This window comes from Neophocaena asiaeorientalis, unplaced genomic scaffold (genome assembly GCF_003031525.2).
Source record: "Neophocaena asiaeorientalis asiaeorientalis breed wild unplaced genomic scaffold, Neophocaena_asiaeorientalis_V1.1 scaffold369, whole genome shotgun sequence".
Classification (NCBI taxonomy): Eukaryota; Metazoa; Chordata; class Mammalia; order Artiodactyla; family Phocoenidae; genus Neophocaena; species Neophocaena asiaeorientalis.
This window is the reverse complement of record NW_020175321.1, coordinates 2,257,689-2,392,039: the sequence shown is the minus strand read 5'-3', so window position 1 is coordinate 2,392,039 and position 134,351 is coordinate 2,257,689. Positions and strand designations below refer to the sequence as shown.

Here is a 134,351-nt window from a genome sequence, read left to right as displayed (position 1 = left end):
CCGTGAGCCACGGCCACTGAGCCTGCGCGTCCGGAGCCTGTGCTCCGCAACGGGAGAGGCCACAGCAGTGGGGGGCCCGTGTACCGCAAAAAAAAAAAAAAAGGTAAGCAGCAAGGATATATTGTACAGCACAGGGAATTATAGCCATTATTTTGTAATAACTTTTAACGGAGTATAATGTATAAAAATACTGAATCACTGTGCTGTATACTTGAAACTAATATAATATTGTAAATCAATTATACATCAATTTAAAAAAAAAAAGATTGCCACCTGGCAGCTTTGGGTGCCTTGTGTCTCTGAATCAACAGGCAAAGGAGGGACTTACGGTGTTGACTGCAGTGATTGATCCTCACTACCAAGGGGACATTGGACTGCCGTGCCGCAGTGCAGGTAAGGAAGCGTATGTCTGGAATATAGAAGATCCCTCAGGGCACCTCTTAGTATTTCCATGCCCTCTGACTAAAGTCCATGGGAAACTACGACAACCTAGTTCAGGGAGGACTACTAATGGCCCAGTCCCTTCCACAATGAGGGTTGGGGTCACCCCAGCAGGTAAATAACCAGGACCAGCTGAGGTGCTTCCTGAAAGCAAAGGGAATGATTCGTTGAAGGAGGTAGTTACACATACCAGCTCCAACCGGGTGACCAGTTACATACCTGAAAACTGTAATTGCCGTGAGAATCTCTTCCTAACTTTGTTATGACTCTGTTTATACATGGATAAGAAAGGGAGAAGATAAAGACGCGTGATGTATTATTTTATATTTTGTCTTTGTTTTCTTCTCTTCCTTATCCACTTACATAACATCAGATGTACTAATAATAATTAAATTTACAACACAGTATTTAAGTCCAGGGACATGAAGGGGAAGACTGAACATCACCTAGGGACCATGCGTCTTCTTCTGGGGAGAAGCTTAGTGAGTTTAGGGTTATAGTCAGGACAGGTGTGTCATGTTAAGTGGAAGTACTTTGCTGCTGTCTTTATTTGGAGGCTGTGAGTGGCTTAAGGAGATGTGTATGGATGCCAGGTCAACAAGAGTTGGACTGTGACGTAGGTCTTATGTGTCAGCTGGGCCAGGCTATTAAATCAACCGAGCCATTTAATCACACTCTGATTTAGGTGTTCCTGTGGAGGTACTTTTGTAGATGTGGTTATATCTACCATCAGCTGACTTGAAGTAAAGGAGATGACCCTTCATAACGTGGGTGTGTCTCATCCAATCAGCCGAAGTCCCTAAGAGTAAAAACTGAGGTTTCCTGAAGAAGAAGAAAATTCTCCCTCAGGACGGAAGCCTCAAATGCTGAGTTTCCAGCCTGCCCACCTGCCCTACAGATGTCAGAATTGCCAGCCCTGACAAATGCATGTGCCAATCCCTTACAATAAGTCTCCGTCTTCTGTCTGTTATCTGTCTAGCCATCCAGCCATCCACCCCTGTGGTCCTCCCTTGTTTGCTCCCCCGCTTTGGGTCTCCTTTGGTTTCTCCTTTCTCCCCATCCCTTCTTTTTTTTTTTGCAGTATGCGAGCCTCTCACTGTTATGGCCTCTCCCGTTGCAGAGCACAGGCTCCAGACGTGCAGGCTCAGCGGCCATGGCTCACGGGCCCAGCCGTTCCGCAGCATGTGGGATCTTCCCGGACCGGGGCACGAACCCGCGTCCCCTGAATCAGCAGGCGGACTCTCAACCACTGCGCCACCAGGGAAGCCCCCCATCCCTTCTTTGAATCTTCCCCAGCATCGCGCCCTTGGCCTTCCTCTTCTGTTGAGCATCCCTCATCCTCCACCTGACTATCGTAACCACTTCCACGGTTTCAACTACTCTAATACCACGTCGACTGGCATCTTTCACAGCAACCTCTCTCCCAAACTCGATTCGTATATCCAACCTAGTGGCTCTGCTGATCTCCCAAATGTAGTATCTCCAAAAGGATTCTCACTGCCCTCTCCTGCCCATTCCCCAAACTGCTGCTTTCCCAGCATTAACTGTTTTCCGAAGGTAGCTTTACTCTCCCCTTGACCCCTCCTCTCAGACTGGAAACCCGGGAGACAATGCTACAGACTCCTCCACCTCGTCCTTGGTGCTCACTGCATCCTGTCCCTTCTACCCCAGAGCTGTCCTTTGTGTCCACCTGCTGCTCTCCACCCCTGCCACCCCTAATTGTATTTTCAACGGCTGCCTGAACGTCACCTCTTGGTTGTCTAAGAAGCCATTCAAACCACCCAAGCTCAGAGCTGTTCTCATCAGCTCCCCCTCAACCCTACACTTCCAACTGTTCTCCTCACCTCACTTCACCTGCTGGCCCTACCATCCCTCTAATCAGCCCAGCAGCACAGTTTGGAAGGCATTCTACACGTGGTTAGGAGCACAGGCTCTGCCCTCAGGTAAATGCGTTCACATCTAAGCCCCACTACTTCTTAGTCTTAAACCTTGGTAATGACACATCAGCACCACATCAGGTGGTTGTGAGAGGCTCTGATGTACCGTCTGGGGTGGGGAGTAAACACTGGGTTTTTTTTTAAGTCCCCGAGGTGATGCTAAAGTCCAGTCAGGGACTTCCCTGGTGGCGCAGTGGTTAAGAATCCACCTGCCGATGCAGGGGACACGGGTTCAAGCCCTGGTCCGGGAAGATCCCACGTGCCACGGAGCAACTAAGCCCACGAGCCACAACTACTGAGCCCACGTGCCGCAACTACTGAAGCCCTCCCGCCTAGAGCCTGTGCTCCGCAACAAGAGAAGCCACCGCAGTGAGAAGCCCGCGCACCGCAACGAAGAGTAGCCCCCGCTCGCCGCAACTAGAGAAAGCCTGCGCACGCAGCAATGAAGACCCAACGCAGCCAAAAAATAAATAAATAAGAAAAAAAAATTTAAGTGCAGTCAGGGTTAAGACCACTGATGTAATGGTAGTATAGATGGGTCTGTGGAAGATGCAGAAAGACCAGTTAGGAAAGAGACAACAGTCCAGGTAAGAGATCATGAACATTTGCAATGAGCATAGAGAAGAGAGACCACGTTCAGGTAGCAAAATTTTGCAAAACCTGGTAACTGGATGCTGAGGGTAGCTGAGAGGAAGGCATCTAAGATGACTCCAGTTTTAACTCAGTTGACCGGGCTGAGCAGATGGTGGTACCATAAATCTGTGTTTCCTAAATATGTTCATTCACTATAATCACTTAGGAAATTTTAATATTTTTTCCTAGTCTTATATCTTAGCTACTGTGCAGGATTGTATATTCCTAGTCTATCAGAGACTTGCGTACAGGAGTGCCCTGTCCTCAACTCGATTACTCTGGGAACTCTGTTCTGCACATGCCTTTCCCTGGATAGTTACCCATTATCCTTGGCCAAAAGTGTGACGCCTGGGAAGAGGCAGTGAAGCAGCAGCCATCTGACTTGAAAGGTCATTGCTGGTCAGCGGCAGCAGAGACAGACGCAGGGATGCTGGCCAGTTCTGGCTTGTCCTTTCTCTTCCCCATCTAATGCCTGGGTATCCTTCCCAGCTACTAATCCTGCCAGCCAACAGAATCCCCAGGCTCGTCACCAGGTACTTCTCTGTGCACTCATGGACACAAAGCAGCATCGACCTTCCATATCAACCCCTTCACAGCCCTGTTCTAACAGCCGGACATGCACAGCTTCCCTGTTTCCTGCACACGCCAACTCCTTCACCCATGCCACAGCTTCACCCTTTCTCCAACAGCTGTGTGAGCTCTGGTTCCTATAATATATTCCCTGTTCCACAGCACTCACGGAGGTTCTGCTTCTCCAAGTAAACCCTCACTTACAAACCTACTGATTTCAAATCTCTGGCACAGATATTGCAGAAATCTTCCTTTAGTGTTCTCATTCCCATACGATGCTGAATTAGTTAGGGCTCTTTGATTACAACTAACCCAAACCAATATACTCTAACTGTAGTACAAAGAAAGTTGGGGGGCTTCCCTGGCTGTCCAGTGGTTAGGGCTCCGTGCTTCCGCTGCAGGGGGCCCAGTGTTCGATCACTGGTCAGGGAACTAAGATCCTGCAAGCCGGCCACGTGGAAAGCCTGACCCTCGTGGAGCCAGTTCTGAATCTCTACAACTGAGATCCTGAATAGGTCAGGAGCCCCGTCACTGCCATCAAGAGTAGCCAAGGGCCCACACACGAGCATCGTCCCTGGAAAGCACCTCTGAACACAGGGGAAGGGACAGGGTGGGGACCACTGTGAGATGGACAGCCACCCCAAAATGTGTCCCCTTCAAATGAGGCTCAGGCACCAAGGATCTTGCTGCGTATGAGCAAACAAGTGACACCTTTAGTTTCCCTTTGCTTGTAATGTTGTGTCTCCATCATGGCTATTACCTAGCAGTGTTTGCCATGGATGTCAGTTCTGGATACTGAGATAGGTAAAGGGCGTCTTACAGGAAGAATAACTGAGAGCAAAGGATGACTGGATAATTGGGCTAGGAATATTTTTTAATTTAAATTTTTGGAAAGTTTTTCCTCGTAAATACTACCAGACTCTTCAGCAGAGCAGAAATGGAGTAGCATCATTGACATGACGGTCTCCTATGTAATTAATGTCCCTTTGCATCTCCCCTTCTAGATCGTAAGCTCTTTGAGGGCAAATGTCATCCTTGTTCATCCTTGCATCCTCTGGACAGAAACTTATTAGACTGAATGTTCTAAATTGGGATTCTGACACTGGACAGGCTAGTGGATTTATTTCTCCCATCTCCTGCGAATTATCTGAGCATGGCAGTGATGGAGAGTCACGAGAATTCCCATCAGGTGACATAGCTGGAGTTAAATAGGAAATATTCTCATTGAGAACAAAAACACTGCTTAAACAATTCTGGGAAATTTAATTGTCTAAAGGAGATCTTTTCTTTAAAAAAAAAATAAACTTGAATGCATTGGAGAAAAGAAATCTATCTTCAGCTCAGGAAATAACATTAGACAACATGAAGCCCCTCATTTGTTAATGCCTGGAAGCAGGAAGTTGGTTCAGTTTCAAATACCATCAGATAAAGGCCATGCCAAAGGATGTTATCGTAGTTTTAGGCTAAATATGTAATATAAATAACCTTCCTTTTGCAATGCACATTGTCTGAAAGCTCTCATAGTGAGATAATACATGGGAAGTGTGGGAGCTCGTTCTAGACGTGCCGTCCTGAGACACCCCTAGCTGTGGCACATCGTCATCCGCAGTGATCTGTGCCCACTGGAGAGCTGGCATTCAGAATGGGCTTGTATGTCAAATGGCTAAAGCCATTCAGGAAGGCTGCCTGATTTTATACTGCATTAACATCCACCTCTCGGTGTCTCTCTAACCTGTTCTGGCCTCAGTTTCCCACGCACAACGTAGGAAGAGCTAACACCACTGACGAGAATCTCTCCACTCAGAGATTCGTTCACAGGTAAATTCTTCATTGAGGCGTGGTCTTCCCCTTGCTGCTTTCTGCCTTGAATAAATAGACGTTGTTCTCCATTAGAAGTTCAGCATCTACACCGATTCCAACTTCCTCCGGGAAAGAGACACCTGCCCCGCGGCCCTCACTGCCTCTCACTAGGTCAGTAGTCTCCTGGCTCAGCTTCGTCACCTGCTACCTCCACTCAACAGCTACCACCCTGCCCCCCGTCTCTTTCAGGTTGACTGTCTCGTGTGACCCCAGACAGATGGCACTGTTACTCTCGGAGTTCTCACACACAAGGGACAACATTAGCCACCATAGTAATACGTGGCAACCTCATCGTCACTGAAAAGCTCAGCCACCCCAAGGCTTCTTTTTTCCGACTTTTAATCTTCCCTCCCAGTGATGAGGAGAACTTTGCTGGCCGTCTCTGTGGCAAAACTGGTCTAATTCTCTCACGGCTGATTTCCGTGTTGTCTGATCAGAATCCATTCCCGGCTCACCTTTTCCTAATGGGAGAAAGGCAACCACCCCCCAAAACGGATACACACCAAAGCCTTCAGGAGCTTGTGACCCCCCATCGACAAGGCACATTCGTAGAGAACGCAGCTCAGCAAATCTCAGGACGTCACTCAGCAGTTCCAAAGTGGACGGCAAGGGTCCAAAGTGACAAGGCAGCCTCATTCATAAAGTGCCCAAAGTTAGCCGCCCCTAAAATGCTTTCCTAGATAACCCTTTGCCTGCATGTGTTTCATGATGAGTTCAGTAAATGTGTTCTTTAAACTTCTCTGGCAAACAGCATCAATGGTCACGTCTCTATAAGGCTGTTCCTGGGAAAGAAAGGCGCACATCATTTAGCTAATCTGAAATTTGAATCCAAGCATCGATAGAGGATTCTTTCTCCAATTAAATGTGTGTTTTGGGGACGCAAATCGTTTTATTTCCTAGTTTCCTTCTTTGCAAACAAGAGGGAAACCAGATGAGTGGCTATCAGATGGTCAGAGTTTGCAAATGATGGGTAAAAAGTTAAGAAAAAATAAGATGGTCATATATATAATATTACTAACATTTTATTTTCAGGAAGCTTATTTTTCAAAAAACTTTTGCCAACATCCCTCACCATTATTTCATAAAGAAAAGCCTTTTTAGCCTCAAAAAAATAATAAAGACATGATATCAGAATACAGGGCACTCCCTTAAATGGAATGAATTTTTGCTTTTGGAAAAATTCATTACTTTATCCTGGTTTTTTTGTTCTCATTTCGCCTTGACCCAGTGAAACTTCCATGGTAGGTAGGACCAGCCTCCAAGTGGTCTCTTAGGGGTCAAGTAATGAGACTAATGTCTGAGCTCAGGAGCCCAGAGAGCCTCTCTTTTACGTGTGATGCACGATTTACAACAATAAGTCCATGAATATATCAATAATTAGGCTTCATGTGATGAAACTGTTTGCCTATTTTTCAGGTACAAAACTGTTCATCAAGGTTTTTTTGTTTGTTTGTTTTGTTTTTAATTATTTATTTTTGCTGTGTTGGGTCTTCGTTTCTGTGCGAGGGCTTTCTCTAGTGGTGGCAAGCGGGGGCCACTCTTCATCGCGGTGCGCGGGCCTCTCACTATCGCGGCCTCTCTCGTTGCGGAGCACAGGCTCCAGATGTGCAGGCTCAGTAGTTGTGGCTCACGGGCCCAGTTGCTCCGCGGCATGTGGGATCCTTCCAGACCAGGGCTCGAACCCATGTCCCCTGCATCGGCAGGCAGATTCTCAACCACTGCGCCACCAGGGAAGCCCTGTCCATAAAGTTTTGAACTTCAGGTTTGGACTTTCGGAGGACAAAACTGGCACGTAGCTGGGAATAGAATTAAGCCACTAGTACTCGCGGTGGCATTCCCCAAATGGTGCTGAGCTACTGCCTTCCGGGCACCCAGTGGGAGTCCCTTCCCAGCCCCTTGGAAGCCAGTGTGGCCAAGTGACTTGTTTGGTCAGAGGTGCCACGTGTCGCATCTGGGTGGAAGCAGTCAAAACCAGTGGCCTCTCGTCTGGGGTAGCACCCTGGATAATGGGAGCCTGTCTTGAAGTGAAGCTTCTGTTAGCCTCGGTCCTAAGGTGACTCCATCAAAAGAGTCCCCCCTGTAGACCCCATAGAACAGGTAGCATGAACAAGGAAAAAAACTTACACTGAATTAAGCTCTTTGGATTTGGGCGTCATTTGTTGCCACAGGACAGCCTGGCACACCAAAGCCTATTACCTGGATGGCGACGTGATGTCTCAGATGATGATTCTGGAGCTGGGAGCCACCTTCAGACTGTCACCAACAATACTCACCTTCTTCAATAGCGCGGAGTCCCCCAAATTCTAACTAAACGTGTTCTAGTATTTAGCAAGGCATTCCTCCAGGAATGAAGGCGTAGTCTTGGCCATAGCAAAAGCACACCAGAACAGTCTCCTGGCAGCACTGGTGGAGGAAGTTTTGCAGGTAGAGCTTCCCTCGGAGGACTCCTTGCTCTGGGTTGGAATGAGAAGGTTAAAACGGCTTCCAGTCTGGTCTCGCAGTGCTTTATGGGACTTCAAGCAGATTTTCTTGAAAGGGAAGAGCCTTCTTCCTTTCATCCACCCTGCATCCTGAATTGTGCATACGATGGCTGGAGCTCTGGAAGCCATTCTGGACCAAGCAAACAAGAGCCACAGCCTAGGAATGGCAAAGCAGAGAAGTGGAATTAGTCTGGTTCCTTGACAAGCTTGTGGAATTGCCAGACCACCCCTGGACTGCCTTCCTTTATGTGAAAGAGGAAAAACTGTTATGTTGTTATCAGTTTACCTTTTTCTTATATGAAGTCAAATCTCGATCTATTATATAAGTTTTTTAAATTATTTTTTTAAATACCATGTATCTCATTCTTTTTTAATTTCTGTTTTAGGGGTTTTATAGTTTTAAAATAATGCATATAACTGATTTTGAAAGAAATATGAATCCATTGAGGAGATGTATCTTTTTTATTAATGGATAAACCGTTAGCCCACTGATGTGGAACACAGAGCATGAGGTGTCACCTGGGTTCCAGACTGTTCTTCAGGTGTCTGAGTCTCAGCTACCCTGCACAGGGCCAGGGGAGGATGGCTAAGAAACTGTTGCTTTGATCATCTTGGTGGGATTTTGAGGACTTTTGTTACCCAACGCTCTCTTCTCAATAGGTTGGCATCTCAAAGTCTCTGGCATGAAACCTCTGAGGATATGATTCCCATTTCCCTTCCCCCAGAGCAGAAAAGAGAAAAAATGCCACCTGTGCTTCTCTTGCTTTGACTCCAACTAGCTTTCTGTGCTTTCTCCAAGACCAATTAGTCATTAATGTTCACCTGGCCTTCTAGAAACCCAGAAGTGTGAAGTCTGAACCGAAGTGTGTATAGTATGCGTATGTAGTACGTAGGGAAATGTAGAGGTCTGGTAACATCCCGTGTGAAATTAATAGGACCTTGAGGCACTATTAAGCAGCTTCCTGTTTTACTCTCTTAGGACCTGTTTAGTGTCTAGGCTCTTAACCCTTCAGTATATGATTTGATTGAGAACTATACCTGCCCAAGGACCACAGTGGTGAGGCGCCTCCACAAGGATTTCCCTGGGGAGAGGATGAGAAGAGAGACAGACTCAGGCCGTGTCACAGTGTGACAGTCCTGGCTGCCTGCAGTGGAGACAGGGTTCCCAGGAGGAGGAGGGCTGCGGAGCTGGTGGTGATCACTTGGGAATAGTTTCCAGTTTCACCAAGGATTTTCCCTGCTCCTTGGCCACCCACGCCCTCCCACCCACTGGGGTTTGCTTAGAGATCGACAGCAGCTTTATGACCATCCTGGTTCACGTGGAATCGATAAATCTGCAGCTGCCTACCTTCTATGCAAGCCACTAAATGTGAATGCTACAACCAAGTAGACATTTTGGAAATTATCTGTGTGAAAGACTCCTCCCATTCATGCATATTTATAAGAACGGACTCTAAGGAAATAACTTATTTGAAGTGGGTGGCACATAATAGGCGTCGATCATGGCTACTTTCTACCTTCCCTTCGCCTGTTCTGCTATTACTCATTTCACTACCCCAACCGAGAAAGAGACGGTCCAGTAGAAGTTCACATGAAGCATCTTAAGGAGACTTGACCATCTTATTAGCAAGACATCTCCATCCATTCATTCTTCAAAGGAAGTCATCCCCCCAAATCAAACTCGTCTATTGTCTTTACCTGCCGTTCCAGGAAATGACCCGGAGCGAGCTAGTGGTACAGGGGGGACTGGTGCTGAATTTCACTGCTGCTTTCAAAAGAGGCTTTGCTTCACTCCTGTCACATCTGCCAGGGGCCACCCAAGGGCCCTGGGCACCTGCCAGAGCCCGCGCTGAAACACGGGCAGCTTGTTGGCAATCCAGCTGCTCCTCTGGCCCAGGGCCAATGCCAGGAGCTCCTCTGACTGGTTTTTTCCATGGGCCCTTTAAACAGCACACCGAGCTCAGACCACAGCCCTTCCCTAAAGATGCTGACCGAAGCACTTTCTCCATCAAGAAGATTTTGTCCTAATCCAGTGGCTTCCCACCTTCCTGCTCGTGAAAAGCTGAGACCATCCCATGATTTGCTAGAGACTGTGGTCCCAGAAGCAATGCCTGTGCACACAAGAGTGTGTACTGATAGCCACACAGACACTCAATCCATGGTTTACTGTTGCCGCTAACCAGCCAATGTGGGTGTAATTAGCACCTCCTGGGTACACAGCCCAGTGCTGGGCCCTGTAGAGGACAGAAAATTTCACAGGCAGCCTGCGGATGGGGGAAGGGGGAGAGGGATGGATAGATGGAGCACGGGGGGATTTTAGGGCAGTGAAACTACTCTGCATGACACTGTAGTGGTGGATACATGTCACTATGCATTTGGCAAAACGCGTAAGATATACAGTACCAAGAATGAACCCTGGGACTTCCTTGGTGGTCCAGTAGGTAAGACTCCGATCTCCCAATGCAGGGGGCCTGGGTTTGATCCCTGGTCGGGGAGCTAGGTCCCACGTGCGTGCCGCAACTAAGAGTTCACATGCCACAACTAAAAAAAAGAAAGAAAAAGAAAGATCCCGCGTGCCGCAACTAAGACCCGGCGCAGCCAAAATAAATAAATAAACTTTTTTTTTTTAAAAAGAGTGAACCTTAATATAAACTATGGATTTGGGGTAATAATAATGTAGGAATACTGGCTCACCAGTTGTAACAAATGCAAGATGTTTAATAAGAGGGGGAAGTGTTGTGTGAGGGCGGGGGTCGGGGAGGAGTATATAAGAACTCTATACTTTCAACTCAATTTTTCTGCAAACCTGAAACTGCTCTTTAAAAAAATGAAGTCCGTCAATTAAAAATGTGTCAACAGGTTGCTGAATAGACAAGATTGGCCCACGCAAAACAAACAGGGCATGCAATGAGGCAGTAGGTAAGTAGGCCTGCAGCCATGCGGTTCAGACACCACGTGCAATCGTTCCTTCCACCTCTTCTAATTCTCTGCATTTGAAATTCTAGGACCATGAGAGTTACTTCAGTGAGGACCGACAAAGAATAACTCTGTAAACTTGGCTCGAGAGCTGTCAAGCGCTGCACGTATCTAAATAAAGTTAAACCAGTGTGTCGTTTTTAATCCTAACGTGGGGGAAATGGAGAGGAGGAAACGAGGGCCAAAGAGGGAGGCAAGAAGACCAGCTGACTGCCAGTCTGAGAAAAGACAACAGCGACCATTTGGTGGTGGTGGCACGTGGAGTGAGCAGAGGTGGAATTCCCGCATCCCACTGGTCCAGTGGTGATGGAGGATGCGTGAGTGTCAGGGCCACACCGGGAGGAGAACGTCCTGTTTCATCATCCTCAGGATGCCTGAGAGCCTGAGGTTCATGCCTGCGTCAGAGGTGTGTTGTCAGCTTGGAATCTGAGCCGCCTCCCAGAGCAGGAGCCAGACGCCTTGACAGATGGCTGGAATCTGCTGCTCCCGGGGGCCCCGTCATCCGAGCAGCATGGCAGAAGGAGCTGGCTCCCTGTGCCCAGCTGGTAATCTTCTTATGTCCTGGGGCTTGAGGAGCCACAGTCCTTAGCAATTGTTCTTTTCAAGCAACACTCAAAGATGCACAGTATGATTTAGACCCGACTGTTTATAGCAAGAAAGAGACATAGACAGGGCCTTCCCTGGTGGCACAGTGGTTAAGAATCCACCTGCCAGATTTCCCTGGTGGCACAGCGGTTACGAATCTGCCTGCCAGTGCAGGGGACATGGATTTGAGCCCTGGTCCAGGAGGAACCCCCATGCCATGGAGCAACTAAGCCCACAAGCCACAACTACTGAGCCTGCGCTCTAGAGCCCACGAGCCACAACTACTGAGCCCACGAGCCACAACGACTGAGCCTGCAATCTAGAGCCCATGTGCCACAACCACTGAGCCTGTGCTCTAGAGCCCGCGAGCCACAACTACTGAGCCCACGAGCCACAACGACTGAGCCTGCAATCTAGAGCCCATGTGCCACAACCACTGAGCCTGTGCTCTAGAGCCCGCGAGCCACAACTACTGAGCCCACGAGCCACAACGACTGAGCCTGCAATCTAGAGCCCATGTGCCACAACCACTGAGCCTGTGCTCTAGAGCCCGCGAGCCACAACTACTGAGCCCACGAGCCACAACTACTGAAGCCCGAACAAGCATGAGGACGGGAGAGAAGATGGCTTGGGGGAGCACTTCTTGGAGATCCTGGAGCAGGAAATGAAAGCCAGATGTACAGCCTCCTCTTTGCAGAAGTGTTGCAGAGAAGGGAGGGAACGTTTAGGGAAGGAAACTTCAGTGGGAAGCAGGAAAAAGAGAAGGTTCTTTCAGGATAGAGTAAACATGTTTATAAACAGGCAGAGAGGGGACTTCCCTGGTGGGGCAGTGGTTAAGAATCCGCCTGCCAGTGCAGGGGTCATGGGTTCGAGCCCTGGTCTGGGAAGATCCCACATGACGCGGAGCATCTAAGCCCGTGCGCCACAACTACTGAGCCTGCGCTCTAGAGCCCGCGAGCCACAACTACTGAAGCCCGCGCGCCTGAAACCCGCTCACCTAGAGCCTGTGCTCCAAATCAAGAGAAGCCACCGCGATGAGAAGCCCGTGCACCGCAACGAAGAGTAGCCCCCGCTTGCCGCAACTAGAGAAAGCCTGTGCACAGCAACGAAGACCCAACGCAGCCATAAATATGTAAATAATTTAAAGTTTAAAAAAAACGGCAGAGAGGAAAGAGATAAAACAAAGAGCCATTAAAGAGAGGAAAAGAAAGATGATGGGATTGCTGGGGTGAGGCATAGGAGAGAGGAGACGAGGTGAGAAAGCCCAGCAAGCCCAGGAGACAGGAAAAGGCGTGCAGGCTGGGTTCCTCCCACACTGGATGGGGGCTGGAGCAGGCAGGTACCATTAGTCACCCAGCTGTCCTTTCCCATCAATACCACAGGGGAGCCCATTAACTGCAGTAGTCTAGACGGGCCAACTGAGAAGATGCTCCTCTTATAACTAGACACCTGGAGAGCAACGGGTGTAGGGAGGCAAACAGAAAGAATAAGAGGGACTTCCCCGGTGGCCCAGTGGCTCAGACTCCGTGCTCCCAGCGCAGGGGGCCCGGGTTCCATCCCTGGTCGGGGAACTAGATCCCGCATGCATGCCACAACTAAGAGTCTACGTGCCGCAACTAAGACCCTGCACAACCAAAATAAAATAAATAAATAAATATTTTAAAAGGAAAAAAAAAAGAATAAGAAAAGCTGACAGAAATGAAGAGCTTACCTAAATGGCTTCTTGCCATTATGCTAAGGGCTTTATTTGGGCATTTTATTTGGTTCTCACAACACGCCTGCAGATTACGTACAGTATTGATATGAACCACTACCCCCATTTTACAGAGGCTGAATGCCACGCCCACACACAGGACGTAAGCAATGGAGATGGACACCGTGGGACTCCAGAACGCGTGCTGGCTTACTGCCTCGGGGAAACTGGAGGGACCAGAGGAATTGGAACCAGAAAGATCAGTCAGGGAGCATTCCCCGAAGTGGTGGGTTTAGTGCGTGCAGTGTTTTGGTGTGAAAGGTGAAGCAGGACGGATATCAGGAAAGAGGCTATCAGAGGGTCTCGCGTTAAAGAGGGGTTACGTGTGCAGTGTGTAAGCAGTATGGTCATGCAACAGCCTAACTGAATGAATGGCATTCTGACCCAATATCGAAAACCCCAGACTCTGTCACACGTGCCTCTCGCTTTAAGAAAATCTGACATTCCGTATCCAGACTTAAGAAGTAGAAGCAACAGCTTGCTCACTGAGCGTCTACTGTGTGGTGTGCCGGGGGTGTGCCCGGCATTGCACCGGGAGCTTTCTAAACGTGACCTCACAGCCACACGACTCTGCAGGGCGGGAATCACCAGCTACGCTCCCGAACCAGGTGTCATAGGCTGAGCTGTGTCCCCCAACCAAAATGTGTATGCTGAAGTTCTAACCACAGAATGTGACTGTATTTGGAGAAGGGACCTTTAAGAGGTAATTAAGGTAAAATGAGGTCATTCGGGTAGGCCCTAATCCAACATAACTGGTGTCCCTGTTAGAGGAGATTTGGACACGGATGCACACAGAAAGAAGGGGATGTGAAGAGTCACAAGGAGAAGGCAGTCATCTGCAAGCCAAGGAGAAGAAGCCTCAGAAGAAAGCAACCCTGCCGACACCTTGGTCCTGGACTTCCAAACCTGCACCCCGTGAGGAAATAAATGTCTGCTGTTTAAGCCACCCAGTCTGTGGTACTTGTTATGGCAGCCCTAGCAGACTAACCCACCAGGAAATCGGGGCTGAGGGGCCTATTTCTGGTCCTAGATCACAAAGACGGAGTCACAGCCAAGACGAGAACTCAGCTGGTGAGACACCAGAACCTGCGCAACAGAAAGACCCTCTGTTGAACCAGGAGGTTTGCTCCCGGCTTCCTCTGTGTTTCAGAAATACAATATTCATTTTACAAAAACAACCTGCTCTTTTAGCAACAGGTATTTCAAGCAAAGAAAATTCTACTGATTTCACTAACGTTCTGTTTATAAATGGTGATGTTTCTATGATGATGAGTTGTGCGACTCTGACCCCACACGGGAAAATTCAGATTCTTTTTATTTATTTACTTACCTATTTTATTTATTTAGTTTTGGCTGCGTTGGGTCTTCGTTCTTGCGTGCGGGCTTTCTCTAGTTGTGGCGAGCCGGGGCTACTCTTCGTTGCGGTGCACGGGCTTCTCATTGCGGTGGCTTCTCTTGTTGCAGAGCACAGGCTCTAGGCCTGCGGACTTCATTAGTTGTGGCGTGCGGGCTTCAGTAGTTGTGGTTCGCAGACTCAGTAGTTGTGGCTCGCAGGCTTAGTTGCTCCGCGGCATGTGGGATCTCTCCCGACCAGGGCTCGAACCCGTGACCCCTGCATTGGCAGGCGTATTGTTAACCACTGCGCCACCAGGGAAGCCCTGAATTTTTAAGTAATGTTTATTTTTCATGTTATACGAAGGTTATCTGAAAAATAATCAGTTTAAATGTTTTTCTTTTTAACCGTTTTCCACATTCATATTTAATACTCCTTTTGCCCTAATTGCCAAACTTTATTCTTCCTCAAAATGTCCCCTATTTATATATATTTTTTAACTGTATTTTTTTCAGGGCAATTTTAGGTTCACAGCAGTTCCCATATACCCCTCCCCACACGCATGCACAGCTTCCGCCAGTATCAACACCCCCCCACCAGAGTGTTACATTTCTTACAATCAGTGACACTACACTGATACATCATAATCACCCAGAGTGCATAGTTTACCTTAGGGTTCACTCTTGGTGTTGTACAATGTATGGGTCTGGACAAATGTATCCATCTTCACAGTATCATACAGAACAGTTTCACTGCCCTAAAAATCCTCTGTGCTCTTCCTATGCATCTCCACTGGCAACAACTGATCTTTTTACTGTCTCCATAGTTTTGCCTTTTCCAGAATGTCATAGAGTTGGAATCTATGCTACACAGTATGTATGAATAGCATTTTCAGATTAACTTCTCTCATTTAGTAATACTCATTGTAGGTTCCTCCATGTCTTTTCACGACTCTTGCCTTTTTATCATAATAATGATAATATTGAATAATGATAATAGTGAATAATATTCCATTCTCTGGATGTACCAGTTTCTTAATCCATTCATCTACTGAAGGACATCCTTCTTGCTTCCAAATTTTTGGTAATTAAAAGTTACGCCACCGCAATGAGAAGCCCGCGCACTGCAGCGAAGAGTAGCCCCCGCTCACCGCAACTAGAGAAAGCCCGCGTGCAGCTTCGAAGACCCAACACAGCCAAAAATTAAATAAATAAAATAGATAAATTAAAATAAATAAAGTAATTAATAAGGCTGCTATATACATCCATAAGCAGGTTTTCATGTGAACATAGTTTTCAACTCCTTGGTATTTAACCAAGGAACAAATGCAAGTGCTGGATCATATGGTAAGACTATATTTAGTTTTATAAGAAATCACTGAACTGTCTTCCAAAGTGCCTACACCATTTTGCGTTACCATAGCAATGAACGAGAGTTCCTTTTGCTCCACATTATCTCCAGCATTTGGTGTTGTCACAGTGTTAAATTTTCACCATTCTAATAGGTATGTAGTAGTATCTCATCTTAATTTGCATTTTCCCCATATTATGGTGAGCATCTTTTGTATGCTTGTTTGCCATCTTTGGTGAAGCTAAGGTCTTTGGCCCATTTATAAATTGGGCTGTTTGTTTTCTTTTTGTTGAGCTCTCCCATTTATATTTTGACCAAAAGTTTTTTCAATTTAAAAACTTAAATCACATATGATAAAAGTATCATACACACATGACAGTAAAAATCCAAATATTGTCGTATAGAAAGGACAAACTAAAACACAAGTGTGCCTGCTCCGAGAACCCTCTCAGAGCACCTCTGAGTGTTAGGGCTTGTGATGGTTACTTCCCTTTGTGGTACTGTGTTATTTTGCTCTTAACATTATTAAAGAAAACATGGATGGAGAGATACGAATGTCTTGGCATACATCAAAACTTTTTAAAATAAATAAAGGGGAAAAGAGCGTCTCAGAAATGACCACTAGGTGGTGGAAGTCGACCGAAAATGCCATACGACGTACTGCCCTCACGATTGCTCCTTTAAGAAGCCCATGTGAGAAAGAATTTTTCCAGCGTCCTCTCCGGATATATCCAACTTCCCCTCCTCCAGACCCCTTGCTTTAGGTTGTCCCGGGGCCATTTCAGACTCTGCACAAATGCAAATGAGAGAACCTACATCTCACCTGCCCTGAGAGCCCGACAAGGCTGTGAAGGCAGATCTTTCAACGTGAAAGGATGAGACAGGCACGCTCTATCACGTGCAGCATGTCCAGATGTTGGTATGGCTCTGTACAGATGATGGCCTGCATGCCCCCCGCCCCCATCCTACCAAAGTGAAGGTGCCACTCGTAAGAGACTAGCTGTCAGTGCAGGGCCACCTCTGGCCCAGGAGGAAGGAAACTTCCAAACAACAGCCTCTGGACTAGTGGAGAAAGTGAGTTAATTCAAGTCAAAGTTTCCAGAATCTCTTTTGCACTTTGGTCTGTGTTCACTGTACATAGTAAATGCTCAATAAAGACCTGTTGCTTTGACTTGATCTCAAAACCACATTCCTAAAGCACTGAAGGAGTAATTTTCCATTCATTACATGTTCCTTAAGCTAACACAGCACCTAAACAAACAGGGGAAAAGGTCTCAAAGATAAACGAAATGAGAACATTCTGTATACGTTTCTTTATAACCCAAATATTTCATGATTCTAAAAAAATATTGGGAACAAAACAGTCAAGCAAGTAAAAGAGAAAAAAATGTTTAAAGAAGAAAAATAAATAAATATGAACAACTCTTTAACCCAAGAATCTTACTCCACAAAATTTATTGCAAGAAAATATTTCAGTAGAGGCAAAATATTATAAAAGGAAAAAGGAAACCGTGGAAATACATACTTAAATATCCAATGATTAATAGTTAATTATCACATATTAATTTCTTAGGTTATTATCTATAGTGAAAGTCATTTTGAAGACATGAAAAATGATAAATCATGCATTGTAGGTTTACAAATTTTTTAGGCATGAATATAATTAAGCTCACTAAAAGGCACAGCAAAATAAGCAAGGTAATGTTTCTCCATAACAGTATGCCAATAGTAAGACCCAGAAGCTGAGCGAAGCACTGTGTTTTCCTAACAATCACTAAGAACTCAATCTCTCAACCCCAATCTCATGTCAGGTACAAACGACGTGATATAGTGTCACACTACGGTTATCTTTCATTTGTTGTCTTTGTGTTTTGTCGTTGCTATAGCAGTAAAACTTATTTTAACTGAATTATTACATTTTCCTTTACTAATTAAAGTAAAGGAAAGTAAAGGAAATATTTTATTTATTTTGAAACCATAGTAATACAAATTTGCTCTCAACTCTGCCACCACAGTGTTTACTTAAAATTTTCAATCTGTAATAAAATGTTTATAAATATACAAATGTCCTTCCTGGGCAAGGTAAGGAGCTGGGTTACCCGCGGAAGGGTCCGGGCTCTCACGGCAGTCAGAGGCTAGAGCACGCTCCCCCAAGGTGAAAATAAGTCACTTATGCCAATGTTTGTATGGGAGGATGAGTCACACTCAAATTCATACTTTAGAAAAAAAAGGAAAAGTGGTCCACTTCTGGTTGTTATTTGCATGTATTTTGGCAAGGAAACTGAGCTTCCCAGGACTAGCTCCAGACCTGCAATCCCAGGACCTCCACAAAGACCAAAGGGCAGCAGAGGCTGAAAAAGCCCAACAGAGAGATCTGTTTCCTGGCTGGTTCCCAGACACAGGCTTCTGACCCTACAGAATCTCACAGTGTGCAGAAGGTAGGAGAAGTGGCAAATTTCACTGTTTAGAAGGAACTGATAATGACCAGGGTTCCTGGCCTCCCCCAATCGATAGAAATTAACTAGAAGCCAGACAAGAAATTCAGGCGAGGCTTTATTGGGGCCCCTGCGGCGCACCTAACACGGAGAGCTTCCCTGGTGGCTCAGTGGTTAAGGAAGCCGCCTGCCAATGCAGGGGACATGGGTTCGAGCCCTGGTCCGGGAAGATCCCACATGCTGCGGAGCAACTAAGCCCGTGCGCCACAACTACTGAGCCTGTGCTCTAGAGCCCGCGAGCCACAGCTACTGAAGCCCATGCACTTAGAGTCCGTGCTCTGCAACAAGAGAAGCCACTTCAGTGAGAAGTCCACGCACCGCAACAAAGACACAACTCACCCAAAAATTAAAAAATAAAAAAAACAAAAAAAACTGGGTGGGCTTCTGAGTCTTTCTCCCAGAGAATGTGACTTACATATCATGGAGTTATCTAAAACAGAGAGGTTTAAAAAAATTTTTTTTGGTCCAGTTTTATGTCTTCTCATGGGAATGTATCTAAAGTTCCAAAATGTACAAGGTCTGCCAAAATTAAAATGAGTCTGCTCAGCAGGCATCCATTGTCCTCTTAGTCGTCAGGGGAGAGATTCTAGAATTTCCTTCTGGAGTTTCTCAAAATGCTGCAGAATGCTCACAGGCCATTCATCCTTGAGCAAGGACTCAGATTATAACTCACTCGAATACTAAATTTCTGGCCTATTGTCCTGAATTCAGGAAAGATCGAGAAATTGTAATACCTTTTTTGCTTTTGCTATTATGGAAGTTTTTTCACAAAGCCCACGTATAGGGGATGGTGGGGTTTTGGTGGATAAGCAGGAAGGCTTCACTGGAGCCTCATTTCCAAGCAGCCAATTGGCGATGTTCCTTTAGAGTGTACCCAGCACACGATGAACTTTTTTTTTCTTTTTAACATTTTGGTGCATTTATGCTGAAAGCTTTATTTTTTTTAAAGTCTTCATTGAATTTGTTACAATATGTCTTCTGTTTTATATTTTGGTTTTTTGGCCGAGAAGCATGTGGGATCCTAGTTCCCCGACCAGGGATCGAACTCGCACCCCCTGCGTTGGAAGGCGAAGCTTAACCACTGGACCGCCAGGGAAGTCCCAATGATGACCTTTCTCTGGCGCGTCCCCACCAGCCCACAGCTGAGCTCCTGGCGGCCCTGCCTGTGTTAAGGAACCTCCCTCCCTGACCCCAGTTCTTTCCTTGGGAATCTGGAATTGTGATTCTGTGTGTGTGGCTGGCACTAAAAGATGAAGCCGGCAAGGTCTGGGAGCCCCCGATGTCCTCCTGTTCTCCAGGTCTCAGCGCCGGGAACCCAGCTGTCCTTCCCCAGCCTTCTACACTTCCCTTTCTTGATTAAAATACGTCCAAATGGTTTTTGCTGTTTGAACCTTGACTAAGAAAGGCTACGTTTGGGCCAAAATATTAAGTGATCCATTTTTTCAGGACTATATTATGTACAAAGCAAATAAAGAAAGGAAAGGCAGCTCAACCATTAAGAAATGTACTTTAACAATTTGAAATGTACTTTAACAATTTTTAGAAGTATAAACATGGACTCTATTCCCTCTACCTCCCCCCAAAACAGCCCTCTGCTGTTTATATTATTTAATCTTTATAATCGTCTTGTGACATGGCAAGCAGTGTATTGTTATTCCCTTTTTTCCCCCCAACGAGAAGACTGAGCCTGTGAGACAGACGACTCCTGACTCTCCCTCCAGATTACTTGCCATACACAAGTGAAAGCACTTGCACGACTGTAATGCAAGTCTTGATAGAGGCTTTACAGTGAAGGCTCTTATGTAGAAAATAGATATGAAGATATATTTGGAGGAAAATTTACAAGCAGTTCATGCAGCTCAATATCCAAAAAACAAACAACCCAATCCAAAAATGGGCAGAAGACCTAAATAGACATTGCTCCAAAGAAGATATACAGACTGCCAACAAACACATGAAAGGATGCTCAGCATCCCTAATCATTACAGAAATGCAAATCAAAACTGCAGTGAGGTATCACCTCACACCAGTCAGAATGGCCATCATCAAAAAATCTACAAACAATAAATGCTGGAGAGGGTGTGGAGAAAAGGGAACCCTCCTAAACTGCTGGCAGGAATGTAAATTGATACAGCCACTATGGAGAACAGTATGGAGGTTCCTTAAAAAACTAAAAACAGAACTACCATACGACCCAGCAATCCCACTACTGGGCATATACCCTGAGAAAACCATAATTCAGAAAGAGTCATGTGCCACAATGTTCGTTGCAGCACTATTTACAATAGCCCAGACATGGAAGCAACCTAAATGTCCATTGACAGGTGAATGGATAAAGAAGATGTGGCACATATGTACAATGGAATATTACTCAGCCATAAAAAGAAATGAAATTGAGTTATTTGTAGTGAGGTGGATGGACCTAGAGTCTGTCATACAGAGTGAAGTAAGTCAGAAAGAGAAAAACAAATAACGTATGCTAACACATATATGGAATCTAAAAAAAAAAAAAAATCGTTCTGAAGAACCTAGGGGCAGGACAGGAATAAAGATGCAGATGTAGAGAATGGACTTGAGGACACGGGGAGGGGGAAAGGTAAGCTGAGATGAAGTGAGAGAGTGGCATGGACATATATACACCACCAAACGTAAGGTAGATAGCTAGTGGGAAGCAGCCGCATAGCACAGGGAGATCAGCTCAGTGCTTTGTGACCACCTAGAGGGGTGGGATAGGGAGGGTGGGAGGGAGACGCAAGAGGGAGGGGATACGGGGATATATGTATATGTATAGCTGATTCACTTTATTATAAAACAGAAACTAACACACCATTGTAAAGCAATTATACTCCAATAAAGATGTTTAAAAAAATGACCAAAAAAAAAAGAGATGGGAATTTGTAATATGATTATGTTGAAGGAGAAGGGGACATTACAGCACTTTCCTATTGAAGGTAAACATTTTATATCTTATCACATATAAATGGCACATTTGTCACTGACTCTAAATAAAGCCTTTAAAATCTATATACCATAGACAAAAACATAATTGGTTTTTGGGCCAAGCGCAGCAGGTTTGAAAATGATGTTCTTTTTATTGTGCTTTAAATCGTTTAATAAATGAAAATACATAACTAAAAAAAACAAGATATATTTGGAGGGAAAAAAGACTGGGCATACAACCAGGATTTGTAGCAAAGTTAATACACACCTTTTTTTTTATTGGACTATAATTGCTTTACAATATTGTGTTAGTTTCTGCTGTACAGTGAAGTGAATCAGCTGTACTGATACATATATCCCCTCCCTCCCACCCCCCCATCCCACCCATCTAGGTCATCACAGAGCACGGAGCTGAGCTCCCTGTGCTATACAGCAGGTTCCCACTAGCTATCTATTCTACACATGGTGGTGTATGTATGTCAGTCCTAATCGCCCAGTTTGTCCCACCCTCCCCTTCCCGCCCTGTGTCCAAACGTCCGTTCTCTATGTCTGCGTCTCTATTCCTGCCCTGCAAATAGGTTCATCTGTACCATTTTTCTTGATTCCACGTATATGTGTTAACATACGATATTTGTTTTTCTCTTTCTGACTTACTTCATTCTGTATGACAGACTCAAGGTCCATCTACATCTCTACAAATGACCCAGTTTCGTTCCTTTTTATGGCTGAGAAATGCAAATCAAAACTACAGTGAGGTATCACCCCACATCGTCAGAATGGCCATCATCAAAAAATCTACAAACAATAAATGCTGGAGAGGGTGTGGAGAAAAGGGAACACTCTTGCACTGTTGGTGGGAATATAAATTGATACAGCCACTATGGAGAACAAACAGTATGGAGGTTCCTTAAAAAACTAAAAATAGAACTACAATATGACCCAGCAATCCCACTACTGGGCATATACCCAGAGAAAACCATAATTCAAAAAGAGTCATGCACCCCAGTGTTCATTGCAGCACTATTTACAATAGTCGGGACATGGAAGCAACCTAAATGTCCAACGACAGATGAATGGATAAAGAAGATGTGGTCCATATATACAATACACACCTTTATTTTACTTATTTATTTTGTCTCCCATGGTGCCTTCAAAATACATTTATGGAAGTAGCTTCCCCCACCTCTGCATGGAGACATGGCCAGAACCCATGACCCCTCTGCTCACTCTTCAATCACAGACGGCTGTACACTGTTACATCACAAAGCCAAGGTTAGTTCAGTAATCTGTGTCCACGGCAAGAGATGGACAAACCTTTCAGCCCCCGTTCAGAGTCCTCCCTTTCTCCCTTGCTTAACTGAGCCAGGCCTCCGATTTGGGGAGGAAGGTGTGATAACCTCCTCCGCTTGTTCACCAGCTGCAGCTGGAGCTCCGCCCTGCAGGGGAGTGGATTTTCCCCGGGTGGGTGGCTTCCTGTCCTCCGGGCCTGACACATAGTGAAAGCAAACTCTTTCTTCCAAGAATCCATTTCACGAGCTTTTGTTTTAATTCCTGAGGCCTCTCACCTAATTCTCATGCTTTGAATCCTGCACTCTGTTCCCCCAGGCTGCTGCCCTGTCCACTCCACACAGTTTCATGCAGCTGCAGACTTTTTTCCAGAAGCTTCTCCTGGGCAGGACTTATAAACACCTCCTGACAGCTCTGTCCCTGTGTGGCCCACTCTGGTCAGCAGGACATACTCAGGGATCCTTGGCCTTGAAGCTCCCAAGGCCTCAGCACAGACCTGACTCCGCCACTGGTAGTGAACCTGCCTCTCACCCTCTACATTTCCTAGGAAGTGTCAGACCCTGTTCCAAATGGGCTCCAACTTCAGTAAACACACGTGGAGCTCTCAGAGTGACCCCGTGAAACTCCTGAGCCTAACCTTGGGCGGGGTGGTGGGAGCAGATTTGGAGACAGGGCATGGCATGAAGCCCCCTCCTGTGGACACTCTGGCCCCCCTTTTTCTTCCTCGATTACTGTGATATACGTAACGTACATGCTTCCATTTTTAGATGTACACCTCACCTGCATTAAGTACAATCACCATCACCATCACCCATCTCCAAAAGTTTTTCATCTTCCCAAAACTGAAACTCTGTACCTTTCACAATAAGTCCTCACCCCCGTGCCCCCCAGCCCCTGGCACCTACCATTCTGTTTTCTGTGTCTATGAATCTGACTGCTCTGGGTACCTCTTATAAGTAGTATCATATAGTCCTTTTGTGTCTGGATTATTTCGCTCAGCGTAATGTCCTTCAGGTTCATCCATGTTGTAGCATGTGTCAGAATTTCCTTCCTTTTTTTTTTTTTTTTTTTTTTTTGCGGTACGCGGGCCTCTCACTGTTGCGGCCTCTCCCGTTGCGGAGCGCAGGCTCCGGAAGCCAAACACAAAAGCCCACATATTGTGTGACTCCATGTATATGAAATGTCCAGAAAAAGCAAATCCATGGAGACAGGAAGTTGATCAGCGGTTGCCTTAGGCTGGTCGGTGAAAGTGGAAAGTGACTGCAGATGGACACAAATAGAAAGAAAGGGCTTCTTTCTGCGGTGATGAAAATGTTCTAAAATTGGATTGTGGTGACGATTGCACAACTGTCATTTTACTGAAAATCACTTACTTTAAATGAGTGATTTTTACGGCATAACAATAATACCTCAATAAAGCTGCTTTAAAATATAATTCAAGGACTTCCCTGGTGGCGCAGTGGTTAGGAATATGCCTGCCAATGCAGGGGACACGGGTTCGAGCCCTGGTCCGGGAAGATCCCACATGCCGCGGAGCAACTAAGCCCATGCGCCACAGCTACTGAGCCTGCGCTCTAGAGCCTGTGAGCCACAACTTCTGAAGCCCGCGCGCCTAGAGCCCATCCTCTGCAACAAAAGAAGCCATCGCAACGAGAAGCCCACACACCGCAAGGAAGAGTAGCCCCCGCTCACTGCAACTAGAGAGAGCCCGCGCTCAGCAAGGAAGATCCAACGCAGCCATAAATTAATTAATTTAAAAATAAACATATATATATATAATTCAAATATTTAACAATTATAGCTCCTGACATAATCAAAACACAGCCTTAATTAATTATTGCACAGAATTAAAGACTGGAACTGTCTATGGCAAAATGTTCATAGTGACTATCTGGCAATTAGGACTCTTTTCTTTTGGCTTATATGTATTTTACAAACTTTCTTCATTGAACATATGACTTTCCTAACAATAAAAGGTGTGTGTGTGTGTGTGTGTGCACGTGTTTTAAATAAAAGGCCTGGATGGATTGATTGACTGATTGATTGTAAGTAGTAGTAAGTAGTTCATTGACTGGATATAATTAATTGATGGATTGATTGTAGTGGGGAAGGCGTTTCAAAATTAGATGGACAACCCACAAGCATAAAAGCACTCTGCCAAATTTGTTAAAATCTGTAAAATTTGTTAAAAGTTCTCTGTTGTAAAAACCAAACCAAAACAAAACCAATAACTAAACACAAAGTTAAATCACAGAAGGCAAATTGGGAAAACATTTGCAGAACACAATGATAGACAAAAGGATAATTTCTTTCATTTATAAAGCCCAGCTGAATCAGTAAGAAAAATGCAAAGGATGTGAATAAGCAATTCAAAGAAAAAGAAATATTGACTCTCATTTTACATATACAGAGGTGTTCAACCTCATTCACATTTTGGTGAGGGTATAAATTTGTGCAACTTTTTAAAAGGGCAATTGAACAAAATCTACCAATACCTCTTTAAAGTGTAGTTCTATAGTTTAGGACTTAGCATTTCCACTCCTAGGAAGATTTTAGTTTTGTTTCCAAGGTTTAAGAGGTCCATGTTTGGTAGCATTAAGTTAAATGACGTCACGAAGATGTTTTGGTGGCACTTTTGTAAATGAATTGCTTCCAGAGCACCAAGGACCAAGCCTAAAACTCGTCTAGCTGTGAATACGTAGATCTGTAGATTAGTTGTGTTCTAGATTTGTGAGTTGAGTGACAAGCACTTGAACAAAAACGTAGCATTTAAAAATTTCTTTATATTAGATAGAATATGGTACTTTACAAATGGAACTCTATGCATCTTTAAAAATTACTAGGTTTAGATGTTCAAATGTGGAAATATCCCTAAGAACTATGAAGGGGGGCGGGGGGGAGAGCAGAATGACCAGTAAAAATCCATATTGTATAACTATTAAAAAGGTAAGAATACAAACATATATAAATATGTACATATTTGGGGGGAACATAATATTGGTTACCTTTGGAAAGAGGGATTGCTGGGAAGGAGGGCTATTGACTTTTCATTTTGAACCTTTCTATGCTGTTTTGCGCGTTTTAAGCCCATGTCTGTCTTTTCCTTAAAGTCCAGAAAGGTGGTCGCAAGGATTGCGAGACATTTTTTGTTTTCTTCTTTTTAACTTTTCTGTATTTAAAAACAACTGAATGGATTTGTAATCTAAACAGGTTCTTTTCTGCCTGATCTCCGGTCACAGAGCTGCCAGATGTGGTGGTGAAGGATACCCGCTGCCGCCAGGGCGCTGGGGCAGCGCGCACGTGCGGGCGGCCCGGCGGCCGGCCCAGAGCATCCCGCGGCCGCCTGGGGTCGCGGGTCACACCCCTCCGCGACGAGCGGACAGTGCGCATGCGCGGAAGGGCGGCCTGCTCGCGCCGACCGCGGCGGGAGGGGAGCCGGGTGCGAGCACCGCGGGGCTGGTGCGGTCCTCGCTCGGCTCCCGTTGGTTCCCCTTTCTCCTTTCTTGCGGTGATTTGCCTTCTCGTGCCGGAATTTCTTACTTAAGCCCATTCCCCAACGGGCACCCCTAGGGAGGCGAAGGCCGGGCCGGGAAAGGAGAAGAGCTGGTGGGCACACGCTTTGGGGTCCACTTGACTGTATCCTCCCAGATTTTCTCTTTCATCGATCTTTACAGAATTTGCCATGAACCTGTGGTACTCGGCTCCAGCCGGTTGATTTTAGAATGTTCTCACACTGAGTCAACATGCGTACATTTACCGAGGAAGCCAGGATAAACAGGCGTGGTGACCCCTCCTGCGAGGCGCTAGATGGCAGAAGCGCCCAGGAAATGCCTCAAGTCCCAGAATGTCCAAGGAGGGGACCGCCCCCGCCCGACTGTGGCCGCCTCGGCTTCAGTGTTTAAGACCATGTCACCGAGTCGCTCTTCTCTCAACGTTCTGCCTCTTGATGAAAGAAAAGGAGAGAAGAAAGAGGGAGGGAGGGAGGGAGGGAGGGAGAGAGAGAAGGAGAGAAAGAGGGAGAGAGACTTTTGTTATTTTTTAATATATATTTTTAACATCTTTATTGGAGTTAGGGAAAGAGAGAGAGAGGAGGAGATGGGGAGAGAGGGAGAGAAAGAACCCACAACTTTCTTCAATTCCGTGTTGGCCTCATTAGGCCAATAGGTTCTCTTCTGGAGACTCGATTCCCCCAGGGGTTCCCTTGGGGATTCTCATCTCTCGACTCTGGGTATCCGTAACGCTCTGCTCTTCTGGGCGGTGTTTGCTTCTCCACAGGATGAATGCTGTGCATTTGAGCTCTGAGAACCAGAGTTTATTCAGGATGGAGGGTGTATACAAAGGAGGGGGAACTGGGGCACAAAGAGAGGAAACTGGTCCCCATTCCTTAGCTTGCTCCCCGTTCCGGCCTCCTTTTCACACAAAGGCAGGCGTAGCTGGCAGATGTCGACGGGGACGTCCTGAGGTCTTCCACTTCCTGGCTTCAGGTTGACTCCGCATGGCTTTGTCAGCGCTCCTCTGGCAGCCCACCTGTGTTCTCGGGTCTCTTGCCCTGACCCTAGCTCGTTTGTGTAAGTCCCCACCTGCGGTGTCCCTAGCCCTGGATATGCCCTCTCCCCGAGTCCCTCCTACGGGCCGCTATGTGCCCACAATTTCTGTCCTCGCAGTGTCTTTCCACTGTCACCTTCTCAGCTAACCCCCTTTATTTCTTTCTTTCACCAAAACAGTTTTTATTTCCAGGGTTTAATTGGGTACGCACACAGGCATGACACAGGTTTGGATCCATTAAGTCCTCAGGCAGAATGACATTCTCCATAAAGAAGCCAGTTTCACCCAAGCAACTATCTACACACCTATGTTACAACACTTAACATCAAATCTGGTATCTGAAGAAAACATACACATATAATTAAGTTACGTATTTTACAGAAAGATTAAAACTTCAAGTCACACAAAACTCAAAAACTATTAAAAGTTTGAATAGAAAACTCAGAGAGCCACCTGGAATGACTAGAGAATGGAAGTTCTGTATCCACCTGTGTTAAAACTGGAAAATGTGGTGAAATTTGTTACCAGTAAAACGCATTCGTTTACTCCATGTAAGTTATCTAATTTTAACAATACGGCACCCTAAAAACCAAATGTATTTTTATGACGAGGCACTTTCTCAGCTAACCCCATTTAAAATGAGGTTTTGTTTGGGTTATTTGTATGGAAATATGTTAATATAAATGTTTCAGACACATGAAATTTCTAAAAATGTTAAAAAATAAAAAATAAAATGAGGTTTTGCTTCACTCATACCTTTGGAATGGGATGAACAATCAGGCTTCTTTTGAGTGCCACCACCAGATCTCCACCTCACATGGCTCCAGGAAATCCTATGCTTTCCCGCCATTTGTTGTTACTCAGTAAACCCCTAACTTCTTGTTGGGGGATTCAAAGGGGGACTAGAAAGATTTCTTGCTTTCAAAAAGACTAAAGCACACGCAACAACTAGCGAATAATTCAGGATGACATTTTAGGACAATAATGTTTAAAGTTATTTTAAAAAATAAAAGTGTAGGGACTTCCCTGGCGGTCCAGTGGTTAAGACTTCGCTGTCCAGTGCAGGGGGTGAGGGTTCCATCCCTGGAAGGGGATCTAAGATCCCACATGCCTCGGGGCCGAAAAACCAAAACATAAAACAGAAGCATTATGGTAACAAATTCAATAAAGACTTTAAAAAATGGTCCACATCAAGAAAAAAAATCTAAATAAAATAAAAAACACTTTAAAAAAAATAAAACACAATAAAAAATAAAAGTGTAACGAAACCACCATGTTTGAAAACAAGGCTACTGTGGGAGATCTTACCTAAAAGCTGCACAGAAATATAGACCATTAAATGACAGGGATCCAATGATGCTTTGAACGCTTGGATGGCTGGGCTTGCAGCTCAGTGAAATGTGTTTGAGTTTCGTGAGACCAAGCAGCTCATGGATCAGTGGTTTACAGGTCGCCACCGTGGCTCTACCCAGAAGAGTCTCTGTTGAGCTTTGTTCCTAAACGAGATCTCCTGCAGTGGAGGAGAAAGACAGGAAGCTCTCGCCAGGAGCGAACATGAAGAGGAGACAGGGAAAGACTCCTTCAGGGGGTTCTGAGAGCATGCTTTGTGTAGGACAAGGCTGCTCTCATCCTGGTGCTTTCCTGCTCAAAATCATTGGCTTCTCGTTGCCTAAAGCGGCATTTCCAAAGTGAATTCCACAGAACAGCTGTGCTTTATTCCATGAAAAGAGGTTCCACGGGTTAAACCAGCACTTTTCAAACTTTAATCGGTGTATCAGTCACCTTGGGACCTTGTGAAATGAAGATTCTGATTCTGGAGTAGAGCCTGAGATTCTGCATGTTCTACCGAGCTCGCCGGTGGTGCTGATGCTTCTGGTCTGCAGACCACATGCTGAGCGAGCAAAGAATCAAAACTGGTTAAACAGATGTCTTTTTCTTTTTTTCTTTTTCTTTTTGGCTGCGTTGGGTCTTCGTTTCAGCGCACGGGCTTTCTCTAGTTGCAGCGAGCGGGGGCTACTCTTCGTTGCGGTGCACGGACTTCTCACTGCGGTGGCTTCTCTTGTTGCAGAGCACGGGCTCTAGGCGCGTGGGCTTCAGTAGTTGTGACACTTGGGCTCAGTAGCTGTGGCTCGCGGGCTCTAGAGCACAGGCTCAGTAGTTGTGGCGCATGGGCTTAGTTGCTCCACGGTATGTGGGATCTTCCCGGACCAGGGCTCGAACCCATGTCCCCTGAATTGGCAGGCGGATTCTTAACCACGGCGCCACCAGGGAAGCCCTTTTTTTTTTTTTTCTTTTTAAGGAACTTCAATGCCTTTAATGTGCTCACGTGTACTGTAAATCTCCAAGAGGCATGAACAGAATCCAATGTTTCCCAAATGTATCTGCTCTTGGAATCCTTCCTTCATGGAGCATCTCTGAGGAATAGGTTTCTGGGAAATGCTAATCGAAATGATAAAGCCAAGTTCTGGCATTCCAGAGATGCGTGCCGCTCTCCTACTCACCCTGTTCGCCACTCCTGCAGACTCCGAGTTCCTACACAAAGGCTTTGAAAGTTTTAAGTTCGCCATCAGACCCCCATATCACTCTCCTACATCACTCGCTCTTTATCTGCATCTCCCCCTTTCCCGTCCTGCCTCCTGGTTCGATTCCCATCGTCCCCACTACTCCTAAGTGCAGTGCCTCCTAAACTTCAATAAGCTTAAGAATCCACACCCCCCCACTGGTTAAATGCAGATTCCTTGGTCCCATCTCCAGAGACCCCGATTTAGGAAGTCTGGAGTGCAGCCTGAAAATCTGCATTTCTAACAAGCTCCCGGTGACACCGATGCCACTGTCCAAGGACCACACTTTGAGATAGACTCTCCCTCACCAGAGAGGCCCCCTTTCTCACTAACTTTGGAACTTCCTAGTACGTAGCAGGCAACCACTGGATGGCTGTTTACTTTTTCTTGACTGTGTTTTATTCCCTGTAAATCTGTAAGCCTCTTGAGTGAAGGGACCATGACTTAATGACTCCAGGGAAAGGGCAGACTACATGGTCTTTAATATTCCTTCCACTATTAAATCCTAACTAAAGAAAGTAAATTAATTGAATTCTTACAGCACAGGTTTAGAGCAGTGGGAATTGTGTATGTGTATGGGGGCGGGGAGGGAAGTGGGCTATGTAGTGACACAGACACAGCCATACCTCTATCTGTGCCCTTAGATGGCAGCAGGGAGCTAATTCGTGACAAAGTTGGCTGCAGCCGGGTTTCTCCCTTTGTCAGAAAGGTTTCCCTTGACTTTTTACCTCAGAGATTCAACAGGATTCTCAATCGATCTCTCTCAATATCTCTCCTCTCCTCTCTCTTGCCCTAGGTTAAAGAAAACACCTTTTTACTACATTATGAAAAATGTCAAATGTTCACAAAGTGAGAATAATATACTGTAATGGGCCCCAGTAAAGTTTTGCCATATTTGCTTCATTTATCCACCCATTCCTCTCTCCTTCCCTCCCTCCCACGCCATTGAATTTTAAGGCAAATCCCAGACTTCGTGTGCTTCGGTATGCTGTCTAAAACACATGTGCATAGGGCTTCCCTGGTGGCGCAGTGGTTGAGAGTCCGCCTACCGATGCAGGGGACACGGGTTCGTGCCCCGGTCCGGGAAGATCCCCCATGCCGCGAAGCGGCTGGGCTCGTGAGCCATGGTCGCTGAGCCTGCGCGCCCGGAGCCTGTGCTTCGCAACGGGAGAGGCCACCACAGTGAGAGGCCCACGTACCGCAAGATAAATAAATAAAATAAAATACATGTGCATATACTTCTATGACATAATGCTACTATGAAACTTAACAAAATTAATGATAACTTCTTAGAATCATATCATGTCTCTTTTCAATGTTTTTAAGCAAGAAAAATGGCAAGATTTTACATAATCTACAATTTAACCAAAAGAATACTTGAATAATAAACCAGTTCCAGTTGGGAGGTTTCTGATACAGCATTCCGTTATATAAATGGCTTTAGAGAAAAGTATAGCTGGATTGTAACTGGAAGACCTGCGGAATATTCTCCTCTAAATTTTAGTCCATCTCATCACTGTTCTATGCTTCAGTTCTAGTAACCCCAGAATGGTGCTGTTACCTGGCAGGGCTCTAATGAAGATAAAAGAAACAGCATCTGTTCATCTCATTAAAGTTCACTGAGGCAGGATGGGGCTGCATGCTAGTAAATGGAGCACATAAATGTGAGGCTTGTACACTGTTCTTCGCGTTGAAAAGTAATCACAGAGAACCCTTTCTCCTTCAGCGCACGTACTGATACTTCCGAGCACGTGTGACACATGGAACTCCTGTTAATTATGACAGGGTGGAGTTAGGTAGGAAAGACATGCCAGACACCACCTCTTAGTGACCTCGGGAGAAAATGCTAGTGCTATGCCTACAGCTGTGGGAAGAGATACATATAATATATGTTCATGTCATTTAGATCTTTGATACCTGGAAAACAAGAATTTAGGAAAGGGAGTCTGGCTGATAATTGTTCCAGAAGAAAACAACTCAATTTGTCAGTAAATAACAAAAACATTCATATTACCCAGCTATTCTGCTTTCAGCAACTTACCCTAAATAAATGAACATAGATGCAGGCAAACATACACTTCTAAGGTCATTTGTGTCAGTCGTGTTGATAACCACAGACATTTTTTATATGTTCAACAACACAGTTGGTTGAATAAATTACACTACAGCATCATAATGGAATACTTTGTAGCCTTCAAAAAGCACCTGGCAGGAATATATTGATACGTAAATGTTTTGACACTATCTTTAGTAAAAAGAATCACGTTATAAAATAGTACAATGAAGACAATTCCTCTTTAACTATATTAGTGTGTATACACCTGCACACACACATACACATATGCACAGAGAAACAAGGTCAGAAAGATAGTTAACATAATGCTAATAGTAATTATCTCTTCAAGTAGAATAATTTTTTTGTCTCTAGATTTTTCTATAATGTACATACAGAACTTATGTAAAAATTTTTTTCTTTCTAAAATCTGACTATCAGATCTGACAACATGGAAGACTGACCTAAAGTAGAATGCCACGTACTACCAACCCAGAGAAATAACACATACAAGGAAGATAGAAAAAGAAAACAAGTCCCTCAGAAATAGAGAAATTTGAAACCCAGAATGAGATGCACATGAATTGACCATGCTCATGGTTGAAGGCACCATAGAGAAGGGACCCAGCAGTAGGTACCTAAACACCAGGAGCTTGGATTTTAACGACACACAAGGACAGGAGATGAAACTTTAGGTTAAGTGGTCCACCACAAATTTAAAAAATACATAATATACCTGAACAAATGACCCCCACTCATGCAGCAGGATTAGCCCCTCAAGAACAGTCTGAAGGGGATTATGAAATAAGCATGTTTAAAATTATTAGAGAGATATTAAAAAGAAAGGAATAGAAACTATGAGGAAAGAATAAGACACTACAAAAAAAGAACAGGAAGATTTGAAAAATAGATAAAACTTACAGAAATTAAAAATAGTTATTGAAACAAAAAAATATAGATTCTCTCCTCCTAACAAGTTTAAAAGATGGACTAAATAGTAAATTAAGTTCCAATGAAGAGATTATGAGAGATCTGCAAGACAGCATTGAGAAAATTAACCAGAAAGAGTCCAAAATGATAATAGAAAATGTGAAAAAGAGGCTAAGAGATACGGTGGATAAAATAAAAAGGTCCAAGATACATACACAAAGGGAAAGGAAAGAATATAGATGATGAGGTAAAAGCAGTATTTTAAGAGAATAGGATCAGAGGTTTCCTGAATTGATGAAAGGCATGAATCCACATATCCATTGAATCCCAATGAGTCCAAAGAAATATAAACAAAAAGAGGGACTTCCCTGGCGGTACAGTGGTTAAGACTTCGCCTTCCAATGCAGAGGGTGTGGGTTTGATCCCTGGTCAGAGAGCTAAGATCCCACATGCCTCAGGGCTGAAAATCCAAAACATAAAACAGAAATAATATTGTAACAAATTCAATACAGACTTTAAAAAATGGTCCACATCAAAAAATAAATAAATAAATTTCTAAACCCATTTTAATGACATTGCAGGATGGCAAGAAAAAAAAATCTTAAAAATAACTGGGGGGAAAAAAAGAATTTCTACAAAGGAAAAATATAAGTAGCACAATAGAGGCCAGAAGATAATGAAATATTATTTTCAAAGTGCTTCCACAAAATTACTATCAAATTAAAATTCTCTCCTCAGGTAAACTGTTATTCCAGAGTAAGAACAAAATCAAAAGGTTTAAAGACAAAGAGACTAAAACAATTTAACATCTACAGAACTTAGTAGGAAACTAATCTACCCCAGAAGAAAGAAATGGGAGCAAGAAGCAATGATAAACAAAGAATCTGGTCACCTGTGTGTAAACCTAAATGAGCACCAACTGTAACTAAACAACAACATCTAGGGGATGGGAGGGAACAAAGCACAACTAAAAGACTGGACAACAGTAACAACATATAAAATGAGGGATTGCTAGGGTTACAGCATCCTAGGGGCTTATATCATTCCGAAGGAGGGTAGAAACACTAATTAACCTTAGACTTTAAGAAGACAGGAAAAGGCTTCCCTGGTGGTGCAGTGGTTAAGAATCTGCCTGTCAGTGCAGGGAACATGGGTTCGAGCCCTGGTCCGGGAAGATCCCACATGCCGCGGAGCAACTAAGCCTGTGCGCCACAACTCAACTACTGAGCCTGTGCTCTAGAGCCCGCGAGCCACAACTACTGACCCCGTGTGCCACAACTACTGAAGCCTGCACGACTAGAGCCAGTGCTCCACAACAAGAGAAGCCACCGCAATGAAGAGTAGCACCTGCTCGCTGCAACTAGAGAAAGCCCACGTGAAGCAACCAAGACCCAACGCAGCCAAAAATAAATAAATATTTTTTTAAAAAAAGAACAAGACAGGAAATAAGGAACAACATAATGAACAACTACAAGAGAAGACTTGGTAGATATGAAACATAAAGTAAGAAGAGGAAAAAAATCCAAATCTAACAGCAAACAAAATAAGGTGCTGTAGTTAAATTAATGCCAGGCAAAGGTGACTCAGAGGCACAACCCCATCCCCCAAATCATTATAAATAATCATGGAAAAGCTTCCCATGCTATGGACCAGGTCTAGAATAAACTTGGTAACAAAACCAGAGAAGGACGGCACAAGAAGGAAAAATTACAGGTCAATCTCATTTGTAAACATGGATGCAAAAATCCTAAATAAGATATTAGCAAAACCAAACCAGAAGTGTGTATTTTTAAAAAGGAAAACATCCTTGCATTATTCCAGGAATACACGAATAGTTTAACATTAGAAAATCCATTAACATAATCCACGATATAAACAGATTAAAGTACAGAAACTATAAGATCTTCTTAGCAGATGCAAGAAAAAGATTTGATTGAATTGACAGAATCATGATTTTAAAAAGAAAAAGTCTTGGCAAACTAGAAAGAGAAGGGAACTTCTTTAAAGAGTATATCAGGGACTTCCCTGGTGGCGCAGTGGTTAAGAATCCGCCTACCAGTGCACGAGGCAAGGGTTTGAGCCCCGGTCAAGGAAGATCCCACATCCCGCGGAGCGGCTGGGCCCGTGAGCCATGGCCACTGAGCCTGTGCATCCGGAGCCTGTGCTCCGCAACGGGAGACGCCACAACAGTGAGAGGCCCGCATGCCACACAAAAAAAAACACAAGAAAAAAGAAAACACAATGCAGAATTCTATCAAATATTGAAAGAAAAAGTAATACAAGAACATTAAGAAATTTCTGAAGAAAAATGAGGTGGGAGTAGTTGTCCTCTCATTTATCAAAACTCATTGTAAACTCATAGTAATTAACAAGCATGTTATTGGTACAAGGATAGGCAAATAGACCAGTGGGATAGAAAACAGAGACCCTAGAAGGAAACCCATATTTCTTATGAGAAATTGATGATCGAAAAAGTTTTCAATCCACGTTGAAACAGAAGACATCTTCTTCATACTACACACCATATTCTGGAATACCAAAAAATTTCCAGATTGATTCCAAACCTAATGGACAAAAGCAATACTTTCAAATTTCTAAAAACTTACTGACAAAAATATAGGCTATTTATGACCTCAGGGTATGGCTGACATTCTTAAATAAGACAATAAAAACACAATGCATACAAAACTGGTACATTTGATGTCATTAAAATAACACATTTCTGCATGAGAAAAGAAAATGCACTCCCAACCACAGATCAGGAGAAGGTATTTATATAAAGAAGAACTACAAAATTAGGGGAGCAGCCACGAGGGGTTTGGGGGAAATGATCTAACAGAAAAATGTCAAAATTATATGAATAAGTAATTCATGAAAGAAGAAATATGAATGGCAAAAAGTTTTAATTGTAGAGATAGTCACTGTTAGATTAGACCACATTAAAATTTCAATAGTTTTTGGCTGACAAAAAAAATGCAATTTTACATAGGTAAAACTAGCAGCAGTAAGGGACAAAATCATATATATATATAGAGAGAGAGAGAGAGAGAGACAGAGAGACAGAAAGAGAGAGACAGAGAAGAAATTGTCTCATGCAGTTATGGAGACTGACAGGTCCCAGAACTGCAGTTGGCAAGCTGAAGGCCCAGGAGAGCCAATTACAGCAACTCACAATGGTGTAAAGCTCCAATTCAAAATCCAGCAGGCTCAAGAACGAATCAAAGCTGATGTTTCGGTCTGAGTCCAAAGGCCAGACAAGACCAATGTCTTAAGCAGTCAGGCAGGAGAAATTCCCAACTCAGTCTTTTTGTTCTATTCACATTCTCAGTTGATTGGATGAGGTCCACCCACATTAGGGAGGACCATTTGCTCTACCCAGTCTACCAATTCAAATGTGAATTTCATCGAAAAACATCCTCACCAGACATACCCAGAATAATGTCTGATCAAATGCGGGGGCATTCCAACGGCCGGTCAGCTTGGCACGTGAAGTTAATCATCACAGGCACTCACTCCCATGTTATTTGTAACATCAAAGAACTGAAAACCATCCACCTGTCTACTCGTTCCACAAGTATTCACTCCGCACCCATTATGTGCCATGGGTTGTTCAATGTGTCGGGATAGACCAGGGAATACAGACATTCCTCCCCCTGGAAAGCTTATGTATTAGTTATGGGAGACAACTGGCAAGCAGAATACTTGAGTTGGTTCCATGTTACTTATGTAAGCAGGGAGTGGTACTTTCCATAGCGTCAGGGAGACCATTCATAGTATATTCTCTATAGATGCCACTCTCTGAAAGTGTGTTGGGAATAAGTGGCAAATGGAGATTTAAATTAAATCAAGGCAGGCCTCATTTGGAAGGTAGCCTATTAGCACAAACTTAAAAGTGATGAGGGAAGTAGAGTACAGATATCTGGAGAAAAAAAGAGCCAAAAGGTAGAAGAAACAGACCTTGTAAAAAACAAACAAAAAAAACCAATAATAATACCAATATTATCCTTGGTTTCGAGCTCTTTATCAGAGGTCCCCAACCCTTTCGGCACCAAGGACCGGTTTCGTGGAAGACGATTCTTCCCTGGACGGGGTTGGGGTCCAGAAATGGGGAGCGGCAGGGAGCAGCGTATGAAGCTTCGCTGGCTGGCTCACCTGCTGCTCCCCTCCTGCCGTGCGGCCCGGTTCCTAACAGGCCGTGGACTGGTACCGGTCCATGGCCCGGGGGTTGGGGACCCTTGCTTTACATCGCAGAAAGCCTACAAATGTGCCACCTATTTTGTACCCTTGCTCACTGATTCACGAGTGGAAGGAGGGCACCAGCAAGCACTCTTGTCATTTTGTCTGTATTTTTCTAGAAATAGTCTACGCATTAACAAAAGCATATAGACAAATTATTTTAACCTTTTCCACAGCAGTGGCGTATCTACATCTTGCTATTTTCAGTTAAAATACCATGGATAATTTTCCATAACAGGACATGCAGAGCTGTCTGATTCTTTTTTTTTAAGATGTTGGGGTAGGAGTTTATTAATTAATTAATTTTTGCTGTGTTGGGTCTTTGTTTCTGTACGAGGGCTTTCTCTAGTTGTGGCAAGCGGGGGCCACTCTTCATCGCAGTGCGCGGGCCTCTCACTGTCGCGGCCTCTCTTGTTACGGAGCACAGGCTCCAGACGCGCAGCCTCAGTAGTTGTGGCTCACGGGCCTAGTTGCTCTGCGGCATGTGGGATCCTCCCAGACCAGGGCTACGAACCCGTGTCCCCTGCATTAGCAGGCAGATTCTCAACCACTGTGCCACCAGGGAAGCCGTATCTCATTCTTTTTAATGGCTTTATAGCATCTAATTTTATGGTTGCACCATAATTGATTTAATTTGTCCTTCATGGAAGGACACTCACATTTGACTTTTTAATATTCAAAACATTGCTATAATGAGTATATTTTGAACATGTAATTTCACAAATGTATGAATAAACTTGACAGATGCTACCAAAACACCCCTCGTAGAGATCAATGTCAATTTCTACTTTTCACAGCAGCGTGAGTCCCCGTTTCCCTCATACCAACATAGCGTTACCAGTCTTCAACTCTTTTTGTGTGTGTGTGTTACGCGGGCCTCTCACTGTTGTGGCCTCTCCCGTTACGGAGCACAGGCTCCGGACGCGCAGGCTCAGCGGCCATGGCTCACGGGCCCAGCCGCTCCGCGGCATGTGGGATCTTCCCGGACCGGGGCACGAACCCACGCCCCCTGCATCAGCAGGCGGACTTTCAACCACTGCACCACCTGGGAAGCCCCAGTCTTCAACTCTTAACCCATCTGATAAGTGAAAAGGGCCAACTTGTAGTTTTAACTTGCATTTCTTCAACGAGAGAGATCGGGCACCTCTTCTCAGGCTTAAGAACCACTTGTTCCCTGAAGTCAGCATTCAGTCAGGAAAACAGAAAGCACTCGAGGTAACAGAAAACAAAGAGGAAAGGATTTAACACAGGTGCTTCCAAAACCTTGGAAGGGCTGGGTGAAAGGAAGGTCAGGGAAAGCTGCCAGTGAGTTCAGGAAACCCAGAAGTCACAGGAATTGCAGGAAACCATGGCTGATGATCTCAGCTGCCGGCAGCCCTGAAGCAGGTATCAGTCGAGTGTGGAAGCTCCTGCAGGACCTCACGTATGCCATCTGAGCAAGCCTGACCCTGCCTCTGATGCTGAAGGAGCAACCAAGGCTTTTGTTTCTCTTCCGCTTTTCAAATATTACATGTGCCTCTCACTGGGAGACTGCAAATAAACCCTCTTCGCGAGGGAATCAAGGAAGTGTGGTTTCCAGGCTTCCAGTTCCTACAATGCAGAACGAGAGTTTAGGAGGCAGACCTAGTACCAAGTATCAGCAGGCAGTGCCCGGCACGGTCTACTCCTCTGGCTAGGTGGCACTCACACCTTTCCAGCTAGGTTTAAACCTCCAGGCGACTTCATGCTTCCACCGAATAGGATGCATTGATCCTCCCCACAACCAAGGGTGTTCACTTTCTTCCTAAGAGGGGAGAGAGGAAGTCCTATCAGTCACTACCCACCTCTGATCTTCATTCCTCTTTTGGTTCAATACAACTTGCCTTTGCCATCCTGTAACTTGAAGACTAGATTAAAAGTTTACTCAACAAAAACATGCCCTATATGAAATAACAGGAAAAGGGGAGGAAAAAAAAAAGGCACAACTGATTAAAATATAAAAGATACATTACAAAGCAATGAGAAAATATGCATTGTCACTAAAGTCCTTGTTTCTGCAACTGCTCCCAAGGTGAGAGTTGATATTTATAATTTTCTTCTTTTACTATTTATTCTATGTTCCCTGTGCCTTGAGTCAAAACCTCAGTTAATTGAGATGCTTTACCTGGTGCGTGGCTCAAATCGTGACTGCTAAAGGATCAGTGCCATTAGGATTCTGCCTCTTCAACGTTGCCAAAGCTTCTATCCGTTCTCCCTCCACGCAGGGGAGTACTAAGAGGTATCCAGAAAAACTACTGTGGGTGTGTGTGTGCACGCAGGCTCGCATGTGTACGTGTGGGTTCTGTTAGGTAGACAAAGAGTTTTGGAGGCTTTTATTTACATTATGATATGGAAAAAAGTTCTGGACTTTGAGTCCTGTGTTCTTGTATTTCCTAGATGCTCTTCTGTCATGTTTCTTAAAGCAAGACTTGGGATTTGGCATATGTAATTGCTTATACTATTCAAAAGATCACTGAGATGGGTTACAAATAGGATTTTCCCCCCAAAAGGTAGACCAGTAAATAATAAACATTTTGATGGCAAAAGCACAGCAACAAAAGCAAAAACAAGTAAGTGGGACTACATCAAACTAAGAAGCTTCTGCTTAGCAAAAGAAATCAACAAAATGAAAAGGCAATCTACTGAATGGGAGAAAATATCTGCAAGTCATATAATTGAAAAGGGGTTAATATTCAAAATATATAAGGAGTAGCAAGAAAACTAACAACCTGATTAAAAAATGAGCTGAGGAATTGGACAGTATTCCAAAGAAGACAAATAAATGGCAACAGGTACATGAAAGGATGCTCAATATCACTAATCATCGGGGAAATGCAAATCAAAACCACGATGAGATACTACCTCACTCCTGTTAGAAATGCTATTATCAAAAAGACAGGAGATAACAAGTGTTGGCAAGGATGTGGAGGAAAGGGAACCCTAGTGCATTGTTGATGGGGATGTAACATGGTGCAGCCACTATAGAAAACGGTATGGAGTTTCCTCAAAAAATTAAACACAGAACTATCGTATGATCCAGCAATCCCACTTCTGAGTATACATCCAAAGGAAATGAGAACAGGATATCAAAAAGATGTCTGGGGCTTCCCTGGTGGCGCAGTGGTTGAGAGTCCGCCTGCCGATGCAGGGGACACGGGTTCGTGCCCCGGTCCGGGAAGATCCCAGATGCCGCAGAGCGGCTGGGCCCGTGAGCCATGGCCGCTGAGCCTGCGCGTCCGGAGCCTGTGCTCCACAAGGGGAGAGGCCACAAAAGTGAGAGCCCCCCGTACCAAAAAAAAAAAAAAAAAAAAGATGTCTGTACTCCCATGTTTATGGCAGCATTATTCACAACAGCCAAGGTATGGAAACAACCTAAGTGTCCATCAATGGATAAGCGGATAAAGAGTGGTATATATAGTCATCCTCAGTATCCAAGGACAATTGGTTCCAGGACCACCCCTGCAGGTACCAAAATCCATGGATACTCAAGTCCCTTATATAAAAAATGTAGTATTTGCATGTAACCCATACATATCCTCCCACATACTTTAAATCACCTCTCAATTACTTATAATATCTAATACAATGTAAATGCTACGTAAATAGTTGTAGACATAATGTAAATAGTTGCCAGTATACAGCAAATTCAAGTTTGGTTTTTGGAACTTTCTGCAATTTTTTTCCCTGATATTTTTCATCTGCACTTGGTGGAATCTGCAGATGCAGAACCTGAGGATACGAAGGACTGACTGTATACAATGGAATATTACTCAGCCGTGAGAAAGAAGGAAATCCTGCCATTTGCAACAATCTGGAAGGAATCTGACAGCATGGTACTAAGTGAAATAAGGCGGGCAAAGACAAACGCTATATGATGTCACTTATAGGTGGAATCTAAAGAGGACAAACTCAGAGGAACAGAGAATAGAGTAGTGGTTGCCAGGGGTTGCGAAGTAGGGGAAACGGGGAGATACTTTTCAAAGAGTACACCCTCCCCGGGATAAAATTATCAAGTGTGGGGATCTAATCCATAGCGTGGTGATTATAACTAATAATACTGTATCATATACTTGAATGTTGCTGAAAGAGTAGATCTTAAATGTTCTCACCACCAAAAAGAAATGGCTTGTCTCTATGTACAGTGACGGAAGTAACAAAAAAAAGGAAAGAAAGAAAAGAAATGGTAACTATGTGATGGGATGGGGATCAACTGGGGCAGTAGCTAACAGTATGACGGCTGGTAGTAATTTTGTAATTTATAAATGTTTCAAATCAACACATTCTACATCTTAAACTTACACAATGTCATGTGTCAAGTATATCACAGTTAAGCCGGAAAAATATTGAATAAAGGTTAAACAAAGAGAAATAACCACTTTTACCCTAAAATTTGAAGACGGTATGACTGAAAATTAACTATGTATAGTTTATTCCACAAGGCAAAAACCTTCTCTCTTGAAACACACCAATTATAGATGCATAAGGAACAAGAGCAATAGGTAGTCTCTGAATTAAAATATCAGTGTGCTTCTACCAAATGAGAACTTGCATTAGGGGACAAGGGAAGGGACAACGCTGGAACATGCACTCAACAGAACTTCACTTATTGTTTAAAAAACAAACGAACCGAAGAAAAGCCCACTACTTCATAAATCCTAGAAATGGCTTCATCTAGTTAGGATCCTTGGATTTATAAAGACTTCTTTTCATTATTATCTTTAAAATATTTATTTATTTGGCTGTGCCAGGTCTTAGCTGAGGCATGCGTGTGGGATCTAATTCCCTGACCAGGGATCGAACCCAGGCGCCCTGCATTGGGAGTGCAGTCTTAACCTCACTACCTGGGAAGCCCCTTATAAAGTATTTGATGGTGCATGGGACCTTAAGAAATCATCTAGACCAGTGATTCTTGGCTTTTTGAGGTCAAAGACGCATTTCAGAATGACATGAAAGTCGTGGGCATTTCTAACTAGAGAAATTCTCTAACATAATGTCAGCATTTCACTCACACAACTATAACAAAATTGAGTATCTGCCCCTGTCAGAGTATCACCATGGAAACTGCATGCTTATACAAGTGTACAATGTGAAAGACATATTTGGACTCCTCCAATAACAAGGTCTGCGGAGCACAGGCTCCGGGCGCGCAGGCTCAGCAGCCATGGCTCACGGGCCCAGCCGCTCCGAGGTATGTGGGATCTTCCTGGACCGGGGCACGAACCCGTGTCCCCTGCATCGGCAGGCGGACTCTCAACCACTGCGCCACCAGGGAAGCCCCAACAAGGTCTCTTAATCTGGGTCTCAGGGACTTAGTTTTAGAGCATCCATAGATGGATTTGTGAAGGTCCATGCCATCTCCTTAAATTACATGCAAAATTTTGCAGGTAGAGTCTATTCAGTAAGTTATATTCCTGGGTTCTTCATGCCCTGAAATGCTTTTTCACACAGATTATATGGCTCAATCATAAAAACACCTGAGAAAAGTGAGGCCCATATTATTTAACAGATGATAAAACTAAGGTGCATTAAGAATAAGGCTTAAGGTAAGCCTGTTCAAGGTCACATACAATATTAAGAACCACAAAAAGTGGTGTGTCATTGCAGAAAGGCTGTCATCTAAGTTTCATTAGACGTAGTTTCTAATCCCAAATCTTTGTCTAGTGTGGTAGGTAACCTTGAGCGTGTTACTTAACCTCTCTAGGTCTCAGTTACATTATTTACATATAAAGGGGGCAGTGGGAGGGGATATTACCATTCCCTGCCTACCTCAGAGCTTTAAGAATCAGCTGAATTTACATAAATGCACTTTTAGACAAAATGTAAGAAAGTCCTATAGTTAACCTGTGGGTTGTAATTTAATGTATAAATCATCTAAAAACTTTCACGTCTCAACTTCAAAACAAGATTATGAGTTGCAAATGTGACACCCCATCAACCTGAACAAATTGTTGACCATGAGGTACTTTCTAGACTTCTGGATGGCTCTAAGTATAGAGGGTCCAAGGACACTGGTCCTGTACATAACCCCTCCAGGGATCGACAGAGCCCCAAATGAGAGTGTGCTGAACAGGGATACTGAAGACCTCACCAACCCTGATGGAAATCAGGACCTGATCTCATTGTTTGGAGAGCCACTCTGAATCAGGAACCAACAGGGGCTCCTTTAGCAAGATCATCTGGAAGATAAACAGATGATTGATTTGGCTGCAATGCTACTGCTCTAGGCTGCAAGTTACCACATTCACAATTCTGGATGCAACAAACCGTGCACTCAAAGAAAGACAGACTCGAAGTATTTCTTCAAAACTAAACTGCAGGGGGACTTCCCTGGTTAAGGATCCACCTGCCAACACAGGGGACACGGATTCAATCCCTAGCCCGGGAAGATCCTACATGCCGCGAAGCAACTAAGCCGTGTGCCACAACTACTGAACCTGCACTCTAGAGCCCGCGAGCCACAACTACTGAGCCCATGCACCACAACTACTGAAGCCCGTGTACCTAAAGCCTGTGCTGTGCAACAAGAGAAGCTACCGCAATGAGAAGCCCGCGCACTGCAACGAAGAGTAGCCCCCGCTCACGGCAACTAGAGAAAGCCCGTGCACATCAAGGAAGACCCAATGCAGCCAAAAAAAATAATAATAATAAGTAAATAAAAATACCTTTAAAATTTTTTTTTAAAATAATAAACTGCAGAACTTTCACAAGATTTCAATGGTATTTTTTGAATAGATTTTTTTTGAAACTGTCAAAAGATAGAAAGGTGATACCAATAGAAACCACAGAATTAACAAACAGAAGCTAATCAAGTACCTACTAATTCCCAGATTTGCGAGGAAGGGGCGGGATTCCTTAGTCCCCTAAAAATAAGAGATCAAGGTAGATCAGTACAGGATTATATAGAAAGTAGACTAGTCAGCACAATATCTTACTAATAAAAGTACTCCACATTTATTGAAATTAATTATAAAACCAACGTTCAAGACCCAGTGGAAAAAGTCTAAAAATAAGCAAAAATGTAAAAAATATAATGTATTATAAAAATATTAGAACATAAACCCCCAAAAAATATACAAGGAAATAATAAATCGGAGTATAAATCAATGAGATAAAAAAGAGACTAGCAAAAAGCCAAAGCCAAATAAAGCAAGAATTAATTCTTTAAAAATACTAACATAATGGAGGCACATTTGGCAAAAATGACTAAAAACATCTATACAGAGAGACAACACAAATATATACTATGAATACATATATAGCCAGGATATAAATATAATAACATAACATTAACAACACTGTATCAAAAAAATTGAAAATGAAGACAAAATGGATTAATCCTGTGAAAAATGTAATTTATCAAAACTTGCCATTAAGAAATGATGAAAAACTTATACAGCCCTAAACAATTAAAGAAACTGAATAATTAAAAAAGAAGTCTTCCCATAAGCAAAATACCAGGCAATTTCAAGCAAATTTTCAAGGAAACAATAAATCCACTTTTTAAAAAACATTAAAATACTATTATAGAGATACAATTCACATAACATGAAGTTCACCATCTTAAAGTACACAGTTCAGTGGGTTTTAATATATTCACAAGGTTGCACAGTCCCACTAATTCCAGAACATTTCCATCACCTCATCAAAAACCCCACATTGTTAGTCACTCCAAACCCCTCAAGCACCCCAATGCCACCAATATTTCATATCAATACATAATACAATATGCGGCCTTCTGTATCTAGTTTCTTTCACTTAGCATCGTTTTCTAGGCTCATCCACGAGGCAAGTAACAGCACTTAATTTTTTATGGCCGAATAATATTTCATTGCAGGGGTATAACACACCTTGTTTATCCATTCATCAGCTGATGGACATTTGCGTTGTTTCCACTTTTTGGCTACCATAAATAATGCTGTTGGAAACATTCATGCACAAGTCTCCCTCTCCTTCTGTTTTTTTTCTCTCCCTTCTTCCCTCTTCTTCCTTCCTTCCTTTCCTTCTTTCTCTTTTATTATATAAAAGATATAGATATAAAATTTATATATATAGTGGGTATAGAGTGGTACTTCGTGATTTTGATTTGCATTTCCCTAATGGCTAATGAAGTTTAACATCTTTTCGTGTGCTTACTGGTCATTTGTGATATCATTTTTCCAAAACTGTCTACTCAAATCCTTTGCCTACTGTTAAACTGGGTTGTCTCTTTACTGTTAAGTTGTTAAGAAGAGTTCCTTTCATATTTTAGATACATATATCTAGTATCATTATATCACTATATTATCAGATTATCATCTGCAAATATTTTCTCCCATTCAGTGGGTTGCCTTTTCACTTCCTTGATAGTGTCCTTTGACGCACGAAAGTTTTTCATTTTGATGGAAGTTTCAATTTAGTTTTTTCTTTGGATGCTTGTGCTTTTGATGTTATACCTAAGAAACCACTGCCTAATCTATGGTCAAGTAAATGTACACCTGTTTCTAAGGATTTTATAGTTTTAGGTCATATTTGTATTCCCTCCATTTTAAATTAATTTTTGTATATGATTTGAAGGATCTAACTTCATTCTTTTCATGTGGACACTCAGCTGTCCCAGCACCATTTGTTCAAGACTATTCTTTCCCCATTGAATGGTCTTGGCACCCTTGTCAAAAATCAATTGACCTGTCCAAACCCATAGAATGTCCAAACCCATAGATTCCACGAACACAGGATGCCTTTTTCTTCTGCAACATTTTACAGCTTTCAGTGTACAATTTGCACTTCTTAGGGTAAGTTTATTTCTGTATATTTCATTCTTTGTAATGCTATTGTAAATGCAATTATTGCCTTGATTTTGATTTTTAATTGCTAGTGTAGAGAAACAGAACTGATTTTTATGTATTGATCTTGTATCCTGTGACCTTGCTTAATTCATTAATTATTACTAATAGTTTGGGGGGTTTTGAGGGTTCTTTATAGAGGTTTTCTGTATATAAGATCATGTTATCTCCACATAGAGACAGTTTTACGTCTTTCTTTCCAATCTGGAGGCCCTCTGTTTCTTTTTCTTGCTTAATTGCCTTAGCTAGAACCTCCAGTACAATGTTGGACATCCTCGTCTTGTTCCTGATCTTAGAGGGAAAGCTCTCCGTTCTTTCACCATTAAGTACAATGTTGTGTGCTTTTCGAATACCCTTTACCAGGATGAGAAATTTCGCTTCTACTCTAAGTTTGAGTGTTTGTCATGAAAGGGTGTTGGATTTTGTCAAGTGACTTTTCTGTTTCTACTGAGATAAACCATGGTTTTTTCCTCTTCGTGCTATTAATATGGCGTATTACATTTGATTTTCATGTTGAACCAACCTTGCATTCCTGAGATGCAATTCCATGGTGTTGGTCATGGTGTACAATCATTTTTTACTTGTGACTGAATTTGGTTTCCTAGTATATTGTTGAGGATTTTTGCATCTATATTCATGAAGGACACTGGTCTGTAGTACTGTCTGGCTTTGGTATGACAATGATACTGGCCTCATAAAATGAGTTAGAAACTGTTCCCTACTTTTTTGGAAAGAACTTGAGGACTGGTATCAATCTTTATATGTTTGGTAGAACTTAACAGTGAAGCCATTTGGTCCTGGGCTTTTCTTCACTGGGAGTTTTATTAGTAACCTTACCTCTTTGCTATAGTTCTATTTAGATTTTCCGTGTCCTCCTGAGTCAGTTTTGTGAGTTCCTAGGAATCTGTCCATTTATCTAGGTTATGTAACTTTAGAATTGTTCATTGTGTTCCCTTATAAACTTTCTGCTTCTGTAAGGTCAGTGGTAATGTCTCCTCTTTAACTCCTGATCTCAGTAATTTGAGTCATCTTTTCCTTGGTCAGTCTAGCCAAAGGTTTCTTTAATCTTGTTCATCTTTTCAAAGAACCAACTGATATTCTCCACTGTCTGATATTCTCTATTGTTTTCCTATTCTCTGTTTCATTTATATCTGCTCTAATCTTTATTTCCTTTCTTCTGCTTGCTTTGTGGTTTGCTTTGCTATTCTTTTTCTAGTTTCTTAAGACAGAAGTTTAGGTTCTTGATTTGATATCATTCTTTTTAAATGCAGGGATTTAAAGCTATAAAGTTCCCTCTGAGCACTGCTTTTGCTGAACACCGTAAGTTGTATACTGTGTTTTTTTCATTCTTCGCAAAATATTTTCTAATTTCCCTGTGATTTCATCTTTGACCCACTATTTAGGGGTATGTTGCTTCATTTATCTTCCCAATTTACTTCTAGTATTAATTTCTAACTTCATTCCATTGTGGTCAGAGAACATACTTTGTATAATTTCAATCTTTTTAATTGCATTGAGACTTGTTCTGTGGCCTGACATTTTGTGGATAATGTTCCACACACACTTGAGAAAAATATATCTTCTCTTGTTGGGATGAGTGTTCTATATACGGTGTCACATCTAATTGGTTGACAGTGTTGTTCAAGTCCTCTATTTCCTTACTGATCTGTCTTGTTCTTCCATCCATTATAGGAAGTCGGGTATTAAATTATCCAACTATTACTACTGAATTGTCCATTTCTCCCTTCAGTTATCTCAGATTTTGCTTCATGTATTTTGGGGCTCTGCTGTTTTATATATCAATATACATATGTTTGTAATTGCTATGCATTCTCAATGGATTGAGCCTTTTACCATTACATGTTGTTCTTTGTCTCTAGCCAAAAGAAAAAGAAGGTCTTGATGTCTATTTGTTTAGCTCTCTTGGTTACTGTTTGCATGGAATGCCTTTTCCCATTCTTTTAGTCCATTTGTGTCTCTGAATCTAAAGTGAGTCTTTTGCAGACAGCAAAGAGTTTGTATTAAGTTTTTAAATCCATTCCACCAATCCCTCATTTAAATAACACCTTTCTTTGATCACCTTCAAGAAAAGCCCTAGGGCTCTGCAATGTGTATGGTGGAAAAAACACTGATTTCATAAATGCAGCAATTACTTATGAAGGAAATAACCCAGTTTTATTTTAGAATTTCTCAGGAACTTGCCATGCTACCTAGAACCAATTTCTTTTTATAATAAAGATGAAAAACATCACCACAGGTGATGATATGAGAGCAACCACTTTGAAACATTCAGGATACATTTAGAGATCCTCTACCATCCTGGTCTAACACCCACTGTATTAGTATAACATGCAATGTAGAAATGTTATCAGTAGGCCCGGCACCAATCCACCTGTAGCAGATACTGCTGACTGCGGACCTAAAGGCCATTTCCCCTTCCCCTAAGATGGCAACACCTTAACTCGGTTTCTTGTGTTTGCTCTTCTCTCAGATAAAGGGCACCTTGATCTATCAAGGTGATCTCATCCTCCTTTCCACTAGCTGGTTTTGAGGGACTGGAAAGTTACCCAGTCTAGGTCAATGAGATGTGAAAAGATGTCTTTTCTGAACTCTCCCTACTTCTGGACCCATTTTAAGAAATCATAAATCTCCACATTAAGCGAGTCTATATCAAGTTTCCTGTTTAGGCTAAAAAGTCTATAACAGTTTGATTAAGTATTTCTCAACTGACCAAAAAATAAGCTTAACTTTTGTATTTTAATATTTTATTCAAAGAGTTCAGTTTTAAACATCTGTAAGACATTCATCAATCCATTATTACTTTACTTTTAACATTATAAATTTAACTTCAAGTGGCAGAGGAAAGAAAAATATGTAATAAAACTATATTTCAGCTGTATATCTTCGAGTAGGGAAATGGAAAAAACTTACTACCACCAAAACAAACAAACAAACAAACAAACCTAATCTATTAGGCATGTATATATTTTATTTTCCTTTAGGTGATCATTTTTGGAAAATTACCCTTTCTAAGAATAAGCCCTTGCAAACAGAGCTGCTAATCTTTCCAAAAATAAAATCCAGTATCTAGATTCTTAAAACTCACAAAACCAAATGGAAATGTCTAGTTGTCAGCCAACAGTGCCATGCTCAAGTCAGTTTCACACCACAGTGAATGGTATAACTATTTTCAGTAGGCAAATTCCTAATATAACTAATTCCTAATATTCCTAAAATAACTAATTTCAGTAGGCAAATTCCAATTCTAAATATGAATAGTGAGACTACTTCTACTACTAGTGATACTACTTGCTATTCCCAACTGCGTTGACAACTGTCTTATTGCTGAATTGTACGTGATAAATCTTCTTTGGCAACTTTTCATACTATGCATTAACACAACTGGACAACTATAAAGATTTGGATTAACTTAATATTTCAGAATTTTCAAAACTTCATTATAATTATTTAGATGTAATTTCTGATAGATGTTAGAATAGGAAAGCCTCCAAACATGCCTAATTAAATATAATAACAACAACAAAAACTGCTAAATAATCACTACCTTTTCAGTTGTATGTGCAAGTATATAATTCAACTCAAACATCAGTGAAAATATTACAATGTTAGTGCCAATTCTCTATCAGACTTTCTGTGATAAAGGACAAAAATTAAATGTAGAAACTAACATCTGGGTACCTGTCAATTTTTCTGGAAGGCTGTTTCATATGGATTCAAAATGACCTAAAATTAGCCAGAATATAACATGAATTCTCACCACAATACCTCATGAAGTATACTGGTAATGTGATTTTAAACTCTTGGTCTATGAATTAAGCCTATTTTGGAGGCTTGGCACAATATTATCAAGAAATTTAAACAGGAAGCTCAAGTCCAGATGTATAACTAAATATTTATTTTTTAAAAATCACCAACTTAAACTATAACTGTCTTCCACTAAATATTACCGCTCCAAAATTCACACACACTAAATTAAAATAGGTACGGCAGAAAGTGCACTCTGAAGCATGTTCACATTTACAAAGATAAATGATGAGGTTTAGCCAGCAAAAAGTCAAACAGGCATATAGGCAAACATCTGTATGCAAATTTTCACGAGTAAGAAATGATTTGTTTTGGTAATTTTATGTACAGCCTGTATACAATTTAAAACAAGTACAACTGAAAACATTTCTAAAGCCACAATAAAGTCAAATGATATACTAAATAACAGTCTTACAAATTGGTCTCTCTCAGGAGTTCTTAAGAGACAGAAAACTGAGAAATGTTACTCTAAGAAATGCCCTCTTCTTGATCAATCATTTCTGTTTTAACTGAAAAGACATCTGCCAGCATGTGTTTTGGAATTTCTGAACCTCTGACTTTCAAGGCGTAACAAGCATTCTCCACTTTGGCCAGACTTTGTTTCAAGGTATACAGCTTCTTAGAAACCTCATAAGGTCCAGTATTGCCAATGAATGAAAACCCATCATAAACCTGACGTAAAAACTGGCTCACTTCAAAGGGGGTGTCAATGTCCCCATTCCCGACACTGTTAATACACATTCGCATCAACTCTCCAGTTAAATCAGCCACTCCCAGAAGGTAATCAACAGGCGTGATTTTCAGTCTCCAGGTACCGCATTGCTTATCCCGTGCATCAGAAGAGGGCTGGTAAAAAACAAACAAAAAGAACACACACACACAAAGAAAATACACTGTGTAAAAGTGACTATGCATGTATCTCACAGAAGGAACAAAATCAACAGCAGGTCAATCATACTAACCTTCTCTAAATAAAATGATCCGTTTTGTTAAATGACCATTCGAGACGCTACAAGACGGATTCGTGCCCTCAGTAGGGAGTTGAACTTACGACGTCAAGATAATTTTGACATCTAATATTGTATCATTATAAAATCAACCATTTCCAATTTCACTTGACATACAAGATAAAATCAAAACATTCTTAACCAAGGCCTACTGACTTTACTGCAAGACAATGACTGACTTACTTAAACGACAAATCATAAAGCCCTCCAGGTTCAGGATCCAGTCATGTTTTCCTCAATCACTTAGTCCCTTTCTGGCCTCTCTCCTGTCCCCCTCGGCACTAGCCGTCAGGATTTATTACTCTCTCGCTACACCCGCCTCAGTTCCTTTAGGCTCCTATTTTTCTACTGCACCTGCCCAGCAAAAACACAACCCTAAATCAGTAATAAAAATCTACTCTTGGTAGTGCTTTATTCAAGTGGCTGAGTACCACTGGGCTAAAAACTGATAACACTCACAACTGTATAGCGTTTGTACCACTACAAATTACTCACCAGTCCTTTTGCTTATTTCTTAGATGGTTGTCTCCAGTCTCTTCAAACACTACTCCAAACCTTCACCTCTCTCCTCCTCAGCCCTTACTCAATCCCAAACCTCTTCACTCTCAGTAAACAATCTTGCCTACTTTCACTGGCCTGGTTATCTGCCAGACCACCTGGCACAAGCTCTCTCAATTACCTTATCCCTAAAAAAAAAACAAAATAACTTATTTATGTCCACATCCATCTTTACCTTCTATCCTCCAGTCTCAGATGATGAGTTGTCCCTCCTCTTGTTTGAGGTTAACTCTTCCAAATGACCTTGACCCATCTCCTCCCACCTCTTCCAGGACCTTGCTTCATAAGGTGTATGCCCTTGGGCAAGTTATTTCATCTCTCTAAACCTCAGTTTCCTCATCTGTAAAATGGGATAACAGTACCTACCTCAGAGGTTTATTTTAAGGATGAGATAACATTTACCAAGTTCTTGGCATAATGCCCAACACAAAGTATATACTCAATAAATGTTAGCTGGTATCACCATTACCATCACTATGTCAGTCTCCTCTCTCCACATCAATTTCTCTATTGGATTCTGTCTAAAAGAGGCAATGTCTAAATTGTTATTAAAAGTCTGTATGAGACTTAGCTAGGTGGGGTGCAATTATATTGGAGGACATTTTAGGCAGAGGGAACTGCAAAGGCGTGCAGGTGAGAATCGAGCTGTATATTTGAGGAACAAGTGAGGTATTTCTTTGGAGTAAAATTTAAAGTAAGAAGTGGTACAGGATGAGTCTAGAAAGATAGAGCGAGGGGACAAAGTCACATTAAGAAATTAGAACTTTACCTATAGGTAACAGAGTCATTGAGAATTAAGCAAGGAAATGACAGAGTCAAATTTAGGTTTTATTAAGATGACTCTGGTTGCTCTGTATCCAATACATAAATCCTAGCACTGTTGGACTCTTCAGAGACCATCTGTTCCAACCTTCTCAATGTAGAGTATAAGAATGAGGTCCAAGAAACACTGTAGGTAATATAACTAGTTAATGGTAGAACCGGGTAAGTATACAAAGTCAGCTTCCCAATTATCCTGACATAATTCCCAATTATCCTGACCTGCTATGTGTTGTTTCTATTAACTGTTAAGAGAACTGGCATCTTTTTGGAAAGGACAGACCGTGGGTGGTGAGGGTAGAGGAGGTGGGGAGGTGGCGGGCATTTTCATAAATTCATTCATAAAAGTAACTTTTGCTTAAGAAAACATTAATGTTCTTTGTTTCTCTCATTGGACAGAAGGAGTTCCCTGATTATAAACTAAGAAGTGGATTTTGAAGAAAAAAGTGTGTTAAAAAACGAACAAATTTCAACTAATTGTCAAGGAAATAAATTCTGCTTTACCAATAATACATATTAGAAACTAGGGAAAAGAAAATTACTTAAAAAGCAGTTTTTCAAGATGGACCTGAAGTATTTAGGGGTAAAACATCGTGACATCCATAACTTAAAGTAGTTTAGCAAAAAACATTTAGATGAAGCAAATATGGCAAAATGTTCATTACTGAATCCAGGTAGTGGGTATATGGATGTTCATGTGCTACTATTCTCTCCACTTTTTTGTGTATTTGAAATTTTTCATAATAAAACATTTTAAAAAATTAAATGGTTTTGACACTACTCTCAATAGGCATGTCAGAGCAAAATACCTTCCCCTACTGAATTCCCAGAATTTTCAGCACCAAGAACAATCTTTAGCACTAAAGGGAAAAATTATTTATGAATGTGGTCTTCACATTTTGAGAACTATATGTATATGAATATTATGACACCTTACAATAATTTACTACCTAAATCCTCAGAATAGTGTTTTAACTCTCAGCTTCTCTTTACCTTTTGCCTTTATATTTCCATTCTGAACTAGAGAGAACTTTGAAAGGGAGGCATGATAATTTGCCTGATGTATTTAAGAAGCAGGGTCGAGATTCCCTGGTGGAGCAGAGGTTGAGGGTCCACCTGCCGATACAGGGGACATGGGTTCGTGCCCCGGTCCGGGAAGATCCCACATGCCGTGGAGTGGCTGGGCCCGTGAGCCATGGCCACCGGGCCTGCGCATCCGGAGCCTGTGCTCCACAACGGGAGAGTCCACAACAGTGAAAGGCCCGCATACCACAAAAAAAAAAAAAGAAGCAGGGTCAAACAGGCTTACCTTACTTCTTTCCGTAATTCAATCTTTACTAAATAAAAGGCATGAAGGAATTTTACTTCTCAAGATGAATTTCCTCCTTAATAAACTTCACATGATTTTTAAAATTGAGACAATACATGGTTTCCTTGAAGTAAGTTATATCTGTCATGCCAAATTAAATCTCACTTTTCAAAATTAACGTTTTATTAACATTCAAGAAAAGATGATTTCCATAGCTTCTTCCACTTTCTGCCTGCCTATCCTAACTCTTCGAGTGATTTTTAAAAAAATAATAATGAAAGAAAAACTGATGAAAATTAAAGAAAGGAAAAACACTGTTTAATTGTATCTTTATGTGTACTGCTATCTCAGGAGGTTACCAAATATTCAAAATTTTACCTCATGGCCTGAATACTGTATCTTGAAACCCAGGGGAAAAAAATAGTATTTATTTAAAAGCTGAACTGCCAAAGTTTCTCTTTTCTTAATTTAGAGAAGCTATGTAATATTTCAGATAAAAGCATTATGAACTCAGTAATTAACATCTCTCACTATGTAATAACAACTTGATATTGACATTGATAATGACAACTAACTACTGAGCACTTATGTGGCATGTGCTGTATGCTACCTAATTTAAAACCTTTAAATCAAATCCTTTAAAACACTCCTTTGAGGTAGACACCTGGCACAGGGGTCCCTGGGGCACATGGTGAGAAACACCGGCAGCATGGACAAGGACACTCGTGACTCTGGATGCGAGACACCTGGTTTCAAAGTTACCTGTCATGCTTACTAGCTAACTAGGTTTTGGTAAGTTACTTAAACTCCCTAAAGGCCTTTTTTGAAAAACGAGGGTAATAATTCTTACCGCATAAGGTTAAAAAAAGGATTAAATGAGACAGTGCTTATAAAGGGCACATAGTAAAATACACAGTAAAACCAAAAGTGGACTTACGTAATTACTCAATAATGCTTTATGTAAAGAGTAATGTTTTCCCCCAACATACCCACGGTTGTTTGAGCCACTAACTAAAATATTTAAAAAGACCATTTCCCTACTTAGGAATCTATGAAATCACACTGTAGAAAGAACCTTCCCATCTCAATATTCTTAGCATCATAAGCCAATAAACCGCCTACAATCATTATACTGTTACATAAATTATGTAATAAATGTGAAATATGATTTTAAATTCTTACAGTCTTATTTTCTTTCCCATTGTCTTCTGTTGAAAAAATCAATTGTTTATTAATTTCATCCATACTGATAAGTGATCGTGTTTTGATGAAGTGTTGAAAAGAGACAGCCTCCACATATTCCTGCAGTCCTGAAAAACCAACCAAAAAATTACTAAGGAACAACCACTGAATTAATAATAAGAAAGTCATAATAAAGAACTTCAAACTAATCATCACCTAGCTCAACAAAAGCTTAATGGGTGCCTCCTATGAATATGAGCCCTAGATTCAGGTCTTAGAAAGAACACAAGGGACCACCTGGGAATAGATGGTGGGGACTACACTGAACACACAAACATTTCTGTGGCTGAACTTTAGACAGCTCAAGTACAAAGGTGTTCAATTTCTTCTTCGTGCTTCATGAGCCCATTTGTCTTAAAAATCTACTCTTTCCGACAGAGAAATGGCAAAGATTTTCAGAGAAATATATTTTGAAGAATTTAAGAAAGGGCTATTAAAAATTCTGATAGGCTTTAACAGAAACTATACAGATTATTTTTTGCTCCCTTCAGCAGCAAAATAGACAATGATTCAATCAAATGAGACATAAAATTAAAGATCATTTGGCTCTTTCCTAAAATTTTAATAGGTAAAAAAACACAGTAAATAATGCAGACTAAAGTGTCAAAATTCAGAATACTGTTTTCCTCATACTTCAAAATCAATCCTTTCTGCTTCAGCAGTTTACGTTTAAAAAAAAAAAAAAGCTAATGAGTAATACCAGATGTACCAGATGTAAATTCTACAGAGTCCTCACTGAATTAAAAATACATCTCGGTGGGCTTCCCTGGTGGCATAGTGGTTGAGAGTCCTCCTGCTGATGCAGGGGACACGGGTTCGTGCCCCGGTCCGGGAGGATCCCGCATACCGCGGAGCGGCTGGGCCCGTGAGCCACGGCCGCTGAGTCCGCGCGTCCGGAGCCTGTGCCCCGCAACGGGAGAGGCCACAACAGTGAGAGGCCCGCATACGGAAAAAAAAAAAAAAAAAGCTCGGTAAAGGTTGAAAATAGTACTACAAATACTTTTTCAAGTGTTTTAAAACAACCAAATTTTATCGTCACAATTTTCAGCATTACTTTATTATGTCTTAATCTATAAGGTAATACTTACAGGGGAAAAGTATTTCTTAAAATGATTATCATTACTGTCAGGTTAAGAAACTCAGTCTTCTTTTTAAAGGCGTTATTGTAAAAACAGGAAGAGGGGAACAAATTCAGAAAGAGAACTCAGAACTTGGTAGGGTCATCGGTATTCAAGTTCTCTCTCTAACACTTCTCCTGACAGAGTCCTGCACTCACAGAGCCTCCCAAAAGCCGACACTGAAAGTCAGGCCTGGCAGCAACAGCGTTGAGAAGGCTGGCCACTGTGGTATTGTCACAAATGCCACACTAGGGTCAAAGACACAAAAGGAAATGCATGACCTGGTTTTTATAGCAATAAGAGGAAACAACTAAATGAAAATACCCTGACTCATTTTGAGCAGCAAATGATGCTAAAGTAAGGTTAGAAAATAAGTGTCTCCTGATGACAGAGTAAGACATGATAGGACACGTTGCTTAATAAACCTAACATGCTGAGAAATGAAACAATAAAGTTGAGTTTAACAAAACAGATAACATCCCTTAACATTTACAATTAAATTTCTGTAACATTTTAGTTTTATGAATAGGTTCATAAAACCCAGTTCCCTTCCCTAACGACAATCTGTATTTCTCATTTCCTTCCAGAAATACTTCAGGCATACAAAAGCAAAAAGCAACACTTAAGAACCACTCATCACATCTCTAAACATGCTCTAACGTGACTGGCTCTTTCAAATGAGAGCTAAAGACGAAGATATGCAGAAAGATTTATGGACAAGGATATTCATCATCACAATCACTACAACAACAAAAACTGAGAAAACCTGAAAGGTCAATAACAGAAGTGCCACTCGTCAACTTACTGTCCCTCAGCTCCATCAGTGCAGGTAATGGGGGTGGACCCTAACACGCTTCTCTTTTGCCAGCTGGCACATTAGTGAGCTTTGCTGGTAGAGGGCCCTGGAAGGACAGCAAAGGGGGGAAAGCTCTCTTCCGGGTTCTGGTGTGCCCGTCTTCGGCAGCCTTCTAGGCGTGGGGAACCTACAGCTCCAGGCGGGCAGCAGCCCGAGGCCCCTCTTTGGGGGCAGATTCCCTTTGTGACCCAGAGAGCATCTCCCAGGGAGCCACCTCCCTGGGCAAGGAGTCTCCCGGCCCAGCACCTCCCCACGGACAGCTTCCCAGTGATGCCATCAGCACGACATCTCAGCCATCCAATGGCCCACGACTTCAGGGGGGGCGGGAGGGGGGACTCCTTGAGATGTGTTTCTGCCTCTGCCCTGGGGTAGTGGATGCCTCCTGTCTGATACTCCTGTACTCTTCAGAGTTCATGTTTCCTCTTATAAGGCAGTCCCCTACACAGTTAATTCGTTATATTAAACTTTCCCTGTTCAAATTACTATGCAGGACACTGATGAATACAACAGGGACTTAGGAAAATACATAATGATACCGTATCCCCTTCACCCCTATTACCATGGACGAGGTGTTCCATCCTTTGAGGCCAGCCAGCAAGCCTAGCCTCAGAATCAAGATACAATCCCAGCAGGAACCTTAACGTGGATTCTCCCTTCCACATACGAGGTTTTCCACCTGATGTCCCCTACTGGACACTATCAACATCAACACTCTCAGATCTCTTCCATCCACTGGCCCTACCTTCCTCACAACTACTGCCCCAACTCTCTCCTCGCCTTCAGTTAAATTTCAGTAAGCTCACCTCACACTTCTCAGACTACTTCCTTCTAGCTTGAGTGCATCTCTACACCAAAACAGCTTTCACTTCAAGTTATCATAGTTGATGAGTCTAATGGACATTTTTTCAGTCTTAACTGTAGCAGCGTTCAGCATTTTGACCCCTTTTTCCCTTCTTTAAACAAGCTCCCCTTTGGTTCCTTTGAATGGCATCATCTCCTAGTTCCCCTTTTTTCTAACTCTCTAGCCATGTCTTCTTAGTCTCTGCCTCAATTAACCCCAGGCTCTCAAATTTACCTATACTTGGCTTCAATCCCTCAACTTTACATCTCTGGCTTCGAGTCACACGTATCCAAATGCGTATTTGACAATCCCATCAGAGGGACCTCAAGACCAACATGTCCCACAAGGCGTTCACAATCTTCCTTCCCAGCCTAGCCCTCTTCATTTTGCCAGTTCCAAGAGCCTCCTGACCGCCCTTCCTTCCATCCATTTTTTTCCCTCTTCTTATCCACTCTCACACCACAGACTGTTTGCCTTTTTAATAACTATGACCACGTCACTCCCCCACTTAAAGCCTCAATAGCTTTCCATGGCTCTCCGAATACGGTGCAAAATCATTAACGTGGTTTATAAACACCTGCCTAATTTCACCCTCCACCAACCATCATCAGCCTCAACTCACGCTATGGTCAAGTTATAACTCATGTAGTTATACATTTCAAAGGTGGGTATGTAAACCCATATAAATATCCTTTAAATTAACAACAGTACAAGGCTTGTATGTACCCTATAATATGAATTTTCCTACAGTTAATATAAAACACTACTTCTTCAATATTTCTAGGCATAATCCTGCCCCCAAGTTCCTACAGTTGGCTTACACTTCATAGCCACGTCGAGCAAAAATAGTAGTGTTTTAAATGCTGGAATCCAACACAAGTATCAAGGTTCTTGTCATACATGTGGTAACTGATGGGGGAGAGAGCATAAAAACTAAGGTTCTATCAGTTGGAGGTGGTGCACACAAGCTTTCCCAGGGCTTCCTGGTGAGGCTCGATGATTTCATCATGTGAACGTTAATTATCAAGATTAATGGGTATAAGCCAGTGTACCCACAGATGGAGGATGGCCGTTATCTGTATACCTATAATCTCAAGCTGATTTGACAAAGTGCAAAATCCAGTGTGTAGTTCAAGGCAGAAGACATCAGTCAGGAGTGAGGGTATCACTTAAACTGAACCCGTCTCTCATCTATTCTCTCATGGTAACACTATGTGTGACGGTCCATTTGGCTAGCTATGGTGCCCAGCTGTTCTGTCAAACACCTGTCTAAATGTGGCTGTGAAAGTATTTTCTAGATGTGATTAACACTTAAATCAACAGACTCAGAGTAAAGCAGATGACCCTCCATAATGGGGTGGGGCAGGGAGAGACACTCATCCCATCAACTGAAGACCTTAAGAACAAAGAATGAGTCTTCCCAACCAAGCCACCGGTTGGGAAAACTGCCACAAAGACACCCTGCCTGAGCCTCCAGCCTGCAGACTTCAGACTCAAGACTGCAACATCAACTCTTCCATGAAATTCCAGCCTGCTGGCCTGCTCTACACATTTCATACTTCCTAGCCCCCAAATCATGTGAGCCAATTCCTTCAAATAAGTTACTTCCTACCTGTCCCACTCCCTCCCCCACCCCCATGACTCCCGTTGGTTCGGTTTCTCTGGAGAACCCTGACGTCAAACAGTGGACGGCATGTCTGGTGAGACAGAGTGCTCACATAACCTAAGTGCGCATACAACGCACACACCTGTCTCCTCTCCTTGACTCTCCGTGCTTTCCCTTTTTCATTCCACACGCACACTGCGCCTTCTCTGATTTCAAGGGGTTTCGTTTGCTGGCCCTCAGCCTTCCCTCCATGCCCTCCTCCCTGTTTCACCTGATTAATTACTACTAATCCTTTCACGTTCCATCAAACAGAACCTTTGAAGAAACTGACACCACCCCATTCTAAGTCAAGCCCTTACTATATGTTTTCCTAGTACCATGTGCCTTTACTTTGAGGCACTAATCAAAGTTGTATTTATTTATTTTAAATACATCTTTATTGGAGTATAATTGCTTCACAATACTGTGTTAGTTTCTGCTGTACAACAAAGTGAATCAGCCATATGCATACACATATCCCCATATCCCCTCTCTTGCGTCTCCCTCCCACCCTCCCTATCCCACCCCTCTAGGTGGTCACAAGGCACTGAGCAGATCTCCCTGTGCTATGCGGCTGCTTCCCACTAGCTATCTATTTCACATTTGGTAGTGTATGTATGTCCATGCCACTCTCTCACTTCGTCCCAGCTTACCCTTCCCTCTCCCCGTGTCCTCAAGTCCATTCTCTATGTCTACATCTTTACTCCTGCCCTGCCACTAGGTTTATAAGTACCAGTTTTTTTTTTAGACTCCATATATATGCGTTAGCATATGGTATTTGTTTTTCTGACTTACTTCACTCTGTATGACAGACAGAGTCTGTCCATCCACCTCACTACGAATAACTCAATTGCATTTCTTTTTATGGCCGAGTAATATTCCATTGTATATTATGTGCCACATCTTCTTCATCCACTCATCTGTCGATGGACATTTAGGTCAAAGTTGCATTTAAATAATGTAAAATTCCAGGACTTCCCTGGTGGTCCAGTGGTTAAGACTGCACTCCCAATGCAGGGGGCCCAGGTTCAGGGAACTGGATCCCACATGCCGAAACTAAGAGCCCGTGTGCCGAAACTAAGACCCAGTGCAGCCGAAATAAATAAATAAAATAAAATAAAATAAAAAATTTTAAAGTATTAAAAAATTAATGTAGAATTCCTTATCTACCATCCATTTCTATCCCTTGCTAGGAGGGCAATATAATGACTACCTTGTTCACTGCTTATCCCTTGTTCCTAATGTAACAGGCACAAAAACATAATTATATAAGGCAGATCCATTTTTGAAAAACTATTTAGTAATTTTAAATTATGTTTCATAGGGACACTTAATAAATAGGAAAATGACCGTTTTGGAAAAAACCCAAAATATAATAAAGAAATAAGTAAAAATTAAAACATAATATATACACTATGATTATAAATAAAGACAGTGGGAAACAGGAAAAACTTGCAACTTAAAACAACATCAAAAGGATTCTTATCACCTCAGCTCTCTAAGCAAGCTGGTTTAAACCATTCTAGTGGGAGTACTGTTATACTGTGCTATTCTGCTTACAGAGATCACTGGGGAAAAACTATGTCTAAGAATTTGATTGCGTTCAAGGAAAGACTTAAATTCCAGGACCTATCTCACAATGCTTAAGAAAAGTATCCCAATATCCCTGTTATCCACATGGCTCAGAATAAAAGGGAGAAAAAAAGGAAAAGATAAACTAAAATTAAATAACATAAAATAAAATAATTAAAATAAAAATAATTTTTAAAAAAATTTTAAATGTAATCAAAAGAAAGAAAGAAGAATGCAACTAGACCAAAAAACAAGTCCACCAATTATAACAAGTGCTAAAAACTACACTAAAAAAAAGAAAAAAAGGGCTTCCCTGGTGGCGCAGTGGTTGAGAGTCCGCCTGCCGATGCAGGGGACACGGGTTCGTGCCCCGGTCCGGGAAGATCCCACATGCCGCGGAGCGGCTGGGCCCGTGAGTCATGGCCGCTGAGCCTGCGCATCCGGAGCCTGTGCTCCGCAATGGGAGAGGCCACAACAGTGAGAGGCCCACGTACCGGTAAAAAAAAAAAGAAAGAAAAAAGAAAAGTATCCCAGAGTAGATGTACCTTTGCTTAACAGAGTCCTTTAAGGAGTGTTTGATGTGCAAGGGGAGAAATGGAGCTCACCTTAGGGCAGGGACAACAGAGTTGAAATGCCCTGCATAATTAAAAAGAAATAATTTCAAGTTTCAAAGTTCAGCAATGGAAGAGAAAGAATTTTTAAAAAGAAGAGAAGCAGTGAAAAAGCAAGATAGTATTTTTAATACTATTCCTGATTCTGAATGAACTTTATTTAACAAAGATGCTAACTACAGGAGAGCATATTGGTAAATCATCACTTCTTTGTGAATGGAAAAAGATATCTGGCTGAATTCATTAGTTGTAGAATTGTTTTATCTACATGAGCCAATTCAAAACATGGAAAATCATTTTAATGAATATATTTTAAAAAATGATTTGTAGTTAATAAAATCAACTAAGTACAACCAACTTCCAGGACTGTGCCTCAACTACAAAAGTACTAGACACCACGATCTCCGTGGGACTTTTCAGATTTAGATTGGTATGAACTATTCTTCCTATTGAAATGGCAAAAAAATCCACCTTAGTGAAACTAAATTATATGGCAAACAGGAATGCCATTTGCTTCTGCAACAAAGCACTCCTGAATCATGTTGCTAAAATGTTTGCAGTCTCATGAATAAATGCACATGAAAAATATTAAATTCACCAAATAGGGTAAAGAACATAAAATTTACCATGTTAGCCATTTTTTAAGTGTACAGATGTGTCGCGTTAGGTTCATTGACACTGTTGTGCAACCAAAACCACCATCTATCTCCAGAACTCTTTTTATCTTACAAAACTGAATCTCGGGAATTCCCTGGCGGTCCAGTGGTTAGGACTCCGTGCTTTCACTGCTGAGGGCACAGGTTCGATCCCTGGTCAGGGAACTAAGATCCCACGAGCCGCGCGGTGTGGCCCCAAAAGACACAAACAAACAAAAACAAAACTGAATCTCTATTCCCATTAAATAACTTCTCATTCCCTGCCCCTCAGCCTCTAACAGCCAGCATTCTACTTCGTCTCTATGGATTGAACTCCTCTGGGGACCTCATATAAATGGAACCATATGGTATTTGTCCCTTTGTGACTGGCTTATTTCACTGAGCATTTATCCATGTTGCAGCATGTGTCAGAATTCCCTTCCTTTATAAGGCTGAATAATACTCCACTGCATGAATAGACCACATTGGGTTTATCCATTCATCTGCTGATGGACACCTGGGTTGCTTCTACTTTTTGGGTATGGTGACTAATGCTGCTATGAACACGGGTGTGCAAATATCTGCTCGAGTCCCTGCTTTCAATTCTTTGGGGTATATACTCAGCAGCCTCCAACAAGATTTCTTAAAATATATAAATAAAATATTGGTAGTACTTAAGTCTTGACTTAGGTACTACCAATTATATGTGAGACAATGTATCTGATACTTTACATCCATCTTTTTAAAGCTCATTATAACCTTACGTAGCCAAGGTTATACTATCCTTCCTTTATGGATGAACAAATTGGGGCTCTAAGAAATTCAGAAATTCACCCAGGTCACATAAGGAGTGGTGAATAAACATTTCCATAATTCAAAAGCTCAAGCCCTTCCCACCTTGCCTGCTTCTTTACATTCAACTCTATATAAAACATATTCACTTTTTCTCACTTTTTTTCCCACTAAATCCCTAGGTCAGCTTTTCTCCATGCTTCGTTCACCTTATTCTCTAGTCTCTGATACTGTATTCTTTCGTGATTCTGTGCTAGTCTGTGCCTAGCCTATGTTGCCCTCTCTCAAATCTTCTTCTACCTGTAAAAAAAAGTTTAAACGTTTTGATACACTCCAATCAAGGCAGCACTCATTTCTTCAAACCCACTACATAAAGCTTATACTACAATTAAATGTTTCAGAACCTCTGTATTATAAAAGCTGTATGATCACCGATGTTGCACCCTGGAACTGTGAAGGCAAGAATCATCCTTTTGTTACAACTTTGCTCCTTCCTCCATTCCCAAAGACAGCACTTCACATACAGAAGAGATTCAAATGCTTAGTAAATTGCTTAAAATAATCTCTCCCTGTTCCTCCTCATTAGCTTTACGAAACTCTAGGTGCTCTGCCAAAACTATTCTAAAATTTGGTATTCAAATGTTCTGAACTATCTAATTGTCCTTTATTTATAGTACTTTGGATTTAAGTCCACTGAGAAAGGCATATTTTTACAAGATTAGAGTTCAAACTGATGAAGCTCAGAATCAGAGGTCTTATGGTTATCTGTTTTATTTTTTATAGGGGAAAAAAGAAGATGCGGAACAAGAGCCCTCAAAATTCATCTGTTTGTATCAATCTCTATTAAGGGGCGTGGCTGTCAAATATTACGTTTTCCAGTATATCTAAAGTCATTAGTTAAGTTGTCCTTGGGATGTGTTTGATTAAGTTACCCCAGACATGACGGTGCCATTTCTACTCCACAGAAATTAGGTTTCAGTATATACCATAGAGAAAGTTCAACGACATCTGGCCCCAAACACCGAAAGCATTTTTGGTCACATCTAGGTAAAAGGATGTTTAAACAAGTTATGTTTCAACTTGATGAAAAGGACATCCGCTATTTTCAGTGAATAATCCCCAAGGTGAAAATTTTCAATCTACTGCCATATTCCATCAAACAATGGCTTCCCCTTCTGCTTCTGCTTCTGCTTGGATGAAATCCAATTAGAATTATTTACAAAATCAGCTGCCAGTAAGACAGTTTGTAGGTTGGTTTTATGTAATTTGTTATTTTTCTCCTTCTTCTTCTATTAGAACATATACAAGGAAACCCAATTAAAGGCTTCTGATTATTTTTACTTATTCTTATAATATTTAAGTGGTATATATCCCATCCAAAACTCCATAGAAAACCATACAGAGGTTTCATCATAAATTCGATCTACAAGTCTCAACTTTCTTCCCAGGCTTCTAGTGTTTTAGAATACCATCTGACATTTGACCCAGCAATTCCACTCCTAGGTATATACCCAAGAGAACTGAACTGAAAGCGTATGTTCACACACAGACTTGTACGAATGTTCACAGCAGTGTTATTTTTAGCCAAGTAGAAACAACCCAAATGTCCATCAACTGACGAATGCATAAACAAAATGGTACATATGTACAATAAAATATTATTCAGCCATAAAAAGGAGTAAAGTGCTGACAGATGCTATGACACAGATGAACCCTGAAACATTATGCTAAGTGAAAGAATCCAGTCACAATAGGCCGCTCATTGCACACTCCTGTTTCTACGAGATGTCTAGAACAGGCAAATCCATGGAGACAGAAAGCAGCTTAGTAGCTGCCTTGGGGTGGGGGAAGGGAGCTGGGGAGTGACTGCTAATGGGTAAGGGGTTTCTGGTTGGGGTGATGAAAATATTCTGGAATTATCCAGTGATGACAGCAGTACAACCTTGTGGTTATATTAGAAACCACAGAACTGTACAATTTAAAAGGGTTAATTTTATGACATGTAAATTATATCTCAATTTTTAAAACTGCATTTATAACTATTTGTAAGAATACCACCTGAATTTCTGCAGAAGTGAGCTTTACCAGATCACTGAAATGTAAAAGTATAATCATGTCTAGGTTTGATTCACAGCCCACACTGCTAAAAACTGTACCCTCAAACACATAACTCGTACATAGAAAATAAGTGTGTGCAATTATACTACCAATAGTAAAACAAATGCAAATCCACTACTTTGGATTTTGTCTAATTTGGACTTTGTCTGAGCAAGGCTTTTACTTTAGCACCAAAGAGTGTATGTTAGGCAAATCAGTAGTCCTGAGTTTTTATCTAACATGAAAACAGATTTTAGAACTTAGCATACTCTTACAGATTAATTCTGCTAAATTCCAGAGGGAAGAGAACAAACTTTTGTTAACAGTTATGTCCCAGACTAAGAAATGCTTTCCACGAACATATTCCATTTAATTTTCAAAGCAGTCCACGAGGCAGCTGTTACTGTTCCCGCGTTACAGGCTGAGAAAGCTGAAACTGAAAGAGGCCGCATGTTCCAAGGTTACAGATCTAAGGAATATATCACAGCAAACACAGAAGCCCAGGTCTGTACGGCAGCAAAGTCTCTTCTGCTTCACCTCACTCAGTAAATTTTACCTGTTAAAAGCAAACCTGCATGAGTAGAAAACTTAATAGCCACCTGGGGATCTTCTAAATCCCCCCGAGCCGACTCTGGGATCCTGGGAAGAGGACCACACTGTTCCTATCTCAGTCGCTACAGAGTCATCCCTGGAACAATTCTGGTCAGCACCGGCAGCTCCCCTGTCCCTTGGAGTGATATTCAAAATATTTTAACAGGAATATAAATTATTACATAAATCAACATAAATCTAGCATTTTAAATATATTCTTCTATTCCCTTATGATATCAAATTACATTTATTATGAAACCTGCTTCCCAAGTGATTTAAGATACAGCATAAATTATCCATCAAATCATTCTGGTAATCCTCAAATCATTTCTTGATTTTTAGATGTTGTTGGAAGTATTTTTCGTTTGATTTGTCTTTCCGCAGCTAAGCGATGCCCCTGACTGAGCCATGATTTGATACTGGGAACATCATCAAACTTCGCATGACTTCTTCCATTAAAATGACAGTCACTAGGTGACTGATCCTGCCACGTGGGGATTCACAGGCCTGCCTCCATTTCAGCTTCCAACTCTCCCCACCGTTCAACAAATCTCTGTTCTCATCATCCTCTCTCCTCTAACCACTGTGGGATGAAGAGAGTAGAAAGAGAAGAGAAAAGGAAGTTCGTGATGTCACTTGTTGGGCGTGTGTGCTGCCCTTTGGTCGTTCAGTAAGACCCAGGGCAGAGCGCCCTCCCCAGACCTCTTTCCTACGTGCAGAGACAGTCGCTACCCCCTCCTCCAAGGGGGGTGTCTCAAACAAAGCAGAGCTCCCTGAACCCACCTCAAAGCCTGTTAACTGCAACCTGAGGGAATGTGCTCATGTGAAAGACTTGTTTATGTCCCTGGTCCCAGGAGACCTCCCAAATACTGTTTGCTTCTCCCCACAGGGCACTTATTTGGGAGCCCAGCTCAGCTGCACCACACAAACCCACCCCACTCCACTCCTGGACTTGACTTAAAGCAACTCCCCAGGATGGACCTAGAGTCTGTCATACAGAGTGAAGTCAGAAAGAGAAAAATACCGCATGCTAACACATGTATATGGAATCTAAGAAAAAAAAAAAGGTCATGAAGAACCTAGGGGCAAGACAGGAGTAAAGACACAGACCTACTACAGAATGGACTTGAGGACACGGGGAGGGGGAAGGGTAAGCTTGGACAAAGTGAGAGAGTGGCATGGACATATATACACTACCAAATGTAAAACAGATAGCTAGTGGGAAGCAGCCGCATAGCACAGGGAGATCAGCTCGGTGCTTTGTGACCGCCTGGAGGAGTGGGATAGGGAGGGGGGGAGGGAGGGAGACGCAAGAGGGAAGAGATACGGGGACATACGTATATGTATAACTGATTCACTTTGTTATAAAGTAGCAACTAACACACCATTGCAAAGCAATTATACTCCAATAAAGACGTTAAAAAACAAAAAAAGCAACTCCCCAGTCTCCCCACCCAAAATAATGCATTATCTGCAGCCTGTCCCCTAGCTGCAGTGCACAAACCAAAAAGTATGTGTCACGGGCTGAATTACGCCCTCCTAAAAGCCGTATGTTGGAGCCCTAACTCCTAGTACCTCAGAATGTGACTATATTTGGAGATAGGGCCTCTAAAGGTGATTGAGTTAAAACAAGAACATTAGGGTGGGCCTTAATCCAACCTGACTGGTGTCTGGATAAGAAGAGATTAGGACACCCCAGACACCAGGGGCGGCCACCTTTAGGCTAGAGAGAGAGGCCTCAGAAAAACCAACGCTGCCGACACCTTGATCTCGGACCTCGAGCCTCCAGAACTGGGAGAAAATAAACTTCTGTTGCTTAAGCCACCCAGTCTGTGGCAGTTCTAGCAAACTAATATAGCATCTTGGAATCACAGTGTATGTTTGGCTTTTGAGATAAATCAGATATGCTGAAATCTGTATTATTAATTAATTTGACTAATCACAGTTAATAACATACTACTTATCAACAGACACAAAAGTATGTTTTAACAACCAAAATGGTCATAAGAGTGTCAAGCTGAATATCTTGCCCGACTTCTCCCACTGTTATCGTGCTACAACTAACTAGCAAAATGCTAGCCAGGAATGAATCTAACTTCCTACCTCATTCATTCCAATCACATTTATCGATCAGGTAAACTTTCTAAAATCATTAGTAATAACTATTAAATGTTGCTGGTTAAGTTCCCACCCCCAATCCCTTTGAGTCATTCTTGTATCTCCAGGCCCCCATGAATTCCAAACTACTGTTCCACCTCCTGCCCGTTCTCAGCACGTGACTGGAAGACAGAGGTTTCTGACCGAGAATGTCCGCCCCTGCCGGCCTCTACACCCCTCCTGAAATGCCAATCTCCAAAGCGGTGGCCTTCATCGCATACAAGGCTTTTTTCAATTTACCTATGCTACAGAACCCACCCTCTCCTGATTCCTCAGGGATCCTATTCCATCAAAGATTCCATTCTATTCCCTTTGGTTTAGTTCCGGAGGACCCAGTCTTCGGCTTTCTTCTTACTCTACACTCTCTCCAGACCATTTTATCCATGTCTATAGCTTCAACTCTGGCTTATAAGCTGAAGCCTTCAAGGCTACAACCGTACCCTGAGTTCTCGAAACCAATATATTCAATTGCTATTAGGAAGCTGCTTGGATGCCATACCAATCACATCCAAAACCCATTCTGTCTTCCATTTCCTCCCTTAGCAAATAACATCTGCACTCAACCAGCTGGCCAAACCAGGAAGTCTATTAAGTTACTGCACTTCAATTTCCTCGTTTGTAAAGTACAAACATCTACCTACATTGTAGGACTTATATAAAATAATGTCAGTGTCTGGTACAAGGGCCCTCTGTAACTACTGAATTAAACTGAGGTGGGAATTATTAAAATAAGAATGATGGGCATTAATTTTTGTTCGATAGTATTTAAAACTTTTTTAGGGGCTTCCCTGGTGGCGCAGTGGTTGAGAGTCCGCCTGCCGATGCAAGGGACACGGGTTCGTGCCCCGGTCCAGGAAGATCCCACATGCCGCGTATTGGCTGGACCCGTGAGCTGTGGCCACTGAGCCTGCGCGTCCGGAGCCTGTGCTCCGCAGCAAGAGAGGCTACAACAGTAAGAGGCCCGCGCACCGCAAAAAAAAAAAAAAAAAAAAAAAAAAAAATACATTCAGAAAAAAATTTACATCCATCAACACGCATATGCCTGGATTTCCCACTAAACCAAATGGACACCGAACTACTGTAGTGGGCAGAGAAAAATTAACTATTCATCAAACATATTTCATTGTCTTTGGCACAGAGACCATATTCCCCATTCTCCCTTGAAATCAGGTGTGGACTGGCCAATAAAATGTGGACAGAAGTGGTCGATGCCACGTGGAGGGCTGGCCCATAAAAACCTCAGGCATGACCCTGCACTCCTCTCTTCCACAACCTACCAGTTGTATGCTGATGTCCTGACTGATCTTGGAAACCACGTACTGATAGTAGCAGAGCCCCAAGATCCTGGGGCTCTGAACGACTAAGTGCGAAGAGCACACTCAAGACACCATCACAAAGCCGGGACTTTAAATGAGAAAGAAACGATTTCTATTTTGTTAAGCCACCAAAATGTCACAGGTTTATTCATTTGTTCCAGTACTTAGCTCTACCTGAACTAACATCTCTGCTGACGACCTAATCTCACTTACAAACAGAAAAATTCAGTGTTTAGCTATCTCTCTCCCCTCACTAAATTCCAAAGGCTTACAGATCTTCATGTCCTAGTTCATTTTTTCAGTGAGCCTTCTCAATTTTGCTACTATGCTGAAATGATATCAAATTTCTCTGTACTGATATAATGAGCTTTAGAACGCCCCTAAATATTAACATTGATCCTATTTCTGCACTTATGTCTAAGTAACAGTCCCTGGAAACATGCTTCCTTTTGGAAGGAACAAAAAATAGTCAAACAAAAATTCGCAAAAGCAAATCATCAAATAAAAGATTTGACTGAACAACAAAAAAAGCCCTTTTAAAATACTTCTGCTCTTCATTCTGTCAACATTTATCAAACAGCTATTAAGTATCTGGGATACATCAGTTAATAGTAAAAAACTTTTGTAGAGACTTGTCGAGTCCACATTTTAGTAGAGGAGAGAGAAATAATAAAGAAAGAAACATAATAAATATGGCGATTACAGAGTAAGTCAAAACGTGTTAAGTGCTATGGAAAAATAAAAAGAGCAACACAAGAGCTATGTGTGCTGGGTTTTTAAGAAAAACCTTCATATTTAAGCAAAGAGAAATTTAAGCAAGATAAAGCCTTTACTCGGGGTTAGGTTCTGAAGTCTACAGGTAAATTAAATCCATATAATAAGAAAGCAATGGGACCACTTACTAGCTTATGACCTTGGACAAGTTGCTTAACTCCTGTGAGTCTCAATTTCCCCACTTATGAAGTGGTAAAAATAATATTTATGATTTAGGGATACTGCAAAGGTTATATAAATATAAATATTTAATATATAAAGAACAATGGCTTTAAAAAAATATCTGTAACTGGCCTAAAACACTCACTTAACCCATCATTCACATTCTCGGATGAGAGAATTAAAATATTAGTTAGGGCCTGAACTGAGTTTTGTGCAGCTGAATGTCTCAAAATTAAATGACAATTTTTAGTATTATCACAGTGATATAAACTAAACCAAAAAAAGAAATATTTTTTTCTTTGAGATGGAGGACATTTCCCCCAACTGTTCATTTTTCAACGAGAAAAAAAAAAAAAACAACCAAAAACATGACAGGGCACGAGAAAAAGTTTTAAGTGACTTATTTCAAGTAACTAATTATCTGTCATTTGTTTAACCATCCCTTGGGACAATCTGTAACCCACTCTGATAAGAAATGTGTAGAAAACAGACCTAGCTTTTTGTTGTTGTTCAATTATTAGTAGGACACTCAATGTTTGAGCTCACACAAGTATCCCTTAGGGACACGCTCTGCGTGCCATTGGCACTGTTCTTAATGAGGAAAAGCACAGAACTCCTTTAGTTCAATGCCAGAATTGTTTTATCTTCAAGTCAAAAGAACAACTATTTGGAGTAACACCAAAACAAGCATTTAACAATTACAAGCAGCAAGCTATTCATAAGCGTCACATTGTTAATGCTACTCTAATTATAAATAACCGTATTTTATCAAATAAAATATCTGTCAGCAAATTTTTAAGTCCCAGACACCTCTTTGACTGCTTTATTCCTTAACTTTAAGAAAAAAAAACTTTATTGTTTCAATTTAAAGAACCTCACTTAATTTTACAGACTTCCTACAGAAAAGTGAGACACAGAGAATCCTTAAATTTTTAATTCATGGGTAGGTAATCTCAAAGAAAACTTACAAATCATAAACAAAGGCCTTAAACAGAATATGGTGCTTACAGCAATCCTCAATGATAGTGAACTGGGAATATCTGAAGAAAGACTGCTCCCAGTTTACTAACGTCCTATCTAAACTTTTTCCAAGAATGTAGTGCTTCCTGCCTGATTTAAGAAACACTCTACTGACTCAATGAAATGTCCCCTTTGCCTCTTCTTCTCCATTTCTGTTTTGTTCTAAAAGCCAAGTATGACTTCCTAGGTTTCTTTTAGTGTCATCATCCATATGGTCCTTGCTCTTATTTAAAGCTTTTCCTTATACTTTACTCCTTGATCCATGAAGGACCTACAACATAAATGACTGGGCCAAATAAAGCAAATCTACAGTGTCCCTAGATTAACTGTGCTTTTTGAACGTCACACAAATGGAAGTATACAGTTAGATACTCCTTTGTGTCTGCTTATTTTGCCCAACACAATGTCAAATTCACATTCGCCGTCGCATACGGTTACTTGCTACGTAGTACTACATTGTACAACTACACCACAATGTACCCATTTTCCTGTTGATAGACATTTGGGTCATCTTTTACTTTTAGGATATTATGATTACAGCTGTTATGAGGTTTCTTGCACATGTCTTTTGGTGACATAAGCCTCACTCCTCTTGGGTATATACCCAGAAGAAATCATAGAGTAGACAAGTTCCCAGCTAGATACTGCCGCCAAAGTTTTTTTAAATGGTACAGGCAGTATTTATGATTTAGTCACGCTGGTGAGTGAATGGTATCTCACTGTGGTTTCACTTTACATTACTCTAGTGAATAATGATGCTGAACACCGTTTAGTGAATATTCAGTCACCTGAATATTCACATTTTTAAGGCCCCTATTCACCTTTTATGGTCCTTTTTTTAAATAATAAATTTATTTATTTTTGGCTGCATTGGGTCTTCATTGCTGCACGTGGGCTTTCTCTAGTTGTGGCAAGTGGGGGCTACTCTTTGTTGCGGTGCGTGGGCTTCTCACTGCGGTGGCTTCTCTTGTTGCGGTGCACGGGCTCTAGGCACACGGGCTTCAGTAGTTGTTGATCCGATTTTCCTTTAGCAGTTAGTGCTTTTTTGTGTCATTAAAAAAAAATCTTTCCTACCACAAGGTCATGAAGATACTCTCGTATGTTTTCTTCTAGAGGCTTGTTTCAGCTTTCACTTCACCCTTCTTTCTCCCATTATCTCTGATCTTCTCTCCCAACCCTGCCAAATCTGTCACATGCAAGGCTGTGCTTGCATGTGGCAACATAAACTGAATTCATGAAATCTCTTTTATTATATGTGCTATTATTTTGAAAATCAAATAAATCCCTGATAGTAAATAATAAATGATGAGGATGGGAATGTACCCCCTTTCAGAATATACTATAATGACTCCTCATGGAAATGTGTTTTATCACTTTAGCTTATAATAACACGCCTCCAGTTTTAACCGATACACGCAGGCACCTTCTCTTACTAATATCAACACGTTTCAACAACCACAGGTCGACATTTCTGAAAAACAAGTGCTGAAATGATAACCAGACTAAAACTGAACATATATTGACCAGGTACCAAATGAACTCATTTCCTACTACTGAACTTACCTGAGCTCAGTGGAATCAGCTATTTGATAGAAAGGAATACAGAACTTCCATTTACTTCTATAAATATGCATCAACCTTTGATTTTGTCTTTCTACAAATTTCAGGGTATGTCTGAATTATACATTATCTCTCCTCACAGTGAACTCACAATAAGAAAAGGATGAAGAGGATCAGATCAAGTACCTTAAACATTTGTGCCAACTAATTTCCAAATGGTGATAATCACCAAGATCCAGTACTCCATGAAACATTTTAAATGAATATATAAAACCCAGTACTGGGCTTCCCTGGTGGCGCAGTGGTTGAGAGTCCGCCTGCCGATGCAGGGGACACGGGTTCGTGCCCCGACACGGGAAGATCCCACGTGCTGCGGAGCGGCTGGGCCCGTGAGCCATGGCCGCTGAGCCTGCGCGTCCAGAGCCTGTGCTCCGCAACGGGAGAGGCCACAACAGTGACGGGCCTGCCGGGCCTGCATACCGCAAAAAAAAAAACAAACCCAGTACTACCCTAAACTTCCCAGTATGGAGTCACACTATGAGATGTTCTGGTCCACCTGGCTAAGTGATACATTCTCTTTCATAAACTTACTATGACTGAAACTTAGAGCCACAAGTGAGATATACCCATAGTGGGAAATGAGTTATGCCCTGTCTGAATACACCCTACTCACTCAAGAATAAAGCTCATCTATTAAGTCTGTGTCCTCAATTACTTTATTAAAATCTATCAATGACTGTCACTACACAGAAAAATAAAGCCCATTAAGCATTTTTAGATTACCTTTACATTACTATTCAGAAGTTCTAATTTTTTAAAGCCAGTAACATTTCACCAAGCATCAATTAAAATTCAGGCAATGCACATAAATCATGTAACGAACTTTTTTTTTTTTTTTTTAATGTTACCACTACAATGAACCTAGACTCACCTGTAGTAATGGCTCTGTGGAACTGATGCATGTCTTCTCCTGAGAGCTCCTGGGCTACCTGCAATATCTTTTGTCTGACACCATCCAATTTAATTTCTGCTTCAGTCAGTATTTCTTCCATATAAGGAGCACTGTAATCAAGATATTGGGAACTTTTAAAACATCAGTCAGCTGTTTTGATAGTGAAAAGCTGAAATAATTTCCATATCAATTAACATAGGGCTAAATAAATATCCTATGTATCCGGAAACTTCTAACTCAAAACTACAACTATAGTTTACTAAAACAAGGTTAAAAACATGGAAAAATGCTATAATATTAAGTGAAAAGAGAAGTATAAAAAGTTGTACTTGTAATATGACCATAACTACAAGAAAAATTATGTTCATAAAAATATGACATCTGGAGACGTCTACTTTTAGTCAGGATGGAGTAACATGGACAGGATTTATCATCCCACCATAAAACTAAACAACTAAAGAGAAATACATATATACAAAAAAAATGGTTTTCAGACGTTGGGCAACAGGCAGCATGGGACACTGATCCCTGAGAGAAGAGTGAAGAAAAGGACATGTGCCTTATTATGACTGTCCCATCTAACTGCCTGCAGTGCAGTGACAGTGCAGGGATGAGAAACTTTGGTGGACCCTGGGAGTCTCCCTGAGCAGAGGGGGAGGAAGTGGGAGTTCAGGTTGGTAAAGATGGCTAAAACTTGCATGGCAGAGTAACAAAGGAGAAAACTACACACAGAGTTTTTAGAGATCTACACAGGGGACCCACTCAAGTCTTCAGCTGAACTCTGATCAGTGCAGACTTGTGAGGAAACTACCCAAGGCTGAAAAATGAACCACCCTAAGTGAGCACGCAAAACGATATACAGAGCTCACACAAGACCAGAAATAGTTGATTCATCACTGGCAGACTGACACTACAAAAAGTATTAAAGGAAGTTCTCTAGGCAAAAGGAAAATGATACCAGATGAAAATCTGGATCTGTACATAAAGGAATAAAGGACACCAGAAATGGGAGATATATATAAAAATATAATTTTTTAATTTTTAAAAAATCATATTGTTTAAGTAAAAATAATAATGTATTATGGGGATTATAAATAATATAGAAGTAGCATATATTTCAAAGTAGCACAAAGGCCAAGCCTGTAGAGGTGAAATGGAAAAGGAAGTATACTATTATAGGGTTCATATACTATAGGCAAAGTGATATGCAAGCTGTCCTTACCTTGTACAGTATCACATTAACTGAAAAGTGTGCGTATCAATATTATGACCTCAATTTGCAAAGTAAATGTTACCACAGAACCACGCAAAGGACAGACATGATTCTGAGATGCACAAGTTTCAATTAACCCAGTATTGTGCAAAGTAAGGACAGCAGACTGTGACAAGTCATATATTATAAACCATAAAACAACCACTATAAAAATAAAACAAAAAGGTACAGCTAATAAGCCAACAAATAAGGTAAAATGGAATTATAAAAAATAGTCTTCACAACATTGTAAAGCAATGATACCCCAATTTGAAAAATATATATTCAACCCAAAATAAGGCAAAAAAGTGGAAAATGGATCACAAATTTAATTCCTACCATATCAATAATCACATTAAATGTAAACGGTCTAAACACCTCCATAAAAGGCAGAGACTGGATAAAATGGATAAATGGATAAAAAAGCAAGAAAGACAAGAAATCCTCTTTAAATATAGACACAAATAGATTAAAAGCAAAAGGACAAATAAAGATATACCCTGTTAACACTAATCAAAAGAAAACTAGAGTAGCTGTATTAACAAAGTAGAATTCAAAACAAAGAATATTTCCAGGGATACTATCATAAAAATAAAGGGTCAATTCATCAAGTGAACAGAACAATCCTAAATATTAATGCATCAAATAAAAGAGCTTAAATACATCAAGCAAAAACTAATAAAAGGGCAAAAAGAAATAGACAAATCCACAATTATCATCAAGAGATTTGAACCTCTCTCAATAATTGTAGAACAAGTATACAGAAAATCAGTAATAACACAGATGATTGAACAACATCATCAACCAATTTAATTGACATTTATAGGACACTACACCCAACAATAGAATACATATACTTTTCAAGTGTACAGGGTCCAGACAGACCATATTCCGAGCCAGAACCAAGCTTCAGTAAATTTAAAAGAATTCAAATCATAAAAAATATGCTTGGAAAATTCCTAAATATTTGGAAACAAAATAACATCCAAACAACCAATGGGTCAAAGATGAAATCGAAATGAAAATTAGAAAGCATTTTGAACTGAATGAAAATGAAAAAACAACATACCAGAATTCGTGGAATGCAGCTAAAGTGTACTTAGAGCCATAAAAGGGAAATTGATAGCACTAAATGCCTATATTAGAAAAGAAGAAATGATCTCAGTTTCTTCTTTGTGATCTCAGCTTCCGTCTTAAGAAACTCTTTAGAAAAGGAGTAAATGAATCCCAAGTAAGCAGAAAGAAGGAAATAACAGAAATCAATGTGTCAGAAAACCAAAACATACAGAATATCAATGAAATCAACAGCAGTCCTTTAAGATCAATAAAATTGATAAACCTCTAGCCAGACAGATCAGGAAAAAGAGAGGATACAAATTACCAACTTCAGGAATGAGAGAGAGAGAACATTACAACAGATTCTACAGAAATTAAAGGATAATAAAAGAACATTATGAGATGAAATGGAAAAATTCCTGAAAAGACCAAACTACCAAAGCTCACTAGCAGAGATATCTACCTTCATCTATTAAAGAAAATAAAGTACAGTTAAAATATGAAATCTGCTCATTAACAGTAGTTATCTTTATGTACTCTAAATGATTTCTCTCATAAAGTATTTTTACTTTCTGTAGTTTATAATTTTTCTGAAGTTTACCATTTTCTCAGTTTACTAATCAAATATATGTATAATATGGACACAATTATGATAAAAAAGTATAAAATATGAAATCTGCTCATTGATAGTGGCTATCCTAGGGTGTTGTCACTGACTTCTTTCACTCGGTATCTTTACTTTTCTGTCATTTTGTATTTTTCTAAAGATTACTATTTTCTAAGTTTACCATAATGCATATTTATTATTTTTTGGTGGACAAATATTTACAAGATGACTGTACACAATAACATGGCTTTTTCTAAAATATTAAGTTCTCCTGTCACAGTTCTACTATTTCTTTAAACTGCTGAATATTGAGAGCAATTGTTTTAAAACTGCAATTTCTAGTGGAAAAAAGTGTTCATAACTAACCAGATCAGTGTTGCTTCTTTCCATAATACAAGCTCAAGTGTGTACAAGCTATGTGAAAACTGGTTCAAAAAACAAGCAAAAACTAATTTTAGAGTCAAGGATGAAAAAGAAAATGTTAACAGTGCCACATTCCAATAAACCTATATATGTATGGCAAATTTGCTTCCACTTAGTGGAATAAAAATTAAAGCATTTCAGAATTACCTTAAAAGTTATAAGTGAATAGAATACTTCAGTAATATTTTAATAATAAAAAGCTCATAAATTATATTTGGTCTTTCTTAAATACTTAAAAGACACATGGTGGGAAGCCAATCATTGCTATCCTTCTAAAGGCATTTGGAATTGGTAATGTAACAAGAATCTCTCTTTGGGAGTTGCAGGGTGGGTGATTTCTACCCCCATGTAGAACAGAGAAGCAAAGAAAGCTAGTCAAATGAAATATGAAGCAAACCAAGATAAGAGATGGAGATACCCAACTGCATTCATAAAATATTCCTGAATCTTCTTTCTAATTCACTCCCTTCCTCTTAATTTAGGCTAGTTTAAGCTGGCTTCTTTTACTTGCAACAAAGAAATCTATTAAATATACAGAGCCTACCTAGAAAAATATTAAAGTCCTAGAGAACGAATGTCACAGAGCTGAAGGTAGAGGAACTTTCAAAGAATTAGGCAGTCAACACTATCACATGCTGCAAAAATGTGAGTCAGAAAAAAAGCAGAAGAGTGTGTACTAGACTCAGCAATATGAAAGTGACAAGGGCAATTTCAATTCTGTGAGGCAGAAAGCCACACCGCAATGAACTGAAAAATGAATGGGAAAGTAAGTTAAGCAGAATATAACATTTATCTAATATTAAAATTTCTGCACACATCATCCAAGGAAAGCTTTAATGTAACAGGTGCTAGTAAACCATTAAAAATTTAATATTTCACAAACAGTAGCTCTATCTTGGTGAACGACCTTAACAGAACATAAATCCCTAGCTGTTCTGAAAATAAGAATTGGTCCCTATTTTTATTAAAATGTTTATTCTTAAAATCTACCTGCTACTAACGTCCTCTGACCCCGCTGTTCAAAAAAAGTCAGCTAGTTACTGTCCACTGACTTACGATATAAATTAAATACGATATATATAAAACACGTATAAAACTGTATCCAACTGTGACAAATTTTGAAGATATTTACTCACCTTGTAATCCGGTGGAGGAGAAATATTGTCCTTTTACTTTCAACAGTTATATCCCGACTAAGTTTCACAAGTCTCTCGTATTTGTCATGTCTTGCATCAAGTTCCTGTTGAAATGCTAAGAACACATTATTATGAACATAAGCATGCTTATTCTGCACTTGAAGCCTATCGAACAATATTGGAGAAACCACCTTATTTATTTTTAAAGTGCTTGGAAATCAAAGACTCTGCCACGAACCGAGATATTTTTTCTTTAACTAGAGGTATGCCTTCGCTGGATTTTACCACTCAGAGGCTCACAGTGAGACATATATTTTGTAACAAGTATCTGTTCTAATAAACATGAGACTTTTACCACAAAATTATCACATATATAAACTACCTACAAAAACTACTTTCAACTACCTCGCTAGGTTATGTAAAGTTATTTTTAGTTACCTTACCATATACAATAAAAATATCTACAAAAAGTAAACTGGAATTTTAAAATTAAGTTTATAGGGCTTCCCTGGTGGCGCAGTGGTTGAGAGTCCGCCTGCCGATGCAGGGGACACGGGTTCGTGCCCACGGTCCGGGAAGATCCCACATGCCGCGGAGCGGCTGGGCCCATGAGCCATGGCCGCTGAGCCTGCGCGTCCGGAGCCTGTGCTCCGCAACGGGAGAGGCCGCAACAGTGAGAGGCCCGTGTACCGCAAAAAAAAACAAAAAACAAAAAAATAAAATTAAGTTTATAACTCCTTAATAACATCAACTTTCTGAATTCTCAAGCCCTAGTTGCTGAAATACCCATAAACCACTTACTTATCTTAATAACCACTTTATTTTAGAAGCACTGTCACTCCAAAGACCTAGCAAGTTGCCTGTCCTATAGGGAGCAATCCACAGAGGAATTCTGAATACAAAGGTTTATTCAGAACCTGACTTAACCATGAACCAAATTAGTAGTTGACAAAGACCTAAATACATCTGGTCTTTTATTACTGAGATAATAGTTAGGCTAGGATTTTGCCCAATATTTCAAGACAATGAAATGTATTCACTATTTATTTTGACTACATTAATGACCACTGTGAATTATATACTATAAATACAAAGTTATGGCAATTTCTACCCTCAATGAGCTCAGTCCAGCATGAGACAGAGATGTAAACAAAGAATTAAATGTAATCATGCTATAATAAATATATAGAAAAGGTTCAGTAAAGCAGGAACTACATTTTTCTTGTTCACTATCAACACATGCCAGAACATAGATGCTCAATAAATATCTCCTGACTGAATGGATGGATGTTCAATGAATGCAACGTTTGTCACCAAGTTTGCTTGGGAGGAAAATCCGAAAGGCTTCAAAGGGAAGAAGCTACTTGACCAGGGTCTTGAAGAAAACTACAGTACACCAGGTGGGCAACGGGGCACCAAGTTGGAAGCAATTCCAAGCTTAAAGAACTATGTGCACAAAGGCAGGTAGAAACATGAAACAGCAAAATATGCTTGGAAACAAGCAGCTCAGTATGGGGTGTGTGAGAACATACCGGTGGGGAATATTGGCTTGGCCAAAACGTTCGTTCGGTTAACGAACACGTTGCTCAATAAAGTTCGTGGTGAAAATGAAAAATGCCTTTTATAGTTACTTAAAACCGAACGAACTTTCTGGCCAGCCCAATACTTGCCCCAGTGTATTGCTAGTTTTCCCACTGAGTATATAGCTCTATCAATATGCTCTCTACTCAATTACAACTAGTTGTCTTACACCCCTGAAGATCACTGCATGTGCTGTGGCAGTTCTAAAATATGTCCACAAATCACCTGATACCCCTCCCTTCAAAAAGAAGAACCTAATTCCCTTCCTCTTAAATATGAGGCAGAGTTTTAAAACTACCTCATTTGTAACGAAAGAACTGTAGCATAAGTGACAGCGTATGATGTCCAAGATTAGGACATAAGAGAAGTGTGGTCTCTTTCTCTTCCTCGGTCCGGGGGAAGCCAGATGCCACAACACGAGGACACTCAAGCAGTACTATGGAGGGGTCCACGTGGAGAGGAACCCAGAGCTGGCTGTTGGCAGAAGGCCTACCTCGCCGATAGCTGTGGATCCTTCAACCCAATTCAAGCCTTCAGATGGCTGCACGTTAGAACCAACAGCTAACTAAGCCCCCTCTCGGATTCCTGAACTACAGAAACTGTAAAGAACAGGGTGCTGGAGTAATTCCCTGGTGGTCCAGTGGTTAGGACTCCGCACTTCCACGGCAGGGGGGCATGGGTTCGATCCCTGGTCAGGGAAATAAGATCCTACATGCCACGCGGCATGGCCAAAACAAAAAACAGGATGCTGGGCAGAAGAGTTAGGTGAATTTTGTTTTATGTTGAGTTTTGCAACAGCTTGCCCAAGTTAATATACTGAGAAAAGGGGAGCTGTGAACACATGTACATGTACGATTTACATGTACATGGATTCCCACTCTCCGCAAAGTGCTGCAGTGTCAAAACAAAACTACAGGCCCTGTCTTCAAAAGTCTATCTGGGAAAACAAAACCAATACACGTTAGAAACTGAAAAATTAAATATACGTATATATACAGCTGATATATATATACACACACACACACATAGCTGATACGTATACACATATATATACACGTTAAACATACACCTAATGAAAACACACAATATACCTGATACACACACACACGCACACACCTGGGGGGGGTGAGTATATATAGTTATCAGGTCCACAGTAATTTTTAGTTACGTGGCACGTCTGATGTTAATTAACTAATGTTTACCTGCGAAACTGTAATGGGAAAAAGAGTCAAGACGTCTGTAATCTCAACTCTGAGGGCAGACCCAGCACGATGGCAAAACCCCCGGGGAAATTATCAGAGGCTGTTTTCACGTGCGTAACATGGCTAATCGATCCTTCTTACAAACTCGTTAGTTCTCTTCCCTTCGCCAGCTTACATGACAAGAGAACTTACATTTGAAGGCCAACATCACAGGTGAAGAGGAATTAACATCCTTCCCTTCTCTTCTCTGGTTATGTGGGAAATTGTCATGCTTCCTTTTCCTGAACCCTCCTGATCCTTACGTAGAGAAGGAGAAAAAGGTTGGACAAGGCTCTTCCATCGCCAAAGAGCTGACAAAACATGACACAGGCAAACCCCTCCCTTCCTTTAAAACCAGGCACCCCCAAGGCCCTCGCCACAGAGGCTTCCTCAGCAGACGACAGGAAAGCAACCCTGCTTTCTCCCCCCAAACCTTACGCTCACCCAGGCCTCCCCCAACGAGTACCTTGGTCTGGCACAAGGTGGGGCAATTACCGAACTAAGATAAAAACGGCTCGAGGATTAAAAACAGAGAGGCGCAAACAGGGCCAATGTGGCCGGGAAATCACCAGGGCCGCCGCCCCTCCCGGAGCCTGCGCGGGGAGAGGGCACCTTTAAGGGGTGGGAAGTGGAAAACGCGACCAAAAGGCTGGATAAGATAAATAAATAACGCCCAAAGCCGTTGAGGACGCCACCTTCTTTGCTGCTCATGTCGTCACGGCCTACGGCGAGAAGAGACGACACTCGGCACCTCGGGGCGTGCACTAAGGGTACAGCAGCGGCCGAAGAGCCCGAAGCGCTAACCTGCGCAGCCGGCCGACGTCGACGCCCCGGCCGGAAGCGCACGCCCGCAGCCACTCAAGCTTCTCCCTTTTCCCTCATACGCTTCCGGTCGCGTCCCGGTCCCGCCTCCGCTGGCTCCGCCCCGCGCGCGGCCCGGAGGACCTCGCGCCCTCGAGCCGTTGTCACGCCTGCCCTCTGCTGTGCCTGACGACAGAAACGACTTTACACGCTTCTCTGCATGAGCCGTCCATTAAAAAAGACGATGCATCCCCCTGAGGGTGAGAGCAGTGTGTTTCTCAAGGCACCTCAGGAGCACCCTCGCGTTCCCTCGGCGTGGCCCCCGCCTCCCGCGCGGTGCATAGTGGGGGGTTGTAGTTTGCCGCTGGAGCCTGCCCGGCGGCGCCTGGGGCTGGTGGGTGAGGAAGGGATCAGCGTTGCGTGTCCTGTGGGATGGTCTTCTTGGGATCGAGGCAAAACCTTACAGAGTTAGGAGTCTTTTAATTTTCCATTCCTGGCGGTGACTCCAGAAGCTTAGGTGATGGAAATGTGCAAATCAGTCAGTGGAAGGCGTTGCTGGTACTTTCTCCGCTGTGTCCCATCCCCGCCCCCCCGCTCCGCCCTGTCCCACTTTACCTCCCTCCTCCTCCGTCCTCCGCTGGGCTCCTCTCCCGCCTCCCCGTAGCCAGACTGCCTATCTTCACGGTGGTCTCCGCCGCTGAGTGGTTGTGTGACCTTGAGAAAGTAATTCACCCCAGCTCAATTTCTTCATCTGTAAAATAGAGGTAAAGTAGGACCCGCCTCGTAGGATTATTGGACCACCAAATGAGTTACCACTAAGGCGCAGTCTTTGGTATAGTAAAGGCTCAGTTAAATACTAGCTATGATACCCTTCTCCCACCGTCGCTTTCCAGAAAGAACATGCTCAAGATGGGCAGCTAAGTGGCGCGCCAGCATCCTCTAGATAAAAACTCAGGCGGAGGCTTCGTTAGTTGGGTGGCCTAGGGCTGGTTGGGAAAACACAAATACTATATCTACGTTTTCCCTAAATAGACTCCATATTGGAGGCACTTGTACACGCAGTCTTTCCTCCTTGTAAATTTAGGAACAAAGGCACAGTAAATGAAACAACTTGGCTAGACTACGGCAGTGATTTCAAGCCCCTGACAGGCCTGTGTCATAGGAAGGTAGTTTGCTCTAGGTAATCTTTAGGGTCTCTTCCCACTTGGAGCCAGAAGCTTGCGAAGCACCACCCATTATATCTCTGCAGCTCTTTGAATACATGTACTGATTAGCCAGATTCCTTGTGGATAAACCATGCTCCTGACCACCTGTGCTGAATTCTTGTTTTGCTGATGTTGGGCATAAAATTCTGAGTTTGTGGGAGGTCTGACCCTGCTCACCCCTTATCCACCAGTGGTCTTCTACTCTTTGCTTAGAGGTGACGTGACCATGGGGAGAAAAAAAAAAAAAAAAGGCAACTATCATATAACTGTAATCATTGTAATGTGACTCCTTTTACATTCAAGGAAGCCAGTAAGTTACGAACATTCTGAGAGTTAATGCTTACTTTAACTGTAGTCTGGGAAAAGGGTATTTTCCCTCACTCTACTGGCACAGCAGCTCTCAAGACCTCAACTTTCCAAACCCTGGATCCGTCATTATTTTCCTTCAGTAACCACCACTCCTGTTCGACTGTCCATCTACGGCTGTGCTGCTTGAAATGCTTTTTACCGCTTTCCCCTAAGTATTCGGTCTGGAACACTAAGTTTCACAACCTGTAATGACTCCGCAAAGTATCAATACTTAATGGAGGTGAGGCCCACGAATACTTTCCCAGCACTCATTTGCATATGCAGTTACCCAGGTGGCCCAACGGTAGCTACTCCTTTGTCAGGAAATGCCTTTCAACCTGTGTGGCAACCTGCAGAATGCATCTCCACCCTGTCTCCTTCTTGTATTGCTTCAAATGCATACGTGTAAGTTTCGGAATTTGGTGGAACATATTTTTTTTTGTTTTTAAGGTGGGGAGAGGAAGGTAAAGGTTTTCAGTAAGATTCCACTTCTGGGATGGTGTTTTTTCCTCCTCACGTTGCATTCTGATTGCCCACATTTGACTCTGACTAAAGCTCTACACCTTCCAACAGCACCTGTTTTTATTCAGTCTATAAATCCTCACATTTGTCGCCTTTACAGAAAAAAAATCACATACCGAAATTGGTTTTGGTTATTTTAAAAAGCATATAATCAAGTAAGAGAAGAAATATAGGCCCTCAAGAGATTTTCTGCTTCAGCATTTACTTTATTATGTACTTATTACATAAACTGGGGACGGGGTGTCAGGGAGCTGGGCGGGCACGGGGAATCATGAGAAATTGCTGGAACCTTGAGTGACCATTTCTAAAATAACCATAATATTTAAAAGATACCTGTAGGGTCGGAAGAGGTATTGTGAGGTGTACACATACCATTTCACAGATTTATTGTTTAAGCAATGCTGGGACGTAGTAGGAGAAAATTGATGTTCCAGATCTTTACTGGAGAAGGAAGCTGGTATTTGAGGAAGTAACAAGGGATGGGCAAAACCACAATGAGATGCCACTTCACATCCCACTAGGATGGCCATAATCGAAAGTAACAGAAAATAACAAGTGTTAGTGAGGATACGGAGAAATTGGAATGCTCGTATGTTGCTGGTAGGAATGTAAAATGGTGCAGTCACTGTAGAGGATGGTTTGGCAGTCTCAAAAGGTTAAACATGGAATTGCCATATGGCCCAATAATTCTACTTCTAGATGTATACCTTGTACACAGACGTTCATAGCAGCACCATTCACAATAAACAAAAGGTGGAAACCACCCAAATGCCACCAGCAGATGATTAGATAAACAAAATATGGTATATCCATGCAATGGAATATTTTTTGGCAACAAAAAGAAAAGAAATACTATCCATGGTACAATATGGATACATTATACTAATTGAGAGATGTCACTCACAAAAGACCACATATATGATTCCATTTATTTGTAATGTTTAGACTAGACAAATCCATAGAGACAGAAAGTTTCATTACTTAGGGCTGAGAGCAATGGGGCACGGGATAGAAGGGTGATAGCTAAAGGGTATTGCATTTCTTTTTGAGGTGATGAAGATGTTCTAAAATTGACGGATGATGGTTGCACATATCTGTGAACGTGGTAAAAACTATTGAATTGGATGAACTGTAAATAGGTGAATTATATCTCAATAAAGCTGTTAAAAAATTTTAAAGTGTGAAGGGAAACAATCTTCAAATCCAGTAAATACATACATGTAGGTATATAGACATACTTCAATGTTATTAGGGAAAAGCATTAAGCAAAATACCTTAATTTTTAATAATCTGTAATAAAATATAAAGTATTTTTCCTTTACAGATTAGATAATCTTCAACGAACACTTCTGTGAACAGTTTGTGCCTGGCAATTTGATTTGTGCCATTAAGGACACAACTATTTTCTTATTTAGTCAACAAATATTTATTGAGTACCTACCATGTCATAGGTGCTATTCTAAGCCTTGGTGATCCTTAGTCTTATGAAGTTTATTTCCTAGTGAGAGGAGACAGATGAAGAACAAAATAAGTAAAGTATTTGGCATTAGAAAATGATCATTGCTATAAAGAAAAATAAAGTGAAGGAAAGAAAAAGAGATGAAGGGTGAGGTTTCCTGCGGTGAGGGTAAGAGTTGCAATTGAGAGAGGATGGTCAGAAAAGGCCTTGCTGGGAAGCAGACATGTGGCCACAGATCTGAAGGAGGAACAAGTGGGCCACGCAAATATCTGGAGTATTTGCCCTGCCCTGTGTGCCAGTAATCATCCCTGTTCTCACCTACATATATTTTTTATTTGTTTGTTTTCTTCTGCATCATTCCCATCACCATAGAAACTTGGTGTCATATAGCACCTGGCACATCATGGATATTCAATATTTGTTGAATGATTGAGCAAACGATATGCAAATACATTATCCCCATCTGTAGCTCACGTTTTATTTTTGTTATAGTACCTGGTTGAAAGGAAGTTTTAAATATTTTCTTAAAGATTCTTAAGCCCATGTAGCTTCTTTTTCATCTTTTTAATTTTATTTTTAATTTATTTATTTAGGCTGCTCTCGGTTTTAGTTGCAGCACGCAAGCTCTTAGTTGCGGCACGAGGACTCCTAGTTGTAGCATGCGGACTTCTTAGTTGCAGCATGCATGCGGGATCTAGTTCCCTGACCAGGGATCGAACCGAGGCCCCCTGCATTGGGAGCGCAGATTCTTACCTGCTGGAGCACCAGGGGAGTCCCCTAAATTTTTAGTATAGTCAAATTTATCAACTTTTTCCTTCAGATTTGTGTATTTGATGCCTTGTTTAATAAAGCCTTTCCTACATTAGGTTATGAAAATATCGCCATATACTTTCTTGTAAAAGTATAAAACTTGCATTTTCCATTTAGGTTTTTAATCTACCTGGAATCAATGTGTATATTAATAAATGATTATCTCACAACCACGTATTGACTCTTTTATCATTTCTCCACTGATTTAGAACACCACAGTGGTCATATATCAAGATTCCATATATGCCTGGGTCTGTCTCTAGGTTTCTTGTTCTGTTCCACTGGTCTATTTGTTTATATACCGATAGCACATTCTCTTAATCACTATAGCTTTGTATTATGGCTGGATCTCAGGAAGGCCAAGTTCCCCTAGCCTCCTCTCCCTACAATATTCTTCACAGTTTTTGCAAGTGGTCTTTACTCTTTCATATCAGTTTTAACAGTTTTTAAAATTGAGATGTAATTCACATACTATAAAATTCACCCTTTTAAAGTGTAAAATTCAGTTGTTTTTAGTATGTTCACAAGGTTGTACATCATCTATTTAATTCCAAAACATTTTCTCTACCCCAAAAAGAAACCCAACCCCATTTACAGTCATATCCCATCCTCCCTCCTCAGCCCCTGTCAACCACTAAATCTATTTTCTGTCTCTGCAGATTTGCTTATTCTGGACATTTCGTACAAATGGAATCATACAATATGTGGCCTTTTATGTCTAGCTTCTTGCACACTGCATAATGTTTAAAAATTCATCTACCTCATGGCATATATCAGTACTCCATTCCTTTTCATGGCTGAATAACATTCCCTTGTAAAGATATATGTTTTGTTTATCCATTCACCAGTTAATAGACATTTGGGTGGTTTCCACTTTTTGGCTATTCTGAGTAATACTGCTATGAACATCTGCCTACAAGTCTGTGTGTGAACATAAACTTTCAGTTCTCTTCAGTATATACCTAGGAGCAGAACTGCTAGGTCGTTTGGTTCCTACCTATTTTGGAATTGGCTTTCCAAGGTCTATGAAAAACCTTGTCAATCTATTAATTAAAATGCACTGAATGTATAGAGTAATTGGGGGAAGAATTTATGGCAATGAGTTTTCTATTAGCTCTGTAAACTGTGGGAATCTCTCCTGATTTATTCCTTTTTTTAAGTTCTTCATAAATAGACTTTTGCTTAACTTTCATTAGATTTATTCCTAGGTTCGTTATAGTTTTTATTAGCTTTATGCTGCGAACTTAACAGTTTTTGGAAGTACTATGAGTGGGACCTCTATTTTTTATGTATTAAATTGGTTATCTAACTAGTAGATAGATATTATTTTGAGCCAGCAAAGCCTGAATACTAAGTCTGTGTAGTTATCTTGTGCAGTATCAAGGGTGGTATTATGCACAAAGATACACTTTTAAGATGTTTATAGCTACATTACAACAGAGGGAAAAAATGAGTGTCTAACAATAAATGAATGACTAAAGTGGGTATTTGGAAATGGCATTAAGATATTGTAACACAGAGAAGTGTATGATTAGTTAAGTGGGTAAAAGTTGAATTTAGTTTGATCACAACTAAGTATTAAAAAATACACAGAAAAACGTTAATGTGTGTTGCTCACATGTATGTATTGAGTTGGAGACAATAAAGTTAATGGGAATATATTTTGGAGCAAGTCTTCTAGAAAGCACGTTGACAATTTGTACTAAGACTTTTAAAAATGATGTGGAGAGGGCTTCCCTGGTGGCGCAGTGGTTGAGAGTCCGCCTGCCGATGCAGGGGACATGGGTTCGTGCCCCGTTCCGGGAAGATCCCACATGCCGCGGAGCGGCTGGGCCCGTGAGCCATGGCCGCTGAGCCTGCGCGTCCGGAGCCTGCGCTCCGCAACGGGAGAGGCCACAGCAGTGAGAGGCCCGCGTACCGAAAAAAAAAAAAAAATGATGGGGAGAAAAAAAGCCCTTAAACCCTGTTGGGGGAAATGTAAATTGGTGCAGCCAATATGGAAAACAGTATGGAGGGTCCTCAAAAAACTGAAAATTTAATGACCATATACACTCAGCAATCTAATTCCTGGCTATATGTCCAAAGAAAATGAAAATACTAATTCAAAAAGATACATGCACCCCACTGTTCATAGCAGCATTATCTACAATAGCCAAGATATGGAAGCAGCCCAAATGTCAATCAACACAGAATACAGATGAATGGATAAAGAAGATGTGATATAATGGAATATTACTCAGCCATAAAAAGAATGAATTTTGCCATTTGCAACAACATGGATGGACTTGGAGGGCATGATGCTCAGTGAAATAAGTCAGACAGAGAAAGACAAATACTGTATGTTGTCACATAGGTGGAATCTAAAAGAGAAATGAATATAACAAAACAGAAACAGACTCACAGATATAAAGAACAAAATATTTAACTGAATCACTTTGCTGTACATTTGAAGCTAACACAACATTGTAAATTAACTATACCTCAATTTAAAAAAAACAAAACTAGTGGTTACCAGTGGGGAGAGAGTCGAAGGGAGGGGCAAGATAGGGGAAGGGGATTAAGAGGTATAAACTACTATGTATAAAATAAGCTACGAGGACATATTGTACAGCACAGGGAAATATAGCCATTATTTTGTTTTTTGTTTGTTTTAAGTTTGATTAGGGCCCCTTTGTTTTTTTTTTTAACATCTTAAAATTTTTATTTATTTATTTTTGGCTGTGATGGGTCTTCGTTGCTGCACGTGGGCTTGTAAGTGGGGGCTACTCTTCGTTGCGGTGCGCGGGCTTCTCATTGCGGTGGCTTCTCGTTGCGGAGCATGGGCTCTAGGCACGTGGGCTTCAGTAGTTATGGTGCACGGGTTTAGTTGCTCCATGGCATGTGGGATCTTACTAGACCAGGGCTCGAACCCATGTCCCCTGCGTTGGCAGGTGGATTCTTAACCACTGCGCCACAAGGGAAGCCTACCAGTATTTTGTAACAACTTTAAATGGAGCATAATTCATAAAAATATTGAATCACTATGTTGTACACCTGAAACTAATATTGTACATCAACTATACCTCAATTTTTTAAAAAAAGACAAAAATGTTTATACCAGTTGACCTAGCAATTCTACTTTTTGAAATTTATCCTAGGCAGCTATTCAGAAATGTAGACAAAGACTTAGATATGAATTCAACATACTAGAGATTACCAAAATTTGGAAACCATTTTCTGTATAAGAATAGGCGAGGTTAAGTTGTATAAATTATGATGCATCCATCTGGAGGGTAATTATGTAACCATTATAAACACAGTTGACAAAAATACTTCAGTGTTTTTCTCACACAGTTACAATATACTACTTTTGTCAGGGCCTGAAATTTTACCTTACTTACAAACTTATGTTAGCCTTTTACTATTTCATGGATGCTGGCAGCGAAGGTCAGCCTCGTGGGTCAGAGATAAAGAACTGAATTACAACAAGCAACGTATCGTGTCACATTGGTTTCCCTTGCTCCCCAAGTTACATAGGAGAAACACAGAGGAGCCCAGATGGATTCTGTGTACATAGCAGATTTTTATCACAGCTGAGGAACACTGAACTGGAGACTCCACTGCTTTCATAGCAAGCAGTAAGCAAGCTTGCATTTTTCTTAGAGATGTTGTGTCATCTCTCAAGTTTACTCACTGAAACACAACCCTGGAAAATAGACAACTGGTGTAACATATGTTTGTATGTTTATAAAGACTAGTTAAGAAGCACCAGGATATGTGCAAATATATATGTTTGTGTGCATGCATGTATACATACATATACATGCATGCTAGCTGCTCCTGGCATCACTGTTTATATTTAAAAATTGGAAGAGAAGGGGCTTCCCTGGTGGCGCAGTGGTTGAGAGGCCGCCTGCTGATTCACGGAACACGGGTTCGTGCCCCGGTCCGGGAAGATCCCACATGCTGCAGAGCGGCAGGGCCCGTGAGCCATGACCGCTGAGCCTTCGCGTCCAGAGCCTGTGCTCCGCAACGGGAGAGGCCACGACAGTGAGAGGCCCGCGTACCACAAAAAAAAAAAAAATTGGAAGAGAAGAGGAGAGGGGCAATATAGGGGCAGGAGATAAAGCAGTACAAACTACATGTATTATGTATAAAATAAGCTTACAAGGATATATTGTACAACACAGTGAATATAACCAATATTTTATAATAACTATAAATGGAGTATAACCTTTAAAAATTGTGAATCACTGTGTTGTACATCTGTAACTTATATAATTATTATATCAATAATCAACTATACTTCAATAAAAAAAATTTTTTAATTGGAAATTATTATATTGTCCACCAGTATGTTAGTTAACTAAATTTGGATGCACTCATACAATGGAATAGTATGTCAACTTTTAAAAAGAATGAGATAGACTTACGTGTTTACATTAACAGATATTCAAGATATATCATCAGGAGAAAAAGGCAAGTTTGCAAAACGGTACTTAGAGTGAGATCTTATTTCATAATTTAAAAAAATGTAATTTGGGTTATATATAGGAAAAAATATGAGAAAGAATACACCAGATGTTAACAGGGGTTATATCTGGAGTCAGAAATATGGAGAACTTTCACTTTCTAAAGTATAAATTTCTCTAATGCTTGGATGTTCGTTACATTAACCAAGTATGACTTTGTAATAGAAAAGAAAATAGAGGGGCTTCCTGGTGGCGCAGGGGTTAGGAATCTGCCTGCCACTGCAGGGGTCACGGGTTTGATCCCTGGTCCGGGAAGATCCCACATACTGTGGAGCAATTAAGCCCGTGTGCCACAAATACTGAGCCTGCACTCTAGAGCCCACGAGCCACAACTACTGAGCCCACGAGCCACAAGTACTGAAGCCCATGCGCCTAGAACCTGTGCTCTGCAACAAGAGAAGCCACCACAATGAGAAGCCCACACACCGCAACCAAGAGTAGCCCCCACTCTCTGCAACTAGAGAAAGCCTGCGCACAGCAACGAAAACCCAATGCAACCAAAAATAAATAAATTTTAAAAATTAAAAAAGAAAACAGACTGAAGCAAATATATCTCAGTGTTAAATGTGGGGTTTTTTTTCTGAATGATATGATTCCGGGAAGTTTCATTTTCATCTTCCAAACTGTTTATGGCAAATATACATATATTTATAATAAGGGAGAATATGTTATTTTAAAAAGTATTAATAGTATTTGTCTTCAAATATTGGTGTGTGGAGGTTTTTTCCCTTCTCTCTGTATATTGCATATGTACTATAACAAGTACATTGCTTAATGTAAAATGGATGCAATGAACTTGTATTCCTTTGTTCTGCCCAGCGTCCCTTGCGTGCATTACCCCTTCACACTCCAGTGGTAAATTGCCCTCCAACACTTGCGGTGTGGCTGCTATTTGGAGGATCTTCCACATTCCAAGCATAGGTTTTGCTGGTCAAGCAGTGATAGTAACGAGAGAAGAGCACTCACGAAGGGAGACCTTTGGCATCGCTAAGGCTGAGACTCTCACCTGTCCCTTGGGGGCTCTTCAAACCACTGAACTAATGGTTCTCAACAGAAAGATGATTTTCCTCCCAGGGAGTATTTGGCAATGTCTGGAGACCTTTTTGGTTGTCACGGTTGAGGGGTGGGAGTATAGTTGCTACTGGCATCTAGTGGGTAGAAGCCAGGGATACTGCTAAACATGTTACAATACACAGAACAGCTCCTCACAGCAAAGAATTATCCAGTCCAAGATGTCAACGGTACAGAGGTTGAGAAATCCAGCACTAAACAAACAGGTGCAGGGGGGTGGGGGAGGGGCACAGTTCCACTAACTGACCTTGACTATCAAAAGGAAATAGGGTTGCTGTTTCACAATAGATGCTGGGAAAGTACAGCAGGAACACGGGAGATCCCCAGAGGTCCTTTGTTTTATACTGTGTGCAAGGGTCAAAATTATCAGCAGACTAAATTTACAGGCAGGACCAATAAGGATTTAAGGATTTAAGCCCCACAGAAATAAAGGTGTAGGTTGCCCCACTTGGCAGAGAACTTTAGTCAGCTACAGCGTTAGTCAAAGAAAGGCAAAACATGGAATCAGTGGCAGGGGAGGAAAATGGCAAGACCAGCCGAAGCGAGCACTGTGGGCTCTACCTCTACCTCCTGGCTTGCTGTATCTTATACAAAAATTTTTATTTCCTTTCCTTTACCCATGCTATCGCATCTACGGTGTAATGGTGGTTGTCACATTTATTGTTTTTCCACAAGTATGGAGAAGGTACTGACCATGAGCTACGGTAGAAATGACCTAAGAGGATCCTGGACTCAGAGAACAGTGGCCCACAGTGTCACATGAGATATTTTTTATTCCTGGTCCTATCAAGTGGCACAAAAATTAAATTCAAAATAAGAATTTCCTGAGAGGGCTTCCCTGGTGGCGCAGTGGTTGAGAGTCCGCCTGCCGATGCAGGGGACACGGGTTCGTGCCCCGGTCCGGGAGGATCCCACATGCCGTGGAGCGGCTGGGCCCGTGAGCCATGGCCGCTGAGCCTGTGCGTCCAGAGCCTGTGCTCCGCAACGGGAGAGGCCACAACAGTGAGAGGCCTGTGTACCGCAAAAAAAAAAAAAAAAAAAAAAAAAGAATTTCCTGAGAAATTGCATCTCTCTAGGTGCCTAAGAATAGAAATCACAAACTTTGGATAGAACAGAAGACAGGGAATTCCCTGGCAGTCCAGTGGTTAGGACTCCGTGCTTTCGCTGCAGAAAAGAAAACAAACAAAAAAAAGAACAGAAGACAAAAAAATAGTATCTGCAGGTAGATAGGCAAAGAGAGTTAAGAATCTCATTGATAACTTTCACAGAAAAAAAAGTCAATGTTAATAAAGCCCAAATCACGTAGGAGTATTTTACACTTTCAGAAGACTGTTAATGAAGAATAGACTTTACTCAATAAATGTGTTTTGCAATGTTTGGGGGAAGGGGAAGGAGCTAACAGCTGCATTTTCAGGGTAATCTCTAAGCATGAAATCACGCAGATTTCAAGGGTTGTGCCTGAGTAAAAAGTATCTTCCTCTTACACAAACTACTCCTTCAATTTTGGAGACCAGTCCAGGATCCCTTAACAATTTCCTTTTCTGATAAACTAGTTGGAAGGAATTGTACAGTTGCAAAGAAAAACTCTGATTACAGACATTGTTCTGACGAATAGTTGAGGGTCACAGATCCTCAAGGAAAAAGCTATTGGGCTTAGCTGGATCTGAAGGCACTGAGGATATAGTGAGTATTTCCCAGGTAGACTAAGGCATGCAGAGGCCAAAGAGTTACTTAAGTGATTACCTATGAAGTGTCCGTTAAAGGAAGGCTTTGGGCAACAAGCCCCTTCTTTAAATGCTGAAGAACGTAAAAGAAAGATAATGACAGGCTTAAGATCAAATTCTTGGCTAAGAGTAGAGAACCAGGAACTGTCTTTGTGCTATGAGGACTTTTAGGTTATTAGCCTCAGAACCCAGGTTGCATAAAATCAGAATCAAAATTTGATCCTGTGATAAGCAACAGGGTCCTACTGTATAGCGCAGTATATAGATAGATGTTAGATAGATATAGATATGTACACATACATGTGTATATATATATATATATATATAAAACTACTGTATAGCACAGTATATAGATAGATGTTAGATAGATACAGATATGTACACATACATGTGTATATATATATAACTACTGTATAGCGCAGAATAGAGATAGATGTTAGATAGATATAGATATGTACACATACATGTGTATATATATATAACTACTGTATAGCGCAGAATAGAGATAGATGTTAGATAGATATAGATATGTACACATACATGTGTATATATATATAACTACTGTATAGCGCAGAATAGAGATAGATGTTAGATAGATATAGATATGTACACATACATGTGTATATATATATAACTACTGTATAGCGCAGAATAGAGATAGATGTTAGATAGATATAGATATGTACACATACATGTGTATATATATATAACTACTGTATAGCGCAGAATAGAGATAGATGTTAGATAGATATAGATATGTACACATACATGTGTATATATATATAACTACTGTATAGCGCAGAATAGAGATAGATGTTAGATAGATATAGATATGTACACATACATGTGTATATATATATAACTACTGTATAGCGCAGAATAGAGATAGATGTTAGATAGATATAGATATGTACACATACATGTGTATATATATATAACTACTGTATAGCGCAGAATAGAGATAGATGTTAGATAGATATAGATATGTACACATACATGTGTATATATATATAACTACTGTATAGCGCAGAATAGAGATAGATGTTAGATAGATATAGATATGTACACATACATGTGTATATATATATAACTACTGTATAGCGCAGAATAGAGATAGATGTTAGATAGATATAGATATGTACACATACATGTGTATATATATATAACTACTGTATAGCGCAGAATAGAGATAGATGTTAGATAGATATAGATATGTACACATACATGTGTATATATATATAACTACTGTATAGCGCAGAATAGAGATAGATGTTAGATAGATATAGATATGTACACATACATGTGTATATATATATAACTACTGTATAGCGCAGAATAGAGATAGATGTTAGATAGATATAGATATGTACACATACATGTGTATATATATATAACTACTGTATAGCGCAGAATAGAGATAGATGTTAGATAGATATAGATATGTACACATACATGTGTATATATATATAACTACTGTATAGCGCAGAATAGAGATAGATGTTAGATAGATATAGATATGTACACATACATGTGTATATATATATAACTACTGTATAGCGCAGAATAGAGATAGATGTTAGATAGATATAGATATGTACACATACATGTGTATATATATATAACTACTGTATAGCGCAGAATAGAGATAGATGTTAGATAGATATAGATATGTACACATACATGTGTATATATATATAACTACTGTATAGCGCAGAATAGAGATAGATGTTAGATAGATATAGATATGTACACATACATGTGTATATATATATAACTACTGTATAGCGCAGAATAGAGATAGATGTTAGATAGATATAGATATGTACACATACATGTGTATATATATATAACTACTGTATAGCGCAGAATAGAGATAGATGTTAGATAGATATAGATATGTACACATACATGTGTATATATATATAACTACTGTATAGCGCAGAATAGAGATAGATGTTAGATAGATATAGATATGTACACATACATGTGTATATATATATAACTACTGTATAGCGCAGAATAGAGATAGATGTTAGATAGATATAGATATGTACACATACATGTGTATATATATATAACTACTGTATAGCGCAGAATAGAGATAGATGTTAGATAGATATAGATATGTACACATACATGTGTATATATATATAACTACTGTATAGCGCAGAATAGAGATAGATGTTAGATAGATATAGATATGTACACATACATGTGTATATATATATAACTACTGTATAGCGCAGAATAGAGATAGATGTTAGATAGATATAGATATGTACACATACATGTGTATATATATATAACTACTGTATAGCGCAGAATAGAGATAGATGTTAGATAGATATAGATATGTACACATACATGTGTATATATATATAACTACTGTATAGCGCAGAATAGAGATAGATGTTAGATAGATATAGATATGTACACATACATGTGTATATATATATAACTACTGTATAGCGCAGAATAGAGATAGATGTTAGATAGATATAGATATGTACACATACATGTGTATATATATATAACTACTGTATAGCGCAGAATAGAGATAGATGTTAGATAGATATAGATATGTACACATACATGTGTATATATATATAACTACTGTATAGCGCAGTATATAGATAGATGTTAGATAGATATAGATATATACACATACATATATATATATATATATATAACTGAATCACTTTGCTGTACACCGGAAACATAAAAAATACATTAAAAAGATAAAACTTGATCCTGTGGATTGCAAAATTGCAAAGTTCAGTTGCATTTACAGCATCAGCAGACCTCATGCAATATTAGGGCATTAACTGAGACAGAATGGAAGACCCCATAACTGAAACGGGAAAATAGGAGAGTAATGGGATGGCTTAGGCTACTCCGCCCTCCACTGAGCATTCCTTCCAAGCAGAAGTAGAGTGTCCCACCCCACACATCTGATGGAGATGTTCCTGCTTTGCTTGGAGATCTCATAACGAACTTGCCTCAGACGGTCACCTTCTAAGTGGTGGCCAATTGCCTCATCCTTCCTTTCTATCACTTCTCATTTGCCTCTGTGTCTACAAACAGGGTCAGATCCCAGAAGCCAGTTACAAAGCCAAACCCTAACGGAGAAGCCTTACACGACAAAAGACTTTGGTTCATTTATACGGCAAAAACCTGAAGAACGTCAATGACAATGCATTCAGTGAGTCTCAGACTAGGGAAAGAGGAGTACTTTCAGACTGAAATGAATTTATTGACAGGTGTTCAAGCAGATGGGAGTGATTCTAATAGTTTGCTTACTCCGTTGTCTAAAACCTGAACTCAGTGGTGGCCAGTGCTAAATGGAATAAAGTTGCAAGAATTCCTTTTTATAAAACAGAGGAGGGGAGATAGGAATGCTAGAATGGATTTACCAAATGTATCTACTCACTCATCCTTCACTTACATCCAGTAAGAGGAGTCTGAATACACTCTCTTGATTACAGCTTCAGAAGTACAATGGTGAGGGATACATCAGACTTTTCAAAGCGATCTAGTAACAGTTTTCTATAATCTGGGGGTGCAGGTAGGTAATTCTGCCATTATTTCAATGGCTTTTTAATTTCAACAGTGTTAATGGAATCCTAGGCAGTGCCCAGAAGAAACACTTAAAAATCAAAGTGGTTATGATTACTAAAATAGACAGCACGGTAGGAACAATAATCAGACTGTAGATCACATAGACCCTAGGACCAAACGGCCCACTAATTTCCTAGCAAACAGGGGCTTCACTTAAGTATCCATGATCGAATAGCACTGCCCCTCACCTAATTCCCATCCTGAGTAAGTTTATTGACTTAGAGTTTCTTGAAGGAAAGGGGAGGTAAGATACTCTTGAAGAAGACTCCAGCAATAACATCACCAGCACATTCTGTAAATTATCCCCCTAAGTCTTCCCTTAAGGGACTTGTGTTCACTTACCAGGATAATTATGGCAAAGACTACCTGGGATCCAGAAGACTATGGTCTACTGGTAAGTGTGGGGCTTTATTGGGACTAGGTGATTAAAGAGTTTTTATCTGAGTCAGCCTCATGCTGGGTTCAAGGGGACTCCTAGCCCATTCCATAGTTGTTTCTTGAATAAACAAATGGATAGTTGGAACACAAGTACTCAACACCGGCAGAATTTTCACATTGACCTTGTGATCTGTGAAATATATACTATAACTGTAGGAAGGGCCAAATGGAAGTCTTTGAAGCTTTTCCTGCCAAAAGACAAAGCCAGAGCAATACCGCATTTCTAGGGAAATCAGAGACTTGTATCACCATCAGAGACTTGATTATTCTTAGCACAATCCTGTTTAACTTCCCTCTTTTGCCAGTGCAAAATGAGTCTAGGATAGAGTGGATTATCGTAACCGTAATCAGGTGGTGACTCAAACTGCCACTGCTATTTCAAATACGGTCTCTTTTCTAACGCAAATCAAAGCCTCCCCCAGCATCTGAAATCACGGCCATTGATCTGTTTACTTTCGCTTCACAGGGACACCAGAGCACACTCACTTTCCTACCTCAAGGTTGTGTCTGTGTAAGAATCCAGTCTGCAGAGATCTTACTCCTCTCACTGTCTCACATAGGACATAGCCCTGGTCTACCCATTGAGATAATCATCATGCCAACAGCACCTAAATAACGTTTTTAAATGTTTTCAGATGTTCAGAGCTCCATCATTTAGTTAGTGGGAACCTTCTATAAAGCACAGGGAGCTCAGCTTGGTGCTCTGTGGTGGGTGGGATGGGGGAGTGGGAGGGAGGTCCAAGAGGGAGGGGATATATGTATACAAATAGCTGATTCACTTCATTGTACAGCAGAAACTAACATGACATTGTAAAGCAATCATACTCCAATTTCAAAAACAAAGAGTAAGTCAAGAAATTGTCTAGATATCCAACAACAAGGGCATGAACCAAATCATGTTTCACTTAGATCATGAAAAGAAACTTACGAAGAGCTTGAAATGCCTCCGCAAGTTTCTTATATTAAGTGAATAAATGATACAATGTAACTATGCACAGAAAAAGTTATTAACAATATAATCAATGGTAAGGGTCCAGCAATAAAAGCACTCATATTGCTGATGTAAATGTAAATTCCACAACATTTTTGAAAAATAATTTGTCAATATACATCAAGAGCCTTAAATAATGTTCGTATTATTTGTGCCAAGGATTTCGCTTCAAGGAATATCCCCTAAAATTATTCAGAAATGCAGCTAAAGCTTTAGAAACAAAAATGTTCAATGCGGGATTATTTTTATTAACCAAACTTGGGAACAACTTAAAACCCTCAAATGTAGGAAGCATTACATGAAGTAAATTATGACACCTGTATAAAATGGAATATTATATAAAGATTACATTTAACTCACATTTTGATACTATTTTAAAAGTCTGTGATATGCTAACTAATAAAGCAAGATATAAATTTACATAAACTATGAGGTCAATCTATTAAATATGTGTATTTCTATAGAAAGACTGACTCAGAGACCTAAGCCAGCATAGGTCAAGGATTTTTTAGTGAAGCACTGTTGGTAATAGTAAAAAATCTGAAATGACTTAAATGTCTATCAATAGGATTAGTTCAATAAATTATGGCATATCCATTCAATAGAATAATATAGAGCTGTTGAAAAGAATCAGGTCAGAGTAAATGTACTAACATGGAAATACTTGTCAAGATACCAAGTTAAGTGACATTTAATGAAATATTTAATAAGATTTAGTGAAAGAACAAAAGAATTCAATTTTCACTAAAGTAATAACATACGCACATGTAGAAATGAGGGGGATAAATCTCAAGCATTTAACAGTGATTATCTCAGGGTACGCGGGCCTCTCACTGTTGTGGCCTCTCCCGTTGCGGAGCACAGGCTCCGGACGCGCAGGCTCAGCGGCCATGGCTCACGGGCCCAGCCACTTCACGGCATGTGGGATCTTCTCGGACGGGGGCACGAACTCGTGTCCCCTGCATCGGCAGGCGGACTCTCAACCACTGCGCCACCAGGGAAGCCCAGAGAGTCAGAATTATAAGAAACATTTGCTTCACCTTTTGCATAACTTCTGCAATGTAACCAGCATGTATTAGGTTTGTAATCAAAAAAACCTTTTAACTTTAAAATTTTTAATGAAAGCATGAATACCACCAAAATGTAAGATTGTTTGTATCTGCAGGATTAGTGGCAATTTTAATGTGTTGTATACCTTGAATTATTTCAAATTATCCGTAGTGTTTTTCCTGCTCTATTAAGGAAAATAATCGTTAGAAAAATGATAACAGTGAATATCTTTGGTTACTGAAACATGGTAGGTTCCCATGCTGCCATTTTCTACGTTTTTCATATTTCCAAAAATGGGCTTGGATTTGAATGTATTATTATGTTATGATATTATTGTATCATATAATACGTTGTTTTTGCCCAGCCCAATATCACCTCCTTTAGGCATTTGTTCTTCTCTATGCCATATAATCCTAAATAAATCTATTCTCTCTCCCAGAACTTGACTTTCAAACAGACACACCCTGGGAGGAAAGGTGATTTTAGCTGAGTCATTTGCAGGTCCACAGCTTCCCAAGAATACGATCCCTGAAACTGCCCTGGTTCCTATCCTCCCCAAGGATCCATTGTTCATCTTTTATTTTGATGCTGGCTGTTCTCCAGAATCCCAGAAAAATTCTTTCATATTTTTTTAATTAGAGTCAGTTTGTATTGCTTGCCACATAAGAACTTTAACTGGTTCAAAAATCATAACCACAGCCTGGATTGCAGGGAACTGTGGGGAGCACAGTATTGGTTATAAGGATAAGATGAAGCAAAAGAGAATCATATTTTACATCCCATGATGGGAAGGTAGCAGCTCATAGTACAAAATGGCAAAATGTTATTACTGTGGCCATCTGGGACTGTGTGCCCTCTGAGAGTGAAGTTCTAGGGGACCAGGTAGGTACTGCAATGAGCCAATTTAAAGGAAATATACAAGTGGGAATCATGAAGGATGGTATGTTTGTTTGGGGTTTTAAAAAATTATTTATTCATTTATTTATTTATTTGGCTGCGCCAGGTCTTAGTTGCAGCATGTGGGATCTTCGTTGCCACGTGTGGGATATTTTAGTTGCAGCATGCAGGACTTTTAGTTGTGGCATGCCAACTCTTAGTTGCAGCATGCGGGATCTAGGTCCCCGACCAGGGATTGAACCCGTGCCCCCTGCATTGGGAGCGTGGAGTCTTAGCCACTGGACCACCAGGGAAGTCCCTGATTGTTTTTAATGGCTGTAAATAACTTAAAACAAACAAAAAAAGAAACAGTAGAAGCATTTGCTTGCATTTGATAAGGATAGCAGTACACATCTACTATCCTGGCTCAGGATATTAGCTCTTGTTCTTTGCCACATGTGACTGACTGACTGCCTTATTATTCTTCAGGGCTGCACATGAATTCACTACATTGATGATGGCATGCCAGTAGGATCCAGAGAGCTGAAAATAGCAGGTACCTGAGATGTCCTGCGTGACTCTAATTTACAGCATTCGAAAATAAAAAATCCATGAAAATACAAGATCCTGCCACATTACAAAAGTTATGCCTTTAGTAGGTTAGAATGTGTCAAGGTATTTTCGCTCGTGTCACAGAAAGATATTCTATCTTTCACTAACAACCACAGGGAAGGTGGTACAATATTTGCTGGGCCTCTTTTTATTCTGGAGGCGGCATTTATAATTTCCCTTTTCCTGCTCCAGTACATTTGCCAAGTGACTGAGAAAGCTGCCAGGTTTGATTTATGCTCAGAGCAAAGAGGTTCTCTAGCTAGTCCAGACTACAATACACACAGTTCTGGTGCTTGGGCCTTTTGCCTCAGCAGGTCTAATGCTCCTCAAAGAACTGACTTAACTCAGATGCTCTAAGAAGCTGTTGTGACTCACGGCAGGAAAGTCACAGTACAGGGCCTGAAGATCAAACCTCTTTTAGCAAATGACCCTTTTTCTTCAAAGAAACCACCTGCTTAGCTCACAAAAATTCAGTCTTACTTCTTTTACGTTTGAATTCAATGACACAAGTCTCCTACTAAGCATCACTTTAGTTGCATCCCCCAAAATTTCATGTGTAATTTTTCACTTCTTTCTGTTGATGCAGTTTAAATTTCTAGTGTGATTTCTTCTTAGGCCTGTTATTTATTTTAAATGTACTTTTAAATTTCCAAATATGGGACTTCCCTGGTGGCACAGTGGTTAAGAATCTGCCTGCCAATGCAGGGGACACAGGTTCGAGTCCTGGTCCGGGAAGATCCCACATGCCGCGGAGCATCTAAGCCTGTGCACCACAACTACTGAGCCCGTGCGCCACAACTACTGAAAACCGCGTGCCTAGAGTCCGTGCTCCGCAATCAGAGAAGCCACCGCAATGAGAAGCCCGCGCACCGCAAGGAAGAGTAGCCCCCGCTCGCCGCAACTAGAGAAAAGCCCAAGCACAGCAACGAAGACCCAATGCAGCCAAAAATAAATAAATAAATTTATTATTTTTTTAAATTTCCAAATGTATGCTATTTTTTGTTTGTTTTAGCTATTTTTTAAATGTACTTTTAAATTTCCAAATATGGGACTTCCCTGGTGGCACAGTGGTTAAGAATCTGCCTGCCAATGCAGGGGACACGGGTTCGAGTCCTGGTCCGGGAAGATCCCACATGCCGCGGAGCATCTAAGCCTGTGCACCACAACTACTGAGCCCGTGCGCCACAACTACTGAAAACCGCGTGCCTAGAGTCCGTGCTCCGCAATCAGAGAAGCCACCGCAATGAGAAGCCCGCGCACCGCAAGGAAGAGTAGCCCCCGCTCGCCGCAACTAGAGAAAAGCCCAAGCACAGCAACGAAGACCCAATGCAGCCAAAAATAAATAAATAAATTTATTATTTTTTTTAATTTCCAAATGTATGCTATTTTTTGTTTGTTTTAGCTACCTTTTGTTATTGTTTTCTAAATTTAATTGCATTCTGGTCAGAAAAGGTGGTCTTTCTCGGACCAATTCTAAAATTTGTTGAGATTTATTTTATAATTAATACATCTTCTGTTTTCATAAATGCTTTGTGTCCTTTACAACTGTTGGGTGAGGGTTCTACAGGGTTCATGATAATTAGCTTGTTAATTGTCTTGTTCAACTCTTCTATACCTTTACTTATTGCTTGTTTGATTATTTGACTTCTCAATTACTGGGAGAAGTGTATGAAAATCTTCTCCTATGATGATAGATATATCACTTTTCCATTTTTGCACTTTTGCCAAAATTTATTCCATTGATTTTTGAAGATATATTATTGAGTGCATAAAAAATTGGAACTATTGTGTCCTCTTGGTAGATTGCCTTTTGTAATTATCTAATATATATTAAATCATTATATAGGTGCTCTTTATACCTAGTTATCCTTTTTGCCTTAAACTCTATTTTCAAAAATTAATAGAGCTATATTAGCGTTCTTTTGATTTTCTTGCAATTTTCTTTTCATCATTTACTTTCCATCCTTTTTCTGGTACTAGGAGTATCTCTTATAAACAGCAAGGAGTTTTTATTTTTTTAATCCAACCTAACAACATATGCATTTTAACTGGACAGTTAAGTACATTGACATTGATTATGATTACTGATATGATTTATTTCTACCAAATTATTTTATGTTTTCTGTTTTTCTAAATTTTTCTAATCTTCTTCTCTCTTTACTTCCATTATTAAAAAATTGATTATGGGTTTTCTCATTGTACCTTTCTTTTCCACTGGATTGGAAGATGTATATGTCTACACCTGGTAGCTTTCCTTGAAATTGTAATATTTATACATCATGTGCAGCCCTGAAGAATACTAAGGCAGTCAGTCAGTCACATGTGGCAAAGAACAAGAGTTCATATCTTGAGCCAGGATAGTAGATGTGTACTGCTATCCCTATCAAAAAGTTTATCCTTCATCTGTAAGAAATACACTGTATTAACTCCAATCACCTCCCTCCAGACTTCCAGGCATTGCATTGTATTTTGTTGTATTACATTACATTGTGCTACATACACTGTCTAGTATTTTTCTAACTCCTATAACTTAGAATTTATTATCTCCTTATATACCATCCATTTGTTCATTTTTACCACTTTCCTTTCTCTTCATATCTTCTTGAATCTTAGATTTTCCTTCTGAGATAATTTCTTGCTTCAAAAAAAACGAAAAACCTTTGAAATTGCAAACTATAACTCACATACAGAGGAAAATACACAAAATACAATACATTCCCCATGAATGCACAACAGGATCCATTGTAACCCCCTGTGTAACATCTATGCAATGTGACACCCATCCAGTCAAGCAGTAGAGCATCAACACCTCAGAAGCCCTCCCTGCTGCCTCCACCCAATCACTGGCTTTCCTGACTCCCACTAGTATTTTTAGTTTAGTTTTTGTGTCTCAAACTTTCTATAAAAGAATATTTATTCTTTTATGTATGACTTTTGTTCAACATTAGAGTTGTGAAATTCAGCCACGTTGATGAATGTAGCTGTAGTTTGTTCGTTTTCATTGCTGAAAATGTGCTTATCCATTCTACTGTTCATGGAAATTTGAGTCCTTTTCAGTCTTTGGCTACTGCAAGTAATGCTGCTATGAACATTCTTATCTCAACCTCTTGGTGCATGAATGTCCCAAGTGTAAAAGTGCTGGGTAATAAAGTATGCATAGGTTCAACCTCCAAAGAAAATGCCAAAATGTTTAACAGATTCTTGGGTCAATTCATATGCCTGCCAGCAGTGTATGAGAGTTCCAGCTGCTTCACATCCTTACAGACCCCTTGGTATTGTTATCTACATTTTTATCATTCTGCAAAGTGTGTGATGATATTCCATTGTGATTTAAATCTGTATTTTCTAGTCACTAATGATGAAATAAGTCTTCATATGTTCAGGGGTCATTTGGGTATCTTCTCACATGAAGGGCCTGTTGCCCATTTTAAAATTGGATTTTCTATTTTTTTATTACTCTGTAGAATTTTGTGTGTGTGTGTATGGTATATTCTGCACACGAGTTCTTTGCCAGTTATATGTATTGAAGTACATTCTTCAACTCTTTGGACTGAATTTTCTTTCACTCTCTCGATTGTGTCTTTTGAGGAATAGAAGTCTTTACTTTTAAAATCAATTTTTTTAAGGCTAGGATTTTTGCTTCACCTTTAAGAAGTGTTTCCCTATCCCAAAGTAATGAAGGTATTTTCCTATATCAACTACTAGAAGCTTTATTATTTTGCCTTTCACACTTAAAGCTACAATCCACTTAGAATTGATTACTGAGTATAGCGTAAGAGCCAACTTTCATTTTCTTCCAATTTAGATACCCAATTAAGTATAATTTGTTAAAAGTTCATTTTCCCTACTGCTATGTAGTGTCACCTTTGTCATAAATCATGTATCCACATACTGCACTGTCTAAATTATCATAACTATCTATGAAGTCTTAACATTCAGTATAGCAAATGTTAAACCAAGCTTTCACTACAAAAATAAATACAGATTTATTGGAATCCATCATCTTTTTAGACAAAGCTGAATTTGCTTTGCTATTGTTTCGTTTAGGATTTTTTGCATCTATCTTTATGAGAAAGATTGTCCTTTAACTTTTTTTCTTATGATTTCCTTGTTGGGTATTGTTATCAAGGTGATGCTGGGTTCATAAAACAAAATTAGGGAGTGGTTCTTCTTTTCCTGTTCTATTTCTCTGAAAGAATTCATGTAATATTGGCATCATTTATTCCTGAAATATTGGGATTTACACTGAAATAGTCCATGAGTTGTGTGTTTGCATGTGTGTGTGTGAAGGTTTTAAATTTTGGATCAAATTTCTTTAATAATTGCAGGATTATTCAAATTTTTACTTCATCTTGCGCTTTTGAAAAGAAACCGTGTTCTATAATTGCTAAGTACAATGGTATATACATATAAATTAGGTCAAGTTTGTTCGTTGTGTTGTTCAAAATCGACCATATCCTTACTGATTTTTAAAAAACCTTCTTATTCTAACAGTTACTGATAAAAGTGTATGAAAATCTAATATTGTGGATTTGCCTATTTCTCCTTATAATTCTGTCAATTTATATGTGTGTGTGTGTGTGTGTGTTGGGAAAGGCAGTCATGTACATACAGTCTGCCAGCCCCTGCTCAGCTGCATAAGAATGGGCCGTGGTCCTGGAACACTTCCTTACTAGGACATAAAACGCCAACACAGCCCGTGCTGGGCTCTTGGCCTTGTGAGAACCTTTTCCTGTTCTGAGCTTGATGTATATGTACTCCTTTGTTCTGCTTAAGCTTGTGTGTCAGTGGCCATCAGGCACGCCCCCAGCTTTCTGTATTTGGACCCTGAGTGGGAGGGGTTGGGATCCTCCCACTGCAGCCTGAAGTGAGATGATGCGGTCCCCCGGTTGGCTGCAGAGCAGATCCGCTGGTCATGGGGGACCAACGCATTGCAAAAGGCTGGATCTTATGCACATTTTATCACTCTTCCTTCTTGCTATAAGTAAACGCTGGACTACTCGAGCCTGGTGTTTGTGTCTTCTGTTCTCAGGGACCTTGCATCACGCACTGCCTTCTTCCTTGGGTGGCACTTATCCTCCTTTTAACCTTGACCACACTTCTAATAGCATGACATTCCACCCTGTGGCACAGCCTGACCACCCAGTGAGCAGTAAAACAACGTATATATAGTTCTATACAATTATATTCCACCTAATTATTAGTTCTTCACAAATTATGTTTTACATGCAAATTGTGTGTGTGTGTGTGTGTGTGTGTGTGTGTGTATTCCTGTTAAATTGAAATCTTGGTTTAACATTTGCTATTTTTCTTTAAGACGTGAACCTCTTTTTTTTTTTTTTTTAATAAATTTATTTATTTATTTTTGGCTGAATTGGGTCTTTGTTGCTGCGCGTGGGCTTTCTCTGGTTGCAGAGAGCAGGGGCTACTCTTCATTGTGGTGCGAGGGCTTCTCATTGCTGTGGCTTTGCTGTAGAGCACGGGCTCTAGGTGTGCAGGCTTCAGTAGCTGTGGCTTGCAGGCTCTAGAGCACAGGCTCATGGCACACGGGTTTAGTTACTCCGCGGCACGTGGGATCTTCCCAGACCAGGTCTTGAACCGGTGTCCCCGGCATTGGCAGACGGATTCTTAACCACTGCGCCATCAGGGAAGCCCAGACGTGAACCTCTTTATCTTAAGAGTTTTTGCTTTAAAAATCAACTTTTTGTACGTATATTAATATAGAAGTAACCAGCTTTCTTTGGGTTCGAGTTAGCATAGTGTCTTTTTCCATATCCTTGTATTTCAATTAAACCAGCTAATTACACTTAATGTAATTACTGGTACATTCAGTTTAAATCCACCACCTCTCTATTTGCTTTTTATTTGTTTCATTTCCCCTGTGTCCCTCCTTCCCTCCTTGCTTGCATTCTTTTGGATTGACTTAGTTTTTTACAGTTCTTTTCCCCCAGCCCTTCTTCCATTTCTCAGCCTTGTATTATATCCTCTTTTAGCTACTTTATTAGTGGTTTCCTAAAGTTTGCAACGTGCATCCTAGACTTACCAGAACCTAATGCTATTCGGTACTTTTACCCACCTCCTGAGCATCAGAGGTACCATTTTCCTCCTTCTGATGTATGTGCATTGTTGTCGTGTTGTAAATTTTCCTATTATTTTAAATTCTACAAGGTATTATTATTATTAGTTTAGGTAATGAATACTGATAGGATTAACTCCAATGTTTACCATTTTCATTGTTCTTTATTGCTTCTTGCATCTCTGGTCTTCCACCTGGGAGTATAGTTTCATCTGCCTGAGTAATACTATTTAGTATGTCCTTCAGTGCAGGTCTATTCATGGTCAATTGTCTCAATTTTTCTCGGTCTAAAAATATTTGCTCTTTATTAGTTGAAGGATATTTTCTAAGTTGGTAGTTATTTTCTTTCGGCTGTTTAAAAATATCATTCCATTGTGTTCTGACTTGCACTCCTTCAGTCTGGTTGTCAGTCAGTCTAATTGTGGCTGTTTGTTATCTTTATCAACAAATATTTTTAGAGTCCTTTTATTTTGTTTTGGTCTTTTGGAACAGATAATAGAGAAATAGAATAACAAGCATGTTTCTTTACCAGTCCCTCTGTGAGCCACTGATTTATGCTGATAACAGGCTTTTAGGAAAAGGAGGTGGTTTAAACACGCTCTCAAACCGTGAAGAGCTATTTTTCATATGTATTGCTTATTTCTTGTTATTTAAAATTGCCTTCAAGTTACATACAGTAAATAAAACTAGTCAAGCAGAAACATCTCTATTGGTTGTATTTTAAGAGCTATAAGAAGTTTTATTTATTTGTAAATCTTTATGTTTTGTGTTCTTCCATCAAGAGGCACATAACGTTTGATTTTTTTGTGTGTGTAATGTTAGCAGCCACTGATAATCAATGGTAAGATCCATCAACTTATTGCAAATGAATTATATCCAATTCAATTATTTCCTCTTTGCTTATTATCTGAAATACTTCTCTAAAAAATAACTTCCTGTCATCTACTGTTTAGTTACTCAGTAGCAGAGTGTGTATAGGAAAGGCAGAATAAATGTCCGATTATTTCCCCTTTATTTATCAGTTTTCTGAATGATGGATTAGTTTACCAGCATCCTTTGATGGTACCCTATAAAGGCTATTTTTGGGGGGGAGGGGTGTGTAATTAGGAACTTGTGGATTTAAATATACTTGATGTGTTTCAATTTGTTGCAGTTTTCTTTGTTCTCAGATTGTCCCAACTTTGTCTTGTCCTACTTCTGAACATTCTATTCTTTCTTAGTTCTCAATTTTCCACTAGCATTTTACTGGTTTCTTCAAGCCCTCTGAATGTATTTTTAGGCCCAGGTATTTCCTCAGAGAGATTCTTATTCTGTGTCTTGGCTTCATAAAATACTGATTTGCTTCTTTGATCATGTAGTTCAAATCTGGCATCTTTTTAAAATTTCTTCTATTTCTTTCAAATTATTTTTAAACTCTGTGTAAACCATTTTTCAGTCACTTGATGTGTTCTATTCTTTATAGAAAGGAACACTCCCCAAAGAAAACGGAAAATGAACCAATTCTAAATAAGATGGCACAAATCCGAGCAATTCATGAAAATCTAACCTGCACTTAAGGTCCGCATATACTTGAATATAGCATCTTCGTATATTTTTTCACTAAGTTTTTTAATTCTAAGAACATCCCTCTTCACAGCTGTGAGATTTGGTAACTCCACTATACTTTTCAGCTGGTCTTCCCTGTCTAGAGGTGTGTCTTCTGTTGGAGTTACCCCTGAGGCAAAATTTTTGACAATATTCACTTCTTCGGATACTTCCGTGATGGGCAGGCCATCTTCAGACACACTGATGTTTCTGTTCTCACACAGATCCCAAGAACCTACATCTTTCAACGTGTCTATACCTTCTTCAAGTGTTTTCATTCTAAATTACTTCTTCCTTCTCCAGAAGCTTCCTTTTTTTCCTCAAAACTTCAGCTGAGAAGTAATCTTTATTTATTCACTTATGTTTAACTTCAGTTTTATTTATTATTGCTTCACATGTTTCACAGAACTTTCATTTAATATTTCAGCCGTGGCCGGTGGCGTGCTTTCCTCCACTGAAGATTGTGTGCAGAGGAAAACAGAGCAGATTCTGAGCATCGCATAGCACAGCGGCCTCTTTTTCTTTAACACTTATTTTTTTAATTTATTTATTTTTAATGAAGTCTAGTTAATTTACAAGGATGTGTTAGCTTCAGGTGTACAGCAAAGTGATTCAGTTATACATATACATATATATGTACATATATATATTCTTTTCCAGAGTGTTTTCCATTATACATTATTACAAGATATTGAATATAGTTCCCTGTGCTATACAGTAGGTCCTTGTTTTTTTAATCTATTTTATATATAGTAATGTGTATCTGTTAATCCCAAATTCCTAATTTGTCCCTTCCCCTGTTTCCCTTTTGGTAACCATAAGTTTCTTTTCTACGTCCGTGAGTCTATGATTTATAAATAAGTTCATTTGTGTCATATTTTATATCACATATAAGTGATATCATAAGATACTTATCTTTCTCTTTCTGACTTACTTCACTTAGTATGATAATCCCTAGGTCCATCCACGTTGCTGCAAATGGCATTATTTGTGAATCGCTTTCATTCTCCACCCTTGAATTTTGGCCACCTAAGGGTGAAACTTTGTCTCTACCACACCCAGAAAGTGTAACTGCCAAAAATGAAAGACTGTGATCGGCACTAGATCAGGTCTCCTACTGTACCAGCTTCCGCTTTGAGCCTGTGCCGTGTGATGTGGGTTCTGTCTGAAGGATACGCTGGCGTCTGAAGTATTCCTTCAGTTTTCGTACGGCAAGGCAGTTGGCTTATGCTGACACTATTCTCTCCATCCACAGATCTCCTTGTCATGGAATCTGAAGGACCAACTCGTCTTCAGGTTGCTCAGTCCTAGATTTGTTTTTTCTTTTCTGTATCCACACATTTCTGAAAGTCTTCACAATGTTGGGAGAATTCTTCTACCACAAGTTTCTCTTTCGTTGTTTTCTATAGTGTCCCCTGTTTCAGTATTCAAAACTCTTTAGAAAATCTTGAAATCTTTTGATTATTAAGGAAGTATAAAAGTTAGAATCAATTTCAATTGTAAACAACAGAAAACTCAAAAAACAGCTAAAGATACAAATTTCTCTCACACACACATAAATAAAATATGACCTGAGAGGCTCTGTCTGATGGGTGTTTATCCCAGTTTTACTTGCTGCAATAATATATGACTGCTTATTTCCCAACCTATTCCAGACTTTCCATTAACAGTACTTTGTTTCCTTTTTTTCCGTTTCCTACATTCCATTGGCTACGCCAAGTTTTCTCCTGTTACTTTACAAGTTTTCCATTCTGCATTTTTTTATCTTATGATAGTTGCCCTTATCTCAAGAACGAAACTGAATTGATTTCTTAGACTTCTCCACATCTCTATCTTCCCCCATTAAGACACGTACCGTAGCACACTCACGTTGCTTTAATCACACCTCGGCCAACCCCACATTGATTAGAGATACAATTTCAGTTCTGAGGAATTTTTAAATATTTTTCTTTAAAAAAATTTTTGTCTTTCTTTTTTTTCTGTACACTTTTTTTGTTTTGGCTGTGTTGGATCTTCGTTGCTGCGCGTGGGCTTTCTCTAGTTGCGGTGAGCGGGGGCTTCTCTTGTGGCAGAGCGTGGGCTCTAGGCATGCGGGCTTCAGTAGTTGTGGCTCACGGGCTCAGTAGTTGTGGCTCGCAGGCTCTAGAGCGCAGGCTCAGTAGTTGTGGTGCACAGACCTAGTTGTTCCGCGGCATGTGGGATCTTCCCGGACCAGGGCTCGAACCTGTGTCCCCTGCATTGGCAGACGGATTCTTAACCACTGTACCACCAAGGAAGTCCTGTCTTTCTTTTTTACTAATCTGTTTCATCATATTTATTTTCTATATCTCTTGCAGCATCCTCAGGAATTGTTCTCATTTGAGTGCTTCGCCAGTAGTATTTTTTTAATGGATTTTTGTCTGACAAACCTGAAGAATTATATGCCTGGTGATGTCTTTAATATTGTGAGTGTACATATCTAAATGACAGTTTGACTGAATACAAAATTCTAGGTACAAAGAACTACTTCAGTGCTTCAAAATATCACCCCACTATCTTCCTGTGTCCAAAGTCCCTTGGTCTGTATGATGTCAATCTAATTCTTGTTTCTTTGAAGAAGACTGGCTCTTTGTGTGAGCTTTTTAACGTTATCATTGTCTTTGCTCTTCTTAAATTTTATTATAATATGTCTAGGTATAGGTTTTTCCTTATCTGTCCTCTTTGGCATTCTCTGAGCCCTTTACATGTAGCGTCTTTCATCCTTAATTTTGAGGAATTTATCACCGTTCACTTGAAATATTTCCTCCCCTCGGTTTGTTTTTTTTCTTTACTTCATAGGCTCTTTTATCCAGATATTGGCACTTCCACACTTCATTTCACTTACCTTTGTCCTCTTTCCCCTTCTATTTGATCTTATTTACAAATTCCTGCTTTGGGTGTATCCATCACTATTATTTTCATGGAGCCAGAATATCTGTGTTTAAATCCTGGCTCCGCCTCAGGCAATTTACTTAACCTCTTTGTGCCTCAATATCTCCATCTGTAACGTAGGAATAATGCTAGCTCCTGTCTCACAGAGTAATTGTGGGAACTAAATGAGTTACTATATGAAACACACGTAGAGCATTGCCGGGTACAAAGTAAATAATACATACATTCAAACTGTTACTATTATTATTAATTGTTCTTATATTTTCATACCTGTCATTTCTACTTATCCCTTTTTGACCTCTTGTGTCAGCTTCCTATTATTTATGTCTTCTGTGAGGATATATGTTGCTTATTTTAAATTCATGGTTCATCTGTACCAATAATTCTGCTTTCAGAATTCATGTGGTGTACACTATTCGGTTTTGTTGTTTTTCTAGTTAGCTGTATGTTTTCGGGAAGAGCCATGCCCAGGTCTGGTTTCTCTTCTTGGTGACTTTAAGCTAATAGAGAAGATGTGCCTCCGTGCAGAGAGCCCCAGGTACCACACAGCAGCGATCCGTAGCCCTGTTTCCTGCCACCACACTGGCAAACTCCTGATCGGGGATTTGCTCTTAAAAGTCTTAGCGAGATGCTGCTGCACTGGAAAGAAAGAATCTGAGCGTGTGATGCACGGGTCCTGCAGTTCGGGGTGGGAGTGTGTGCAGGTGTGAGAGCTTAGCACCTGTTTCCATCAGTGTCTCACCTCACTCCACCCCAGCAGGGCTTCTAGGTCGCCCTGAAATTATCCTGAGACACCAGATGGCCTGGCTACTGCTTCCGTGATGATACTCTGAAGGCCATGTGTGGGAGAAGCCAGGTTAGAATTTAAAGCTCTGGTCCCTGGGCGCTCTCCTCCCTAGGCTGAGGCCCCCTCTGGCCATCCCCTCACTCACACCAGTTTGTGAGTCCTCCTGTCTATACTGGGCTTCCCACAGTTTTTCTGTTGGGCCTTCAGATCCTCATTTGGCTCTCACTTCGGATTTGGGGAGATAGAACCAGCAGCCTAAGATGGCTGCCTTCTTATCAGGAGCCAGGAATCTCCTCTTCACAGAAAACTTCTAGACCTTTTTCTCTTTGGTTTCAAAGATAAACTTGATGGTCAAACACTATGAGTTTCTTGGATGACACTACTCACTCTAAAGGTCACCATTGACCTGGGCTCTTTGAGATAAGGATTCATGGAAAGAAGACCACACACTCCCTACCTCCCACCCCAGAGGAGGGACTGTTTTTTCTTTCTCTCTCTCTCTTTTTTTTTTTGTTGTTGCTTTTCTTTTCTTTTCCTTCTCCTTCCCCTTCCCGTTCTTCTCCTCTTCCTCCTCCTCCTCCTCCTTCTCCTTCTTCTTCTTCTCCTTTTCTCCTTCTTCTCCTCATTCTTCTCCTCCTTCTTCTCCTCCTCCTCCTCCTCCTTCTTCTTCTTCTTCTCCTTCTTCTCCTCATTCTTCTCCTCCTTCTTCTTCTCCTCCTCCTCCTCCTCCTTCTTCTTCTCCTTTTCTCCTTCTTCTTCTCCTCCTTCTCCTCCTTCTTCTTTTTCTTCTTCTTCTTCTTCTCCTTCTCCTCCTCCTTCTTCTTCTTCTCCTCCTCCTCCTCCTCCTTCTTCTTCTTCTCCTTTTCTCCTTCTTCTTCTCCTCCTTCTTCTTTTTCTTCTTCTTCTTCTTCTCCTACTCCTCCTCCTTCTTCTTCTTCTCCTCCTTTTCTCCTTCTTCTTCTCCTTCTTCTTCTCCTCCTTCTCTTCCTTCTTCTCCTCCTCCTTCTCCTTCTTCTTTTTCTTCTTCTTCTTCTTCTTCTCCTTCTTCTCCTCCTCCTCCTCCTCCTCTTCCTCCTCCTCCTTCTTCTTCTTCTTCTTCTTCTCCTCCTCCTCCCCTCCTGTTTTTCCTCCTCCTCCTCTTCCTCCTCCTCCTTCTTCTTCTTCTTCTTCTCCTCCTCCTCCCCTCCTGTTTCTCCTTCTTCTTTTCTTCACAGAACCTTGCATGTAATGGCCTCTTGATAAATACATAATGACGTGACTTGGATCTATATCTAACTCTTGTCAGGCAATCTTTTCAAAGGAACTGATGAGACCACCTGTAATAGAAAGAGACTGGGGCTTCCCTGGTGGCTTAGCAGTTAAGAATCCGCCTGCCAATGCAGGGGACATAGGTTCGAGCCCTGGTCTGGGGAGATCTCACATGCCGCAGAGCAACTAAGCCCGTGCGCCACAACTACTGAGCCTGTGCTCTAGAGCCTGTGAGCCACAGCTACTGAGCCCACGTGCCACAACTACTGAGCCCGAGTGCCACAACTACTGAAGCCCATGCAACACAACTACTGAGCCCATGTGCCAAAACTACTGAGCCTGCGTGCCACAACTTCTGAGCCCATGTGCCACAACTACTGAAGCCCATGCAACACAACTACTGAGCCCATGTGCCAAAACTACTGAGCCTGCGTGCCACAACTTCTGAGCCCATGTGCCACAACTACTGAAGCCCAAGTGTCTGGCGCCTATGCTCCACAGAAAGAGAAACCACCACCATGAGAAGCCCATGCACCACAAGGAAAAGCAGCCCTCACTCACCGCAACTAGAGAAAGCCCACACGTAGCAACGAAGACCCAATGCAGCCATAAATAAATAAGAAAGAATCTGCCTTTCTTTTCTTAATTTTAAGTCTGAGTAACTGAAAATTCTGATGAAGGGTGTGTGCAGGTGTATAACAAATTCCTTACGTGATTAGTCAAGCTACCCGACTCGAAACAAGTTTTATTTTTGTCTCTGTTACTGGTAAACTGCATGGACTACTTTTACTTGGCTCAGATCAAGTTTGATCAACGTGTTTGGCACATAAATGAATACATCTCTAAATAAATCAACCTGTTTGGGCAAAACAAATGAATCTATTATGACAGGAGCCAAGCAGAAACTTCCCCTGAAACTTTCCAGTGAATATGACACACGATCAGTGTCTAAAGCTTTCCCCACCACCGCAGGGAGCAGAGCTGCACCTGCCTTGCTGCACGTTGCAGTTTACACAGCCTGTGTCACACTGTTGCTTTGACTCAGAACTCAGTGATGGACAGATTAATTTACCTGGAGAGCGTCCGATCTTAATCTCAAATCTGCCTCTGCTTTTGGTGCGGATGTTGAGAATTCTAAGAAAGAAAACAGAAATGCTCTCGTATCTGGCATGTGAAAGACAAATGATTAATTGTGCTTTAGTTTTTAACAGCATTCTTTTGAAAGTGCCTACATAAGCCCATGGAAATAGAAGTTTCTGTCATATGCGTGTTGCTTTCAAGTCCACTGAAAGTATAGTTTCTCAGACTTGGTATTTCATAGTGAATTATCTTGGTTCTCAGTGATGAGTTGGTACCTGTATGACAAGAAAATTTGTGTCTCTCTTTTAAAATTAATTAATTAATTAATTTGGTTGCACCGGGTCTTAGTTGTGGCAGGAGGGCTCCTTAGTTGTGGCATGTGAACTCTTAGTTGCGGCATGCATGTGAGATCTAGTTCCCTGACCAGGGGTCAAACCCTCACCCCCTGCACTGGGAGCGTGGAGTCTTATCCACTGCGCCACCAAGGAAGTCCCAGATTTGTGGCTCTTGACGGTTCACACACAGCCTCAGATATTCTATACTCAGTTATGTATATTTGAGATGACCACTGGCAGCTAAAGTATATTCTTGGACTGCAGTGACGCTTATTTTAGAGGCAGCACTGGGGAGCAAAATAACATAGTCTTGGGAATTAAATAGACGTCAGATTGAGCCCTGGCTCTGCCACCAAGTTGAAGCTCCAGGCATGTAACGTCATCTTTCTGGGCCTAAGTTTCCTCATCTGCCTAAGATGGTAATTAAGTGAGATGATGTATGGAAAGTGTCTGATACATAAGCGATGTTTAAATGATAGTGTCAATGAGCCATTAAACTTGTAACATTTACTTAATAAGCATTTATTTATTCATATTGTGTGCTGATTTCCAGGAAGGGATAAAACACAAATGTTTTCTGTCTTTCAATCATGTATATCTCAATACATAGAAAATGTATGTTACATATATGCCTACTGGATTCATGCATATGAATAAATATGTCACATACCTCCCATATAACTCTCAGAATTAGAAATTGAAGAGTCAATGGGAAATTCCACTTCTTTTTTTAGAGTTGGAATTGCTCCAGATCCTTGGAATGACCGTAATATCAATTGTATATAAACTGAAGTATTATATAGCTACATATTTCTGATTTATCGCATTCACTTTTTCAGGAAATGCAATAAAACGTTGTCATTGTGACATCGTACTTCATCACTTTTATTCATGCCCTCAGCTTCAGCACTTTTTATTACAAAGTCAAGAGATATATGAAATAAATTATTTTAGACCTGTTTTTAAAAATTTTGCATAAGAAAGAATACTTTCAATATTTTAATAAAATTAATGGCGTTATATCAAAACTTGATAAAGATAGCACCAAAAAAAATAATAAAACCCTTATAGCCAATCAATTTTTGCAGTGACTGCAAAAATAGTAAATAAAGTTATTTTCAATGGAGCACAGTAATACATTCATAAAATAATTCATAAATATCAGGTAGAGTTCATTATAGGAACATAAGAATGGTGCAAAATTGGGAATTCCATAAATGCAGTTCCCTGTATTAATATATAAAAAGCATATGATCTGTGGTGGCTTTGTAACGTGTCAATTTGTCCAGGCTGAATCAAATTCCTTCCCTTAATTATAGAATAAATCAGTTGAAGTAATGAAAATATTAACAACTATGAACAATTTGTGCGTATATAAGCAATGACAAGTCCTTAAGCTGACCAAAAGCGGTAATAAAATGTTATCAATTTTAAGACATATCCTGATTTCAGAGGTTTAAAATGTCAAAAAGATGTGCCTCTAATAATCAATGAAATATGGCGTTTCAAATTGTTGAGGAAAAGATGGGATATTCATTGCAATTAACACATCTGACAATACGAAAACAATTCTCTTTGACAAAATAAAACTGTACACAAATCACAAAACAAATGACAAATTATAAGAGTTATTTTAAAAACATGAGTGGGGAAAAGCATGACAAAGGGTTAATTACCTTACTATAAAAAGAATTCTTATAAATTAATAAGGAAATGATCAATAGTTAAGAAAAATGGGCCAAAGACATAAGCAGACAGATCTCTGCAAAGAGACATATGGACAATAAATCAGTGACAGAGTACTCAACTTCACTCTTGAGTTAAAATGCAAGTTAAAACAAAATACTATTTACACTTATCAGATTGGCAAAAATTTTAAAGTTTGATAACACCCAGTATTGCTAAGAGTAAGGGAAAATAAACACATTTATACACTATTATTAGTGGAAGCATAAATGGTACATCAGATTTAAAATTTTGTTCTTGGCCTTATAGAAATTACGTCAGTGATTTGTAAAGTCCTCTAAAATGGAGTATTTGAACACAAATTTATCAACCATGTGCTTTTGTAATCAAACCAATCTAGATGAAGGCTGGGCCTTAGGATTTGATGTCGAGAAGGAAAGAAGCTAGGCTCCTAGTAACCCTATATTTATATACATCAGGGTTTTCTTTAAGGTCTGTTCACAACTCCATATAAGTGCTTGTATACATGGTTCTGCCCGTAAACGCCGCTTGGAGCTTGGAGCCGGGCGGCCCTGTGGGTGTCTCTCATTTCCAGTTTTTACTTGCCGTGGGACTTGGGTAAGACACTTTCATTAAGACCTGGAAGATAGGTAGAACAATAGCTGCTTCCCAGAACTGTGATGTGAACGGAATGAGATAACTTATATAAAGCTTTTATCATGTTACCTGACACATAGTATACTTAATAAATACTGTTATTATTATTTTATAATCAGCTCACAATCTTGGCTATTGGCCCATTTTAAAATGCTGTCTTGTGCTTAATTTAATAGGGTTCTGGAGAAAAGGAAGCGTTTTGGATTCAGCAGTTCATCTGTAATTGCCTTTCTTTTTGTAGACACCCACGTGCCAATTGTTGTTTTTGTTTTACTTCTTGCCGTAAAGTTCTCATCACATCTTTGGTCAACACTCACGTAGTGTTCTAGGCCCTTCTCTTGTCTTAAGATGACTTCCGGTCAGGACAGCCATGTGCAAAAATATCCTGCATTTCATGATGGTTCAACTTCTCTGTAGAAGCCAAGTTGGCGGAAGGGACAGCTAACTCAAAGAATGTCACAATTTGCTGGTTGGAATCTGTAGTTGGAACTCTGGTGGCATCTATTCATAGCAGTCCCATGGTGACATTGCATTTGTGTTTGGGAGGGAGCCTCTGAGGAAAAGCTACTTACTGCTCTTTCAGAATTGAAAAAACTCCAGGTGAAAATCAGCTACAATGAAATATATGTATATGTGAAACTGAATACATATATAGAATATTGAAAAATATATATTTCATATTTATAATATATACATTATATATTTTTAATCAAAATATAGTTGTATCTTGCTTTGAAATCAGAGAATCTGACACACTTGAGCCAGGTATGAAGAGTGGAGATTTGAGTGGATTCGATAAAGACCTTAGTTGGAACCAAGTAGTCGAACATGAAGTGATGTTTACCCCTGGAATGTGATCATGTCAGTGGATACGTGCACCTGTCCTGTTATATGGAAGAATGAGAGCTAAACTATAAACATATGCATTGGGCTAATCATATGAAGTCATCTTAACCGTGGAATAACTTCTAGCTTTCAGGCGGAAAGAGAAAGTTAATTATTGCTGAATTAATAAGCTCCAAACTGCTCTGGAATCATTGGTATTAGTATATCTAAATGGAGAAGGTAGGAATCAGAAGGGAATGGTGAGCACCAGAAACTGAGAGGTCAGGAGGGCACATCCAGCTGTGTCTAAGTTGATAAGCCACACAACTCACATCTTTTGTACTGATTGTTCGCTGTATCTGGAAGATGCTCTGGGCTGCAAGTAACAGAAATCTCAACCTGTCCTAAATGTGAAGGAAAGCTATTATTTCACAGAGCAGGAAGTCTAAATGTAGGACAGGCTCCAGATGCAGCACAATGAAGGCTCTGGCTCTGTTTAATTGTTATTGCTCTGCCCTGTGTGTGTAGCTTTGTCCTTAGCCTGTTTCCACTATTATTACAAGAGGAGGGAAAGGGAGGGGAGGAGAGGGAGGAGAGGAGGGGAGAGAGGGCTTTCCCATCAGCCTCATTAAGCTAGCAGCTGTCAGTGGCCACTATTGCATCACACATTATTGCCATAGACATGTCACGTGCCGATTGGCTTAAATGTCATCCCTGAGTCAATTACTTGACAAGAGGATGGAATTAATGTTATTGGCCTAGACCAGATAGAGACCTCAAATCTCCCACTTAGAGAATGGAGTCAGATTCCCTTTTATCACACAAGCTGCATATGAACAAAATTGGAGCTCTGTTAGATAGAATATGATGGGGGCCAGATGGGGAATGCATGCCTGATAGACAGCTAGCAGATTATACTACATATGCTAATCAAGCAACCTCTGACCAGGAATCAAAATTTTAAAATTCACTGTCCATAGGGCATAAAAGACTGATCACTTTGCAAGTTATACCTCTCACAAGTTAACATATTAGCATCTGAGCTTATACAGTTATCTCTCCAGGTCTTCAGAGAACTAAACCATTCTTGATATGTTGACAAAACAGGTGTCTATGCCTGCATTTCTGAGGACCAGCCACACACCACAGAATATAATGATTTCGCCAAGGGGGCTTTAGTTGGCATTCATTGATGACCCCCTTCTTGTCATATTTCATGCTTTCATCATTCATATTTTATATTTCATGAAGTTTGAGTACGTAATTGCTCTGAATGCATCAGTGGGAGCACCCTAAGTCTGTACCCTGGTTTAAAGTCTCAATCCAGTGCAATACAAGTCCAAATGATTTCCTTTCCTCCCCATTTATTATGTTCTTTTAATTCTTATATATTTATATAACTATGTAAATTTATTTAAACGTGCAACATTTTTTTGTTTATTATCTGTCACATCCACTGGACTAAGGGTAACGAGGACAGAGGCTTTGTCTGTTTTATTTACCACTGTACCCCAGGACCTTAGTCTAAGCCTGGGCACTATTCTGTGTCAGGCATGTAGCTGGCCTTCAATAAATTCCAGGCAGTCCTTGCTTTGCAGAGTTAGCGTAAGACCATAAAATGACTGTGTAAAGCATTCTTAATAAACTATGGAAAAAGTTAGAATTGTTCCATGATCGTTAAAAATGTTTGTCGAAACAAAAACTCTAATGTCAGTTATAAATGCATAGCAAAATGAGAAAAGAGTGAAACTCATATTCACTTAGTATACTGTAGTTTAAAAATTAGAAACATAGGAAAAAATAAAGTGTTTTATATATTTTTGCAAAAAATTTATTGAGTGCTTTGCTTCTATATGTCTATTCTCTACTTCACTAATTCCTGGTTTTACATTCAATATATTCACCCTTGTGCTTTCTTTTGTTTTATACTGTTCTTTTCTTCCTAGTTTTTTGAGCTGCAATTAAAAAAAAAATTATTGGAGTATAGTTGACTTACAATGCTGTGTTAGTTTCTGCTGTACAGCAAAGTGAATCAGTTATACACATGTCCACTGTCTTTTAGATTCCTTCCCCATATAGGTCATTACAGAGTACTGAGTAGAGTTCCCTGTGCTATACAGAAGGTCCTTATTAGTTATCTATTTTATATATAGTAGTGTGTATATGTCAATCCCAATCTCCCAGTTCATCCATCTCCTGCCTTTCCCCCCCGGTAACCATAAGTTTATTTTTTACATCTGTGACTCTATTTCTGTTTTATAAATAATGAACTACAAATTTCGCTCATTACTTTTTGTTCTTTCATTTTTATTGAAAAATTATTTAGTGGTATTAGTTTTTCTCTAATCACTGCTTTAAATACATCCTGTAGATTCTGATATATAGTGTTTTCATTGTCTATTACTTATTTAAAATCATATAATTTCAGCTTCTATTTCTCCTTTTAGCCAAGGGTTGTTTAATAAAAGATTTTGTTTTTATATTTCTGTGACTACTCTGACCTGAAGACTGCTACCTCTGCTTTCTTTTTGTTTCCATTTGCCTGGTATACTTTCATTCATCCCTTCATGTTTAGCCTTTCTGAAGCACTTTGTTTTAGGTGTGCCTCTTGTACATAGCATGCAGTTAAGTTTCGTTTTGTGAGCCAAATTGAAAATCTTTTTGTTTTAATAAATAAATCAAGGACTTCCCTGGTGGCGCAGTGGTTAAGAATCCACCTGCCAATGCAGGGGACACGGGTTCCAGCCCTGGTCCTGGAAGATCCCACATGCCATGGAGCAACTAAGCCCATGTGCCACAACTACTGAGCCTGTGTGCCACAACTGCTGAAGCATGCACACCTAGAGCCCGTGCTCTGCAGCAAGAGAAGCCACCGTAGTGAGAAGCCCGCGCACCGCAACAAAGAGTAGCCCCTGCTCGCGCAGCAACGAAGACCCAACACAGGCAAAATAATTAATTAATTATATTCTGATATATAGTGTTTTCATTGTCTATTACTTATTTAAAATCATATAATTTCAGCTTCTATTTCTCCTTTTAGCCAAGGGTTGTTTAATAAAAGATTTTGTTTTTATATTTCTGTGACTACTCTGACCTGAAGACTGCTACCTCTGCTTTCTTTTTGTTTCCATTTGCCTGGTATACTTTCATTCATCCCTTCATGTTTAGCCTTTCTGAAGCACTTTGTTTTAGGTGTGCCTCTTGTACATAGCATGCAGTTAAGTTTCGTTTTGTGAGCCAAATTGAAAATCTTTTTGTTTTAATAAATAAATCAAGGACTTCCCTGGTGGCGCAGTGGTTAAGAATCCACCTGCCAATGCAGGGGACACGGGTTCCAGCCCTGGTCCTGGAAGATCCCACATGCCATGGAGCAACTAAGCCCATGTGCCACAACTACTGAGCCTGTGTGCCACAACTGCTGAAGCATGCACACCTAGAGCCCGTGCTCTGCAGCAAGAGAAGCCACCGTAGTGAGAAGCCCGCGCACCGCAACAAAGAGTAGCCCCTGCTCGCGCAGCAACGAAGACCCAACACAGGCAAAATAATTAATTAATTAAAAAAAAAAAACACTCCCTGCTCTCCTCTCCCCCCAGCCCTTGACAACCACCATTCTACTTTCTGTCTCTACGAAGCTGACAACAGTAGAGACCCCATGTACGTGGAATCATACAGTATTTGTCCTTTTGTGACTGGCTCACTTCACTCAGCCTCATGTCCTCAAGTTTCATCCATGTAATAGCATGGGTTAGAATTTCCTTCCATGGGATGGATAGACTACCTTTTGTTCATCCTTTTATTTTTCAATGGACACTTGGTTGCTTCCACCTGTTGGCTATTGTGAACATAGCTGCTGTGAACACGGATACACAAATATCTCTTCGTGTCCCTGTTGTCAATTATTTTGCGTATATACTGTATTATAATTTTGATATAATTTTTAAGTTTATAATTTTTTCATCCCATTATTATGTTCCATATTATTTTGTATAATTTGAATGACAAAGTTGTAAGGGACTTTACAGATGACCTGGCCCAACTCTCTCATTTTTCAGATGAAGAAGCTAATACCCAGTAGGCTTTAGTAGATAAAGTCTCACAATTAATTCGTGGCAGACTTGAGACTAGAACCCAAGCCTCTGGACTCCTAATCCAGAGAGTTTGCTATCATATGGGCCCTCCCTGTGACCCTGCTAGTGATATCCACCCCCTCTCCTGCTTGAATCTAAAACTTGTTGAAGACAATCTTATATGCGCTCACATACTTGATATTTTGAAAAACTGGGCAAAGTCGTACTGCCTGTACCTAAATTAATAACTTTTATCTCTGGAAGAGAATTAACTAGCAACTAGCAATGTGTACACACCTCCTCAAGACTGGCACCAAAAGCAAGACTCCCCAAAGGCAGATATGCTACGACAAACAGCTTTGCGACTGGTTGCTTGTCATGGCAACGGCTCGAGGAAGAAAAACGAAATCCTAAACTCTCTGGCTTCTACAAGCTTGTAAGAGCCAATTATGCACCTCTCTTCCCAACTCCACGTTTGGTGACGTAACATTGGCAGCTTGAAATCAGCCATAGTGGTAGAGTGTACACCTCAGAAACCAGCAGATGCTACGAACTGTGCCCCATATTCCCACTGAAAGCTGGCGGTTAAGCATTTATCAGCACCTATGGTTGCCAGGGACTGGGCTCAGAGTTATGGGTGGTGGTGGCAATGTTATTTAGTCCAGCTTATAATCAATAAACCTTAGTCATTTAGTCATATTAAGCCAACCATTTATCCTTCTTTAAAATATTTATTTATTATTTATTTGTTTTTGGCTGCATTGTGGCGCGCGGGCTTCTCTCTAGCTGTGGCGTGCGGGTTTTCTCTCTCTAGTTGTGGCACTTGAGCTCCAGGGCACGTGGGCTCAGTAGTTGCAGCACGTGGGCTTCTTTGCCCCGTGGCATGTGGGATCCTAGCTCCCCAACCAGGGGTCGAGCCCATGTCCCCTGTATCGCAAGGCAGACTCTTTACCACTGGATCCCCAGGGAAGCCCCCCAATCATTTATTCTTACTCTACTAGTTATATTTGTTTCCTCAGGTGTAAAAAATAAAAGCAACAAAAATGTCATCTATCTCCAGGAAAACTGTATTACGATAACTCGGTAAGCATGGGTGTCAAGGGAGAACTAATGCGGGTACTTGCCTGGCACCTCAGATCCGATTTGCGGGAAGTGCAAGCACCCTCAAAGAACGAGAAGCCAACAAGCAGTGTATGGAGAAGAGAAACGTTCCTCTGAGGAGAACAGAATTCACATACCCAGGCCACAGGTTGATTCCTGAGGCGAGGGATATTTGGGGGTGTGGTTTTGTCATGCCAGCCACCCACCTTCCCACCAAGCCCCAGAGACATGACGAGGGAACTTAAGAATGTGGCCTTGGCTCCTCGGAGTCTGATAGCTTCATTACCATTCAGGCGCAGAGAGGACCTGACGGAGAGGAGTGGCAGGTCATCAGTGAGCAGACTAAGGTAAGTTTCTTAGAGCGGGGGTCCCCAACCCCTGGGCTGTGGACTGCTACTGGTCCTTGGCCCGTCAGGACCTGGGCTGCACAGCTGGAGGTGAGTGGTGGGCAAGCAGCTGCCTGTTTCCAATTAAAATACAGGCTCCTAACCAAGGAACCCAGGGCCCTTGACCCCCCCCCCCCCCCCCGCCTCCCCCGCAATCCGTGGAAAAATTGTCTTCCACGAAACCAATCCCTGGTGCCGAAAAGGCCAGGGACCGCTCTCTTAGATGGAAGACACAGCAACAAACTCAGCCCTTCTGCGGGTAAAACACCAAGAAAACTCAAATGGAGACAACCAGAACTTGCAGGTTAGTTGGGTCAAAACACAGTGTCTAGACTGGTTGTAGGTCCCAGCGACCCTGATGGATGTGGAGTCTGAACCAAGTGTTGTTTTTGTTACCAATGAAGTTGTAACCTACTCCCTTATTTGTTACCCAGGGTGGGTGGTTTAGGAAACTAAGGGTTATAACAGTTCAAAGAGAGGATAAATGACAATCTTTCCACCATGTATACCACATTTGATGTCCACATATGCAAGAACAGAAGTGTCCTCTTCACCCTCAGTATTCTTAAGTGCCTTTGATCATGTAGTTGGTCCCTACTTTATTGTTTGTTTAATAAACAAATTCATGGATCCCTTTCTTTCCATTCCCAGCACCGCTAACAAAGATCAGGCATAAATACTTAGTACCTATGATGTCCAGGCACTGTGCTAGAGATGAAGAGACAAAGGTAGAATTCTTCTCCTCAAAGACTTAAAGTCAGTAAAAGGAAATGAACATGCTACAGCAGAAGCCCTGTGATTGCTCTCCACTTCCTTGGTCTCCTTCCTACTCCAACCCATAGTGGATGTGCCAGTAGTTTCACTGTCCTGAAAGACCACTTCGATCATGTCACCCACCCAATCATCTCTATGACACTCCCATGCCGGTAACGTCCAGTCCAACCTCCTCAGAAGCTGGCCTACCCCAGGCCAACTCCTCTCTGAAGCTCTCCAATGTTTCCCACAACCCTGCTACACAACATCCCTGATCCAGACAAACCAATTTCATCATTGCTCATTGAACGTGCCCTGTGTTTCTTCTCCCCCTTTAAAACATACCTCTTTCCCTACAAATGCCCTCCCTGTTCATTTTTTATATCCGAATCCCTTCTGCCTTCCAAAATCCTATTCAAGTTAAACTTTACCCAGAGTCTTTTCTCCACCTTAGAGGTGAGGCTTATTCATTCATTCAACAAGACAAATTAGCTGCGTCCTTACTGGGTGTAAAGAACTCTACTCAGTGCTAGGGATGTACAGCACCTGGAAAAAATGCCTTACATGTAATAAATTCTTAAATAATTATTGACTTGCTGTGAAATAGAAATTCTAGTCCTATTTAATCTTGTCCTTACCCAGTGAATATCTGTAAGCCTATTAAGAACTTGATGGAGTGATTGAAACTTCCCAAATTAAAGAATATTCTAATATATATCTGTCTTGTTTTGACAGTTAAAGGAAGGTTATTTGTAATCTCTACAGAAATAAGTGATATCTGTTCTTTTGTCAAAGTGAACAATGCATTCTTCCAGGTAAGAAACGTCTGTCCTTGTCCTGACAGTAGCCAGTCTGAAGTCCTTCGAGCTTGAGATTACTGTAACTTGTCCCACTATTAAATATTGCCTTGTGTCTTGTGAGTCCTGTATTCTATAAGCCCACATGCAGCAACGAAGACCCAACACAACAACAAAAATAAATAAATAAAACTCATCAGGGGATTTCCCTGGTGGCACAGTGGTTAATCCACCTGTCAATGCAGGGGACATGGGTTCCATCCCTGGTCTGGGAAAATCCCACATGCCGTGGAGCAACTGGGCCCATGCGTCACAACTACTGAGCCTGTGCACTGGAGCCCACGAACCACAACTACTGAGTCCGAGTGCCACAGCTATTGAAGCCCACACGCCTAGAGCCCATGTTCCGCAACAAGAGAAGCCACCGCAATGAGAAGCCCACTCACCACAATGAAGAGTAACCCCCGCCCCCTGCTCACTGCAACTAGAGAAAGCCTGTGAGCAGCAACAAAGACCCAACGCAGACAAAAAAAAAAAAAAAATCAGAAAACTGAGGATTTCTTCAGGATTTCAAGAACTGAAGAAACCTAAATAAACTAAAATTCAGAAAGCAAGGAGTCCTTCACAGAAGAGAATATGTTCCTGGCTGCTCTTCTCCCTGTGAAACGCTGAGAAGCGGGCTCTGCCTTATCTGGTGGGCAAGGAAAAGCCAACCAAATCTTTAACAAGTTTAACAGCATAGGTGGTTGGGCGTGACAGATCAGAATTCAGAAGAGCTCCAGTCACACAGCAAGTTTGTACCCACTCACCAACTCTTTCAATAAGTCTTCACAGAATACTGGAGAGCAATATGCCAATGGCTGGGGCAGGATAAGAGGCCTGAGACACATCCATTTTCAGGTGTGCAGGGCCTCTCCTAAGTGCAAGACAGACGCCCTTAGAATAAGAAGGCAGATCAGGAGAGCTGACAGAAGTCTAACCTAAATGTCTATGGCTTTCAGTTCCAAATGCTGAGGAAGGAGAAAAAGAACTGAGAGAAACTCTGCTCGAACAATCTGAGTTTCCACAGAATAGAAGGCAACTGTCCCCCACAGACTGGTAAAAGTACAGCAGGATAGACAGAGATCTCCTGAGTTACAGAAATCTGGAGACAGTACTGGAGAACAAAGAGAACTCCTCAATAACCCCAAAAGTTGTCAACCAAGCTATAAAGCAGAAAGGCATCACCAATAGTTTAAAGAACTGAGAGCTCAGCTGTAAAGTACAAAGAGATCTCTGAAAACTTGCCATTGCTCAGATCTTTCTCCCTGCAGAGCAGAAAGTCCTAATTCCACCATCAAAACATTTAGAAACGATGTTGAACTAAATCCAGCTAAAAATACAACAAAGTCCAAACCAAGGTCAACTATTGAACAAATTGACTCAGCCCCCAACTCTAGTGGCCTGACACAAAAAGGGTATGCACTTTTCTAGAGGAAAATATTTACTTTATCCTTTACTATTTTTATATCAGTACATATCATTCAGTGTGCAATCAAAAATTACAAAACACATGAAGAAGCAATAAAATGAGATCCATGGAAAGGAAAGAAAAGAAACAGTCAATAGAAACAGACCCAGAGATGGCCTGAAGTTGGAATGATCAGATAAGAACTTTAAATTAGCTGTGTTAAAATGCTATAGGGTCTAGTAGAAAAGGTGAGCAATATGCACGCAAAGATAGAGAAATTTAGCAGAGACATAAAATCTATTACAAAAAAGAACCTCATGGAAAAGTTAGAAATAAAAAGTTCAGTATCAGAAAAGAATAATTCACTAGATAGGATTAACAGCAAACCAGATAGAGCAGGAAAAGGAGAATCAATGAACTTGAATATGAGACAACAGAAAGCATCCAAGCTGAGAAAAGATAGTGAGAGGGAAAAAAAAAAAAAGACCTGAGTGTCCAATATCTGTGGAACAATACCCAATGGTTTAATATATAGGTAATTGAAGTCTCAGAAAGAAAGGAGAGACAGAATGGAGAAGGAATATATGAAGAGATAATGACTAAGAATGTCCTGCAATTTGATGAAAGACATCAATTCATAAATCCAAGAAGTTAAAGAAACCTCAAAGGAAAAAAAAAATCTAGGCATATCATAATCACAAGTTTAAAGCAAAGATAAATAGCAAATATAAAATCAGTTAGAGAAAAAAAGGCACATTAAATACAGGAAACAATAGCAAATAGATGAAAATAAAAGTGAAAATGCTAAAGAAATGAACCAGTGAAAACATCCTACAAAACCAAGGCAAAATAAAGACATTTTCAGACTGACAACAGCAGAGAGAACTTATCCTCAGAGACCTGCACTATAAGTTTCTCAGGCTGAAGGAAAATGATGCCAGATGAAGCTCAATATATGCAGGAAGGGATGGTGGGTAAATATGCATTTTAAAAAAAACTTTAAAAAATCTTCACCTTTTAAATATATTTATGTAAATGTTTATTTGAAAAATTATTGATGTTTTAAAACAAAATGTAAAGTAATAATGCATTGTAGGGTTTATGGTATATGTAGAAGGAAAATATAAGATAATAAGAGAACAAAGAGTGGATATGGGTAAATTAAAATGTACAGTTATAAGGTTCTTATACTATCTATACAGTTGAATATTATTTGAAGATAGACTAGGGTAACTGAAAAATACTTATCAAAATCTCTAGAGCACCTTCTAAAAATAACACAAAGTTGGATATAACACTAAAAAGTGAATAGATGAAGCAAAATAAAATACTAAAAATAACACATGATCACACACACACAAAGGAAGGACAGGAGGAATGGAGAACCAAAGAACGAATGGGAAAATAAAAGCCAACTAACAAGACAGGATACTTAAAGCCAACCATATCAATAATTACATTCAATGTAAATGGAATATATACTTCATTCACAGGCAGAGATTATGCACATCCCCAGTGGTTGATGTTGGCTGCCATCAGCAACCTCTCTCGGACCAGTAGCTGGAACACTTACGCGTGGCCTCCCCGTGTGGCTTGGGGTTCCTCACTCATGGCACTGAAATTCAAGGGTGCACATCCCAAACAGAAAGAGAGAGCCAGAGGGGACCTGCATATCCTTTTATGACTTAACTCTGGAGGTCTTATTTCTGAGGTCATTACAAAGAATCACCACATTCAAGGGTAAAAGGCCTTCCACTTCTTAATTGGGGGAGAGGCAAGTTTCTGGAAGAGCTTGTAAGACTGCAAATACTGTTGCAGTCATTTTTGGAAAGACAAAAATCTGTCACAGGATCCATTTGATGAGGTAGTGACTTGGTTATTTTTTAGGTTCCAAGCCATTACTAGGCATCTCTCTTCAATTACAGGTAGGCCAGATGGTCAGTTATCTCCATGATCATTGGTGGACAGGATCCTCTAACATTCGTAGGGAGTGGGCTAAAGGGGGTATTTTGATCACTCTTCCTAAATGAAGTAGCACCAAGGCCTAGATATGAAGCAGTTTTGTCAGAGAGATTAGGGCTTGGCAAATTATTACTTGAGGGCCAAATCCAGCCTGCAACATGTTTTTGTAAATAAAATTCTATTGGAACACAGCCACCCCTATTTGTTTATATAATATCCCTGGCTGTTTTCACATTACAATGGCAGACTTGAGTTGTTGCAACAGAGAGCTACAATATTTTCTATATGGCCTTTACAGCAAAAGATTTCTGACTCATACCTCATCGTAGGAACAGGTGGATGTACTTTCCTGTCTCAGGATCTCAGGATCTGAAAGGAGATTTTCCCAGTCTCCTTCAGTCTCATCTGTTTGATTAAGATGCACTGGGGGAGGGGCTGGTAGGATGCTCTACTTTTAAGAGGCGGGAGGATGGTGGATATCTTGGCCACCAAGTGTATTGATGAAGCTAAGCGCACCACAGATCAGAGGTGGACGTCTATACAGATATTTCTTAAGAAGATCTCCGACTAGGTGGAATCTTATCCACAGACTCCAGATCACTTCTTGTCCCATCTATTTACTAAGAGTAGAAGGCAGAGTCAATGGAACAGCCTTTATTGGGGTTGGGGTAGTCTGACACAGGAAGGAATCAAAGAATCACCTCAGAAGACTTCTCTGTGCTGGGGGGATTGGATGATCAGGTCTTCCGGATCACTGCTTTTCAAGCATACATATTTCTGGGGTTTTCCTTCTATCTTATGCTCATTACTTTTTTTGTCTCCAGTAAAGGCTCTTTCCGTAGCATAAACAGGGAGTCAGTTGTCATGGGCTCTCCCTCAATAATAGCAAATTCATGGAAATAGGTATTCATGGAAACTGTTTTATGAAAGCATCCTCCATGTCTTGAATTCTCTGCCTGTAAATATTTGTTTCCTCTACATTGACAATTTCTGTCCAGTCCTTACATTCTTCTTAAATCAATTTGTTTTAAAGAATGTCCATCTGCTCAGGGAGTTCTCTAAGAGCCTCTATTTTTAGGGCTTTGTATTTATTTTCCAGCTGTGCTTTTGTTAAGTGCAGTGATCAAAAGTTGTTATAACTTTTTGTTGTTTTTCTCCCTCTTCATGCCCACCTCACACCCCATCACTCATTTTATTTTTTAACAATAATAATCATAGCTGCCATTTATTTCATGTTTACCATTATTGAGATACTGAACTAGATATTCTGTATAACTTATCTCAGTTAAATCTTCACACTTGATATTCTTCACTGCATTTATTAGGGTGGAATTTATTAACCCAGTTATAATGATATAACCTAAACGTCAAGACACCCAATTATAATACAAAAGACATAAAACATTATTTAGAAAGAAAAATTCTTCTCCCACCCTCCCTATCCCACCCCTCTAGGTGGCCACAAACCGCTGAGCTGATCTGATCTCCCTGTGCTATGCGGCTGCTTCCCACTAGCTATCTATTTTACATTTGGTAGTGTATATATGTCCATGCCACTCTCTCACTTTTTCACAGCTTACCCTTCCCTCTCCCCATATCCTCAAGTCCATGCTCTAGTAGGTTTGTGTCTTTATTGCCATCTTACCCCTAGGTTTTTCATGACATTTTTTTTTTCTTAGATTCCATATATATGTGTTAGCATACGGTATTTGTTTTTCTCTTTCTGACTTACTTCACTCTGTATGACAGACTCTAGGTCCATCCACCTCACTACAAATAACTCAATTTCGTTTCTTTTTATGGCTGAGTAATATTCCATTGTATATATGCATCACTCATTTTTGATTGTAGATGGTCCCTACCATTTTCAACTAATACTGATGCAGTTTTGTAATAGGGAAGAACAAATCTGACTCCATATTAGATCTGTTCCTTTTTACTTTAACCTTTGGTGCCCTGTTGCCTGCGCTTAGTCATGCTGGCTCTGCACCTCTTGTAAAAGAATGTTGCCTGTAGCCTGAAATATACAGGATAGCTTTTCTCAGGGCTCTGACCTTTAAGAGTCCCTTCATATAGAGAAAAAAAGTTGCAGAACAGAGAATAACATTTGTTGGAGGTTTACAGGAACATAATGACCTGACCTACATGGACAGCTGCAAGAACAAAGGATTCGGACACCAGAAGTTTGCGACAACTAACCATGCTCCGCCCTCACCTTGCCTTTAAAAGTGCTTTGCTGAAACCCTTCAAGGAGTTTGGGGTTTGGGGGGGCATGAACCACCCATCTCCTTGCTTGGCCCTGCAATAAACCTCTGTCTGCTCCAAACTCCGACATTTCAGTATTGTTTGGCCTCACTGTGTGTCAGGCACGCAACCTTGCATTCGGTAACAATTTTGGCAAAGCTAGTCTAGGAATCTGTGCCCACGGCAGGTCAACAGGTCAACCCCTTTGCTGAGTCCCCCAGCAGCTGCCAGAGCTCATTTTGCTCTGGGGATCTCGGAGGCGCTGGCCCCAGAGGCACCGGCAGCCCCACAGCATAAGGCTTCGTGGAGCCACGAAACGTTCAGAGCTGCGGTCTACATTCGGAGTCGCTTAGGGGTAAGGAGCTCTAGCTTCAGCAGATGGGGAATTCTCTCCACTGCATCTGGGCTCATCCCCTTCTGGGAAGTGAGCCACTCTGGGTCTGTTCTCCTTCGAGAGCTGGGCCACTCTATTTGGAGGCCTCCGTCTGGGAGCGGAAGTGGAGTTTTTAGACCACACCTCCTCGGATTTTCTGTCTGTGCAATCATAGCTTATTTGTTGTTTGTATGTGTGTTTGTATCAGTACTTGCATTGGCCAGTTGAGATGTCTTTGGCAAATAACGGGGCTCGCGTGTGACCACACCAGGGTATCCTTCCCTGTTGCATTGGGCTTTGCCTGTGATGGAGCATTGGTTGGGATTTTCCCTTTTGGACTAGCCTTGGTCATTTATTCAGCTTCATCTCTGATGGGGCATTGGTTGGGGTTCTCCCCTTTTGGACTGACAGGACATTGGTTTGGAATCTCCCTTTTGGAGCTAGAGAACTGTGACTCTGAGAGACTGATGTAAGTTGTTGTTGGCTTGATATTTGATAACACTGGTCGTGAATAATTAAGTGTGGATAATCGGAGTTCTGTTCCATCCTATAGTCCCCCTAGGGTGTATTTTGCAAAACTGGGAGATCTTCATCTCTGCTTCCATAAATGAAAGAAAATGATATTTTTAGTGTAACACTGTGTGACCTCAGTACTCCCTGAGATCTGGAAAACAACAGCCCCCAATGCTCTGTTATTATATCAAAGTGGGCCTTTTGCACTTGCTTTTGATTTTATCTTGGAGGGGTGTGTGTGTGTCTCAGTACCTGAGTCCAAATCCTATTCTCTCTTCCTGGTTTTGCTGAAACTGAGGCATGTGAATGTGAACGAATTATACATATGTATATATATATATGTGTGTGTGTGTGTGTGTGTGTGTGTGTATACACACACACACACACACACATATATATAATTGTCTATTGCTCTTATTTCTTTAGACTGAAGTGGATATTTGGGAACTGAAAAAAATAAGGAAGTTTCTTTAAAAAAAACTCAGGTGGAGAAACTGTGGGAACTCTGGTTCTGTCTGTCTTTACGTGGGAATTGACTTGTACTCCTAGGTATCGGGGAAGTTGGACAGAGCAGATTTCAGGTTCACATGATGTGGGAAATATTCAATACTGAGTCATCTGCTCCTGAAGCTAGCTTAAGCTTGTTGGTTTGATTAACACAGACATTTGTCAGCAAGGAAAATAACTTAATACGATGAAACTTTAAGTAAATGCAAATGAGATAAGAGCTTTTAGGTAAATTCTACAGGAATAATTATGTTTCGAAAACGTCTATCTAAAATAGTCTCTCCAGATTTTGGTAACTTGAAACTGAACTAGGTTGAATGGTGAGAATTCATTGACCATCTGGGTCATTTCAAATAGGATAAAATACTGGAACATTAGTTGCTGGGGAGATGTAAGTTTACCTACCTTTGCCTTCTTAGGAGAGTAAAACTAAAGCATAAGTTTACAATCAGGAAATGCTGGTATGACAAACAGTTCACAATTACTTGCCTCTTGGTTTTCACTAGAAATTAAGGTCTTTGAGAGGTGAGGAGTCTAATTTAAATATGTAATTAAAGCTACTAAAATAATAAAGGAAACATTTCAGGATACAGTAGGAGAGTAGGATATATGTTTTGAGTAAAAAAAGAAGTTTTGTGTATGGTCAGTCTGAGATTAGATTAAACTTAATTAGGTAAATGGATTTTGTTATTAAAAGTAGGCTGCTGCAGGACTAGATTTGGTTCTTCTCTGCTAAGAGAACAAGTTTACTTAAAATGCTGCTTTTGATAACAGATTGTGTGAACTTCCTTGCCTTTAAGTGATCTGTATTTGTTTTTAAATATTCACAGTGACCTATGGTTCTATCTGACCAGATGTCTTTAAAGCTTTTTGATATTTTTGACAAACTTTCTATCAAATTCTAATTAAAGTTCTTTTGACTTCAGCTAAATTTGGGTTGCTTCAGAGGGCCCCTGAGGCATCTCAGAGAAACATTAAACTAACTAGAACTTTTTGGTATGTTGAATGACATGGGAAGCATTGTCAAATGAGTGATAAGCTTCCTCAGAATATACTACATGGATAAATGTTATTATTATAGACAGTCTAGAAAGTTTCCAAAATTTGGATATGTCTTAGTATCATGTCATAATTCTAGCTGTTATCTTAAAATACGGTATGTCACAGCAACTTACTTGACTGAGCTTCTTTGTCAAAACACTGTAATCGGATCCTTAACCTTGCCTTTTTAAGTCTTGTATAGACAGCTAAACTGATGCTTTGCAAAACTGCTGCATATTCAAGAAGACTCGTAAAAAGGACTTTTTTTTTTGATAAGCACAATTTTCATTTAAATCGTAATGCTGAACTGGGTAAGATGTTTAAAAAGTCTAATGGAAACTCTGATTTCATGAATTGTTGATAAAAAGGATTAATTACATAGGATTGACTGAACTGATGAGTATGGTTATAATTTTTTGGTTTCATCTGAAATATTGTTGGCTTTTCATCTATGTATTCTGATTTAACTGTTTACCAAATGTTTGTCTATCAGTGTTGAAAGCTATTGTTTTACTTCTAACCACACTGTTGCCCCTAATGTTTAGGATAGGGAGAAAATTCTCCAGTGCGGTTGCCACAGAGCATAACTACTCACGATGCATAACACCACTTGCTTTAAGTCTGTTGCTAAAAACTCATGTACATCCGCTTTGGCCATTGAGGAGGGGAATACATTAGAAAATCAAAATGGAGTAGCTGCGGTTCAGACATCCAAGGTAAAACTAGGTGGCCATTGTGGACCTGATTTCAGACAAGTTTCTGTACTGCTGAGAACTTTTAGTTTTCTGAGCTGCCTCATACTCAAGATGCCACCAGCCACTCTCAAAGCAGTGTCTGCTGGCAGCTGGTAGCTATAACGTTATGACTTCACAGTCTCCTCTTGTAAGTATTAAACCTTTAGACAATAAAATTGCTTTAGATCAGATGTTAGCAGAAAAAAAAAAAGGAGACATGTAGTGGCCAACAGCTCCTGTTATGTATATGTTAATACCACATCAGAAGTTAAAACCTACTTTTGTAGACAACTGGCTACAAGTCTCCCCAAAATGCCAGGTCCAGACTGTTTTTCAGGTTTATTCTCCTGAATACCTCAGGGAATGAGGTCTTAATCTTACAAGACTTGAATCCAGGACTTGGAACTTGGGAATACTTCCAACTCAGTGTCCATTCTGCAAATCAAGGTAGGGCTATGCCCCATTTCAGCAAGAAGTAGCCAGAGCAGTTGTTGCCCAATTCCCTGAAAGATTTGGGGAAGGATGAGACAGGATTGGAGACTGAAATTGAGTTCCCCCAAAACTGAATTCCTCTGTCAAGTTTATGATTAACCTCTCTATACAAAACATTATTCCCCTTCTTGTCCAACACCTGTTCTC

General features: G+C 40.7%; 1 protein-coding gene across 4 annotated transcripts; it reads right to left on the bottom strand.

Moving 5' to 3' along the window:
* Nucleotides 1-28,346: 28,346 nt before the first annotated feature.
* On the bottom strand, nt 28,347-81,406 carry TSNAX (translin associated factor X). Of its 4 annotated transcripts, XM_024765589.1 has the most exons (7): nt 81,256-81,406; nt 80,714-80,818; nt 77,739-77,853; nt 73,244-73,374; nt 54,506-54,633; nt 43,797-43,843; nt 28,347-29,076 (listed from the first exon to the last, which is right to left on the bottom strand). In XM_024765589.1, the coding sequence occupies exons 1-7, from the start codon at nt 81,269-81,271 to the stop codon at nt 29,028-29,030; spliced, it is 591 nt and encodes a 196-aa protein (XP_024621357.1). In that variant the 5' UTR covers nt 81,272-81,406; the 3' UTR covers nt 28,347-29,027. The 4 variants fall into 4 exon arrangements, with proteins under 4 accessions (XP_024621357.1, XP_024621356.1, XP_024621354.1 ...); XM_024765588.1 differs by lacking the exons at nt 28,347-29,076; nt 43,797-43,843 and adding an exon at nt 37,971-38,748; XM_024765586.1 differs by lacking the exons at nt 28,347-29,076; nt 43,797-43,843 and adding an exon at nt 48,554-50,476.
* Between the last annotated feature and the right edge of the window lie 52,945 nt (nt 81,407-134,351).

Coding starts and splice junctions, on each gene's coding strand:
- TSNAX (XM_024765586.1), bottom strand. Junction 77,854..80,713: donor TGTGATGTTGGCCTTCAAAT/GTAAGTTCTCTT, acceptor ATGTGTTCTTAG/CATTTCAACAGGAACTTGAT. Junction 50,477..54,505: donor ATGGGAAAGAAAATAAGACT/GTAAGAATTTAA, acceptor GTTTTTTACCAG/CCCTCTTCTGATGCACGGGA.